Genomic DNA, 144,179 nt, shown 5'->3' with positions numbered 1-144,179 from the left:
ACCCTTCAAGCTTTCCACCCTCTCATGAGTATCTTCAACCTCTTTGCCCTTCTGTCCAACTATCTTATTCAACTCCCAATTCTCCAGTTCTGAAGGAATCCAATTGTCTTCTGCTCTGTGCCTGCTTCCATGTGGCTGAGACCTGCTGGAGGACATCTCACAACCTCAGAGCATAGACTAAAACATCATAGACTTCAACTCAGCTGGGTCCTCAGTGTCTCCACGAACTCATTCTCTAATGTGCCACAATAGCTCTTTGTAACCTCTTCATTCTCCTCCAGGCTCCAGCCTTGCTCCTTCCCTCAGCGTCTCAGCAGATGACCTTGCCCCTTACTTCTCAGACTGGGCCTCCTTAAGCCTCCTGTTACTGCATCATCAGGTGTCCATGTGATGTGAGACCCAGATTCAGCTTAACCCCCTGATTGGTTTCCTGTTGTTGTTTTAACAAGTTACCACAAAATGGGTGGCTTAAACAACAGAAATTTACTCTCTGATGGCTCTGGAGGTGGTAGGTGTAAAACCAAGGTATCGCAGGGCCAGGCTGTCTTTAAAGGCTCTGGGGAAAACCTGTTCCATGCCTCTCTCTTAGCTTCTGATGGTTGCCAGCAATTCTTGGCATTCCTTAGCTTGTAGACGCATCACTCTAACCTCTGCCCCTGTCATCACATAGCTCTCTCCCTGGGTCTGTGTCTCTTCTCTTTTTATGGGGATACCAGCCATATTGGTTTAACCCCCCACCAAAACCAAACCCACTGTGGTATTATCTTCACTTGATTACATCTGCAAAAACCCTATTTCCAAATAGGGTCACATTCATAGGTACACAGGTTAGGACTTCAACATATCTTTTTGGGGGACACAACTCAATCTGTAACACGTTCTTTCCCACATTCACCCTGAGTCTCTGCCCATTACGGGACTCATATTCTCACGTTTCTTCTGATCCTGAGTTCCTGCCTCCATGGGCCTCTCAGCCTTACTCATATCCCTCCTCGGCTGCCCACCCCCCATATTTCACACCTGCCCAGGCATACGACTGAGCATCTTTTCATTGACGTCCGTATAAACCCACTCACACAAGGTGTTTGTGGGTAGGGCAGGTTTTACACTGATTTTGGAAGATCAATGATGTTTGTGTCACAGAAAGGCAACCAAACTAAGGCTGAACATGAGAATTTCCTATTCTAAAGAAGTCTCTCAGCTACTTTGGTCAAGTAGAGCCCACCTCCCACAGTGTTGCTCTCTCACTCATAGCCCAGCAACCACAATGCCTGCTCTTCTTTCCCAGGGCTCTTTTCCAGCACAGTTTCACCCTCTTCAGTCTCTGCTCCCACTCTGCCCCAGTCCTCCCTTTGCGTTGCCAAAACCCCAATGGATTTGGCTAAGTGAGGGGCCCCTCCCATGGGGTTCCCCTCTTTCTCCCTCCTCTACTAGTCTCTGCTACAAGGAGGAGGAATAGAGAAAATCCTTTCCCTCCTACCCTGTAAAATGGGCGTGTGGAAGTAGGGGAGGAGCCACAGTCAGTTTGGATTTTAAATATATTTTTTTCATGACTCCATGTTTTGCCCCCATCCTCACCCCTCCCTCTCGAAGGAAGAGGTGTCTTCCTCTTGTCTAAATCGCCCTTCCACCTGAGTCTGGGATTCTCACCCCTCCTGCCTTCTCAGAGCCTCACTCTTCTACCTTTCTCCTCTTTCTTTGGGTTTTAAGTTCTTTCTCCATTGGCTTCTTTCCATCTCCGTTCAAATCATCTCAAATCTCTCTCGACCCTTGGAGGACAGAGAAAATAAAGACGTTCTCCTCTTTAAATCCCTTTTTCCATCTCCAGCTACTGCCCTATCTATCTCCTCTCATTCACAGCCAAGACCTGAGAAATTCATCTCTACCCAAGTTTTTCCCAACCTCAGCTCTTCCTCCTGGCTCCCTCTGTCTCCGTTCCACTGAAAACAGCTTCACTCACATCTCAGGTGGCCTCCCTGAGAAGAAACCGAGTAGATACTCTGTAGCCCCTGCTTCCCAACCTCTCTGCTCCCACCACCTCTGTGACCATGCCCTTCTTCTCAGGACCCGGTTCTGTGCCCTCACACTCCCCTGACTTTCCCCTGCTTCTCTGGCTGCTTTTCAGCAGGCTCCTCACCAAGCTCCTCATCCTATCCGTCCCTGAAAATTTCAGGTTCTGCAGGACTCTGTCGTCTGAGCCTTGTGCGCTCTTGCTAAGTAAGATTGGCGTCTATCACCATCTATTTCTCAAGCCAGCCCTCTCCCTAGAGTACACTGGGATGATGATTATAGCAGGGACTGCTGGTTGCGTTCCTGCATCTATCCTCCCCGTTTTGCGTGGTAACAGATCCCCAGTATTTAGCCGGGCACTTAAGTGTCCACAATGAAGATCATATTTCCCAGCCTCCCTTGCAAGTTGTGGCCATGTGACTTCGTTCTGGCCAGTGAGCTGTAGGTGAAAGTATAATGTGGGACTTCTGAGCAGGCTCCTGACAAGAAGTTCACCTAACATGGGGTCACATCCCTTTTCCCTCTCCCTCTTTTTTACTGCCTGGAATAAGATGTAGTGTCTAACTCTAACCGCCATCTTGGACCATGAGGTGACTTTATGGTAGCCACATATGGTGGAGCAAAAAGATGGGAGCAGCCTGGATCCCTGATGACTTAGTAAAGCTTCCATACCTGTCCCCAACTGCCTATCTGGACCTCTTTAATAGGAGGAGAAAAAAAAAAAAACCAGAATACCGCTGTGTGCTTAAGTCACTGTCGACTCTGTTACTGGAAGCTGAAACTAATTCTCACACATCTCTTCTCTCTTGCCCACTAATAAATTGATGATCTTCCCCCACCCCAACCTGTTCCTCCTCCCGAGTGTCCTCCCACAGTAAAAGAAATCACTCCCCTCCTCAGTCTCCCTGGCTCCCCCTCGCTGAGACCAGAAACCTGGGAAGCACCTTTGACTCTCTCATAACTCCTTACACCCACCAATGACCAAATTCTGTTATTCTTACCTCCTAGCTCCATCATCTCAAGACCCACCCTCTGTCTCTAGAATCCTGGTTCAGGCCACCATGAATTGTCACCCCACAACCACTAGAGATCCCACGGTCCTGGAAGCTTGGAGGCCTCTGTATGCTGACAGTTCTCTTGGATGAGGCCTGGCTTGCCTGAGACAAAAAGAGAGGGGACATGAGGGTGCCTGGGGACTGGATGGAGGTAGGAAGAGGGCCAAAGGGACTCGAAGCCCCAGGGACTAAGCCCTGTCCATCCCACTATTTCTTCCAAGGCCAGCCAGCTGGGATGGTGCCATGGGTAAGGGAAGATCCAGGCCAAATCTCAACAGTTGTTATGTGAACCTGTTTCTTCCCTCCCCAACTCTTTCTCCAAAGTCACTTCCAGCCACTTCTTCCTGGGAAGACTTACCTGGTAGCTCACAAGCTCTGTGTGTGTGTGTGTGTGTGTGTGTGTGTGTGTGTGTGTGTAGCACACGTAAGGGCAGTGGGGCCTCAGGAATTCCTGGTTTCACCTCCCACTTGTTAAGCACCTACTACAGGCCCAGCACCATCCCGGGAGCCTCTCAACTGCCCTTTGGGGAGGATTGTTCAAGCCTACTTTATAGCTGGGGAACACTGGGACTCAGAGAGGTGAAGTGACTTGTCCAGGGCAGCACAGCTGAAAAGGAACAGGTCTGGGATGGACCCCTGAGTCTACCTGATTCCAAATCCCTGCTCTTTCCCACCTCACCAATTAACTTAAGCCTGGATAAGCATCTCCATCACCTGAGAAGCTGTTAAAAATGCTGTTTCCAGGGCTAAACCCCAGAGATTCTGCTTCAGTTGTTTGTCTTTCACAAGGGCCCCAGGTGTCCCAGGCAATGTTGATGCTCAGTGGGTCTAGGATTGGCCCTGTATCATGTCTTGCTGCCTCCCAGTGAAAGGAGAAGCTGCAGCCTCCCCTGGTCTAGCAGGGAGGAGGAGCCAGCGTGGTTGGCCCTGATGGGGCAGCTGCAGCCCCATCCAGAGGTCGGGGCTGAGTATGAAAGCGTAGTACCCAGCAGTTGGCCCAGCAGAACCTGCTGACAGTGCCGGCGACTGGAGACAGCTGTAGCCCTTTGCCCTATCCACCCAATACCAGTTTCAGGGACTGTTGCCTTAAATTCTTTGTGCATTGGACCAAATGTAGTCAATCCTCTTCCCATCTACCCCGCACAGAGACGCCAGGTTAGCTGCTGTAGACGACATCCGCTCCACGTCAGTCCCTGTTTGTACGTTTTCACGGGCCCTGCCTATATTCATGTCCCAGGGGCTGCCGTAATATATTACTGCAAAGTGGGTGGTTTAAGATGGGAGAAATTTATCGTCTCACAGTTCTGGAGGCGAGAAGGCCGAATTCCGGGTGCTGGCAGGGCCATGCTCTCTCTGAAGGCTCTAGGGAAGGGTCATTTCTTGTCTCTCCCAGCTCTGGCAGCTGCAGCACCGTTCCAGTTCTGCCTCTATTGTCACGGGAACGCCCTCCCTATGTGTCTGTGTCCCTTCTCCTCTTTCATAAGAACAACACTCATTGGATCAGGACCCACCCTAGTCTGGTATGACCTCATGCTAACTAATAAAAACATCTTCAGAGACCCTATTTCCAAGAAAGGTCACATTCACTAGCACAGGGATTAGAACTTCAACATATCTTTTGGGGCGACACAATTCAAACCATAACACCTCCCCACCTAGAGGATTGGGGTGAAGGTCCTGGCCCGGGGGGGGGGTCTGGCCTCATATGCTGTTCCTGCCTTTTCTTTGGCTGATCTCCTCCCACCTCCTTCCTCCCCAATCTGGAACACCCTCCTCACTCTCCGAATCTGACCTTAGCTGGACTATCCCCTCCTCCAGGAAGCCCTCCTTGACTAGCTTAGCCAGCATTCCTTCCCAGTCCTTCTTGAATACTCGCTATTGTTCATGCTTCATGCTCTGCTGTGTCATTTCCATGGCGTGTCCCAACAACATGAGCAGAGATCACCCCTCGAGGTCATGAACCAGGTCTTGAATGTCTTCTGGACTCTTTGCCTGCACTCCCCAGCTGTGCCTCAGCAGGGACACTCATAAAAACCTCCTTTTCCCTACTAGTACCCTTGAAAATGACCTATCCTGGAAGCATTCAATCAAGCCCTTTTATCTTGCTATGAAACCAATAAGCTAGTTGTCATGATTTAATTATGTGCCATGTAATTTTTTTCATTTTATTAGGAAAGGAGAGAAGCTAAATTTTATACAGCATCTACTGTTTATTCGGTGTATTAGCTCAGTTATCTTATTTATCACAAAAGCTCTCTGAGGTGTGTTACCCGCTTTACTGGGATTCAGAGAAGTTAGGCAATAAGCTCAAGTTTACACAGCCAGTAAGTGGTGGCCTAGGAACGCGAGGTCCAGCCATGGTCGTTTTAATCAGTTTCCTTTCCTGTTCTGCAAAGTTTTTAACAACAGGCACTAGATGGCGCATGTGGGACTGGCTCCAGGCCTCTCCCCTAGTGGAACGTTAGTGGGACGCTGAGCCTGCGGTCCCGCTTTCACCGCTAGAGAGCGGATGAGGGAAAGAAATGGCACAATGGGCATAGGAAGGGCAACGTAGCAGCAAGTGACAAGCCAAACCCACTACCAAGAGAACTTCATTATTGGGGGGCTAGGGAAGGCCACAGCAGCTCACTGACTTTTTTAGTTACTCTAAACATTACGGGTTCCCAAAGGTATTATTGAAATTTTCCTAAGTATCATATCCCAAGCAGAACTTCAATCTTTTTTTTATTAATCATCAAAGGGGTCAGCATGGTTGGCAGAAAAAAACAGAATTCCAGATCTGCAACTTCCTGGCTTGGGCAGCAAAGAGACCCACCACTTATTAATCACCTCCTGAGTGCCAAGGACCTTTGCATGCATTATCTCATTTAATCCTTACTTTTTTGAGAGATGAAGTAACTCGACCAAGTTTTAAAAGTACAGCCAGAATCCAACCCCAATCTGTCCAACTTCAAAGTCTCTTAGACTCTCTGAGCCTCAACAGCCTCATCTGTTCAATGGGAATAATCATAATAATACCTGTCCCAGGGCTGAAAAAGATAACGTGCATGAAGTGCCTCAGGGAGGGCACAGAAACAAAAAAAAAAAACCAAACCCGTCGCCGTTGAGTTGATTCCAACTCATAGTGACCCTATAGGGCAGAGTAGAACTGCCCCATAAGGTTTCCAAGGAGCAGCTGGTGGATTTGAACTGCCAATCCTTTAGTTGGCAGCCAAGCTCTTCACAACTGGGCCTAGTTCCCTGACGTTTTCTGTTCCAAGGGGAACATTTTAAATGAGCCTGTCACACAGGAAATTCCAAAGCAGATCCCCAAGCACAGTCCCCCTTTTGTAGCACCAACACCATTATAAATTCAAGTGGCAGGTATTTTCATATCTGATTTATAGAGAGAGAAACTGAGGCCCAGAGAGGGAGAGAGTTGGCTGAACTCTCTGAACTGGCTGGTAGTCATTAATTCTCATACTTGGCAAGCATTCATTGAATGCCTACTGGGGCCAGGCCTGTGCTAGGCACTGGGATACCAGAATGACTCAGATACTGCACCCACCCTTCAGGAACTCACGATCTAGGGAACAGATGACTGCCCTGATCAGGACTGCCTCATTCCCCACTACGTTCTTTGATGTCACCACACCATTATGTGAACCCGTGGGGTGAACAACCATAAAAAACTGCCGGTGCTGGTACTTACCATAAACTTTTTTTGTGACAGGGTTACTCATCTACTTGTTCACTTGAGCCTCCATAAACTCTGAGAAGAATGCAGGGCAAGGGATATTTTATGCCCATTCTACCAATCAGGACACAGAAGCTCTTAGAGACTAAGTGACAAGCCCAAGGCTTCTAGGCCACTTGAAACACCCCTATCTGTAATCACTCCCCAGGAGGTATGAATCCTGGAGCTTTTACACTGAGCAGATCCCAGTCTGTGCCCCATTCCACTTTAACCATTCCCCCTTTATCCCTCACTAACAGAAAGCAGAACTCAAATTTCATTTGGGGTGGAAATGTGCCTAGTGAAAAAGCCAACACTTCCCAGTTTCTGTTGTAGTTCGCAATGGCCATGTGACACAATTCTTGTCATTGTGACATAAACAGAAGTCTGCAATGCTTTCTGGGTAAGTTTTACCTTCCTGATAGATTCATATCCTGTCTCTTTATTGCCTCTCCTATCCTTTTTCTTCCTCTTCTCCTCTTCCATTTTTTCCCTCCTTCTCTGCCTCACCCCCACCCCCACTCCTTATTCTTCTCTTTATCCTTCTACTTCTTCTTCCTCCTCCTTATTCTGCCTGGAACACAGATGGAGACTAACGGTAGAGCAGTCATCTTGCAACCCTGAGGTGACCATGAAGTGACCTGCCATACACTGAGGAAGGGGTGGCAGAAATCTAGAAGGAGACTGATGCACTAATGACATCATGGAACTACTGCACTAGCCCTGGACTCCTTAGCTCCAGGAGAAAAACAAAACCCTATTTATTTAAGTTAGTGTGGTCAAGTTTCTGGTACACTCAGTTTAGTGTACACCCGAGGGAGCCTAGAGGTGTCAGGGAAGGAAAACGGCCTCACAAAGAGTAACAAGAAGTTGGGGGTTCAGTCTGCGCTTTATAAGAAATGTCCAGGAAGTACAGGAGCTATTTTTTCCCTAAATGTGAGAACACATCTATCCAAAGTGAACGAGGTCCCCTTCAAGAAGCCATCCTGGGAGATTAATATTCTACTTAACCACTCATCCATCCACTTACCTACCCATGAAACTATCCAACCACCAATCCATTCTTTGTTACACCTACTCGTTCACCTATCCATCCACTCACCCATCCATCCATCCACTCATTCAGCTACCCACCTACCCACCCACCCAATGATCCATCCTTGTACATACCTACTCAACCATCCATTCACTTACCCATCCATCCATCCTTTGGCTCACCCACAAATAAATCCATCCATCTACCCTCCTACCCACCCACCCATCCTCACACCCATCCACCCACCCACCCACCCGTACACTTATCCACTCATTTACCTGTATATCTACATAAACAGTTGTTAGACATTCCTTTCTCTGGAAAAGTTCTTTTCTTAGTGTTCCCACAGCCATTTGTGTTCCTTGTATCACATCACTGATCACTCTGTGTTGTGATGGTCTGTTCTCGTCTGTATTGCCCTCAAAATACTGAGTTTCCTGAGAAGAGAAAACACTGGTACACAGAAGGTGCCAGAATATAGCAGTGGCTCCCATAGTGGAGCTGGGAACCTCAGAATTTGTGCAAGGTGATCCACTGGGATGCTGTGGCGCAATGGGTCACTTTTGTGTGGACTTTCTTGCCATGGTCTTAAAACTCCACCCAAATGATTGGGTGGGACTGTGCAAATGAGGTAATTTTGGCCCACCAAGGGGATTGGTCAGTTTTGCCATTCTGCTAAGGCTTAAAAGAGAGCCAATTCCAGAGCAGAAGGAGGGTCCCACCATCACCAAGGAAGAACAGCCAGGAGTGGAGCACATCCTTTGGACCCAGGATCCCTGCGCTGAGAAGCTCCTAGAACCAGGAGATTGAGAGAGAGATCTGTAATGCTGAAGACGGTGAGAAACAGTGGCAGAGAAATGGCGGCAGGAGAGACTGGCAGGAATCAGCACAGTGGGCTTCCCAGCTCAGTGCCTTTGGGCTGAGGCTTGCTGGCGGAGTGGGGTGTATCTGAGCACTTACTGGCAAGGGCCAAATGAGTTTTGTAACACTTGGCTGAGCAGGGCAGAGGCCGAGGGCCAGAAAGAGGTGTGCCTTTGAACACAGCTGGGAAGAGGTCGTCCTGATGGAAGAACTGTATCCTGAGCATTCCTCAACCTGAATTGTAACCTGTTTTTGTTGTTGTTGTTAAGTGCCATCGAGTCGGTTACAGCTCATAGTGACCCTATGTACCACAGAACTAGACACTGCCTGGTCCTGTGCCATCCTCGCAATAATTGTTCTGCTTGAGCCCCTTGTTGCAGCCACTGTGTCAGTCTATCTTGTTGAGGGTCTTCCTCTTTTTTGCTGACCCTCTACTTTGCCAAGCCAGATGTCCTCCGGGGACTCATGATCCCTCCTGATAACATGTCCAAAGTATGTAAGACGAAGTCTCGCCATCCTTCTAAGGAGCATTCTGGCTGCACTTTTTCCAAGACAGATTTGTTCATTCTTTTGGCAGTCCATGGTATATTCAATATTCTTCGCCAACACCACAATTCAAAGGCATCAATTCTTCTTCAGTCTTCCTTAGCATCGTCCAGCTTTCGCATGCATATAAGGCGATTGAAAACACTATGGCTTGGGTCTGGCACACCTTAGTCTTCAGGGTGACATCTTTAGTTTTTAACACTTTAAAGCGGTCTTTTGCAGCATATTTGCCCAATGCAATGTGTTTTGATTTCTTGACTGCCTCTTCCATGGGTACTGATTGTGGATCCAAGTAAAATGAAATCCTTTACAACTTCAATCTTTTCTCTGTTTATCATGATTTTCTTACCGGTCCAGTTGTGAGAAATTTTGTTTTCTTTATGTTGAGGCATAATCCACACTGAAAGCTGTGGTCTTTGATCTTCATCAGTAAAGTGCTTCAAGTCTTCTTCACTTTCAGCAAGCAAGGTTGTGTCATCTCGTCTGTATAATGCAGGTTGTTAATAAGTCTTCCTCCAATCCTGATGCCCTGTTCTTCTTCATATAGTCCAACTTCCTGGATTATTTGCTCAGTATACCTATCACTTCCCTAATAAACCCCATAATCATGACTATTGTCTGTGAGTTCTGTGTGGCAACTGCGATGAATTATCAAACTCAGGAAAGAAGTAGAGAGTGCTGTGGGAGGGATGGCTGGTGTCAGAACTGGTAAAGATGGCAGAAAGAGGAAGCATGTCTGACCTCTGCCTCACAGGAATCAGCCTAGGGCTGTTGATCTTGATTCTCCTTCCCCCTCATGAAGTTAGAGGAGCTCGGATGCCCTCCCCATGCAAATTTTACAGATGCAGAAGGACAAATTTAGAACTTTCATTTGCATTTAATGTTATCTACATAACAACATAGTTAATCATCTATTGATTTTTAATACCCAGATTGGCAATGGTACAGCTGGGGTATTAGATGGTCCTGTGTCACCCTGGTACGTGAGGCACTCTCATGAAAGGAAAATGGGAGTTACACACTGTGGAGGGACTGACTATGGTCCCCTCTCATGTTTGCTGGCTTTCAGGTAACTGCAAATGTAGTACTTCCTTAACACAAGATGTCACTGATGTTAACATTATAAAAATGAAATTTTCACATATCAGAATCTTTATATAACTTCATAATGAGATGTTGAGCAACTATAACAATTTTGAATTCATTGGTGATAAAATATGTTTAATACCATCCCCTGAATTGATTATCAAATGGAAAAACATAGCCCTGTATTTAGCCAAACAGGAAAGTACATCAAGAAAGAAGATATCATACCTAAGATATAGGGGATTCCTCACAGCAGAGGAGAGCATGGGGGGTTCAGAAGGGCTTCTGGTCAGCAGGTCCAGTTACTGCTAGATCAGATGGAGCTGGTGCAGAGAGAACTTAGGGAAGAATGACAGTTAGCAGGCCTGATGTTTAGCCAGGATGCACCAGTTGAAGACTTCTGAATTGGTTGGTAAATAGCAGCTAACATAAGCTACCCTCCCTGTACTGTCCAGCCCCTTCCTGGGGCCCTCCGTACTTTTCCATGATCCAGACCCTGAGAAGCTAATACGTCTCAGCATCCTGCCCCAGTGCTTTGGTGACTGGTGGTTTGTCCATTCTTATTGGGCTCTGCCGTAAACCAACCCCATATATTGAATTCAATTGGATTGGTTGGTGACCAAAATTTCTTAATTCCATGTTTGTTAAAATACCAGATATAATGGAGAATTGGGGGGGGGGCGGTGAACATATGATATAGGCAAATAGGACAAGAGAAAAGAAAGGCAAATAGAAACTCCAGGAAAAACGAAAAGGTTTTACAAGAAAGGCAGTGTGATCACAGTACATTACAGCAGCTGGCTGAGCCACCATCAATATTTGCCTAATTTTAATAATGTAAACACTGCTTTCTGAGTTTCAACTTTTAGACTCTGCCTGTAAACAAAGAACAGAAACCTTAATTATAGTTGTGCAACAGAATATCAATCTTGAAAATATAAGGTAAAGCTCATCAGGATTGGGAGGAAGGAGTGGGGAAAGGAAAAAAATTAATCTTTCTCTCACCAAGTGGAGAGTCAAGGGGCACTGTGGAAGCATGGTGGGCTAGGAGTGGGAGTATAAAGGTGTTTACCCTTCCACAGCATCCAAGTGAGGAATTTAAAAGAGCGTATGTGATTATCTTAAATCAGGTTAACCAGGAAGCTGATAGATAATACCTAAAGTTGATAAATTCAGAAAGTATGTTAAAATCATATTGTCTTGAGATCTAGAATGAACCACCAGCAGAAGCAGCTAGAAGAATAGAGTGGTCCCTCTGGAGAGCAGGTAGGGAGGGTGGGGGCCAGGTCTTCCCTTACAAGCTCTCCTGTGCTACTTGGCTTTTTAATCAACTATGTGCCTGTGCTAAAAATCTCAAAACAAAACCAGCAAAAGGAGCTTTCCATGTGATTAAAGTGGGTAAAATGGGTACTATTTGCCAACATTCTGTTGATAGGCAGTTTCCCTGACACACAAATATTTTCTCCTTTCCCCACCCCCAGGTTGGGTCGCACAGTTTGTGTGCTGGCTCCTCAGACCTCTGTAGTTCTGCTTCCCAGCTTCCTCTTCAGGTCTGACTTTGATCTTGGGAACACGGCGCCCTCAGGCCTGCAGCTACCCCACACAGGGCTTTGAACCCCTCCCTCTGAGCAGACACAGACTGTCAGCTTTCACAGCTAAGCAGGTGCAGTGCCGACTGGACTTCAGCCCCACTTGCCCTTGCAGTTGGGGGCCTTTGTGCAATGTTCAAACTGTACAACAGCACATGGTGTCCCCAACGCTTAAGACCTTGCCTGCTCACTGCTCAGACAAGAGGATCTTGAGGGTAAAGACACTGTTGTACTCATTTCTGACTTCCCAGTGCCCACAAGTAGGATCTGGCACTCAGTGGGATGGGTGGATGGCCTCAAATACGTGGCCTCCAGCCCAATGCCTCCCTCCCAAGTATGCCAAAGCAAGGGCAAGAGAATTCAGGGGTGCAGTGCACCTCTCCCCCCCCGACCCACCTAGTGGTGCCAGGACTCAACCTATTTCAGTCTCCTGTCTCAAGTTCCCCCCAGCTTGGGTTCTGAGCACCTCAACTACCCCATTCTGCCCTCCCACACAAAAAGTGTCTGCCCTCCAGAGGGACCCAATCCAGGCAAAGTGCCTGAGGCTGGAGGTAGGAATGATGCCTTGCAGGTCTTTCTACCCAAAGGAAGATCCGCTCCCCACAGCACAAGGAGGGTAAGAGGACAGGCCCCCCCATTGGGGAGTTATACTCATGGTGGGAGATATTACATTTATCAAGAGAACAAATAATGAATAATTCAAATGGGCAGATCATTTCAGGGCCAGATCCTGTGGTTTAGGCTGTGGAGTCTAATGTAGGCTTCCCAGACTCTGCCAGTAAGAGTGCCCAACAAACTCCTATTTAACACCCACTGAGAGTCTGGGGGTGCCTGAACCACCTGCTACAAGCTGTGGGGCTCTTTGAAGTTACCTGTTTCATCCAGGGCTTTGAACTAGTTTGAACCAATTCAGTCATGGCCAACGAAGGGAAATCAGAACAGATCCGAATTTTTTGTGTGTATGTGTGTGTGTGTGTGTGTTAAGTGAAAGTCTACAGCTCAAGTTAATTTCTCATACAAAAATATATATATACATTATGTGACATTACTTGCAATCCCTATAACTTGACAACACACCCCCCTTTCCACCCCAGGTTTCTTGTGTCCATTCACCCAGTTCCTGTCCCTTCCTGCCTTCTCATCCTGCCTCCGAACACGAGCCACCCATTTGGTCTCGTATATTTGATTGAACTAAGAAGCACACTCTTCACAAGTGTTATTTTATGTTTTATAGTCTAGTCTAATCTGTCTGAAGAGCAGACTTTGGGAATGGTTTCACTTCTGGGTTAACAGAGTGTCCGGCCATGGCTTCGAGAGTTTCTCCAGCCTCAGTCAGACCATTAAGTCTGGCCTTTTTACGTGAATTTGAGTTCTGCTCTGTACTTTTCTCCCACTCTGTCCAGAGCTCTCTACTGTGCTCCCTGTCAGGGTGGTCACTGATGGTAGCTCAGCACCATCTAGTTCTTCTGTAGACACACATTTTAAAAATTTGGGTGAAGCAGAATGATGACCAGAACAGGAAAAATTATGAGTCGAAGCTCTGGAATGGGAGACTCAGAAGAGGCGTAGTGAGCCCTTTCAGGAGCCTGGTATGGGAGACTGGATTATTGCCAGGACTGTGGAGAGAGACACACACTGAAAGCAGTGAGGTCTACCGTCATCTTTGAATGGGGCAGTCAAGCAACAGATTTGGTTGCTAAGCAATGGGCACGCTGCCCTTGTTTTCTAAGAGGGAGGTTAAGTTTCTAGCAGGGCTTTGACCCGTTATTTTTTCCCATTCCATTTATCATTCCCACATTTTAAAAATCCAGGTCTGTTTGGGTTTCGGCTATGACTGAATTGGGCAAAATAAGTTTGAAGCCCTGGTTTCATCTTAAAAATTCATGAAAATTTTGCACTGTACTTCTGGGCTTATTTTAATGTAACATTGATGTGTTAGATTACTTTCCGAGAGTAAAATGGAAGTTGCAGAAAGATGCCTGAGTTTACCTGTACAATCATCTGTTGACTGACGTACTATTAGTAAGGAAGGCAGCTGTTGTTTTTCCTCTCCTGCCTCCAGTTCCTTTCTGGCACCAGTGGCTGGATCTAGTTATACCTGAAGCCAAACAACTTATTTATTTATTTAAGCTGATTTGCACTACGCTTCTTTCACTTGTAATGAAAAGAGTCTTGACTGATATAATTCTGTATCCTTAGCGGGTACTGCCTCAATTTGCAGACACAGGTTTAGCGGAAATAATTTTGGAGCTTTGGCTTGAGAGTCAGAAGACTGAATTTGAGTCCTAACTTTTCCATAAACTATGTGGTTTTAGGTTGGACTAGGTAATCTCAAAGGTATCTTTAAGCTTTAAGATCCTCTGCTTAAAGATCTTACAGATATGTAAGGAAAGGCAAATTTGCCATAGACTGGGTGTGAGACTCCTGGGCTGTGGGATCCCTGGGCTGTGGGATCCCTGGGCTGTGGGATCCCTGGGCTGTGGGATCCCTGGGCTGTGGGATCCCTGGGCTGTGGGATCCCTGGGCTGTGGGATCCCTGGGCTGTGGGATCCCTGGGCTGTGGGGTCCCTGGGCTGTGGGGTCCCTGGGCTGTGGGATCCCTGGGCTGTGGGATCCCTGGGCTGTGGGATCCCTGGGCTGTGGGATCCCTGGGCTGTGGGATCCCTGGGCTGTGGGATCCCTGGGCTGTGGGATCCCTGGGCTGTGAGATCCCTGGGCTGTGAGATCCCTGGGCTGTGAGATCCCTGGGCTGTGGGATCCCTGGGTTGTAAGATTCCTGGGCTGTGAGATCCCTATGCTGTGAGGTCCCTGGGCTGTGGGATCCCTGCGCTGTGGGATCCCTGGGCTGTGGGATCCCTGGCCTGTGAGATCCCTATGCTGTGAGATCCCTGGGCTGTGGGATCCCTGGGCTGTGGGATCCCTGGGCTGTGGGATCCCTGGGCTGTGAGATCCCTGGGATGTATCTCTGGAGATTTTGATTCTGCATCTGGATGGGGCTTGGAAATCTGTATTTTAAACACAATGTTCAGATGATTCTAATATACATACAGGTTTAAGAACCACTCAAATTCTTCTTCCTAAGGCAGCCATTTAAAGAGTCACCTGACGAGAATTTCTTGAGTGCCTACTACATGTCAGTGGTGCCTTCCTCTGACAATGGCGTCCTTGTTGGGTGGGAAGGGCGGCCCCCGTCCTCACCCTGGACTTTCTGTAAAATCCCAAAGCCGCTCTGAGAAGGAACATACATTAATGGCAACACACTGCCTCCAGTCATTCAATTGCTTCATAAATGGGATTTTAAACTTTTATTGATGAATAAGCGATTCACTGTCCAGCTGGTTCATTTGTAAACAGCAAGTAGATGACCGTGTGCATTTATGTCACCGTTGCTGTTGACATCTCATTTAAAACCTTAACAAGACCATGCCGTGGCGACCATAGCTCACACATTACTGGAATTCAAATGGCTTATTATCAAGACAAACATTTATTATATTAAGGTATGTGATATTAGTGTCATAGTTTACACATAGTTACTTGTAACATAGTTCATTTCGGGGCCAACATTATTAAATTATTTAAAGCCATTTCTCCCTGGGTTATTAAAAAATTCAGTAAAATATATATTAGTGTGTAAAATTTTAATGCATAGTTCACATTGCAGTGGTTGCAAACTCTTGGCCTTTAGAAGAGGAAAGCCCTGGAAACAAGGCTCCTAACAGGCTGTGTCTTCGAGAAGGTGCTCACAGTGCAAACAAACACAGCCTTTGCTTTATCTTGGCAATGACTTCAAACCCTGCAAAGCTCTCTTTACACAAGTTACAGTGAAGGAGGCCAGCACAAGGTGAAAGCTGCCACTTGTGGTGCTGGGAGACCTTTGGGTCTCCGATCTCAATAACTTTGACTCCCGCTGACTTGAATACAAGGAGAGAAGAGTCCCTGGATGGCACAAACACACTCAACTGCTAGCTGAAAGGTTGAGGTTTAAGCCCACCCAAAGCCGCTTCAAAAGAAAGGCCTGGCCATGTACTTCTGAAAAATTAGCCATCGAAAACCGTGTGGGGCACAGTTCTACCCTGACATTGCCATGAGTCAGAGTTCATTCGATGGCAACTGGTAATCTCTTGGATCTCTGTATGGACTGGGTTACTCAGGTGGACAATTAACCAGGTGTTTCCCCAGACTTTGATTTACCCATTTCATGTGTATTCATCTTATCTTCCCCAAACCGCACCTTTTCTAGAAGGGTGAGGTGGGGAAGGGGCACATGGTTTTAAAAGCTCAGCCAAGGTGGAGAAGCCCCAATTTGGTCCTGTCACATGTGGGAGCTGGTACCACAAGGTCCCCTTCTAGCTGCCCAGAGCCCACGTATCAGGAAGATAGACTCAGCCGGCCAGTGTTTGACTACACCAAGGCTAGGCTGGGTGACACTGAGTTTGAGCAAGTTACCCAATTCCTCTGAGCCTCATTTACCCTCAATAAATACAGGAGGCTGTGAATGTATGACAAGCGACATAGACACTGTTCATCCTCACTTGGCGAATGTTGATTTTCTTCCCCAGAGACCCGGGTCATCATTTCCTTCACATTTTTCTTCCATATCCCCCAGGCAGCCGTGGATTAGGTGGGACACGCGGTAGGTATTCCAGTAAGTAAGTGTTCTCTGTCAGGAAAATGCATTGCACTGTTCATTTTTCTTATTCTCTTTGCAGTAGGAGATTCTCAGAATGAGGAAAAGGTAATTTTCTCTCTCTTCTTTAGCCTCTTTTAACGAAGTAGGACAGACAGGGCCTGGACTCCTTTGCCTCTGCGGTATTGGAGTGTTTGGGTTTCAGAGCCCAGAAGAGAAGCTACCAGGAGTCTTAGGTTCGGGTTCCCGGAAGCAGGCCTGAGACAACGATTTGGGTGCAACCTGGGCGGTGATCCGGAAGGGGCGGGTAGGGGAGTGGAGAAGTGAGATCAGGAGGGAAAGAAACCTAGCACAGAGTGTGTTATCTATGGGCAAATGGGCTCCAACATGGTCACACCCAAGGGGCCAGCAGCTATTTATCACCCAACTGCTAAGCGTCATTGGTTGAAGTTGCTCTCTGGGCTAACTTGCCCGCACCTCCGGCCTGCACAGTGGGCGGAACTCAGTCCTGCAGCTGGAGGGGCCTTCAGGCAGAGGGTCACCGGCACTTGCAGGCTTCCCCAAAGAGATGAGTTCCTGCGACAGGGGCAGAGCACCTACAGTGACTGTTACATGCACTCACTAGGTATTCAGAAGACAGCTCCCTCCCCACGGATGAGGTTTAAGCTCCGTTCTTCCTGACAGGGAAGAGTAGAGGCTGGTGCTTGGTGCTGTGGGTAACTTCTGGGGGTGGAAGATGGAAGGAGAAGAAGGTGGTGGTGAGGCCCCTGAGAGGTGAGGCCAGCAGCTCACCTTCATGTCTGGACCTTTGAGGGATGGTACACAGATGGGGGCTGGGGGGTGGGGTGGGGGACTGGGCCCTAAGGCATGTGGCCTTTGAGAACAGCACCAAGAGAAAACACTGTGCCCACCTTAAATGGTAGGAGGTGATGTCACCTAGGATGACATGGACAATGAGCATCTCAGTGGTAGGCGTGATGGACTGAAGAGCAGAGATGCTTCTCCCAAGTTTTCAGGACTGTGTAAGTCCCACTGGCTTCTTGGGTGACCCTGGGGAAGGGAGGGTGTTCCCAACGGTGTGGTATGTTGGGCACCTCACTGCTGGTGTAAGTGGAAGCTGAGAGCCAGATTGAGCTTGCATTATGAAAAAGAGTGATGAAACGTTTTTTGCTCTTGAATGTTGTGGAGGACATGCAACCTATTTCAGTGGCAGAATTGAATAAAGTTTTAAAATTGAAAGTGAGGGAAGGCTGAAATGTGAGGCCACAAGCTGAGGGGTGACTAGTTGTATTTAAATCTTGAGTACCCAGTCACAGAAAAGAAGGTCCTCCTCTTCTATAAAAAAAGAAAAAAAAAAAAAAAAAGAAAGTGAAGATACCGTAAAGAAACCAGAACACACAATAGAGAGTGATTCAAGTAACAGAGCCCCACCCGACCCCCGAAAATGTGCCCCTTCCAGCCTTAAAGACTCACCAAATCTGTGAAACCAGGAGAAGCTGAAGAATAGGACTTGGATCTTATGACAAAAGTCTAGACACTTAAGGGAACTTTAAAACACAGAGCAGGAAATCCTATTTTCCCAAGGGCAGCCTGTTACTTAGAAAGATAGCACAGGCTGGAAATGGAGACAGGTTCAGAAAGGCTAGGAGTATTTCACAATTGACAAAGCCTTGTGTGTTACTTGGGGAATTAAGACTTTGGGGCACCTCTGCCTGATTGAAGGATGCTGCTGACCTTTGCATGACCACCTCCCACCTCCACCAGTGGAGCCACATGGAAGGGCAGGCCAGTAGGCAGATGTCTGGGTGCTAGTCTCTAAAGGCCACTAAGGTATCCGTGGAATAAATTGGAAACATGGTATACGTTAACTCAGATGTCCACACTTGACTCCTCACAGACTTGCCAAAATGTACCGTGGTCCTGGTTCTACTGAGTACACCATGCACTGGGCGGGGGCCGGGGGGGACTAAAAATGCTTATCAAGGGCACCCACCTACTAAATATGCAACAAATATTAAAATGGCGAAGGGACCCCACATGATTAGCCTGTCTGAGACAGGCCATGTCTCAGGCCAGCCCTGAGATAATAATTCTGACCCTTGGATGAGGAAGGTGGCCAGGCCTGTCTATGAAGGTAGGGACTTCATGGGAACAGGATCTGAAAGGCACCTGGGCTTCCACTAGAGACAGAGTCCTATGGGAGGGCCCATCAGCCTAGCATGTCTGTGCATTCTCATGTCGCATCCACTCCCCTCAAGCATTTATGAGGCACCTAATATTCCCTGGAGGTGTACTGGTTAAGAGCTTGGCTGGTAACCACAAGGTCAGCAGTTTGAAGCCACCAGCCTCTCCTTGGAAACTCTATGGGGCAGCTCTACTCCGTCCTATAGGGTTGCTATGAGTTGGAATCGACTAGATGGCAACAGGTTTTTTGGTTTAATATTCACTAAGGGGGCAGAGTGGTTCAGTGACATAATTCTCATCTTCCACAGAGAGACCTGGGTTTGATTCCCAACCCATGAACCTCACGTGCAGACATCACTCATCTGTCAGCGGAGGCTCCTGTGTTGCTGTGACGCTGAACAGGTTTCAGTGGAGCTTCTAGGCTAAGATGGACTAGGAAGAAAAGCCTGGTGATCCACTTCTGAAAATCATCCAGTGAAAAGCCAATGGAGCACGATGGTCTGATCTGCGAACGGTCATGGGGATGGTGCAGGACTGGGCAGCATATGGTTCCGTTGTGCCTCGGGCTGCCATGAGTCGGGGTGTGGGAATGACGCCACAGCTGCTAACACCAACAATGTTCACCAGCCTGGGCCTTCCCAAGGTGGAGCCTTTAGCCGTCCCACTGGGCAGAGGGCACTCTTCACTCTGCTTACACCATTTCTTTTAGAGAGATACTGAATGCAAAAGGCTTAACATAGTGCCCGGCACACAGTAAGCCCTGGATTAATGCCAGATATTATGTTTTATTATCATTATTATTGAAAATTTATTTTTACTGTTTGTCTGCTCTCCTCTTCCCCACTCCCATTGCCACTTTGTCTTCCCACTCTCTCTCCATCGCTGTCGACACTGCTTGCTGGTGGAGGTGAACATGAGTGGTCTTGAATGTCACAAAGCTGGGAGCCATATGCCTTCCTGGGAGGCAAGGTGCAGACAGAGAAAACGTATGCACTTTCCAGCATAGAGACCTGACCTAGGAGCTCAGATGCACCACTTGCTAAGCCTGAACCTTGGCCAAATTCCTAAACCTCCATTTTGCTACTGGGAACATGGAGAAATGAAAAGCCTCCACGAGAGAATATTGTGAAGAAGAAATGAGGTGGCTGTATATAAAGTGCTTAGTCCCCAGCAGGTACTCAACAAAGAGAAGCCTCTATCCCTGGAACTACTGAGGAGCATTGACGCAATGAGCCAGGTGAGTTGCTTTCCTGCCCTGAACACCTGCAGAGAAGAGCAGCAGAGAAACCGTGCATGGGAAGAAGGCCCTGGAGCCCAAAATCCTCCTTGCCTGGGGTGTTTACACTGGCCGAGCTTTGGGTGCAATGTCTGTTTACATGGATACCCTACCCTGCCTTCCTTGGGCACACACACTCCCTGTTATAAATTGAATTGTGTTCCACCAAAATATGTGTGGAATTCCTGGCCCTCGTATCTGTGGATATAAACCTGTTTGGATATAAGTTTTTCTTTTGATTTGATCTAGTGAACAACTGGAAGTGATTGCTCTGAGTAGCTCTAAAGAAGATTGAGAATTCACGCATGAACTGGAACACTTGGGGTCTAATGCCATGGACAATGGCCACACGTCCCATGACAAAGGACTGGGACAGAGGGGTTTCTGTCTTTCTTATATACTCCAAGAATCTTCATAAACATCATCCATCTGTATATTTGGCTATATTTGAACTGAAACAGCCCAAGGATGAAATGAAATTTTCAAGGGAGAAGAGAAATTGGAGAAGTTCTGTATTTTTTTCATCATCTTGCAGTTTGAGTTACATATTAGACAGTTGTTATTTCTTGGCCACGCAGCATCGGAAACTTCTTTCCGCCTATAGAGACTTCTCTGTTGGATGATACTTGGTGAGAAACAAGGCTGTGTCTCCAACCTCAGAATGTGAAAGGATTAGATATCTCCCTTCCATCCTCCTGGAAGCTGGGACATGGGCCTGGAATCTAGGCTCAGCCAACTGGATATTCCTGCATGGAGTCTTGAATCTTGAGGAAGGGAAGTCAAGAGGCAGGGAGAGGTTAGGCATTATTTGTGATGGTGGTGGCAGGAGTGTTGAGTCTACTGGTGGCAGCGTTCAGTGGCAGCTTTAGTGGCAATGATACTACTGTGGGTAGTGTTAGTGATGGCAGCATTAACAATGGTAGTATTAGTGATGGCTATCTTGGAGGTGGTAGTATTAGTGTTGATACTAGTGGTCATGTTGGTGGTGGCAGTCTTAGAGGTGGTGGTGGTAGTGGTGCCAGTATTAATGGTAATTGTGTTAGTGGTAACAATGTTGGTGGTGTTAATGATAACGGTGGTAATTAGTGATGGAAGTATTAGTAGTGGTGGTCTTACTGATGGTGATATAATAATGATGGTGTCATCATCTTAGAGACGGTAGTGTAAGTGACAGCCTTGTTAGTGATGGCTATAGTATTGTCGTTGTGTGCTGTCGTATCGATTCCAATGATAGAGACCCTATAGGACAGAGTAGAGTTGCCCCATAGGGTTTCCAAGGCTGTGGTCTTTATGGAAGTAGACTGCCACATGTTTCTCCTGCAGAGTGTCTGGTGGGTTTAAACTGCTGACCTTTTGGTTAGCAGCCAAATGCTTTAACCACTGTGCCACTAAGACTTCTCAAATGTACTTAGGGGCTCCAAAAAATTAGATTTTTTTAAAAAAAGTAGAAGCTTTCAATCTTTTCAAGTAGAAGCATCAATGAAACTTTAGAATTTTGTCGTACTTCCTTATCCTTATTTTACAGTTTAGTATTTTATATTGAGTATTTAGTATTTATATTTTTTAGAGCTGAGACCCTCTAAATCTTAACTGGTGAAGATTCTAAGTCTGAGGTGGGACCTAAGATCCTGCATTTCTAACAAGCTCCAAGGTGATGCCTGGTTCCTCATTCACTATGGAGAGATACTGGCTGTTTTCAGCCCGCTGCAAGGCTCTGTGAAACTGCCCTAGGACTCCCATAGCCTTTGCTCATCCGTCACTCAGAGGAAGGTGGCATGGTTAGAGAGCATACTCCATATGAGTTCTGCATCTATTGAGAAGACCTTATGGCTTTTCAACCTTTATTCTGATAATGTGGTAAACTACATTGATTGCTATTTTCCCCAATAAACTTATGCATTGGCCTATTTCAATACAGATCACGGTCTATTACAATAATGCACTTTAGTCCTCATTCTGACAGTTGAAAATGTTGATTTAAGAAGATAATTATGTTCTCCACTTCATTCATTCATTTATATCACTCACTCTAAGTAGGATACAATTCCACCTTGTTGATCATGGCTGGTAATCACCACTTAGTTTTGTGACTCAAGGTACATTGGGTAAGTTACTCGAAAGGGTCTTGGCTCGGTCATAGGGAACAAGTAACCTTAGAATAAATAGTGTTCTGGTGCCACTTAACAAATCTTAAAAGAAAAACTTGAAATTATCCAACTGTTTCCAATTAACTACATCCATATACAAAACTGAAAATATTTATAGGAATACAAAAACATTCATGAATCAGCAAAGTAAAATTAGTAATTTCTGGTATGCCATCAAAAATTGCTAAGCATGTAATGAAGCAGGAAATACGACCTATAAATGAGGGAAAAAAATCAGTCAATCAAAACTGACCCAAAACTTACCCAGATGTTAGAATTAACAGACAAGAATATAAAAACAGTTTTACTAACTGTTTTTTTATTACATATATTTAAAAAGTGAAGTAGAAAGAATACACACACATTATACACATGCGTGTGATCAGACACACACACCCTCAAATCTAACTTCTTGAGATGAAAATACAATGTCTAAGTTTAAAAATTCACTGGATGGAGTTCATGGCAGATTAGACACTTCGGAAGAAAAGGTTAGTGAATTTGATGGCATAGCAATAAAAACTATCTAAAATGAAAATCAGAGAGAAAAAAGAATTCTAAAAATGAAAAGAGCATCAGTGAACCTAATATGTGTGTAATTAGAGTCTCTGAAGGGGAAGGGGGCAGAAAAATATTTGAAAATAAAATGGCCAAAATTTTCCCAATTTGATGAAAACTATAAACCCACACATCAAAGAATCGCAATAAACTCTAAGCACACAAAACGTGAGAAAAACTACAGAAAGATGCATCTTGATCATATTGCTCAAAACCAATGATAAAGAGAAAATCTTAAAAGCAGCCAGGGGGGAAAAAAGGCATTATGTGCAGAGCCACAAGGGTAAATATAACAGCAGACTTCTTGTTGAAAACAATATAAGCAAAAATACAGTGGAGAAACCTCTTTAACGTACTAGAAGAACAATACCATAAGTCTAGGATTCTTTAACCCATAAAAATATCCTTCAAAAATAGAGGGAAAATTAAAACATTTCAGACATACAGAAGCTGAAAGAATCATTACCAGTAGACTGGCAGTACAAGGAATGTTAAAGGAAGTCCTTCAGGCAGAAGGAAAATGATAACAAACGGAAATATGGAAAGAGATGAAGAGCACTGGAATTGATAACTAAAAAGGTCGTAAATAAGATTTTCTTCCTCTTTAAGTCTCATTTAAAAGATCATTGACTTTCTTTAATTTTTTTATTGTTGTCAAAAAATATATAACATGGTATTTGCTGAAAATGGACTGTTTTAACATAAAAAAGATATTGGTTTGTGGGGTTTATAACATATGCATAAGTAAAATGCATAACAACAAAAGTACAAAGGCTAGGATGGGAATAATGAAAGTATATTATGGTAAGATTCCAAAAGTATATGTGTAATGGTACAATATCACATGAAGGTATATTGTAATAAGTCAAAGATGTACACCGTAAACACTAAAATAACAAAATAAAGAGTATAGCTAATAAGCCAACAAAGGAGATAAAATGAAGCATAAACAGTAGTCAGTTCATACAAAAGAGGAAAGAAAAAAGGGAGCAAAGAAAAGATGGGACAAATAGTAAACAAATATCAAGATAATAGGCCTAAACCTAACCATTTCAGCAATCACGGTAAAAGTTAATAGTATAAAAACCCCAGTTAAAAGACAGAGATTGTCAGAGTGGGTAAAAAAAGAAGACCCAACCATATGCTGTCTACATAAATTTACTTTAAATATCAGGACATATATAGAATATTTTTTAAAGGAGAGGAAAAAATAAGTGATGCTAACCCTAATAACACTAATTAATACAAAGAAAGATAGAGCATCTATCACACAACGCTGATTCAAGAACAAGGACTATTACCAGGGATAAAGAAGGTCATTTCATAACGAGACATAACTATCCTAAACGTTTATACACTTAATAACAGACCTTCAAAATATATGAAGGAAAAACTGATAGAACTTCAAGATACATAGAAAAATTCATAGTAATTGATAGAACAAGTAGACAGAAGATCAGTAATGTTATAGAAGACATGAACAACACTATTAACCAACTTGACCTAATTGACATTTGTAGCACATGCCACCTTAGAACAGCAGAGTAAACATTCCTCTCAAATGTACCTAGGAACATTCACCAATATAGATCTGACTTTGGATCACAGAACAAGCCTCAATCTGAAAAGATTTAAGTTGTACAGTGTGTATTCTCTGGCCAAGTGGAATTAAATTAGGAATAAATACACAGAAGGATTTCTGGAAAATCCCCAAATTTGTGGAAAGTAACACACTTCTTAATAACCCAAGAATCAAAGAAGAAATCAAAAGGGAAATCAGGAAGTATTTTGAATTGAATACAAATAAAAACAACATATCAAATTTGTGGATACTACAAAAGCAATACTTAGTGGGAAATTTTTAGCGTTAAATGCCTGTATTAGAAAGGAAGAAAGGTCTCAAACCAATGACTAAAGTTTTCACAGTAAAATAGAAGAAGAAAAGCAAATGAAATACAGCAGAGGCAGGACAAAGTAAATAATGAAGGTTGAGCACAAATCAATGCAAGAAAAAACAATAGAGAAACTCAATTAATCCAAAACTTGGCCTTTGAGTGAATCAATAATATTGATAAATATCCAACCAGACTGATCAAAATAAAAAGGGAGAAAACACAAATTGACAACATCAGGAATTAGAGAAATGGCATCACTATGGAGTGTACACATATTAAAAGGATAACAAGAGAATATTAATAACTCAATGCCAATATATTTCACAGTTAGATGACATGGACAAATTCCTTGGAAGATTCAAACTACCAAAGTTCACTCAAGAAGAAATAGATAACCTGACTAGCCTTATGTCTATTAAAAACAATCAATTTGCCATTAAGAAGTCTGACAATATATAAAATCCAGGCATAGATGGCTTCCCTGGTGAATTATACAAAACATTTAAAGAAGAAATAATACCAATGCTATTCAAACTCTTCTAGAAAATTGAAAAGGAAAGAATTCTTCCCAATATATTCTATGAGGCCAGCATTACCCAGATGCCAAAACCGGACAAAAGACGCTACAGAATAATATCCCCCATGAGCATAGACACAAAAATTCAAAACAAAATGTTAGTAAATCCGATCCAAAAATGTATAAAAATGGATGAAACATTATGGCTTAGTAAGATTTATTCTAGAAATGCAAGATTGGTTTAACATATGACAGTTGATCAATGCAATTCATATTAATAAGCTAAAAAAAAAAAGAAAAAACATGTAATTATCTCAATACACACAGAAAACTATTTGACAAAACCAACACTCACTCCAGATAAAAGCTTTCAGAGAACTTCCTCAACTTGAAAAGGGGCATCTATGAAAAACCTACAGCTAACGTGATAGTTAACAGTAAAAGACTGAACACTCTCCCACTAACATGAGGAACAAAACAAGAATGTCTGCTCTCACTACTTCTCTTCAACATTGCACTGGAGGGTCCTGCCAGTACAATAAGGCAAGGAAAAGAAATAAATGGCATCCAGACTGGAGAAGCAGAGGTAAAAGTGTTCTTATTTAAAAAAAGACTTACTATAAAACCACAAGAGTTAAGACAGTGTGGTTCTGGCATCAAGATAGACAAATAGATCAGTGTAACAGAATGAAGGATACAGAAGACCACACACGTATAGGCAACTTATCTTTTAAGAGGCGCAAGGGCAGTTTGGTGGAGAAAGGGTAGTCTTTTCAGCAAATGGTGCCGAGACATTTAGATATGCAGTAAAATGACTTTGATTAATACCTTACACAATGCATAAAAATTAAAGTGGACTAAAGATCTAAATGTAAAACCCCAAACTATCAAACTTCTAGAAGAAAACATGGAAGAAAATCTTTGAGGCCTTGGGTGAAGCAAAGATTTTTTAAATAAGAAACCAAAAGCACAGTTTACAAAAGAACAAATGAAAGAATTGAAGGTCATCAACATTAACAACTTTTGCTCTTGAAAGACTCTGTTAAGAGAATGAAAAGGCAGGCTGCAAAATGGGAGAAGATATTTGCAAAGCATAGATGTGATAAAGAATGTGCTTCAAAAGATGTAAGAACTCTGAAACTTAGTAATAAAAAGCAAACAATTCAATTAAAAAGTAGGTAAAAATTTGAACAATATTGCACCAAAGAAGATATATGGATGGTGAATAAGTATACGAAAAGATCTTCAGCACGCGAAGATTCTTTAATGCAAATTAAAAGCCCAATGAGATACCACTTTACTCCTAAAATTATAAAGACTAATCAGATCAAAGTGTTAGCAAGGATGTGAAGGAACTGGGACTCTCAGACACTTCTGGTAGGACGGTAAAACGATGTAACAACTTTGGAAAACAGTTTATCGGTTTCTTTAAAATTTTAACGGATGCCTGCCATGTGATCCACCCATCCCACTCCTAGGTATTTACTCAAGAAAACAAAGCGTATGTCTGTACACAACTGTTCATAGCAGCTTTATTTGTAATACCTCCAAACCAGAAGCAAATCATTATGCCCCGTCAACAGTCAGTGGATAAACAAACTGTGTCCATTCATCCAATGGACTGCTACTCAACAAGAATAAGGAATGAACTACTGCTACACATAAAAACATAGATGAATTTTAAAATAATTATGCTGAGTGAAAGAAGCCAAATGAAAAGGAGTACATAAAACCCAAATATATTCATCAGCAATAAAAAATGAAAATAACAAGCCAGTAAACTTAAAACTTGAATTCCAGTCAATGAAGAACACTTCGATAGTAGAATATAATTAGTGATATGGATATCAAATCAGGGAATTTGATTTTTGTTTTCAAAACTTGATGAAAAATAGTAAGTGGATGTCAACAGTCAGAATCTCCCTATTAACTCATGTGATCCGATATAAACTTTCACCCTGCCAAATCAATTTGCCTAGTCCGTTTCGTTTGCTTTTCTTTTTTTTTTTTTTTAATTAGGGAATATATCAAATAATTACAAAAATAGAACAAACAGTATAATAAACTTTCATGTACCCATCACCCATCTTCAACTATTTTCAAGTCATTGCCAGTCTTGTTTTAGCTATACCCCTCCACGCTCTGTGCCACACCCTGCCCCTCATCATGTCATTTCATCTACAAACATTTCAGTTTGTATCTCTACAAGAGAAAGATTCTTCTTAGTCCCTATTTTACATTTCTAATAATGGACAATGAATAAAGAAGGCCGAAGAAGAGTTGACACCTTTGAATTGTGGTGTTGGTGAAGAATATTGAATATACCATGGACTGCCAAAAGAACGAACAAATCTGTCTTAGAAGAAATACAACCAGAATGCTCCTTAGAGGCAAGGATGGTGAGACTGCGTCTTACATACTTTGGACATGTTGTCAGGAGGGATCAGTCCCTGGAGAAGGACATCATGCTTGGCAGAGTACAGGGTCAGCGGAAAAGGGGAAGACCCTCGATGAGGTGGATTGACACAGTGGCTGCAACAATGAGCTCAAGCATAACGACGATTGTAAGGATGGCTCAGGACCAGGCAGTATTTCGTTCTGTTGTGCATAGGGTCGCTATGAGTCGGAACCGACTCGACGGCACCTAACAAGAACAATAATGGACAGCCAGTCCTGGCAACGTCATCTGAAAATCTCAGAAGAACTTCGATAAGAATGTGGGATTGCCCATTTATTGACAAAGAAGCAATTCATCTGCCCTGAGTTGTTTTTTTTTTTTTTTTTTAATTAAGAAAAGGAAAAAGAAAAATCTCACCTTTCCTCTTTAGAAAATAAAACAAAAACTGGGTTGATTTTTCTGTAGTTAGTGGGCAGTGATAGCCTGTTGGGCTCTATGTAAAAATCCCAGCGGCTGCTGTGTAACGTGATATTATCTAGGAAAGGAATGTGCTTTTTTAGGTGGAAACTTGAAATTCTAGAACCTATCCCCTGTGAGCACTGGGGCTCATGAGGGCACCCACACTTACTTTATAGGAGGCCACTTGATACGGGAAACCACTGGGCAGATGTTCCGCTCCTGTGAGGACTTTTACTACTGAGCTCTCTGGAGAGGTTTTCAGTAGACAATGGAAACCTTTGTTCTTCAAAACCGTCAAAATCTCAGCCTACTCTCTCTCCCCTCCTCCCCAGTGGAACCCTCTCCCTTCTCAGATGCGGTAACTGTGCACGTTAAGGCCCAGGGAAATACCGCTTGGAATCCAAAGCATTTCTGGTAAGAAGGAAGCAAATTTAGAAACAGAAATTTGGGCATCCTGCTCCCTCCCTCCCTCCTTCCTCTCCTCCTCCTCCTCCTTCTTTTATTTAGGTACACTACACATACAATAAAGTGCACCAAATAGACAGTCATCCATTGTACGGATATGCCACACTTTATTTTCATCTCCTTCTATTGATGGACGTTTGGATTGTTTCCAACTCGGGGCTCTTAGTGATGCTATCCTTGGTCAGTTATGTGTATTACCAATATCTTCTTTCAGACTGTGTCTTGCCTTTTCACTCTCTTAATGTGTTCTTTGATGAACAGAAGTTATTAATTTTAATGAAGTTTCATATATTTATATTTTCCTTTACGGTTACTTCATTTTGTCTTCTGTTTAAGAAATCCTGACTTATCCAAGGACATGAAGATTTTCTCCTGTGTTTTCTTCAAAAAGCTTTTGTTGCTGTTTTACCTTTCTCGTTTAAGTCTCTAATCCCTTTAAAATTAATTTTTGCTTGGGATGCAAGGTAGGAGTGAAGATTCCAATCAATCCAGCACCATTTATTGAAAAGACCATCTTTCCCTCACTGAATTGCAGTAACATAATCAGATATATGTAGGTCTATTTCTGGACTCCATTCTTCACTGGTCTATTTATCTTTGCACCAGTATCAAACTGTCTTAATTACTATAGCTTTAGAATAAGTCTTAGTATCTGATGGTGTAAGTCCTCCTACTTAGTTTTTCTTTTTCAAGATTGCTCCAGGTATTTTAGGTCCTTTGCACGGCCAGATCAATTTAGAATCAATTTTTCGTCTGTCAATTTCCACAACAAAACTCAGAAAATTTTTGTTGTTATTGCATTGGCTCTGTAGATCATTTGGAGTAGAATTGACATTGTAACAATATTAGATCTTCAAATCAACATGGAGTATCTCTCCAGTTATTTAGGTCTTCAACATCTCTTGGCAATGTTCTGGACTTTTCAGTGTAGGGTGCTTGCACGTTTTGCATTAGATTTTTCTGTTTTGTTCTTATAAATGGTATTGTTTTTAATTTTGTTTTCTAACTAATTTAAGTTTTATTTGCTGCTAATACGTGGAAATATAATTTTTATATTAACTCTGCAGTCAATGACCTTTCTAAATTGCCTTATTAATTCTCAAGAGTTTGCCATAATTTTTTTTCTATGTATACAAAGATGTCATCTGTAAATAAGGATGGTTTTATTTATTCTCTTCCAATTTTGATACCTTTTAATTTCTTTTCCTTGTCTTATTGAACTGCCTGTGACTTTTAATACAATGTTTCATAGAAGTGGTGATGTGGACAACCTTTCATCTCAAGAGGAAATATTGAATTATTTATCATTGTTATATCAGCTGAAGGTGCTTTGTTGATACGCTTTATTGGATTAAGTGAATTTCCCTCTTCCTATTTTCTGAAAGTTTTCTGTTTAAAATCATAAACAGGTATTGAATTTTATCAAATGTTTTTTCTACATCTATTGAAATAATCGTGTGTTTTTCCTCCTTTATTTGGTCAATATGGTGAATTGCATCACTTTTTGTTTGTTAATCTTGTACTCATGAAATAAACCCCTTTTGGTCATGATGAGCCTTTTTATATATTGCAAACTTGATTTGCTAACATTTTGTTGAAGATTTTTGCATCTATTTTTGAGCCATCTTGGTCTATAATCCCCCTTTCTTGTGATATCCTTGTTAGGTTTTGATATTTTCAGATGTATAGAGAATTGTTCTCTCTTTTTCTATTTTCTAAAACATTTGATTTTATTTCTTACTTACAAATTTGGAAGATTCTGCTAGTGGAGACAAATTGGATAGAAATTGTCATTGTAGAAAGTTTTGTTTTGTTTCTTTAACTACTCATTCATTTCTTTAAAAGAATTAGGAATATTTAGATTTCACACATCTTCTTGGTCTATTTTGATGAGTTGGTTTTGCCCAGAATTTTCCCAGTTCATTTCAGTTTTCAAATTCATTAGCATAAAGTTGGTCATAATAACCTTTTGTCTTTTTAGTGTCTGTAAGATCTACACTGATGTCCCATTTTTTATTTATGATATCAGTAATTTGTGTTTTCTTAGTCAATCTTCCTAGGAGTTTATTATTTTTAATTTTTTTTGCATGTATCAACATTTGGCTTTGTTGATTTTCTCTACTGTGTATATTTTTTGTTCTAGTTTCTTGAGACAGAAGCTTGTATTATGGATTGATTTTCAAGCTATCTTCTTTTCTAATATGTGTATGTTAAACTGTAAGTTTCCCTCTAAGCACTGCTTTATATCTGTCTGACATATTTTGGGGTTTTTTTTTTTTTTTTTCCATTCAGTTTAAACTATCTTTAAATTTTTATTTGATTTGCTCTTTGACCCATGGGATATTTAGAAATATATTTTATTTAGAAGAGTTCGTCTTAATTTCCAAACATTTGCAGATCTTCTACCAGTTTTTGAGAGAAGTATTAAAAATCTCTACATGGAGGAACCTGGAAGGCATTATGCTGAGTGAAATTAGTCAGTTGCAAAAGGACAAATATTGTATAAGACCACTATTATAAGACCTTGAGAAATAGTTTAAACTGAGAAGAAAATATTCTTTTGTGCTTACGAGAGTGGGGAGGGAGGGAGAGTGGGAGAGGGGTACTCACTAATTAGATAGTAGAAAAGAACTACTTTAGGTGAAGGGAAAGACAACACACAATATAGGGCAGGTCAGCACAACTGGACTAAACCAAAAGCAAAGAAGTTTCCTGAATAAACTGTATGCTTCAAAGGCCAGCGTAGCAGGGGCAGGGGTTTGGGGACCATGGTTTCAGGGGACATCTAAGTCTATTGGCATAAGAAGATCTATTAAGAAAACATTCTGCATCCCACTTTGGAGAGTGGCATCTGGGGTCTTAAACGCTAGCAAGTGGCCATCTAAGATGCATCAATGAGCCTCAACCCACCTGGATCAAAGGAGAATGAAGAACACCAAGGACACAAGGTAATTATGAGCCCAAGAGACAGAAAGAGTCACATGAACCAGAGACTACATCATCCTGAGACCAGAAGGACTAGATAGTGCCTGGCTACAACTGATGACTGCCCTGACAGGGAACGCAACAGAGAACCCCTGAGGGAGCAGGAGAGCAGTGGGATGCAGACCCCAGATTCTCATAAAAAGAGCAGATTTAATGGTCTGACTGAGACTAGAAGGACCCCGGTGGTCATGTCCCCCAGACCGTCTGTTGGCCCAGGACAGGAACCATTCCCGAAGCCAACTAACTCTTCAGACATGGATTGGACAGGACAATGGGTTGGAGAGGGATGCTGGTGAGGAGTGAGCTTCTTGGATCAGGTGGACACTTGAGACTATGTTGGCATCTCTTCACTGGAGGGGAGATGAAAGGGTAGAGGGGGTTAGAAGTTGGCGAAATGGACAGGAAAAGAGAGAGTGGAGCAAGGGAGCAGGCTGTTTCATTAGGGGGAGAGTAATTGGGAGTATGTAGCAAGGTATATATGAGTTTTTGTGTGAGAGATTGACTTGATTTGTAAACTTTCACTTAAAGCACAATAAGAATTATTAAAAAAATTTTTTTTCACATTGTGGATTTGTCTATTTCTGCCTTTATTTATGTAAACTTTTGCTTCATATATTTTTCAAGTTATGTTACTTGGTGCATACAAGTTTAGGATTGCTATATTTTCCTGTTGATCTGATCCTTTAATTATTATGAAATATACCTTTTATCTCTAGCAATATTTCTTGCCCTTATGTCTACTTTCTTTTGGTTAGTCATTGCATTTTATAATATTTCTATTCTTTTACTTCAGATCTATCTATTCCTATTATTTTAATGTGACTCTTATAAACATCATATAGTTGTCTTTTTAAAAAATCCAGACTTATAACTTTGTCTTGTATTTTGAATTTAAGTGTAGAGGAAACCCTGGTGGCGTAGTGGTTAAGTGCTATGGCTGCTAACCAAAGGGTCGGCAGTTCGAGTCCACGAGGCGCTCCTTGGAAACTCTATGGGGCAGTTCTACTCTGTCCTATAGGGTCACTATGAGTCCGAATCGACTCAATGGCACTGGGTTTTTTTCCTTCTATTTGTTTTATATTTGTCTCACCTGTTTTGTACTTTATTTCTCATTTCTTGCCTTCAGGTAATTTTTATTATTCATTCCTTTCCTATTCATTAGCTTAAAAAAAAAATTTGTTTTATTATTTTGTTGTTGATAATACGCACAGTAAAAGCACACACCAATTCAGGTTTCTACACATACATTTCAGCGACAGTGGTTACATTTTTCTAGTTGTGCGACCATTCTCACCCCCTTTTCTGAGTTCTTCCTCCCCTATTAAAGAGCTCAGCTTCCAACCAAAAGGTCGACAGTTCAAATTCACCAGCTGCTTCTTGGCAACCCCGTGGGGCAGTCCTACTCTAACCTATAGGGTCACTATGTGTCAGAATCAATTCGACGGCAACAGGTAGAGGTAAGGTCCCTATTTAATCTTTTGAGTTGCCGTTGTCAATTTGATCCCATGTAGACAGATCTTAAAAGTGTATAATGGTCAAGGCAGACATTCTTTACTTGTTAAGCTAAACTATTGCTTGCTTTTAAGAAGACCTCAGGTGATATTTTTGTTTTAAGGTTTAATGATTATCTTAGGGCAATTGTTTTGGGGGTTTATCCATGAGAATTTAACCCATTAACTTTTAAACTTTACATTCTTTTTTATTCTTAGTGATTATCCTAAAGATTGAAATATGCATTGTTGAGTTACGAGATCTACTTCATAAATACTTTTGCCATGACCCAACCATGCTAGAAACTTACAACAGTTGGACTTCATTTTTGTGCTATTTTTGTCATATGTTGTACTTCTACAAGCTTTGGGAATACTAGGAGCTAAGCTTATTCTTATAGTCAGGTCTCACTATCCCTAATTTTTCTATTCAAAATAGTACATTCCAGACCAAACCATTTCATTCTGTTCTTTATTTCTTCTTCCATGGTTATTCTGATCAATTGGGACAATGGCCTCTGGGAAATTCTCCACACACCATAGGCCCCACAGAATCAGGGAGTGGGTGGGCTAGAATCAATTTACCAGGAAAAAGTGTAGCATCAGGGCAGACTGGCTGGTCCTTCTTTCCCGGTTCTGGAGAGTGGACCAGCCCAGCATCACTGGAAGGAAGGAAGTAGGGATGGGACAGACACCCTGACTTTGGACTTGATGACACTGGTGACACCTATCACTCACCATCCTCCCTTCTCTGGGACTGCTGGGTGGACAGGGGTGGGCCTCCGTGACTTACAAGTGCCTTGTCACTAACATCAACCACATCTCCATTGAGATGACTTAATTATTTCACCCAGTGGTTCTCAACCGTGGCTGTACACTGGAATTATCTGGGGAGCTTTAAAACTAGACCAAAACCCAGGCCCTTCTCTCAGAGGTCCTGCTGGAGGTGGTCTCAGTAAGGGCCTGGGGTCTAGGACTGTTTTATAAGTTCCTCAAGGGATTCCAATGTGCAGCCAAGGCTGGGAACTCCTGGCCTAATCATATCATCCAGCTCATTAAAAAGAGGACCTTAGAATTCTTATCCTGGTCATCTGGTTCACAATTTAATCAGGAACACACATGTTATTTCTGGTGTCTGAGTGAAGATCCTGGGTATGTGTAAGCTCCTTGAACACCAGTGACTGACACTATGAGATGCTTTGAAATCAAGTCCAGAACTAGCAGACTGTCCTCTCTCGAACCCTCCCTTGGGCCATGTGTGTATTTATTACCACTGATGTTATATTAATGGTCCAGACAGGCAAACTCAAAAGCCTTGACCCAAGGCCAGCCAGTAACGCCCTCAAGGGAAGTACTCTATGAGAGGTGGTGATGACATGCTGTGGGAGGGGTGGGCGTAGCGAGAGCGACGGAGCCAAGGCCCCTGCCCATGGGGGCCAGAATCGTCTTGAGGGAATGTGGGCCTGATCTTACCACATTTTCCAATTCTTCAAGAGAAGCCAGAAATCTTGATTTTTGTGTAAATTACTTGATTTTGCCTAGTTGGGCTCACTTTTATTACTTTTTAAAAATAATGTTTTACTCAGTTTTTGGTGAAAGTTTACACAGCAACTTAGGTTCTCATTTGACAATTTCTACACAAATTGTTCAGTGACCTTAGTTACATTTATCACAATGTGTCATGTGTCAACATTCTCTTTGTGTTCTGTTTGTTCCCTTTCCAGTACTCTAGTTTTCCTGGCCCCTTACCTTTGCTTTTGAGTAATTGTTGACCTTTTGGTCTCATACAGATGGTTTTTAAGTCGGGTGCTGATCTTAAGGGTAACAGCCTTTATTTTGTGGGCTACTCTATTTTGCTAAAAGGTGATCTCCGGGTATAAGCACAATTCTAGGTTTATAAAGTGTCTCAGGGTGATAGTCTCAGGGAGTCATCTGTTCTCTACTGTTCCAGTTTGTTTGGCTTTTTTTTTTTTTAAATAAGAATTTGATAGAGGAATCCCGGCGGCAATGCTCCCCAGACCTTCTGTTGGCACAGGACAGGAACCATCCCCGAAGACAACTCATCAGACATGAAAGGGACTGGTCAGCGGGGGGGGGGGGATGCTAATGAAGAGTGAGCTAATTAAATCAGGTGGACACTTGAGAGTGTGTTGGCAACTCTTGTCTGGAGGGGGGATGGGAAGATAGAGAGAGAGGGAAGCTGGCAAAATTGTCACGAAACGAGAGACTGAAAGGGCTGACTCAATAGGGGGAGAGCAAGTGGGAGTACGGAGTAAGATGTATGTAAACTTACATGTGACAGACTGATTGGATTTGTAAATGTTCACTTGAAGCTTAATAAAAGTTAATTAAAAAAAAATAAGAATTTGAGTTTTTCTCCACATTTTTCTCCATATTTCTCCCATTGTGACTTTGGGGGGGCGGGGTTCACTTCTGTTTTTAAACACACACGTTAAAGTGGGATATCAAAATATGTCTGGAATGGGACCCAAGCCCCCAGGGATAGAACTAGTGGGAACAGTGGAACAACCCCTATGTTCTCAGACCAGTGTTGGAGGTTTCCAGTCATTGTCAGGGGCCTGAAGAGTAATGCCACATGGTCCCCTATCCATTTGCCAAGTCACAGATGTGCCCCCTGCTTAGCGGCTGCAGCCTGGCAACTGGGGACAGATGTCCTAGTCAAGTTCAATCACCATGCCAGTGTGTCACTGGCTACCTGCTGCCATTTCAGCTGTAACATTATAAGGTGATGAAATAGTTGTTTCTTAGTGAAAGATGGCTCAAAAAGAAGCCAGCTGGGGTAGCAGGTGATGGAGAGGAAAAGCAAGGGAAAGAAAGATGGCTTTTACCCAGAAACTGGAAATGTCAGATGGGTTAAAAAGTGAACTGGGGAACTCAGCAGGGGCTCAGACCTATGGCGGCCCATGCCCACCATATGCTGTATTCGCAGACAATTAAAAAGCAATTAGTGGGACGGTTTCACCAAGTGCCCCCTGCCAGAAATGGGTCATGGAGACAGAGGCCAAACCTCAGAATATGCCAAGGATGGATGGGGGCTGGGGGCTGGGGGCTGGGGGCTGGGGGCTGGGGGCTGGGTTATGGTGGGGCCTGGCATTGGGGAGTGGTCATGAGGCTCCCAGGATGTCTGCCTGGGAAAGGCAGTATGTGGGGGGGCTGGGGTGTGGGTGCCGATACACGAGGAACAAGAGGTACGTATCATATACACAGGCACGGTGAACCGGAGCTTGGGCCAAGGTGACTGCAGATTGTAAATCACCCCCCACCCCCAGCCCTCAGCTCGCGGGAGTGCCAAAACTTCTGCTTTGAGAACGCTGGATGTTCCCCCAACCTGGCAAACCCCAACTCCATTTTAAATAGCTGGCTCCCTCTCATTTCTTAGGACTCAGCCTCTCTCTGAGAGGTCTTCTGATCATTCTAAATAATAGGTTTTCTTCTTCCCCCACTCCCTTATGACATTCCTTGCAGTTTCCTGTAGGCATCCCAGCTACACAGGGGCCCTTCTGCCGGCACCTTTACTCATGCAGGCCTTTGCTGAGCCCACATGTCAGGTCCAGGCTGTGTGGAAGGAGCAGACACAGGCCCTGGCCTCCTGAGACTCACAGCTGCTGGGGAGATGAGAACCCAGGGCAGTGAGGGACTCCAGCCCAGGACTTGGGTGAGGGTCCAGGGCTCCAGGAGAGGCATCCTCAGGCCAGGGGCAGAAGAGCTGGCTGCTCAGAACAGGCAGAGGTTAGTGGGGTTGTTAGGGAGGGCTTCCTGGAGGAGGGTCCATCTAAGCCATGTACTGGAGAGGGTGAAATAAGGAGGAGAGGGCATTCTTGGAATGAGGGGAACAGCATGAGAGAGGTGTGGAAACTGAAACAAGAAGGATGAAACCAAGCTGGAGAACTGGTGCTGAGCTGGGACACCATGAGTTAGGAGAGGAAGGGTCCTCAGCCAGTGGCTCCCGGGTCCAGCCCCTCTAGTGTGCAGAGGAGGAAATGACTTACCCAAGGTCACACAGCAGGTAAGTGATGAAGCTGGGACTCACATCCAGGCCTCTTGACCCCACAGTGTGAGGCCATGCCTTTGCATAAAGCTGCCTCCTGCAACCAAAGTGACTGAAATCTGCCAAGCTGAGCCCAGCTTCCAGCCCCAAAGGCAGAGCATTTGAACAGCACTGCCCCTGGGGGTGGGGGAGGTGGGGTGTGCCCTTTTGGCCTGTCCTCACTCGGACTGCCCTTCCATGAAATAGCAGATCCGGAGCTCTTCTTCCGGGACGCCTGCCCTTCATGCCCCGTCTCCCCTCCCCGGTTCATGTGCTCCTTTTCACTTTATTATGCTTCACTGTAAATGTCTCCCCTGGGATGGGATACAATTGCCTGAGTGCTGGGTCCCCGGAGATCAGCACAGTGCATGTGGGTGGTCGGTATTCTGATGTCTGTCAGTCCTGGCCCAGACCCCAGCCTGAGCTCTGATATCCGCTCTGCTTCCACTCCCAAGCCTCACCTTTCAGTGTTCTGCGCGGCTCCTTGGTGACAACATACACTTGCCAAAGCTGCGTCCAGTGCCACCACTGGATCTACTTCGAAACTGATGTCCCATGGGTTTGGCCCCAGGACCCCGTCCCCTCCAGCCCCTGCCAGGCCCCCATTGCGGTATCAAGGCCCTGGCAGCAGGAATTGGACCCATTTTTCTATCATCACAGCCAGCTTGGCATGGACCCAGGCACGTCCTCTCTCCCAGGGCAAACAAACAAACAAAAAACCCAAACTTGTTGCCGTTGAGTCAATTCCGATTCACAGTGACCCTACAGCACAGAGTAGAACTGCCCCATAGGATTTCCAAGGAGTGCCTGGTGGATTTGAACTGCCAGCCTTTTGGTTAGCAGCCGTAGCTCTTAACCACGACATCACCAGGGCAGGCCTTTGCAAAATGCCTGGGGTTTGGGTTTGGGGACCAGAAGACAGAAAGGCTGAGAAGTGGCTTGAGCCAGATGCACGTTGGCGCCTTCCTGTGAGTCCTGGGACGGACCAGACAGGAGATCTCACCGCCCTTCCCCAGAGAGCATCTGATAAACAGCTGAAGGATCCAACAACAAACTTTATTAGAAACGCTCCTCATTCATCAAATTCACATTGAAGTGGGGGGCGGCAGTACCGTCTGGGGCTCTGGGATCCCACCCACGCGACTATTTCCAGTTAAAAAGGAGTCTGGGCAGAGAGTGCTCCAAACCCACGAGAGATGCCCCATAGCACGCATCTCCCACATCCCCCCTTCCAGTTCCCAGGCTGCCCCCATGGGCCCCAAGCTGATAAATAAACATCACACCACACACACATTTGAAATGGGAACAAAATCTGTAGAAGTCTCCCCAAGTGAAAAAATAATTCGCTCAAATAAAGCTGTGACAGCCAGGCTGTACCCTGAATGGACGGTTGCCTAGAGACCCTCGGCTCCCCACCCCAAAGGCTTTCCAGCCCAAGGACGTCACCCAACTTGGGTGAGACAATGCCCCACATTCCCCCATTAGCACCTTTGGAGGAAGTACCACCCTCACCGCGCTCCTCTTCTAAAATGAAAACTCTGCTTAAAATCATAATAAAGGATGCCTTCTGTCCCTGGGGTGAATAAGTCAGGCTTCTCTTCCCTGAATAGAGGGGCCTGGGGCATCCAGAGAACTCTGGGTGGCGGGGGGGAGGGGGGCCAGTGGCCAGGGAAGGTGGCATGTGGAGAGAGAGGGATAAGTAAACAGCATTCAAAGAGGTAAGCTGGAAGGGGTCTAAAAACAGCCATGCCCACTTGCCAATTTCGCTGCTGAGCTTCCCTGGATAAGTCTTTCAAAGGGGCACAAAGTCCTAAAATGTCACGGTGACCCTGATGCCCTGCCAAGGGGTGGGGCAGGAGGGGCGCTGGCATCAGGCTGCTTCCATCATTCATTATTCAGAGGCAATTTTCTCCTGCTCTGGCCAATTTTCCCCTCACCCTGTCTGCTACCGGGCACACAATAAAAGTCTGCCGCCCAATGTTTTATTCATTCTCTTGAATTAAGGAAGCAGGCTCTTTGATCAATACGGGGTGGCTGCCTCGTCCGGGTGGCCAGCAGGATCTCCGGGGGCCGGCGCAGGCTGCTGGCTCCAGGCTCTTCGTGGCTTCCAAGGAGGCATCTTGGGAGCGCGGCTCTGAAGGCAGCAAATAACTGTTGGCAACAGACATTTCGTTTTCAAAGTCGGTAACACATCCTCTCAGGGAATGGAACTGGGGTGAGGGGGAAGGCCCCCTCCTGAATGTACTGCGTGAACGGGAGGTGACAGGCCAGGAGGCCAAGGACGCCCACCGCTGCTCTGCAGCCCCCGGCTCACTGGTACTGCAGGTAGTTTTTGAGAGACTGAGGCAGGGGCAGGGAGCCGATGTCCCGCAGGTGCTGCCGGCCCAGGGCGGAACGGATGGTTCTTCGGCACAGGTCCATCAGCGGCAGGGGCTCCGCTGCAATGAGGAGGAAGCCGTTAGTGTCTTGCCCATGCCTTCCTGGCACCTTCTCACCCCCCCCAACCCCCCACCCACTACACACCACACACCCACCTGGTCCGCTGAGCCTCAGCTTCAGAGCCCGGGGTTTCTCCCCTGGAAGCCTTCCCTCGTTACATTAACTGAAGGCCTTGCTGTCAGCTGCTGTCAAGTCGCCCCAATTCATGGGACTCCGAGGACAACAGAAAGAAATGCTGCCCTTGTGCCATCCCCATGATAGGTTCCCATCAGACTGTTGTGATCTATGGGGTTTTCACTGGCTGATTTTTGGAAGCAGATCGCCAGGCCTTTCTTCCTAGACCATCTCGGTATGGAAGCTCTGCTGAAACCTGTTCAGTATCATAGCAACATGCTAGCCACCAGTGACAGACAGGTGGTGGCCGCACGTGAGGTGTACTGGCTGGGAATCCAACCCAAGTTTTCTGCAATGAAGGCGAGAATCCTACCGCTCAACTACCAATGTCCCAGCTAAAGGCCTAGAGCACTGTTTTTCAAACTGAAACCCATTAGACCAGCGAGTCATGATATCAGTTCAGTGGTGGATGACCAGCAATGAAAAACAGAAAATGGAGTGCAGTGCCTATTAAAAAATAAAAATAAAAAACCAAGCCTATTGCTGTAGAGTTGATTTGGACTCATGCCAGCCCTATAGGACAGAGTGGAACTGCCCCATAGGGTTTCCAAGGAGTAGCTGGTAGATTTAACTGCCAACTTTTTGGTTAGCAGCCGAGCTCTTAACCACTGCACCACCAGGACCCCTAGGAGGAGTAAATGTTGTTTCAGGAAATATTACGTGGGTGTTTACTGTGTCACAATGTGAAAAGTACTCATGATCACAAATGTTTGAAAGCCACTGGCCTAGGGCAGTTCTGCAGAGTTAGGTTAGGCTCTGAGAGGCTGCCTGAAATGCCTTTGAGTCCTCAGACTTTCCCCAGAGTGTCCTTTGGGGGTCAGCAGAAGGGATGCGATTTTTCCCTCTAGCATCTAGCTCTGGAAAAATTTATAAATTAAAATCCATAAGCAATAGTTTAACTGGGTTTATTGCAGACACAATTACTCAGCTCTTATTCTCTTCCAGGCCCTGTGACTGACCCTGGGGATACAGAGTTAACCAGGCCAGGGCCAGAGGCAGCCCCGGAAGAAGGGGAGAGCTTATGGTCTGGGAGTTTAAACAGGTGAGCTGTGGAGGAGGACATGGTGTTTGGTGAGGCAGAAAGCCAGTGAGGGCAAGGAGGACCCTTGGTGAGATGGATGGGTACAGTGGCTGCAGTGAGGGACTCGAACATGCCAGCAATCTTGAGGATGATGCAGAGCCGGACAACATTTTGTTCTGTGGGCATAGGTCGCCATGAGTCGGAGTTGACTCGACAGCAACTAACAATGATAGCAAAGTGGAGCCACAAGACCCAGGGTTGTTGACAGGATTAGAGGAGACGACACACGCCAAGAGCCTCGCCCGGTGCACTGGATGTAGTGAGGGCTCAGTGCCGGCTCCCTTCTCATGGTGCATCTGCACTAAGCACCTCCTAGAGGTCGGTCTAACCTGGTGGGAAGTGCCCTCTCCCTCCACTCAAGTGTGGCAAGGATTTTCTGTTTGATTCTTGTGACAATGAATCAGTTACAAGGAGACTGTGAACTTCCTAAAGGACAGCAAACTGGCACAACCACTTTGGAAAACCGGGAGTATCTACTAAAGCTGAACACTATGGCCTTCAATTTTATTCTAGGGCATATACAAAGGTGTATGTATGTTCACTAAAATGCATGCATATGAATGTTCCCAGAAGTACTACTTGTGACAGCCCCCAATTGGAAACAATCAAAAGTAGAGCGTATAAATGAACTGTGTATCTACACACAGCAAAATACTAATCGGGCACGAGAATGAAAAACCCAAACCTGTTACTGTGGAATCAATTCCAACTCCAAGCAACCCTATAGGACAGAGTAGAACTGCCCCATAAGGTTTCCAAGGAGCACCTGGTGGATTTGAACTGCCAACCTTTTGGTTAGCAGCTGAGCTCTTAACCACTGCACCACCACAGCTCCATCCCAAGAGGTACCTTTAAAAACAACAATAATTTACTTATTGTGGTTCTAAAAATGCCTCAGAACGTCATCCTAATTGACGACAATGTTCTGGTCTTGATGAAGATTTATTGGGAGCCAGGGCTGGATGTCTGGTTCTATGCTAAAAAAAAAAAAAAAAAAAAAGGCGATAATTTCAAAGGCTCTCCAGTGACCTGGATTTTCCATAACTCTCCACCACTAACCCCTGTATGAATCTATGTGAGCCACTGAACTTCCCTGGGACTCTGTTTTCCCATCTATTAAATGGGGGCATTAGCTCAACTGGTTTTGACAGTCTGTGTCTGCGATGGAAATGGGTGGAGATCTCGGCACAAGATTGGTGGGCTAAGCTGCTTCCCTGGGACCCTTGACATTTCCTCTGCCTGCAGATGCCAAGACACGATTCTCCACCCCACTCCCATCCATGCATTTATTTACAGTTTGAAAAAAGATCAACGTCTTAAGGGCAAGAGGTGAAATTCTATTGTGGTAACTTCAGATAGCAGTCAGCAGATGGAAGAGGGTTTGGGAGACAGCCCCGAAATCTGAATTTGAGTGATACCTAGGCACTGCTTGTTTGTTTTCAGGAAAAGAAACGAGAAGAAGGCACACATCTGTGTGAGTGCACATACTCCATGTGCCAAACCCTGTGCTAAGCACTTATCCACAGCGGGGACAGATTATCCAATAAGCAAGGTAAGCATGGGCTTACTTTTTCTTACTTACTAATTTATAGTAGACAATTTCACATTTTTCCACTCATCAAAGATTCTGGTTCTAGGTATGGCTGGCCTCTGTCTCTCTCCCAACCCCACAGCAGCTTCCTACAGATTAGTGAGTAAGCACAAGTAAACTCAAGTAAGCCTGTGCTTACTTTGCTTATTGGATAATCCACCCTGATCCACAGACTGTGGCCTTAGTGTCCAAAGGCTTACAGAGTTGGTTGCATGCCTCTGGGCCTCCCCTCATGCTGCTCCTTTGGCCTAGAACACCCTTCCCTGTACTGCCTGCCAGGAGCAAGCCTCCTATTTCAGGACTCCTCCCCATGACTTGGCTCCTCCATCCTCTGGGTCACTTAGAGCACCTGCCAGCTGTCAATCCACCTAGTTAATTGCACACACGGGCAAATGCATCATTACCTGTTCACTTCTAAAACATGTTGTCCCTATACCAACTGATACTGTCATGGCTGACAGAGACCACAGTTCACACCTAGAAAGCACTTGGAATCTGGAGAGTTTTCTCTTGAAAAGCTTCACTGTTTTCCCAGCAAAAATAGGTTGTGACTACAGCTAGGACATGAGCAATATCTGCTGATGAACTCTGCAAATAAGCCTCATCAGCACAGATGGTCCCTGGGCCCCAAGGTGGGGCCCCTACTTTTCCCTGGGATAGAGAGCTATCTGTGTGCAGGAGAACAGTCTTAAATAATGCATGGCCTTCCCTAGCAACGCTGCAGAGCAAGGACTGGGAAACCTCCGAAGGGGGAGGGCCCAGAACAGGAAGTGCTTGAAAAATTCCATCTGAATCGTGGTGGCCTGTTGGAAAGACTGAGGCAGGTGTTCAGGAGGCAGCCTGGACCCACACACTTGTACTCCTCCCATTCAAGATCCCCCCGAAAGGACAGAGAAGATGTGCATGTGTGCGTATGTGTAAAATGAATGACATAACAGTGCTGGAAAATAAGAACGACAGTCAGCAGACTAGAAATTAGGGTAAATTCCAAGAAGACAGAAAACAGGGGGGATAGGATGGGTGGGGAAATCAAGCAGAGAACCCAGTAGCCCTACACACCCGGGGCGAACATGGTTCTCACCAAAGAAGCCCAAGCTCCAGCAACAAAGGGTAGACTGGTTATGGATCAAGCATTGGGGCAATTCCTTAAAGAACTATAATCCCAACACCTAGAGCAGTTGTGGGAGGCTCTGCCCCACTTTTCACCCCTGGGCTGCTCTCTCAATGAGGGGGGCAGTCTTTGGAGGAGGCTCCTAGTCAGTGTTGAAATCCCATAGAGAAGCTGAATAGAGTAGGGAGAATACTTCTATACAACAGAGGTCGTAGTGGGATGGTGGAAAAGGGAAGTGTGAAAGAAGTATGTCCTGTCTGCTGGCTTTGCAAACCAGTACCCAAGAGGGAAATGTGTCCAGCAAAATACTCCCACACAAAGACTCCACAGCCCCCCAGCTGAGGAGGATCTGTCCCACTGCAGAACAAACACCAGCTACATTCTCAGATGTGTTTAGTGCCTCCAAAAGAAGAACCTCTACCCATCCAATCTGAAAGTTACTCAAGCATGTACTCCAGCAAAATGAAAAAGGAATCCAAGAAACAAGATGGCATGAGCTTCCAGAAAAAAAGGAGGGTAAATGGGACACAAAAGTGAAGAAAGGTAGACTAGAATGAAACTAAGATCCAGTAGATCTTGATGCTTGAAGAACCTCTTTCCAGCAGCTGTCATTTCTCTAAAGTACCACCTTCCCACAATGCTTTGTGCCTCCTTACCCCTGATCCCAGCTCTCAGTTTCTCCACCCCTCAAATCTTCCACTGTGTCCTCAGGAACTACTGTTCTACACAGAAGAAAATATATCCAACTTTTCTGAAAGCCTCTTACACTTACTGTCTCCATTGAACCAAGGATTCTCTCCTAGGACATAACTTCCCTTCAGGATTCTCTGGGAGGCTGTTTGTTCTCTTAGGGTGAGGAGGTGGGGCAGGACCCTGCCTTGCTCCCCCTTGAAACATAGGAAGCTCTGCACCCTCTATCTGCTTGTGGGAAATCACAGCCTCTCTGTGGCTCAAACCACTTTGCTCTGCCTTCTCCCCTTTTATTTGCTGACATCACCTACTGACCTCCGGCCTCTCATTTGTCAGGGCTCTGGCCCGGCCTCACAGCCTCCCTCTCCGCCTACCTCAGCCATCCTCCAGATGACACATTCTCTACAGGGATAACTCTCGTCACTCAGGCCCTGGTTCTTGACTGCTTCATCCTCAGGGACCTTCTCCACCCAGCCACCCACTCCCTGGGCCACACCCGTAAAAGCTCATTCTTGCACTCCAGTCTCTGACCACTGTCTCCTCTCTTCCCAGACCACTGGATCAGCCACCCCCACTGTGACTGTAATTCCTCCTGTAGGCCACCAAACCAAAAATCAAACCAGTTGCCGTCACATTGACTCTGACTCATGGTGACCCCATGTGTCCAGAGCAGCACCGCACCATAGGGTTTTCATGGCTGTGACTTTTCGGAAGTAGATCTCCAGGCCTTTCTTTCAAGGTGGCTTTTGGATGGGTTTGAACCACCAACCTTTTGGTTAGCGGCTTAGCGTTTAACTGGCCACCCAAGGACTCCTCCTGTTGGCCACAAGGCTCTCTTTTTGCTCAATCCGACAGCCCTCCTTTCTTTACCTCCTCCTCACCCAGTTTAGCAATGTGATATTCCCAAGGTCACGGGAGCAGGCGGGTGTGATAGGGTGGTCAGTGAGAGGCTGGGGAGGGGGTGGTGGGTGGATATAGGGAAAGAGACTAGGAAGTGACTTGGGGACAAAAAGCAACTTCAGGTCAATTTCAGGATCTGGAGTGAGTTCAGCCCCCTCTCCCCTCCCCTGCCATGCAGTCCATTGGAAAGTGGCTGAGCCTTTGGAAGCCCTGGGCTCCGAGCCTGGCCGGGCCACCATCGGCACAGCGACCTGGCCTTCCTTCTTGGGGCAGCTTGTGTCCATAAGTGTGGCAAATGGCTTGGCAGGATGGCCTAGGCTCCTGTCCACTCACTGATGTTGGGCGGAACAGAAATCACGTTTCATCCTGGCAGTAGAAGGACTTAGGCTGTCCTCAATCAAATTAGGGTTCGTTGAAAAAAATCCGCATGAAAAAGTGAACGGGAAGGCTACCAACGCGAAACATTAGATGAGCCTTGGAGGCTCAGTGAGAAGGGGCTTCCTTAGGGTGAGTGGTGCTGGGGGTGGGGGCGCTGTAACTTCCTGTTATTATCAAAGCAGGGCTGGCTGCTCAAGGCCTCACCCTCAAGGCCTCACCGTTAGCATTAGCATTGTCAAAGGATCTGGCAACTTGACTCATTCATCCTGGCAGCCTCTGTCTCCAGGCCCTCGCTGCTGCCCTCCAGGCTAAGATCCAGCTATTGACTCTCTCTCAGGTGTGAGCAGGAATGAATGGCTCCAAGTAGGCCTTGACAACTTAGGTCACCGGCGGGGCGGGGGGCGGGGGGGGGGGCGGTGCGGGAAGCTTGCCCATTGGGGCTTCTCAGCTCCTAAGTAGATGCAGCCTGGAGAAACCTCCGTGTGTTTGTGCTGGGGGAGGGGTGGGGATATGAAAGAAGGTCTATCACCTGGCCAACCTCTGAGAGCCTTGGCTGGGAGTGGGAGGGGGGCTGGAGGCAAATCTTAGCTCAGCCTCCACCAGAGTACAAGGCCAAAGCCAGTCTCTTGCAGCAGTGAACTTGACATTTCTATAAAAAAGGTAAGATGTCTCCAGTGGCCCATTATGCAGATAGAGAAATCAAGATAGGAAAAACATCATTGTTTTAATGAATGACTTCTCAAGGAGGGCTATAGGGATAGCAGAGTTCTAACGCCACTTTGGGGGCTTTCAGGCTAAAGTCTTGTCTAACTGGTGCTCACCACACATGCCTTTCTCCATCAAACCTGTACTTACAAACACGGTTTGCAGGACTTGATGGGGATCTGGGTATGTAAAGCTGAATTAGACACGCTTCCTCCCTCAAGGGGCTACAGGCAGGGGACAGCCCAAGGAGTCTGCACTTAAGGAAAGGAATTACAGGAGGCTGTTTTTTTGTGACAGCTGGGAAGAGGGGCACCTAACCCAGCCTGGGGGGATCCAAGATGGCTTCATGGAAGAGGCTACAGCCAAGAGAAAGTTTAGGGGCTGAGTTGTACTGACAGTTCAGTGACCCCTTGCAGGGGTCAGCCCCCAGACCCCAAAACCTGTCTGCAGAGCCGGGAGGGCATGTGGATGGGGCCATTGGGTTGAGGAAGCCTTCCTGGACCCTCCAGTTCACTTATCCCTGCCCCGTCCCTGTGTCCCCCACAGCCCCCCAAGCCTGGGCTGTTGGGGGCCCTCAGTACTTCTGACTCCTCCACCTGACTGTTAGTTCCTGGGGATGCGGTACATTGTTTGGGGAAATAAAGAGACTAAGATCTGTGTGAGGGATAGAGGGGGCTAGGGGTGACACATGGGTGGGGTAGGCAGCCCAGCAGGAGCGACGCCCAGAGTTTAAAGTCTCCTGGAGAATATGGGCTCTGGGAGAGCCATCGGAAACCTCAGGGAGGGCACTGACTTCCTCAGATGTGGGAGTGGAGTACGGTCCAACTACACTTCACCCTGACCGGACATGTGCATCCAGGCAAGACACATAAGGTCCTTTTTCACACAGTGTCTGGGTGGGTAATCTTCACTCATTTCACTGATGTGGGAAAAGGCTCAAACAGGCCAAGTCACCGCTGGTGGTGACAGAGCTGGGTTTGGGGTTAGGGCTGTCTGGCGCTGGGACCCGGCACTTTCCACTCGCTCAGAGAGGACGATTCACGATGGAGAACCGGCCCTGAGGGACACCACTGTACCTGTATCCAGAGCACAGTTTTCATGACCTTCATTTTCTCCTCAGGATGTACCTTGTGATTTCTGTCCAACAGGATCTTCCTCCCTGGCAGTATTCCTTTACTCTGAAAAACCTGCCCTCCTGGAACCAACCGTTGGCCCCTCACACACTGGAAGCCACCACATTCCCTCAGGAAGGGGGTAGGGCTGTGGTGGGGGCAAGAGGTCTGTTCAGAGCATTCTGGTTCCTCTCTCCTCACCTTCCCTCACCTCTAACCTCCTGACAACACCCAGTGCCTGGGGCCAGGGACCTGGGGGGCTAGAAGGAAGACATCTCACCACCTAAACCAGAAGCATTACTGTAACTCATTTATACTGTGGAAGAGGAGTGGGTAGGCTCCATTTTCATAGAGAGACTTGGGTCCTGCGCCAGCCAAGATCAGGGCAAGCTCAGCTCTCTGACCTACCTCAGATGGTTGCTGCGTGAATTAAAGGAGTTGGTATATGTAAAGGAGTGTACAGCACTGCCTACATACACCAAGTGCCGAATACGTACGTTTAGCTAATATTTGTCTCCCTGGGTCTGTGAAGGAAGATCCCCTTAGGCTGGTAAAATGGGAGGACGGTGTCCTGCTACCCTTAACAAGCCTGAAATCCAGGTTAGAAGTTGAAAGAAAAGCATGAGAAGACTGGAGGACTGGACTGGGGTATTTGGGGTTCAGAAATCTCAGTCTCTGTGGACTTGGCCTTGGACTTGAAGCTTCCAGTCCAACAGGTTGCTCTGTCTTCTCTCCTTGGGATTTGGTCTGGGGGAACCAAGAGTCCTGGGTGTCCAGAGTCCTGGGGTCTCCAGAGCCTGGGGCCTCGGGTCTGAAAGACTGGCTGGATCTGAGCCACTAATTTTAAGTACCACCCCTCAGCCTACAACAGGCAAAGGTAGGCAGAAAGGAAGAACAAGTATGCCCTGGGGTTCAGGAGACAGGAATTCTAGCTCAGCTTCATGATTTACTCCTCAAGACCCTGCAAAATTCCTTTGGTCTCTGGGCCTTTCTTTCCCATCTGAGGCCACTGAACAGGATTTTCTCCAAGAATCCGGCCAGTTCTGAAATGCTGAGGCTCATTCTCTCACAGGCAAACTGCAGAGCCCCGCAGTCCAGGGAGGATCTTCGAGGGTGGCAGGAAAGGGACCAGAACTCGCCTTCTCTGGCTCGTCTTTCAAACCACTCCACATGCGTGTGCGCCTGCTTTACTGACCTCATGCCACACCCCCATGACCACATGGATGGGGCTGGAATCCAAATCTGATCGCCCCTCTTCCTTCATACCTCTTAGAACAGAAGCCTGGGATGAGGAGAAGGGAATTTCCATGATCATATTTATTTAAAGCTCCCAGAGAAAACCACCAAGTCACAAAATCAATTGTTCTTTTTTTGGTGCCCCCGAAGTTCAAAAATGAGCCCTGTACATGAGATAGGCCCAGAATTGCAACTTTTCCTTGTGTGTTATCTGAGAGATGAAGAGTCTTCGGAGAGAGCCCTGGGCAGGACCAATCCTCGTTCTTTCTTCTCAGTGGCACCTCATACTCCCCTGCCCTGGCCCCAGGCCTGAAATCTCTTTACCCCTTGTTTCTGCAAGCAGGTTGAACCCTTGCAAGAAGGCACCTGTTGACTTAAATTCATACTAAGGTGTAATTGTCTTAGTAGACCTGAGCACAAGTGTTATGAGGAAGAGGGAGGGGCGAGAGTCCTGGTTTCTGGGCTTGGGAACCTTCCGTTCCTTCATCTGGTGTGATTTAACGAAGGCACAGGTACCTGAGGCACCTTCAACTGTAATATGACCACAGTGGCGGCTGGCCCAGTTCTGGTGTGATTGCAGAACCTACCATATGGCCCTGGTTCGTGCACGAGTGAAAAGCAGACCTGGAGCTAGTCTCGTCAGAAAATTCTCTTCAGAAGAGGAGGAAAGAAAACTAGGGTTCTATTCAATCGCGTACAACCAAAGTTGTATGACCAAAGTCATACCTGTGAAAGTTCGAGCGATCAGCTCTAAACAAAATCATTTCTAAAAAGGCACACTTCCCTTTCTATATTTATTCATTTCTGTTGTGCTTTAGACGAAGGTTTACAGAGCAAATCAGCTTCTCATTAAATAATTAGTATACGCACTGTTCTGCGACACTGGCACCAACCCTGCAACATGTTGGCACTCCCCCTTCTCAGCCCTGGGTTCCCCATTTCCATTCGTCCAGCTTTCTTGTCCCCTCCAGCTTCCTTTCTATTTTTGTCCATAAATTCTGACCAGGATAATCAATACTGGTATTCCTGGAGCTTGAGACATTTTTAGTTTGGGGGAAAACTGGAATGACTACATACCTCAATTCAGTATGTACTTAGCTCCTGTTAGGCTAACAACAGATGTCCAGTTGGTTCGGACTCACAGCGCCCCACGTACAACAGAATGAAACACTGCCCGGTGCTGCATCATCTTTGCAATCTTTGCTATGTTTGAGCCCATTGTTGCAACCACTGTGTTAATCCATCTCGTTGAAGGTTTCCTTCTTTTTCAAGGACCTTCTACTTTACCAAGCACAATGTCCTTCTCCAGGGACTGGTCCCTCCTGATAACATGTCCAAAGTACTTAAGACAAAGTCTCGCCATGCTCTCTTCTAAGGAGCATTCTAGCTGTACCTCTTCTAAGACAGAATTGTTCATTCTTCTAGCAGGGTTGGATGGGTATTGTCATTGTTCTAGTCCTTGGGTTGGGTGGTCAATTCGTGGGTGTGCATTAAATTATAAAGAAGTAAATATATAAATAAACCAATTAGAATGAAAGAGAGCTCTGCACGAGACCAATGATGACAGCGTATTACAAACAAAGGGTTATGCTTAATCCAATTCTATGCATCGGAGGTTCAGTTGAAAATATGAAGGCAGAGAAAGACAAAAGTTATGAGTTGGCCCCAAACTGGCCCAAACAAGAGCTTGCCCTGAAGATGAATTACAGTCAACTACCTAATGAGCAAGGAGCCCTGGTGGCACAGTGGTTAAAGCGATCAACTGCTAACTGAAAGGTTGGTGGTTCGAAACCACCAGCAGCTCTGAGGGAGAAAGATGTGGCAGTTTGCGTCTATAGAGATTTACAGCCTTGGAAACCCTATGGGGTTGCTATGAGTTGGAATCAGTTCGACGGCAGTGGGCTTGGTTTTTGATTAGTTAATGAGCAATCATGGAGTCACTCTGGTCTGCTTAGTACTTATCGCTGCTTGGGAGAAGGCAGTGCTGGAAGGACAAACAGCACAGGGCCTAGAGTTAGAAGACCTAGAGGCAAGTTCAGGCTTTGCAGGGCCAGTTGCTTCATGTGTAAAATGGGGACAACACTGCCTCAAGTGAGTGTTGGAAGGACTGAGCGAGGGGCAGAGATCAGCTAAGATCAGTACTCAGCATAGGCCCTGGCATAGTGGATGATCAGTGAATGACAGCTATGACAAATGTTTCAGAGCTGTTAGTGTCCTCTGAGACAAAGCAAAAACAGAGGGAGCTGGTACAGTGAGCTGAGGAGCAGACACCCCAGGTAAGACACCTCTATGTCGACCACCACAGATAATTCCAACCAGAGGTCTGAGGAGGCCAGAGCCGCTAGGACGACTAGGGGAGCCGGGGCTCGAATCTGGCTGTGTGATCCCAGCGTCCAGCATTACCCACCATCCTGCTCGAATTTTCAGGCTACTCCTCCCAGTCTTCTCACCAGAATCACGGGCATGGGGACAGACACCCAGAGTGTTGACAGGGTTTTCAAAGTCCATCGTGGTGTTCTTATTGGGCTCTTTGGCTGAGTTTTTGGCAATAAAATAGTAACAATATTAATCATCATAGCAAGGGCTAACACAGCGCTTCCAATGTGTCAGGAAACATTCTAAGCACTTTGTAAGACTTACTGTATTTAATCCTCACAACAACCCAGTGGGGTAACTACTGATATGTTGTTGTTGGTAATGCCATGGAGTTGGTTCCAACTCATAGTGACCCCACGTACAAAAGAACGAAACACTGTCCTGATGCTGCAGGACCAGACCGGGCAGCTACTAATAAAAACATCCATTTACAGACTAAGGAAATGGAGGCATGGAAGGGTTAAGTAACTTGCTTAAGGTCACAGAGCTAGTAAGTGGTGAAAACGGAGTTGGAACACAGGCAGCCTGGTTGGGACGCATTCTTTGCTACACTCTCCTGGGGAGGTGGGATGACCAAAACCAGCTGCTGCTGAGTCAGTTCTGACTCATGGAGAACCCCTGTGTGTCAGAGTAGAACTGTGGTCCATAGCGTTTTCAATGGCTGAATTTTTTGAATTAGATAGCCAGGCCTTTCTTCTGAGGCACCTCTGTTGTTGTTGTGGTTAGGCATTGTCGAGTCAACTCTGACTCATAGCAACCCGATGTACAACAAAAACACTGTCTGGTCTTGCACCATCCTCACAATTATTGCTATGTTTGAGCTCACTGTTGCAGCCACTGTGTCAATCCATCTCACTGAGGGTTTTCCTCTTTTTCGCTGACACTTTACCAAGCATGATGTCCTTCTCCAGGGACTAGTCGCTCCTGACAACGTGTGCAAAGTATATAGACCAAGTCTCACCATCCTCTCCTCTAAGGAGCATTCTGGCTGTACTTCTCCCATGACAGATTTGTTTTTTCTGGCTGTCCATGGTATATTTAATATTCTTCCCAACACCATAATTCAAATGCATCAGCTCATCTTTGGTCTTCCTCATTCACTGTCCAGCTTTTGCATGCATATGAGACAACTGAAAACACCATGACTTGGGTCAGGCATACCTTAGTCCTTAAAGTGACATCTTTGCTTTTTAACAGTTTAAAGAAGTCTTTTGCAGCAGATTTGCCCAATGCAATAAGTCATTTGGCTTCCTGACTGCCGCTCCCATGGGTGTTGATTATGAATCCGAGTAAAATGAAATCCTTGATAACTTCAATACTTTCTCTATTTATCATGATGTGGCTTATTGCTCCAGTTGTGAGGGTTTTTGCTTTCTTTACGTTAAGGTGTAATCCATACTGGAGGATGTAGTCTTTGATCTTCATCAGTGAGTGCTTCAAGTCCTCTTCACTTACAGCAGGCAAGGTTGTGTCACCTGCATACCACAGGATGTTAATGAGTCTTTCTCCAATCCTGATGCCGTATTCTTCTTCAGATAGTCCAGCTACTTGGATTATCTGCTCAGCATACAGATTGAATAAGTATGGTGAAAGGATAGAGCCCTGACACACACCTTTCCTGACTTTAAACCACTCAGGATCCCCTTGTTCTGCCCGAACTGCCTCTTAATCTATGTAAAGGTTCCACAGGAGCACGATGAAGTGTTCCGGAATTCCCATTCTTCATAATGTTACCCGTAATGTGTTATGATCCACACAGTCAAGTGCCTTTGTGTCGTCAGTAAAACACAGGTAAACATCCTTCTGGTCTTCTCTGCTTTCAGCTAAGATCCACCCGACATCAGCAATGATATCCCTGGTTCCACATCCTCTTCTGAATCCGGCTTGAATTTCTGGAAGTTCCCTGTTGATATGCTGCTGCAACCATTTCTGAATGATCTTCAGCAAAATTTTACTGATATTGTTCGAAAATTTCTACATTCTGTTGGATCGTCTTTCTTTGGAATAGGCACATATATGGATCTCTTCCAGCCAGTTGGCCAGGTAGCTATCTTCCAAATTTCTTGGCATAGACGAGTGAGTGCTTCCAGTGTTACATCTGTTTGTTAAAACATCTTAATTGGTATTCTGTCAATTCCTGGAGCCTTGTTTCTGGCCATTCCCTTAAATGCAGCTTGGACCTCTTCCTTCAGTACCATCGGTTCTTGATCATATGCTACCTCTTCAAACGGCTGAAGATCGACCCATTCTTTCTGGCACAGTGACTCTGTGTATTCTTTCCATCTTCTTTTGATGCTTCCCGTGTCCTTCGATTTTTTTGCTCATAGTAACTTTCAATATTGCAATTCAAGGCTTGAATTTTTTCTTCAGTTTTTTCAGCTTGAGAAATGCTGAGCATGTTCTTCCCTTTTGGTTTTCTAACTCCAGGTCTTTGCACATTTCATTATTATACTTTACTGTGTCTTCTCAAACAGCCCTTTGAAATATTCTGTTCAGCTCTTTTACTTCATCATTTCTTCCATTCACTTTAGCTTTTTCTATGCTCAGGAGCTAGTCTGAGTCTCTTCTGCCATCCATTTTGGTCTTTTTTTTTTTTCTGACTTTTTAATGACTTTTTGCTTCTGGGTGGACTCAAACCACCAACCATTTGGTTAGCAGCTGAGCGTGTTAACTGTTTGTACCACCCTGGGACTTTGGGGAATGACAGTCACTAAAACAGGGAAACTTCTCCCCAGCTCTATCGATCCTGTCCCTCCGTCTCAGTGCCCCATGCCCTGACCCTCAGTCCTGCCCCATGTGGTGGTGCTAGACTGGCTTTCCGCCCACTGGGGATCTCTGATTGGACTGGAGGTGGGCCCTGGTCCCAGTGAAGTCCAGCCAGAGGCTGGTACATGAGCTCAGAGGTGGCCCAAAGTGAAGACCCTGCCCATTGACTGGTCCAATCACCCTGGTCTGTCTGGATTTGGCCTGAAGAATTTGGAAAAGAGAAGGGAGCCCATCTGATTCCATGAAGTAGGGAGACCTCTGCCCTTCAGAGCCAGCCACCCATCCCAGTGAAGCCCCCTTCCTGAAGCAACCTGGGGGCTCTGCTCCCAAAAGTCAGGTTAACTGGCACAGTTGGCTCCTGCCTTTCAATGAATAGTCAAGGTCAGGCGAACTTCCTTTCACTCGGGAAACGTCATCGCTTCAGCCTCTTACTGAACAGCATAAGCCCCCGGGGTTTAACATGAAGGCCCTGTAATAGATTTATTGTGTTTATTTGACCTTTCCAAGTGTGAGCTCAGAAACAGGCCCAGAGGAGGATGGTGGAAGCTTGTTTTTTCTTAAGTTAAGCAAAATTGATGAGCAAACCGAATTCTTTCTTGGATGGAGTCCTCCTAATTTTCTCAGCCGAGCTCCTTCCCTCTTGTAGTCAAAGGACCCAGTAGGCCCAAGAGGAGCCCAGTATTTATGGGATAGCTCTGGAAGAGGAAAACTGTGTCTCCTAAGGAGTAATAAGTAAGTAGGTCTGCAAATACACATTTTCAGTGGGCAAACAGTCATGACCCGGAATAACAACAAATTTGGAAACTACTGCTCTATTTCTACTTCCAGTTTCAAGGCAAATTATTTCTTATTTTAAGTAACTTTTAAAAAAATAAATGGTCAATGCATGACTGAAAATCATCTTAAGTATTACAAATATGTCTGAATTTTTAGACCAGAGCCTGCAAACCCCCATGCCTATGGGGCCAGGCAGGTAACCTAATAATGAGGAGCAGGAGTAAGCAACAGGTAATTCGGCAGAAGGAGGGAGTGGTGAGGCCCTCAGTGACCCGAGAGCACACATACAAGGGAACTCAGCTCCAGCCCTGTTTCCAAGCAGAGATGTGGGCCTGGTGTCACCAGATTTCCTGCTCTTCCAAGGAAAAGCTAGAAATTCAGATTTCTATGTGCTATTTCTGTGTTATTTACTTTAGCATGGGCAAACAAAACATTTCTAGACCCAGGCACAGCCCCAAGCTGCCAGTGTCACTTCTATTACAGAGTGAAACTCACCCACCATCTTTATGTGAAGTGGATACCTGCCACCCACCCGGTGGAGGGAGGTAGGCGGGCAGTCCTCATAAACTGACAAAAAGTCTACTCTGACCACAGAACCACAAACGATCTGATCCAGGAATTTGCTCACGGTGCTTCCATGCCACAGATGACTCTAGCTATACTATCTGTAAGTTTGTGTGAAAAACCAGAACTTCATTAAAAATCTGTTGCTGTCAAGCTGATTCAGACTCACAGCAGCCCTACAGGACAGAGTAGAACTGCCCCACAGGGTTTCAAAGGAGCGGCTGGTGGATTCGAACCGCTGACCTTTTGGTTAGCTGCCCCATTTTCTCTCGGAGTGTTCTGAGCACCAGAACTGGGAATCTCCCACTGGGCCAGTGGTCAAGCACACTCACTCCTTCTTCACTACCAGTTCTCCTTGTGTGGGCACTGCAGCAGGTGAAACGTATACTCAGTTGTGTGGGAGTCAGAGGTGCTGTAGGGATCACCATAGAGTAACCGTAATGGTGGCATCACCACTGCCACTGCCACCACCAAGCCTACGAAACCAGGTGCCATCGAGTTGAGTCCAACTCGTGTACAGAGTAGAACTGTGGTCCGTAGGGTTTTCAGGGCTGTGACCTCTCGGAGGGAGATCACCAGGCCTTTCCTCCAAGGCATCTCTGGGTGGGTTTGAACTGCCAACTTACTGGTTAGTAGTCATGCATTTAACCGTGTGCACCACCCATGGACTCCTACCAACACGACTGACAGTGGCTAATACAAACACTTGACCTACGTTAATTCATTCAGTCCTCCCAGTATCCTACGAGTTAGGTACCGCTTTTACCTCCATTTTAGAGCTGAGGAAACTCAGGCAGAGGGGTCACAGAACTTTCCAAGGTCACACAGACAGTAAGTGGCAGAGTCGCTGGGCTCTAGAATCTGTATTCTTCACAAGACAAACTTACCCTTCACAACACGGATATATTTGATGTAAAATGCCAACAATATCTATTTTTCCATAAAATCAGACACTTACTTCTTATTTTACCCCAGGAGAGGGGTAGATAGATCGATAGCTGCTGTCGAGTAAACTTCAACTCATGGTGACATCATGAACGATAGAACAAAATGTTGCCTTATCCCGTGTCATCCTTACAATTGCTGGCATGTTTGAGGCCATCGTTGAGACTACTGTGCCAACCCATCTCCCCAAGGGTTTCCCTCGCCCTTGATGGTCCTCTATTTTACCAAACATGATGTCTTCCTCTAACGATCTCTCCCGGTGATGCGTCCAAACCAATCAAGTTGCACAATGTTCAGTCGTGATCCACAGAGTTTTCACTGGCTAATTTTTGGAAGTAGGTCATCAGATCTTCCTTCCTAGTCTTAGTCTGGAAGCTCTGCTGACATCTGTCCATCATGGGTGACCCTGCTGATATTTGAAATACCAGTGGCATGGCTTCCAGCCCAGCTTCAAAGCAACACACAAGCCACCACAGTATGACAAACTGACAGATGAGTGGTGGAGATGGGGGGTGGGGGCTGGGCAGACATTAAAGCTCATGGACAAAAATAAAAAAATTTGGTAGCAAAAACTGGAAAATTCTACCCATTAACTTTCTGTGTGTGAGAATTGGGAAAATACAGAAAAATATCTCAGTTACAGTGGTAGTGAGCCAGTTTCCTCAAGGCATAAAGACTGAGCCTCATCTTGACCTTGGACAGCAATAATACTAACCCTAGCATCACTAGCAGTTGTCCTCTGAGCGTTCCTTTGTGACTGGCCCTGCCACCTGTGGTTTGGATCCATCATCTCACTAGGCTGGCAAAGTCCACAGACAGGCACCATCGTCCCATGTGATTTCCAGCAGTGAGGAGAATGAAGCTCAGAGGTTAAGCTCCTTGCACAACACTGCACAGCTGGTGAGTAGAGGGCAGATAACTACGCTGTCGTGAATTACTCCCAAGAGGCACCACGTTTCTTGGCACTTACTGTGTGCCAGGCCAGGTGCTGCGGAGCTGGAAATGAGTCAGATGCCCTCAATTTGAGGAGCTCATGGTTTCCTGGGGGCTCACAGGGAAGGAAGGCTGCTCTCCTAGTGCCATGCTCAGGGTGACTGAGTTTACCTCTGTCGTGAACTGAACCGTGTCCCCCAAAAATATGTGTCGACTTTGTTAGGCCATAATCCCCAGCATTGTGTGGTTGTCCTCCATTTTGTGATTTTCCTATCATAATCTCTGCCTGTGGTTAAAGGGCATTAGGGTGGGATATAACACCCCTGCTCAGGTCACATCCCTGATTCAATATAAAGGGAGTTTCCCTGGGGTGTGGCCTGCACCACCTTTTATCTTACAAGAGATAAATGGTAAGGGAAGAAAGCAGAGAGTGGGGACCTTATACCACCAAGAAAGAAGCACCAGGAACAGAACTTGTCCTTTGGACCCGGGGTTCCTGCGTGGAGAAGCTCCTAGTCCTGGGGAAGATTGACAAGAAAGACCTTCCTCTAGAGCCGACAGAGACAGAAAGCCTTCCCCCCTGGAGATGATGCCCTGAATTTGGACTTGTAGCCTACTAGGCCATGAGAAAATAAATTTCTCTTTGTTAAAGCCATCCACTTGTGGCATTTCTGTTACAGCAGCACTAGATGACTAAGACAACCCTGCAGATCTTTTCTGCATGAATACAATTGCCCTGTAGACTGAAGGTCAGCAACAACTTCCTTCTACTAAATTTATTAATTCTGTTTTAACTGAGATGAGATTCATGTAACATAAAATCCACCATTTTAAAGTGTACAGTTCAGTGGCACTTGGGACACTCACAATGTATTGCAACCACCACCCCTATGAAGTTCCTAAACATTTTCCTCACTCCCAAAGGAGGCTCTGTACACATTAAGCAGTCACACCCCATTTGTCCCTGCCCCCAACCCCTGGCAACCACTAACCTACTTTCTGTCTCTCTGAATTTACCTATTTTGGACATTTCATATAAATGGAATCATACAATATGTGACCTTTTGTGTCTGGCTTCTTTCACTTAGCATAATGTTTTCGACGTTCATCCACATAGTAGCATGTATGAGTACTTCATTCCTTTTTATGGCTGAATAATATTCCATTGAATGGATAGACCACATTTTGCTCATCCATTCATCCAATGGTGGACATTTAGGTTGCTTTCACCTTATGGCTAAGGTGAATAATGTTGCTATGAACATTTGTGTACAAGAGTCTGTTTGACTCCTTGCTTTCAGTTCTTTTGGCTATCTACCTGGCAGTGGAACTGCTGGGTCAAAAATAATTCTATGTTTAACTGTCTTCCATCAAACTGTCTTCCACAGCAGCTGCACCATTTTACAACCCCACCAGCAATGGATAAGAGTTCAAATTTCTGATTTCTTCACATCTTTGCCAACATTTGTTATTTTCCTTTTTTCAATAGCCATCCTGGTGGGTATGAAGTGAGATCTCATGGGGCCTAAGGGCTCACTTTAAAGTACTGTTTCCTGACCTTTTGTTCATCATGAGATGCACAGACAATTATATTTGGATGGCAACTGGGTAACCTGTAGGGACTTTGGAGGCATCCATATAGGGCCTGGTGAAAAATGTCTTTAGAACTGTGTACTAGCTACCTAAGGAGACCTTGGGGCCCCATAAGGCCACCTGCAGAGAAGCCCCTGGAAAAGGCTCCCTGAGACCAGAAGCGGTCTGCCCATGGCTCTGCGGCCCCAAGCTTTGCCTAGCTGCCCCGAGGCTGGGAAGAGCAGGGTCTCAGCACTACTGTAGGCCATCAGAGGTCACTGATGGGATGACCCACTGAGCTGGCAGAAGGCAAATACATGGATTTAGTTGGGCAAGATTCCTGGAGTGAGAGACGGAAGATCCAGGCCCCAGCTCTGCCACACACTCACTATGAGATAATATTAATAACAGCCAGTGTCTCTAGCGAGTTTACTGCACCAACTACTGTGTTAAGAACTTTCCGTAAATTAACTCATTTAATTCTCACAAGAGCCCTGGTGGTACAGCAGTTAAGTGCCATGGGAGACAGACGTGGCAGTCTGTTTCTGTAAAGATTTATAGCCTTGGAAAGCCTATGGGCAGTTCTAGTCTGTCCTGTAGGGTTTGCTGAGTAGGAATTGACTCAGCGGCAGTGGGTTTGGGTAGGGTTGTTGTGAGGGTTAACCTGTCGCCCTTGAGTCGACCCCATCATCTTTACGGAAGCAGGCAGCTACATCTTTCTCTCGCAGGAGATTGAGTCACAGGCAGCTCATAACCTGCCCAAGGTCACACGGCTAGTGAGTGGTGGAGTCGGGATTCCAACCAGGTTCTTAAGGCCACACGCCGTGCCTCTGTGGTCGGCAGCTCTCAACCTGTGGAACGAGACGGCGGGTCTCTCCTCTAGAACAGTGGAACCCCTTTTCCAAACGAAATTTCATACAGAAACCCCATTTATTCAGCAGACAAAAGGGAAGCTCCTTGGAGTGGAGAGTGGGGTCTCGGTTTCCAACCTTCCGGGGAGCCTTCTGAGGAACAAGGTTTCGGAACCTCCTCACAATTCCATGACTCAGAGAAGTGAGTGATGGTCTGACAAAACCTCAGACTCTTCGCCTGATGGGAAGGACGCACTCTTTTGCTTTTGAATTTAATAAGGGTGAGAACACCACCTTCTATTTATAAATCACTTGGTCTTTTCAGAGGACCTTCACAAACACCTCATTTGCTGTCACAGTGAATCATTCCATAAACACATTCAAGGATTAAGGAGGCCCCGAAGAACCTCTATTTACTAAGATAGAAAACTCAGGGAACAGCGAGATCGGCTGATTTCAATCATGTGCAAAGTGGGGCGTCCCCCCATTTTTCCCTTACTTTGGTTTCCGCTCTATCACAATCTCTCACACGCTTATGCCACTTTCCTGCCTGTCAGGCCAATCTAGTGGCCAAGACTAACCATCATTTTCTGAGCACTTGGAGTCCTTGGGTGGGGCAAATGGTTAACGTGCTCAGCCGCTAACCAAAAGTTTGGAGGTTCGAGTCTACCCACAGGTGCTTTGGAAGAAAGGCCTGGCAATCTATTTTTTAAAAAAATCAGCCACTGAAAGCCCTATGGAGCCTCTGACATGCATGGGGTTGCCACATGTCAGAGTCAACTTGACAGCTACTGGTTTACTTTGGTTTATTGAGCACCTACTATATGCTAGGCCCTGTGCTTAGAACCTGGGACATTTTATCTCCCTCCTCCTCACAACCACTCCATGAGCTGAGTGCTTCAGGCCCATGGCCTCTTGTCCAAAACTACAGGGCCAGAGTGTTTCAGAATTCAGAAAGTTCCAGAGTTGAGTGATTAGGTTGCATATATCATGTATTATATAATACCCCCCAGTGGTCTGGGGTAGTGCCCATAATCAAACACATTAATATTTTTATGGTGAAACCTATGAATATTCACCTTGAGCAAGATAAGGAACAACTAGAAAGAACCTCATGCCAGGTCAAGTCGAGTCTAGGTGTCAAATGAGCTTGCCTTGAACTTAAGAATAAAATTTTTGTTTTCAGAAACGTAGTCCTGCACTAGTATCTTCATTTTACACATCAGTGAGGCTCTGAGGCTCAGAGAGGTTAAGCGACTTGCCTAACTAGGTAGGGTGATATAGCTGGTTAATACCGGAGCAGGCCAGGAAGACTGACTGCAGAACCCATGCCTGAAACTGTTTGTTACTTGGAGGAAGAGCATATGTTTCTGCGGGAAACAGCTGTGGGATTGAACCCTACTCTGCCACTTAGGAGCTATGGGATCTGGGCAAGTTGCTTCACCTCTGGGACTATCAGCTTCTGTGGAGGTCATTACAGCTGTTCTCAAGTATCCTAGCTCTTGCCTTCCAGGCATATGATCAGCTTGCCCTTTCTCACTCACCTGAAGTTAGGTATGGCCATGAGACATGCTTTGGCCAGTGGAATGTCAGTGAAAGTGATGGGTGTCACTTCCAGCCGGAAGCTTTAGGAACAGTATATGCATTGCTACCTTCTCTTTCCCATTGGTGACCATTAACGTTTCAGAAGAGTTTCATGGCTGCTCCATCTGCCTTAGTCAGACCTGAAGTGACAACACAAACTTTGTGGAGCAGAACCTCTAGCTGACCAGTGATGGGCAGGCAATGTGGGTAAAACCAAACTCAAACCTTTGTTGCTTTAAGTCAGTGAGGTTTGGGAGTTGCCTGTTACTGCAGCGACAACTGGTCTATCCTAACTGATGCGGGCTCCTTCTCTATAAAGTGAGTCTTGTGAAGATTGAATGAGATGGCACGTGTAAAGCTCCAAGACAGTGTCCGACTACGAGTGTTAATTAGGTCATTCCCTCTCCCAGTCTCAGCTTCAATTTCTTCAATTGTGAGAAATGACGGAAATAGTTAACGTGCTCTGTTCCAATGTGAAAAACTGCTTGGTAACCCATGTGGTATTCGTAGAAAAGATTTTCCAAGTTTCACAAAAATGTTTACTTACTGTATCAATTTCCTAGCACTACCAAAACCAACTTCCACAAAGTGGGCGGCTTTAGATGAATAGAAACTTTATGTCATAGCTCTGGAGGCTGACAGTTCAAAATTAGGGCATCGGCTGTGTTGATTCCTTGCGAGGGTTCTGTGGGAGAATCTTCCATGCCTCTCTGTTCTGGTTTCCAGTGATGGCCAGCAATCGTTGGCATGTCTTGGCTTGAAGATGGATCATGCCAATCTCTGCCTCCATCGTTGCATGGCTGTCTTCCCTCTGCGTGTCTCTGTGTCTCTTCTCCTCTTTTATAAGGACACCACTCACATTGGGTCAGGACCCCCCCCCCCCCCACTCCAGTATGACCTCCGCAAGCTTAACTAATCACATCTTCAAAGACCCTATTTCCAGACAAGGGCATGTTCATAGGTACCAGGGATTAGGACCTCAACATATCTTTTCGGGGACCTGATTCAATCCATAACACTTATGTGTTCAGTCGTACTGTTCCTCACCCCATTCTGGCTTTGGTAGAGAAATTGGTGAGCACTGGTGGGGCACTGGGACAGACAGCCTCCTGACGACACCAGGTTCCTGATGGAAGCGACAGCTGTACACCAAATATCCTCAAGGGCGGGACTGCAAAGGGCCTGCTTGTGTCAGGAGGAGGTCAGAGGGCCAGGCAGTTCGGCTGACAGGTGGCGAGCCCAGGGCAGGCACCAATCCCCCTGGGAGAGGCCGCCACCACGCACAGCTCTGGTCAGGCCAACAGATGGAGGGAATGAGGCTGCTGGGAGATTCTCCACAATGAAAACGTGCAGTTGCCACGGGACTTGCATTTAGATCCCATTTAGCAACACCGATTAAGGAGCTATTAATAGCACCTGGGCTCTCTCACAGGCCATAAAACACACTTCCCTGCACGGTGCCCAGTCTACAGACTGCTCTGCTTAATTGGGACTCAAAATAAAATACCTGGAAGGCTACTTTTTTGATGGAAGGCCCCTGTTGCCATAGTGACCAGTTGCTGGGCCTGGGATGGGGCCGAGGTTTGACACAGGGCTGCTAAGGCAAAGGTGGGGAGGCGAAACAGGAGAAAAAGGAGGAGAGGGAAAGGGGGAGGGGAGAACATTGATGAAGATCACTATGGAAGTCTGAAATCACACATCCAGAGGCTGGTGAATACCTCAACCTACCGCCTGTAAGGGCTACAAAAAATGGCAGCCTTGCCCATCACCTTTTCCAACTGATGGTCTGACAAATGAGGGCCATGGAGGCAAGGAAGTGGACCTGGCTGGTCTTGAGTAGATATGAGGGAAGGAAAACTGAAGTTTGAGCCCTGCCTTAGCCACTAAACAGACCCCAGGTGTACTCCCCACCTTCCCTGGGCCTTTGGTCTTTTTACTGTCAAACAGGGGTGGAACAAGAAGGTCTCCAAGCTCTTGTTGCACAGCTGGCCTCTACAACCCAACTCCCACCATGGTCAAGAAGGAGAAAGCTCTCCATGTGCTGAGTCACCACCAAGATACATGGAGTGAAGACAGCAAGGTGCACATCAGGGCATGAGGGGATGCTGCCGTTTGTATATTTGCTGACAACGTCTCTAGAAGAATCCACAAGAATCTGGCAGCATTGGCTGCCTCTGGGGCAGGGGGTGGCAGGGAACAGGGGTGGGCAGGAAACTTATCACTATCATGTCATGTATTTAAAATAGATAAAATCTAAATTGAAAAAAAAAAAAAAAAAAAGCCCAGGCTTTAATGAATGAATAAACGATCAATTAGACCAGCAGAGGAGTCCCTAGGTGGTTCAATTAACACACTCAGCTGTTAGCTGAAAGGTTGGTGGTGCGAGACCATCCTGAGGTACTTTGCAAGAAAGGCCCGGTAATCTACTTCCAAAATATTAGCCACTGAAAACCCCAGTTCTACTCTGACACACATGGGGTGGCCATGAGTTGGAATGGACTCGACGGAAACTGGTTCGCTTTTCTGACTGGTGTCTTCTCTGACAGCTGTCTCCCTCAGGTGCGTCTTGAACTTCTTGAGGTTTCCTGAGCTCTGCTCTGCTTTTCAAAGCCCTGCCCTTCCCCAGAAGGCCTTTCTCGGACTTTTCCACCTAGTAACGTCTTTAAACCTCAACTTCAATATGGCTCCTCTAGGTGCGCTTCCTCCATGCCGGAGCTGCCCCCTCCCTGTTATTCTCTCTCTCTACTCTGTCCTACCACACCTCCTAGAGCCCTTTATCACTGAAATGTCATTATTTGTGGGGCTAGACCCCCAAAACTAGGAGCTTCTTGAGCCAGGGTCTGGGTCTGACTCTGGGGTACACCCAGAGCACTGCTTGGTATAACATTCTGAATCTCCGAGGGATCAAATGCACATGGAGCATCTATTCCAGAAGATTCCCCTGTGGTTTCTCCCCCCAAATCAAGTCTCTACCCTCACACCAATGCCTCCTCCCTCTGCCTCATTTGAATGTGCTGGAAAAGTTAATTTTTAACATCAGCCTGGGCAAAACACCACGAGGAAGGACTGGCCCACACCAAGAAGTAACCACAGTAGATGCAGCCAGCTTTACTCCCGAGTGGCCTGCCCCCCAGCTCTCCCAGACTGTGGAGAGTTGATTTTATGGATTATTCATGCAAAGGTGTCACCTGAGTCTTCACCTGGGCTGCCTCCTCGCTTGCCTGCCTGGGCATCCCTTGATGATGAGGCACCCACAGAAGGGGCTGCCAGGCAGAGGGTCCTGGCTCTGCGATTTAACTGGCCGTGTGATCTCAGCAAGACCCTGACCCTCGCTGTCCCCTCTCCATCTACAACACGAGTGGCTTGGACCAAGAGTCCCCACAGTCCTGCCCACTTGAACACCCTATCTTGAATTTTAAACCTTAGCCCACGCAGGGCAGAACAGTAAGAGAATCCAGCTGCAGCTAAACAAATAAAAATCACTCAGTGAATGTCAGAGGCCAGAGGAGGGGGTGTAAGGACAACATTCACAGGCAAGACACATCCCCTTGGGCAAAGCGCACACTGAGCTAATACCCTCTTCTTCCAGATCTGCGGAAGTAAGCACTCTGAAATGTGCCTTTGCCCAGGCTGCCCCCTGTGGGTGGAAGAGTGGGGAGGACAAGACACAAGATTAAACCCAACCCCACCGCTCTCTTTGCTACTCAAGAAACCTGTCCAAAGTGAAGGAAGTGACCCTATCTTAAAGACAGCTTTGACTACCCCTCTGATTTCTCCAAAAAAGAAGTACTTTATAAACATTCATTCTACCCACCCTTATTACTAATGGATTCCTGCTGGGTTTGCCTCTAGCATTCTTTGCCTCCTCCTTTTGCAAAACACCTTTAGATTCTCTTCTGGGAGTGTGTTTCAGAGACCTTGTCCCACTGCAGCTCCAGGGATGGAGCCTCGACCCAAGCTGAGCCAATCAGCACATTCCAATCCTGTGGCCACAGCGGTTGGCTCAGGGGTGGGCATGTGACCCAAGCAGGGCCAATTGGAATGCATTCCCGGGGAATGCTGGTATAAACACGCTTGCTCCTGCTGGGCAAGAATGAGGGCGCAGGTGGCCCCAGGTGGTCCTCTCTGTCATTTTGGGACCTGAAAAAGAAGATGATGACTCCAACTGTGGGGCCTCCAGAATGTAAGTGTAGGAACGGTTTAGGGGCAGCACTCTGTGGGGCTGGGAGATCTAGGGACCAGTGTGAAAATACACAGCTTTACTTAGATTGTAGTTATTTCATATGGGTTGAGAGTATGGGGGCCTGAAGCCCATAAGACATCTCTAGGGAACCTCTGGTGGTATTTCTAGTATACAACCAGAATACTCCCTATAAGCGAGGATGCTCAGAAATTAGCTCGCTTACTTTGGACACATCATCAGGAGGGACCAGTTGCTAGAAAAGGCCATCATGTTTGGTAGAAGGTCAGTGAAAACAAGGAATAACCTCAATGAGATGTATTGACACAATAGGTACGCTACAACAATGGACTCAGACATACCAACGATCATGGAGATGGTGCAGGACCAGGCAGTGTTCGTTCTGTTATACACGGGGTAGCCATGAGGCAGAGCTGACCCAATGGCAACAACAACAACAGAAAACCTCTGGACACCAAGGAAGAAGACCTGAGAAAAGGGGAGAGAGAAACCAGATCTTGGTGATGGTGTCTGAGCCCTGGATACAAGTGAGGCCGAACCAAAAATTTCCTCAGGTCTGTTCAGCGGTATGAGCACAAAAATTCTCTTTTTTTATCTTATGGCAGTTTAGGCCAGGTTTTCTGTTCCTGACAAGAGAATACAACTAATAAACCATCCCTGCTGTGTTAGGCTTGCTCTAGACACTGAACTTGAGTTCCTGAACTGTGGTCAGAGGTAATTCCGGATGGAGACACCCTAGTATGTGGTAGAGGGTCTCTGGCACTGGGAAGAGTAGTATGGGGTGAGAACTGACTTTAAAAGGACTGTAGTCAGAGAGGATCCCAGAGACGGCGACAATCCATGGTGGACCAAACTGGACCTTCTGAGGCCAGGGCGGGCCACAGACTTGGTGGAAGAGATGCTGCCCTCATTAAGTGGCCTGAGGGCTCCGGAAAGCCCTCCTTGCCCAACACCGCTTCCCCCACTGGTGCCTCAAAACCCACCTGAGCATCTTTCCTTGAGTTCAATGCAACATAGGAGGGACAACAAAGGGTCAGAGGTTATCTGAGTTAGGAGGGACTCTCCAGAGATACCAGCCTCTTCAGGCACTGCATAATCAACCTGCAGCCTGAGCACTGAAGTGGCTGACTCAGTGGCATGCGGCCAGCCAAAGGCAGAGCCCAGACTAGAGCCCCTGGATCTCACTTCCAAGTAGGAGGCCTTTTCCAGGGATCCGTTCCTGAGGTCTAGTCTTTGCTCCTCTTTACATCTCTCTCCTGTGCCATGCAAAAGCTCTGCCACCAGGTGGCGATGTGGAGTTACCTCATGCAGCATGGAATGGAGGTTTAAGTCGCCATCCTGGCTTCACTTTTAAGAAAATGAATCTTTATTCATCTCAAAAGGTAGTTAGCATATAAAACTATGATCAATTTGAATATTACTTCCAAGACAAACCAAAGAATTACAATCGCGGTTACATATATCGTCTCTTCTTTACTAATTTCTTGCCTCTTTGTAATCCTGCCACTGAAGCTGAGCTGAGAGAAGACAGGCTTTGAAGTCAGACCGGCCTGGGTTTAAAGCTCAACTCTGCAACGAATTTATTAGCTGTATGTGTTTGGCAAGTTGCTTCCCCTCTTTAGCTCAATTTATCCATCTAAAGAAATAGGTTCCCTAGTACTCCATGCAGGGCTGTTATGAAGGAGAATTTCACCGTTGCATCCCAGAGGCTAGCATATAGTTGTTATTGGGTGCCAAGGTGATTCGGACCATGGCAGCCCCATGTGACAGAGGAGAACTGCCCCACAGGGATTTCTAAGCTGGAGCTCTTGTGGCGCAGTGGTTAAGAGATTGTCTGCTAAACAAAAGGTCATGGTTCGAATCCACCAGCCGCTCCTTGGAAACCCTATGGGGCAGTTCTACTCTGTCTTAAAGGGTTGCTATGAGTCAGAATCAACCTGACGGCAGTGGGTTTGGTTTTTTTGTTTGGTTTTTAATCTTTACGGAAGCAGACTACCAGGCCTTTCTCCCACAAAGCTGCTAGGTGGGTTCGAGCCACCAACCTTTTGGTTAGCAGCCAAGTGCTTAACTATTGTGCACATGTAGTAGGTGTTCCATGAATCTCAGCTGAATGAATGAATGAGGTTCCAAGTGCCCAATAAGTGACACTGACTACTAAAGGCAAAGGGAAGCAGATCAATGAAATCATAGGCCATGGGAAAGAAGAAAGGAGGCTTTGTAGGGGAACTTGCTGGGCGGCCAGAAATCACAGTGGGTTGGTGGCCGCCCACATGCTCCCTGCAGAAGACTAATGGTTTCCAACCTCAACGTATAACACCGCCCCTCAGCTCTGAAACCCTTGGAGAACCTCTCTGCCCTGTGGGAAGTTTTGTAGGACTCTCCCTTCTCTCCTTGTTCTCTCCATCCGTAAAGCTTGCAGCTGACTTGGATGGTGCCACAAAGGTGGCACTGGGGTTCTGCGCCCCACCCCCTCGGGCTGACATGCCTTCCCCAGGCACAGATTTCTCTTAAAAGAAGTGTTGGTTCACTTCAAACCTCCTCAAGACTAATGGAGCAAATGATGTGACGCTTTATTTTTCCCAGCTTGAATGGGCAGAGCTAGCACCTCATAAAGTGACAGGGAAAATATTTGGCTGGTTTCGTAAACCGGGGCCACAAAGGCTCACTTGTGACGGGCCAGCTGAGCAGCCTGCACTAGCTCCCAGGACGCCCTGGCACGCCCTGCCCAGGTCTGGGCAATGAGGGCCACAGGCACACTGCCCACTGACACTGGTCGCCTGTGTGCAGGGACCACCAGGCCATCTCCTCTGCAGACTTACAGAACCTGAGCTGCCAGAACAACCCCCAGCCATTGGTGGTGCAGAAGGGGGTCCTCAGGGGCGGGCCTGGTAGCCCTCAAGGAAGTTTCTGTGGGCTGGTCAGCAACAGCCACCTGGGAGATTGTCTGCGGCATGTCTGGGTCATCTGACCTCAGCAGATTCCCCTTAAGGAATCCACCCAAGAACTGCCCTCCTGCCAGACTCAGTACTTTCTTCCCCTTCCCAGGAAAAGGAGTGCTGTCCAGCCTCCACACCTTTGTTCCTGCCATTCCCCCTGTCCAGCAGCCCAGCCCCGCCCAAGGTTCCCTTGGCTAATCCTCCCTCATTCTGCACCCACAGGGACCGCCAAGGGCTGGCAGCCCTCATTGCCTGTGTCCTTCGTTAGATAACTAATCACACCCTTCTTGGGGGTGCCTTTATTACTGTGCAATTCCGGGATTATTTATTTCACTGACACCTCGTTGATTTGAAACTGAGCTTTTTTAACCTCAGTGAAGTTTTCTTATAAATCATCCTTTAAAGCACCAACCTACTTTGAGCTTGATCTCTTGGGGTGGGACTTTTCCTAAAATGCACTACACCCTTATCTTAAGCCAATCACACTAAGTAGGATCTCATCCATTTTTGAGTACTCAGAATTAGCATGAAGCACACTTTGTATGCTGTGACCTTGGGGCTCCTGAGATGCATGTCCCTTTGCCAAATGGCCCCAGGCTTCCGTACTCTGAGAGTTCTTGCTATCTGTTATGGTTTGGCTTGTGGCCCCCACCCTACCCTCCACACACAAAAAAACAACAGATATTATTCAAGTCCTAACCCGGTACCTGTGAATAAGACTTGATTTGAAATAGCATCTTTGCAGATGTGCTTAGTAAACCAGACGTCATACTGGAGTAGAGTGGGCCTGATTCCAATATGACTAACCCACTGCCCTCGAGTCGGTTCTGACTTATAGTGGCCCTAGAGTACAGAGTAGAACTGCCCCATAGGGTTTCCACGGAGCGGCTGGTGGATTTGAACTGCCGACCTCTTGGTTAGCAGTTGAGCTCTTAACCACTACGCCACTAGGGTAAGAAGCGGAGAAGAGACACAGAAACAGAGAGACACACAGGGAGAATGCCATGTGAAGGCACAGACAGACATGGAGGGAAGACATGTGAAGACACAGACAGACACACAGGAAATTGTGAAGACACAGAGATTGGAGTGATGCTGTCACAAGCCAAGGAATGCCTGGGGCTGTCAGGAGCTGGAAGAGGCAAGGAGGCATCCTCCACTAGAAGCTTTGCGGGGGATGGCCCTGCCCATAACTTGATTTTAGACTTCTGGCCTTCAGAACTGTGAGAGAATGAATTCCAGTTGTTTTAAGCCACCCAGTTTATGGTTGTAAACATGGCGCAGCGCCGTCAGACCTCACCTAACTTCACAAAGGGGAGGAGAAGAGAATCAAGATCTACAACCCAAGGCTGATCCCTGTATGAGGCCAGCTAGTATATCTCTCCAACTTTTTCCCAATTCTGACACCAGCCATCCCTCCTATGGCACTCTGCTACTCTGCTGGGTTTGAGAATTTGTTGCAGTGGCCACACAACTCACAGACCATTCTCACAGTTTTGGGGTTTATTTGGGAAGTAACAGGTTACAATTCAGGACCAGGAACCACTCGGAGTACAGTTCTTCAATCAGGACAGCCTCTTCTCAGCTATGCCTGCAGGCAGCCTCTCAGCTCTCAGCCTGGCCTCTGCCCTGCTCAGGCAAGTGTTACAAAGCTCTTTAGCTCTACCAGTAAGTGCCCAGAAGCACCCCACTCAGCCAGGGAGCCTCCTGCCTGAAGGTGCTCGATTCTCTTGCTCCGTGGGTTGGCACGCCCACTGTAGCCACCTCACTCCATGAGCCAGGAAGCCCACTGTGCCATCTCATGCTGGTCTCCTAGTTCTGCTGCTGCCCTTTCTCTGTCGCCACTTCTTGCTGTCTCTGGTATCACAGCTATCTCTCTCTCCTGGGTATAGGAGGTTCTCAGCACAAGAACCCTGGGTCCAAAAGACGTGCTCTGCTCTTGGCTGTTCTTCTTGATGATAGTGAGGTCCCCCTCTCCACTTCTGGGGTTGGCTCCCTTTGAGCCTAGGGAAAAGTGGCAAACTGACCAATCCCCTCATTGGGGTTCCATATACCTTATTTGCATGGTTTTACCCCCACAAGGTTCCATGCACCTTATCTGCATTATTACCAGGCTGTCTAATGCCCTTGATGGGCCACAGCACCTTATTTGCATAGTCCCATCCAATCATTTTGTGGGAGTCACAAAGACCAGGACTACAAGAGCCATATTAAAGTAATTCACTGCACTGCAGTGGTACTTAGTTACGGCAGCACTAAGAAACTGATACGCTGTTATGGGTAGGTAGGCAGGCAGCTGCTCAGGGCCGCATTTGGTGTGCTGTCTCTGGGGTCACCTACCTCCCCATTCTCATTTGCTGTCTCTGTTTTGTGACTGGGGTATGACCAAGCTGGGGTAAACGCAAGCTGAGTATAAATTAACAGCTAGTAGTATCTGAGAAAGAAGTCCATGGGTGGCTACTAACTGACAGGTTGGTACTTCAAACCCACCCAGAGGTGCCTCAGAAGAAAGGCCTGGCAATCTGCTTCTGAGAGGCCACAGCCATGAAGACCCTATGGAGCGCTGTTCCACTCCGTAACTCATGGGGTCGTCGTGAGTTGGAATTGACACCACAGCAACTGGTCGTTATCTGAGAAGGACTTTCATAAACTTCAAAACAGAAACCGGGTTCCTTCCAAGGCCTTTTGAGTCTTTCCCACTCATTTTCAGGGTTGGGGCTGTGCAGAGGCGAGAGTGCTAACTAAGTGAGCTGCTCCTATGTTGGCTTTTCCTTGGGGTGCTGAGTGAGCCGGCTAGGAAGCTCCATGCCCGGGGGGTGGGGTGGGGTGGGGTGGGGGGTGGGTGAGTGGTAGGGGGGAGGACTGTGCCTCGCCCAGAGTGGCTTAGTAACACGTCTCATCAGACTTGCTTGGGGCAATGTGTGTAGCCAGGATCTGGCTCACCCCAGAGAGCACCATTATCAGCTCTTGTTCTGGAATTAGCTGGTCTTGAAAGCATGCTGGGCCTGCACCTGGAGCTGACTCAGCCCCATGCTGGCTCAGAGGGGCTGTGGCTTCTGGTCTGTGGAGGCTTCTGTCTTCAGAAGATGAGCCTCTGGGACTGGTGAGAATTTCTAAAGCCTCGTTGTAAAAGCCATCACATCTGATCTCTGGTTCTCAGGAAAACAGAGATGGGAAACAACTTCATGCAACATCCAGCCTACAGGCACAGCCGCTTGAAACCAAAACCAAACCAGCTGCCGTAGACTCATGGCGACCCCTGGTGTGTCAAAGTAAACTGTGCTCCATAGGGTTTCCAGTGGCTGATTTTCGAGGAGATCGCCAGGCCTTTATTTCGAGGTACCTCTGGGTGGACTCGAACCTCCAGCCTTTCAGTTAGCAGCCGAATGCATTAACCGTTTGCCACCCAGGGACTCCGAACTGTTTAGAGTGCCCCCCAACCCCCAAGCCCTCTCATAACTCTGATTTCTTGCTTTTTCTGCCTGGGTACAACCTTCTTGCCTGAGTAATTCTTGCCCTTTGATGAATGAATGAACTACTAGAATTTCAGGTCACTTACGTAAGACTGTGAGGCCCTCCCCTGTGCAATGGAAAATGCTCTGAATGAGTGGCTGGAGACACATCTGCAGAGTTACAGGCCCTTGAGTAGGAGCACTGCCTGCAACGAAGCAAAATGAATTTACAAGCATCCCTCTAAAATGCTTTCGGGAAATCCTAAAATGTCTCTAGTGAGCAAGGGCTGGTGAGTGGAAATGAATAGTGCAGAACCTATTATGACTAATTTAAGATGGGTGCTGTATCACTGACGCAGCTTATATTTACTGTGCAGTCTGTTGTACAGCTTAAGAAGGTAAACATATTCATCAGGTGGAAAGAACTTAGCAGTCTGTCATTTGGGGATTATTAATAAGGTCCCTGGGTGGCACAGATGGTTTGCACTCAACTTCTAACCTAAAGGTTGGCAGTTCAAACCCACCCAGTGGTGCTGAGGAAGAAAAGTCCTGGCGATCTGCTTCCATAAAGACTACAGCCAAGGAAACCCTATGGATCAATTCTACTTTGTAACACATGGGGTTGTCATGAGTCAGAATCGACAGCGACTAACAAGAACATGCAGGTAATAATAACAGCCACCTAGTGGTGATCACTTCTATGTGCCAGCATCGGGTAGGGCAGTTTACATCCAATTATATTGTTTAATCCTCAGGAGAACTTTGACAGGTGGAAACTTTGGACAGAGGCTTGGGGAGGCTGCGTAACTTAGTCAAGGCCACACAGCTAGCATGTGGCAGAGCTGGGCTTAACCCTGGCAGCTGGGCCGCAGCTGCAGAGTAAGGTGCTGGGCAGGGTGCCTCTAGGCAGGTGTCGCCAAGCTGAAGGTGGAAAGAACTGCCATGGAAGCCAGGTTCCAGACCTCTTGTGCTTCCAGGCTGCTTCTCAGCACCTTTAGTCAGGTCTTCTCTGACCTCCCAGCCTGGGGGTCTGCAATGCTGATGAGAGGAGAGGAAGGGTGGGCCAGGACACAACAATATGGCAAGGCTGGCCTGGCTGGGGCTCCAGCAACCTCCAGGGGTCAAGAGTTGGGCCCTGAGGTTTGCCCACCCTTCTCTGCAGGCACGCACTCCTCCACTGCCAGCCTTGAAAGGTCTAGGTAGAATTTTGTAGGGCTGGTGCCAGTCACCTGTGACATCTCACGCTATCCTGCACTGGCAGAGGTGCAGGTTTCTGGGGAAACCAGTCCCCTGCCTCCCTGAAGCTGACATTCCCTGCTCAGTCATCATGCATCTCCAACCACCAGAGGAGCCGCTACCTGGCTTTGCCCTGGAAAGGGGGCCACTGACAACTTCACATGGAGTCCTTCTTATGCAACACGTGTGCACCAAGGAGCTACTATGTGCTTATGGGCACCCTCCTCCTCGCTCTCCAGGCCCTAGGCCCACACTCAGGGTTACCAAGTCCCCAGGGACCCAGGGTGCCCACCTTACAGGCTCTTGCACTCTCCTCTCCTACCCCTCCCCACCCTTGGCGTCGTGTGTTCAAGTCAACTCGACATGTCATTCCTGAGCCCATGGAGAGCCCCTGCTTGAGCACACTGATTAAGCAGATGAGCCCTTTCCCTGTCTACCTTGTGCAGGGAGAGGCAAGGGCTGTCAGGGAACGACAGAGTGCAGCCCAGCAGCTGACTGCACTGCAGTTTGGTTGACAAGACACCCAAAGACACCATTGGGGAGCAGTGAAAGAAAGAGTGGGGCATCTGCTTAAAAGGCAGTGCAGATGGGCAGGGCCATGGGGAGCCAGAAAAGGGAGGCTGGACACTGCCGTGTGTGGTTGACAATAGCCACTGCCAGGGACTCCTGGCTACTTAGGCCAGGCAAGACCAGTCGAGACAATACTGCAGATGCTATCTGATGGCTGTGTAGGTTACAACAGTGCCTAACAGAAGGGAGTTCTCAGAAGGAGGTAAACAGAGGCTATGACCTCAGCTCAGGAGGCCCCAAGAGGCCAGACCGGGCATCGGCACCAGCCTGTCTGATACCACAATTTCTTGTCCCGACTAAATCTACGTTCACAACAAAATACCTTCCCAACAGGACTAACAATCAAGTTCACTTAATATAAATTCCCTCTAAGAAAATGGTCCCCCAACCCCGAGATTCTGTATGGTACCAGCCAACATTTGAACCTTTTCTAATTAGTTTGATTAACACAGAAACCTTTTTTGGAAAATCATTTGGCATTAAGTATTAGGAATCTCAAAACAGTTCCTATTTCTTGAACCATTCTTGTTACTTCTAACAATCTATCATGATGATATAAATAAAAAGGATAGCAGAGGTGTAAGGCAAAGCATCCACTGTGGTGATATTTATAAACGGGAAAAATTGGGAACAACATAAATGTGCAAAAGAGAAGACTGGTTAATTAGATTATGGTATAACCAAATGGACCTGAAGCACCTACGGATTAAGGTCAAAGACTACAGCCTTCAGTATGGATTACACCTCAACATAAAGAAAAAAGAAATCTTCACAACTGGACCAAAAAGCAACATAATGATAAAAGGAGAAAATACTGAAGTTGTCAATGATTTCATTTTACTTGGATTCAAAATCAATGCCCATGGAAGTGGCAGTCAAGAAATCAAATGACATATTGCATTGGGTGAATCTGCTGAAAAGACCTCTTTAAGTGTTCAAAAGCAAAGAAGTCACTTTGACGACTAAGGTGCGCCTGAACCAAGCCATGGTATTTTCAATTGCCTCATATGCATGTGACAGCAGGACAATGAATAAGGAAGACTGAAGAAGAATTGATGCCTTTGAATTGTGGTGTTGGCAAAGAATCTTAAATATACCATGAACTGCCAGAAGAACAAACAAATCTGTCTTGGAAGAAGGACAGCCTGAACGCTCCTTTGAAGCGATGATGGCAAGACTTTGTCTCGTGTACTTTAGGTGTGTTACCAGGAGGGACAAGTCCCTGAAGAAGGTCAGTGAAAAAGATAAGACTTTCAACAAGATGGACTGACACAGTGGCTGCAATTATGGGCTCAAGCCTGTCAACAGTTGAGAGAATGGCACAGGACCAGGCAGTGTTTTGTACTGCTGTACATAAGGTCGCCATGAGTTGGAACTGACCCAACAGCACCTAACAACAATAACAAAATGGTGACATATTATTTAGTCATTAAAATTTATATTATGCCACAAACACTATCATTACTTACCACTCTTCTGGAAGTATAGGCCAAATAATTAGATAAGAAAAAGGAGGCAAAAATGTTATCTGCAGATGGTATGACTGTATGCCTAGAACACCCAAGAGAATCAACAGAGAGCCTACTGGAGAAATAAGAATTCAGTGACGCAGATCATTGCAAAATGGGTAATCAAAAATCAACTGCTTCCCTCTAGACAAATAATGAGTTAGGAAATATAATGGATGACAGGATTGTTTGCATAATAGCAACAAAAAAGATGAAATACCTAGGAATAAGCCATAGCAAGAAATTTGTAAGAATTATGAGTAAAACTTTAAATCCTACTAAATGACATGGTAGAAAACATGAATAAATGGGAAGACATATTTTGTGCTTGGACTAGAATACTCAATGTCTCAAAAAGGTCATGTATCCTCTAAAATAATCTATAAATGCAGTACCATATCAATTAAAATACCACCAGAATTTTTTTTTATTGTGCTTTAGGTGAAAATTTACAGAGCAAATTAGTTTCTCATTAAATAATTAATATACAAATTGTTTTGTGACATTAGTTGCCAACCCATGATGTGTCAAAACTCCCCGCTTCTCCACCCTGGTTTCCCTGTTTCCATTTGTCCAGTTTTCCTATCCCTTCCTGCCTTCTTGTCTTTGCTTTTGCGCTAGTGTGCCATTTAGTCTCATATACATGGTTGAACAATGTGTGTTATTCTTTGTTCTATAGACCTGTCTAATCTTTGGCTGAAGGGTGAACCTCGGGAGTGACTTCAATACTGAGTTAAAAGGGTGTCTGGGGGCCATACTCTCAGGGTTTCTCCAGTCTCTGTCAGACCAGCAAGTCTGGTCTTTTTGTGTGTGTGTGTGTGAGTATGAATTTTGTTCTATATTATCCTCCCACTCTGTCTGGGACCCTCTATTGTGATCCCTGTCTGAGCAGTCGGTGGTGGTAGCAGGTACCATCAAGTTGTTCTGAGTTCAGTCTACCACCAGGATTTTTGAAGAACTTACCAAAATGATACTAAAATTTATCTGGAAAAGTAAACATGAAAGAAGAAACAGGATAATACTAAAAATAAATGGTAGTGAGGTGGGACTAGCCCTGTTATGTGCCACCAAGACAATTCTGACCATAGCGACCCTATACAGTAGAGTAGAACTGACCCATAGCACTTCCTAGGCTATAATCTTTACAAAATTCATGTCAGAAGATACTCTAAAGCTCGCTCTTGAATGTTGAGTAGCTAAAGCAAATGGAAGAAATGATGAAGTAAAAGAGCTGAACAGAAGATTTCAAAGGGCGGCTCGAGAAGACAAAGTAATGTATTATAATGACATAGGCAAAGAACCAGAGTTTGAAAACCAAAAGGGAAGAACACGTTTGGCACTACTCAAGCTGAAAGAGCTGAAGAAAAAATTCAAGCCTCGAGTTGCAATACTGAAGGATTCTAAGGGAAAAATATTAAACGACGCAGGAAACATCAATAGAAGATGGAAGGAATACAGAGTCACTATACTGAATTGGTTGATGTTCAGCCATTTCAGGAGGCAGCATATAATCAGGAACCGATGGTACTGAAGGAAGAAGTCCAAGATGCACTGAAGGCACTGGTGACAAACAAGTCTCCAGGAATTTGACGGAATACCAATTGAGATGTTTCAACAAACTGATGCAGTGCTGGAAGTGCTCACTCATCTATGCCAAGATATTTGGAAGACAGCTACCTGGCCAAATGATTGGAAGAAGAGATCCATATTTATGCCTATTTCAAAGAAAGGTGATCTAACCAGATATGGAAATTATTGAACAATATCATTAATATCACACACAGGTAAAATTTTGCTGAAGATCATTCAAAAGCAGTTGCAGGAGTACATTAACAGGGAACTGATGATGGATCCTGGCTGAAAGCAAAGAATACCACAAAGATGTTTACCTGTGTTTTATTGACTATGCAAAGGCATCTGACTGTGTGGATCATGACAAATTATGGATAGCATTGTGAAGAAGGGGAATTCCAGGACACTTAATTGTGCTCATGAGGAACCCGTACATAGATCAAGAGACAGTCATCCCAACAGAACATTAGAGAAATTAAAACCATTTGGTGCTGGTGGAAGACTAGGAGATGGATCAATTATTATACTGCATTTCTCCAGGAATCAGCAAATACCCTCTAGTTTTTAAAAAATTGTCTGGTGGACAAGATAGAGCATGGATTTGAGAACAAGTCAGATCTGGGCTGTCCTCCCAGACTCTGTGACCTTGGACATCTTCATATCTGCTCTGAGCCTGTTTTTGTCTCATGTGACTATTGTGAGAGTTAAACAAGGTTGTTTTTGTTAGGTGCCATCGAGTTGATTCCAACTCATAGCAACCCTATGTACAGCAGATTGAAATGCTGCCTGGTCCTGCGCCATCCTCATAATCATTGCTATGCCTGAGCCCATTGTTGCAGCCACTGTGTCAATCCATCTTGTTGAAGGTTTTCTTTTTTGCTGACCCTCTACTTTACCAAGCATGATGTTCTCCAGGGACTGGTCCCTCCTGATAACATTTCCAAAGTACATGAGACAAAGTCTTGCCATCCTTGCTCCCGAGGAGCCTTCTGGCCGTACTCCTTCCAAGACAGATGTGTTCGTTCTTCTGGCAGTATGTGGTAATATTTGTAGTTTTCAGTATAGGGTCTCCAATGTATTGGATACTCGTTGAAAGCTGTTATTATCAATAATTTTTTATTATGAGGATGGTTTTCTAATTATTATTATCACCCTGCCACCCACCCTTAAAATCACTGGCCTCTGTTCTGTGGTGCCAACCACCTCCTGCTCCCCACCTGCTCCTCCCTCCCAAATACCACAACCTGCAGACCCCTGAGCCCACCCCTCCTCTTTAATGGGATGGGAGGCCAGCCTCTCTCCTCCATGGGTGAGGCCTTAGGAGATAATCCTAAGGATCAAGAACACCGGAAATGTGGGTTTTTGCAGAGAAATGTCTTTGGAGAGAAATGTGGGCGGCCTCATAAACATAGTCTCTGTTGTTTGAAAGTCTCTATCATGGGTCCAGGACAGTATTATTGAAGCTTTTCCAGTCTTAGGCTGGGTTAGAGCAGGAACAGTGATGGAGATGGAGGACTCAGCATGGTGGGTCCAAGGGACAACGAAGGCTCTAGCCTGGTGCAGGGATGGCCTATGTTAGGGCACAGTGGACATGGGATCACTCAGGGCCTAGAAGCTGGTGATGCAGAGTGGCCTGGCCTTGCTCAGCCACCGTCACAGACTGTCAGGCAAGGATGAGACAAAGAGAAAGAGAGGTTATTTCCAGACGATGAAACTGGAAGCCAGGTACAAAAGACACCAGATTGAGAACGAGGTGGTGGGGGGTGAGAGACAGAAAGTTTGGTCAGGGTGCTGGTACCGATGACTCAGAGGGTGGGGAGAAAGTAGTGGGGCTGTGCAGTGTAATGAATTACTTAATATGGCCCTTCTAGCCATGGTCTTTGTGATTCATACACAATGATTGAGTGGGACTATGCAAATAAGGTATATGGAACCTGTGATAACCTGTGATGGTTGGGGTTATGTGTCAACTTGGCTAGGTCATGATTCCTAGTGTTGTGCAGTTGTCCTTCATTTTATGTGTTCCAGATCCTGACCTCTACATGTTGATGAGGCAGGGTTGGTATAGGGTGTGTCTTGGGTCTCAGTCTTGCAGGAGGGTGTGACTCAAGTCCCACCCTTACTAAAGTTTCCCCTTTCTTGGGTTGTGCCTGCATCTAAGATATATGTGTGGACGATGTGGTGGGGCTCTCTCTCTCTGCATCTGGATCCCCCATCTAGCTCGTGATCAACTGAGCTCAGGTTCTTGGGACCTGAGCCAGAGGCCTGCTGTCTGACGTGCTGAATCTGGGATTCGCCAGCCTCCACAGCCCCATGGGCCAGCAGCCTATCGTCTGACCTGATATACCAGCTTCCACAGCCTTGTGAGCCAGCAGCCTGTGGTCTGAACTGCCAGTTTGGGTTTGTCAGCCCCTGTATGCAACGTGGGTCAGGAGAAGCCTACACCTGACCCATGGATTTGGGACTTGGGAGCCTTCACAACTTCGTGAGCCATTTCCCTTATACAGTTCATGAGTTCTGTGAGATGTTCCAGTGAATTAGAGAACCCAAATATGGGAGGGAGAGTACTGAGGGGAGAGGGAGTACTTGATGTTAGAGATGATGGAGTGGGACAGTAGTTTGGAAAAGCTGCACATTTGGGACATCTCGGCCTCATAGGAACCAGCTTTCTGCTGATCCTTATAAAAGAAATTATTCGTTTAGGCTGTTTCAGCCATGGGCACTCCGGGCACGGGGCTCTGGCCTACAAGTTTTTCAATGGCCTGAAAAAATGTTTGAGACCTGGGATGAATTTATTGGTCCAAAACCTACAGTAAAAAAATTTCAAAATTAAAGTTAATACATGTTTAATTAAATATCTACCAGAAAGAGGGAAAATTATGACAAGAAGTAAGAGCAACTCAACCCAACTCAGCTCACAGTTACACATCAGTTACATTTAATGTCCCATGGTGTGTATTTTAATATGTTGCTACAATGCTACCTAGCATGTGAACAGACAAGCTGGGAAGGATAGATAATACACAAAGTATGGAATTAGAAACCCAAATGGTCTCCATAATTGAGGACATTTCACAGTGTGCAGTAAGATGGAGCCCATCAGGGGTTTCTGTAAAGTCCTGGTTTGAGGCCTTGGGAATCAATCCAGCTTGCGGCACAGGGCAAGCTGACCCTGGTGTATTCCCTGAAAGAGAATCACAAGCTCCCTGAGACCAGGCAATGTGACCTGGCTGCTCATTTAACCAAGACGTATAGAGGCAGTATCAAAAGAAGTATGAGGTCCAAATGAAGGGAGGTAGGTGAAGGTCCTTCCTTATCCTATGTTGAGGAAGCCCTGGCTGTCCACCACACCACCTACCTCCTTTGGTCACTAAACACACTTGCCGTCTTATTAACCTACTTAGTTGCTCACACCTGTGGCCCTGGGTGGTTATCACATGTAGGTTTGGGTCTTCTTCCAGTGGGAAGCATCTAAGAGGCTTCCGATTGAAGAAGGTGCCTCTAGTTCTTCCGTCTCGGGTATGACTCCCCCATCCTGCCCTTCTTGTGGCTTTCCAAATCCAAGACCTGACTCCCAGCCCAGACATGTTCACAGGGTCCCCAGTAATGCCACATGTACTCCCCCCTCCTCCCTCATCTCGGGGGACTTCCTCTGCCCACAGTGCCAGCCCCTGATCCTGGTTAGTCCTGGGCCCAGCCTCCAAGGCAGAAAGCAATGAGGTAGAGTACCCAGAAGGTTGTAGGGGCAGGGCCCAAGAGGTCCCCAGCCATCCCCTGCATCGCAGGTCCCATCTGTTTCTCCAGGAAGTTGAGGCGGGGGCGGGGGGGACCAAGGCACTTCCCATCCACTCCCCTTATGGAGAAAAGTGAAAATTCCTGCCTTCTACTTGTTATCTGGGGCCTTGCAGACAACAGAGCCAGATGACAAAGAGATTTATATGAGTTTTGACAACATCAAGTCCCAGTAAAGTCTCAGGGGAGCCGGGAAGGGAGCAGGTGGGTGAGTGAGGAATGAATGAGTCTGTTCTGAGCTCTGGGACAGCCTCTTCCATTATTCATTTGTATTCATTCCGTAGCCATGGTGCTCCAGGCAGCGGCCCAAACAATACAGAGGACACAGCTGTTGAGGAGCTTATAGTCTCGAATTTTCCGCCTCAGAGTAGCCCGGAAATCCCTTCCTGAACAAGCCCCCCGAAGTCTAGGCCGCAGAGCAGTTCTTCCCTGGGAATCTGCAGGAGGCTTGGCATCACCCTTGCACCTAGCACCAGGTACCTTCTGTGGTGGCGGAGCGTCTTCACTCCATTCCCACACCTGCCTCGGCTCCTCTTCCCACTTAAGAAACAACCACGCGCATTCTTCAGATAGGGACAGTGCCCTGTTTGGAAACCCTGGGTAGTACCAACGATTCGGGTCCACCCAGAGGCACCTCAGAAGAAACGCCTGGTGATCTACTTCTGAAAAAAATCACCCATTGAAAACGCTGTGGAGCTCAGTTCCGCTCTAACACACACAGTGTCGCACGAGTCAACAACGACTGGTGTGGTAGCGATGCCCTGTGTAGGGGCAGAATATGCCATTAGATGGTCAAGACTTTATTCAACACTTTTTCTCCCAAACTGCTGTAAGTCATATTATAAAATGCCTCCTGGTAGCCCGGGAGGTACTTCTAAACCCCCAGGTTCTCTGAGAAGAAAAGTGCAGCCACAGAGAAAATATAAAATGTCTCAGAGACCAGAGGAATACTGGGGGGCGAACAGGGTCAGGAGCTGGGGGGCGAACAGGATCAGGAGCTGGGGGGCGAACAGGGTCAGGAGCTGGGGGGCGAACAGGGTCAGGAGCTGGGGGCGAACAGGGTCAGGAGCTGGGGGGCGAACAGGGTCAGGAGCTGGGGGGCGAACAGGGTCAGGAGCTGGGGGGCGAACAGGGTCAGGAGCTGGGGGCGAACAGGGTCAGGAGCTGGGGGGCGAACAGGGTCAGGAGCTGGGGGGCGAACAGGGTCAGGAGCTGGGGGGCGAACAGGGTCAGGAGCTGGGGGGCGAACAGGGTCAGGAGCTGGGGGGCGAACAGGGTCAGGAGCTGGGGGGGCGAACAGGGTCAGGAGCTGGGGGGGCGAGCAGGGTCAGGAGCTGGGGGGCGAACAGGGTCAGGAGCTGGGGGGTGACACTAGGAAAGGTATGTTCCTAAGCTGGTTACACAGTGAGCAGCCAGAGCTCAATCTGACCGGGGAGGCAGTGACCCCACCTGAGGGATGAGGAGGCCTGGGTGTTTGTACACCAACCTGCCAGACGTTGATTTCAGTCAAAGTACAGGTCCATGGCAAGAGAAAATCTTCGGGGCAAGAAACACCAGTGTGGGCAGCTGAAGTCTGGCTGGTGGGTACTGAGGGGCCCCATTAGTTCGTCTCAGGCACCCCGAGAGCAACAGAGCCTCAAATAGAATCAGTCCTAGCAGACAAACAGGCCTTGATTCAAAGGTCGCCTCCTCTGAGAGGCCCTCCCTGCTCCACTTGCCATCCTCTGAGCTCAGGGCACAGAAGTGTGTGGAAGAAATGGCTGCACAACTCAGCATCCTTCCTCCCAGGCAAGTGCTAGGGACGAGAGGCCATCCCATGTCCCGCGTTCATCTGGTAAGGACGGGGGCAGAGCCACTCTTGGGATACCACACTGTAGTCAGGAAGGATCTGGATACAGGTGGGGCATGCATTCCATGATTCATTCATTCACCAAGTTCCCAAGCACCTACTCTGTGCCAGCCCAGTGCTAGAGACTAGAGGTGCAAGACCAACAAGGCTCATGGTAGTGGGGGAGGGGGGACTGCAGGGTCAGCATGGGGAGGGAGCTGCCTGTGGGAGCCAGAGGAGGAAGAGCAACTCAGGCAGCCTCAGAGGTGACCACCCTGCCTCAACGGGGCTGGTCTTTGGGCTGCAGCAAATACTGACCTAGAAATAGAGTGAGCATGCCCGACTACCAAAATCTAAAGGCAACCAGGCCAGGCTAGGGTGTTATTGTTGTTAGGTGGCACAGAGTTGATTACGACTCACAGTGACCCTAGGTACAACAGAAGGAAACACTGCCTAGTCCTGTGCCATCCTCACAATCATTATGCTTGAGCCCATTGTTGCAGCCACTGTGTCAATCCACCTCGTTGAGGGTCTTCCTCTTTTTCAGTGACCCTCTACTTTACCAAGCATGATGTCCTTCTCCAGGGACTGATCCCTCCTGATAACATGTCCAAAGTATGTGAGACGTGGTCTTACCATCCCTGCTTCTAAGGAGCATTGTGGCTGTACTTCTTCCAAGACAGATTTGTTTGTTCTTTTGGCAGTCCATGGTATATTCAATATTCTTCACCAACACCATAATTCACAGTTGTCAATTCTTCAATCTACCTTATTCATAATTCAGCTTTCACATGCATATGAAGTGATGGAAAACACCATGGCTTGGGTCAGGCACACCTTCGTCTTCAAGGTGACATCTTTGCCTTTCAACACTTTAAAGAGGTCTTTTGTAGCAGATTTTCCCAATGCAATGAGTCTTTTGATTTCTTGACTGCTGCTTCCATGGGTGTTGATTGTGGATCCAAGTAAAATGAAATCCTTGACAACTTCAATCTAGGGCAGCAATTGTTAAATGTCATCTGTGTGCCAGGTACCTGGCTGACTTTTTACAGACACCGCCACACTGTCGCATCCCAGACATCCCAGGCGGGAGGTGCTGCTAGTCCTCACATTCTAGAAAAGAAAACTGAGGCCCATAACATGGCAGTAGCTGGCCTAAGGTTACACAGGAGGTCTGAGTGGTAGTAGGTGAAGGGGCCACTGGCCCAAGTTAAGCAAGGTGTGACTCAGGCTCTCGATGGCTGGAGGAGGGGACACATGGCTGCTTCCTACCTAGCTGGTAAGGGGGATTCTCAACTTTTGGTTTTAGCCTATTGCAGAGGTTGAACTGGTCATAAAAATACATGAGTACAATAAATCTGTATGTGTATGTGGGGGGCTACTAGGGGGCACAGCCAGGCCTGACTCTGGCACACGGCTCCTCTCCAGCACTACAGGCAGTAAGTAAGGTGCCTGGAGATCCAGAAGCTTCCCCAGCTGAGACTAATTCACTGTGGGTCTCAGGCCCAGTTCAACCTCTCTGGGCCTTCTCTTTGTCACTGGAGATCAAGTGTTTACATCTCAGTATAGCAGAATAAGCATGTTTTTGGAATGAGAGACTCAGGCTTGGATCCTGGCTTTGCCACTTATTAGCTGAGTGACCTTGGGCAAGTTAAGTAACCTCTCTGAGCCCTCAATACCTTACCTATAAAGTGAAGACGATAGTAATGCCTGTGCAGCAGATTGCTGGGAAGGTTTACAATACATAAAGTGCCTACCACAATATATGGTATTACTATATATTTCATTATTGTTGTTAGTGTCATCAAGTTCAGCTGACATTTTAGGTTTAAGATTCAGGAAGCCTTGATTTCTCTCTAAAGACTCTGTTATGAAAGGGAGTGGCTGCATCTCCCTGTGTGACCTCTGACAGTGTTCCCGCATCACCGCTACTACTGGACCTTCTGGCTCCTCTTTGCCCCGAGTGAGGCTCCTGGCATGTTTCATCTCCAGGCAGCCTAGGCCCAGCCCAGCCACCACACTCCAGCCCAGACTCCATGGCAGGAACCTGCACTGCAGCTCTGCAGCCACAGAACAGGACCACAGCCTCCTCTGAGCAGGGCCTGGGGAGGAGGGAGACAGGCAGAGGGGAAAGAGGACAATCTGAGGCCCTAGCGTCAGACGGGAAATGCTGTGTGACCTTGGGAAGTCACTTCACCTCTCTGAGCTCCATAAAACAGTGAAAGCAGACTCTTCCTGCAGTGGCACAGCAGTGAGGGAATCGACAAGATAGTGAGTGTACATTGCCTAGCATGAGATTGTCACACTGGAGGGCTTCCTTCCCCTGGAGGGAGGCATTGCTTCCTCTCTCTCCCTGCCCTGGGACAGTCCCCATGCCACTCACCTAACCTCAGTTTCCCTCCCTGCCCAACCTGCTTCAGTGTCCTGAGGGCTGGAAGCCCACTCTGATGCAGTCGGTAAGCTCAGAAGGCCCTTGGAGACCCTGCAAATCCCAAAAAGGAGTGTGAGCCCCCAGCCCAGGCATTCAGAGGGCCAGCATGTGGGGCAGTGCAGGGAAAGGGGCCTGGGCAAAGCCCGCACTGTCTGAATGAGGTCTGGCAGCCCTGAGAGGCACTGGCAGAGGTTGGTGCGTCTCAGCACCAAGCTGTACTCCTGATGCACAGGGGTACACGGAGACGCTGGGCGTATCAATGAATAAAGGCCTTGAGTGTAGTAGGTTCTAATCAATACTTCTAGATTGATGGTTGAGAAAGGTAGATGTGGTTAGTGGAGAAGGAGGGCTTCAGTTGAACCTAAGTGGATTTCCTAATCCACTCTGCAAGTTTTCCTTTCGTTTGCTAGCAGTGCTAATGCTGATAACATCTACCATTGATCATTCAGTGGGGTTTCCACTGGGGAAGGTGTAGGAGTAGGTTGCCAGGTCTTTCTTCCAAGTCTCTCTTCATCCGGAAGCTCTGCTGAAACCTGTGCACCATGGGTGACCTTGCTGGTATGTGAAACACCGGTGGCATGGCTTCATAGCAACATGTAGCCACCACAGGACCAATAAACCGACATCATCAGGAAAGACCAGTCACTAGAAAAGGACATCATGTTTGGTAAAGCAGAGGGTCAGCAAAAATGAGGGAAACCTCGATGAGATGGATTGTCACAACAGCTACAATACTGGGCTCAAACACAGCAATGATTGTTAGCGTGGTGCAAGACTGGGCAACGTTTTTTTCTGTTTTAGGTAGGGTCGCCGTGAGCCAGAGCCAACTAACACCACCGCCATTGAGCAAGTCCTATTATGTGCCACTCAGTCTACGTATATAATTTCTAGTCCTTAATGCTGAGGACAAGGGTTACCCTCCCATTTTGCAGAAGAGAAAGCGCTGAAGCTCAGAGAAGTGAAATAACTTTTACCAGGTCTCCCAGCTGGTGATGAGGGAAGCTGACTCAAGGCCAGTGTTCTGCTCTGCACAAGCCCAGACCTTCCCATGCTGGTCTCATGCTGCTAACTCTGGGTTCACAGCTTCTTTCAGAGTCAACTTCCTCACCCGACAACACACTGGCTGCAAGGGAAGGCAGGGTGTGGGGCCGAGCAGGCTCCACTTCATGGAGGTTTTGCTGAATTTAGCTGGCGCGTGGAAAAGCTCCACCTACTGCTATAAAACAGGAAGGTGTCAGGCAAAAGGAAGTTGCCCTCCCGTCACCATTTCTGCAGGCTTCAGCCTGTGTCCCCTGTCCATTTAGCATGAATGTAGGCCCCTGGTATGACCTGCAGGGGGTTGTACCACTGGGCTTGCCCCAAACAATGCTGGCATCCAAATTCTTGCTGGCAAGCAGCACCTGCTCTTATTAATTAGGGCATTTGTCAGCGTTGACGGCCTACAGCAGAAAGATCCCAGGAGCAGGAGTCTGGGGTCTTCACGTGAGCCCTGGCTGTGTCACTAGCAGGCAGCGGAGACCCAGGCACCTTCCTTAACCTCTCTGAACTCCACATTTCTCACTTGTCAGGTGGGGATAATAATTTTATTCTGTTTTATTGCTCAGGATAGTTTTAATGATTAAAAATAACAGAATATGCATTTAAAGGTTGAAAAGCATTTCTGAGTAGGAGGCATTACTCTTGTTGAGATGGTAATTTTGATTTTTAATAATAACTTGGATTTACAGTATTCTTACACTCTGCCCTTTGTTATTAAATGCTTTACACATACTCAGATAATCTTCATAACAAACCTCAGGAGGTAGTTACATCACCATTTTACAGAAGGAAAAACTGAGGCTTGGTTCTCTTCAGTAGCTATGCTCATTCCCCCAGTGATTTCACACCATGTCATGGTTATAAAAACCATCTGTGTGCCTAGACCTCTCCCCTGCGCTCTGTACCCAACCGCTTACACCACACCTTCTCTTGGATGCCTGATGTGCATCTCAGACCTCCTATGACCAAAGTCAAGCTCCCAATGTTTGCCCCCAATGTGCCCCTCCCACCAGGGGCAGATTAACCAGTAAGCAAGGTATGCACAGGCTTATTTGTGTTTACTTACTCATCTGTAAAACACGATTTCACATGGGTTTTACCACGTGCACTATAGATTAGTAAGTAAGCCCGTGTGTACCTTGTTTATTGGGTAATTTGTCCCCGCCTCCCACAATTCGTCCTATCCCCATTAGTGGCAGTTCCGTCCTTACAGTTAGTTGCTTGGGCCCAAACCCTTGGAATCACCTCTGACTCTTCTCTTTCTCTTATCCCCAACAGCAAGTCCTGTTGGCCCTGCTTTCAAAATATATCTACCATCTGACCATTTTTTCCATGTCCACTGCTGCCACCCTGATCTAAGCCCCCGGCAACTCTCAACCCTCTCACATTAGCTGGCCCCTACAGTCTCTTCTCAAGGCCAGAGTCAAGGTGATTCTGCTAAAGCCTAAGGCAAATCATGTCACCCCTCTTTCCAAAAGCCTGCAGTGACTCCCCATCCCACTCGGAAAGAAAGCCAAAGTCCTTTCCACACTCTGCAATGTCCTTTTGATCCGCCCACGCTGAAGCCCAGTTCTTCTCTGGCCTCATCCCCTGCTTCCGCTTCTAGCACGTGTGCCTCAGGACCTTTGTACCTGCTGTTCCTTCTGCCTGGAGAGCCCTTCCCAGAGATATCCTGATGGCTCACTCCCTCACCTTCTTCAAGTTCTTCGCTCAAAGGTCACTTTCTCAGTGAGTCCCTCTTCGACCACCTTATTTAAAACCACAAAATCCAGCCTCCATCACACACTCAAGCCCTTTCCTGCTTTATTCTTCTCCATAGCACTTGTCACTATCTGACATTTTACTATTCGTTTACTCACTAATTGTCTACCTCTACCTACTAAAGTATAAGCTTCATGAGAGCAGAGCCTTTGTCTGTTTTCTCCCTGATGTTTTGTATCCTTAAAGAAACAAACAAACCTGTTGCCCATGAGTCCATTCCATCTCATAGCGACGCTATAGGACAGAGGAGAACCGCCCCATAGGGTTTCCAAGGATTCTAACTGCCAACCTTTTGGTTGGCAGCCGTACCTCTTAACCACTGCGCCGCCAGGGCTCCCTAGTGCCTGAAATAGTGTTTGGCACATAGTAGGTAGTTACCTAATACTTGTAGAAAGAATTAATAAAAAGAAGTGGCTTTCCCAGGGTCACATGATGATAGAATTGGGGTTTGAATTCTGGGCTGACCCCAGCGTATATTCCCAACATAGGAGGCAGGAAGGGGGAAAGGGGGAGGGAGGACTGTTCTGCTTAGCATTTCCCTAAGTTTAGAAGGAGCCTGGAAGGTGGGTGGGAGCAGAAAAAAGAGGTGAGTGATCAGTGCTCCCCACGCCAAGTCTTCATGGATGCCTCCCACTCCACCCCTGCAAGCCGACAGACCCAGGTTTGACTAGCTGCTTTCAAAAACACCAAGAAGAGCAACTGCAAAGCAGGCTCTCAAGTGACTTTCCCAAGGTCACATAGCTGATTAGTGGCTGAGCTGTCAACACCCACAAACTCTGAAGTGATTTCTATGTAATCCCTGAAAATTGGTTTTTGCAAAGACAGCTGGCTTTTGACAAGTTCCCCAAAGAGGGCTTCTGTCCAAATGCACCCATCACCTCATCTGGTTCCTGACCCTGAGGCTGTTCGCGGACACAGGACAGCTTGGAGATGGTACAGGGTTGTCCTGCGAAAGTCTATGATAAAAGAATTCATTGCAACCCAGGAAGATAATGAACTAAAATCCTCAGAAACGGCACATCTGCTCATCGTCTTACCAAACGCTCTCTCACACTTCCTCACCTTTGCTCCAGCTGACCCCTTGGCCTACCGCACCCTCCCGGCCAGGCCCTCCCTCTCCTCTGGGCTCCAGCTCATGTGGCAAAGAGCCAGATGTCAGCACTCAGAGTGTCACTCCTCCAAAGACAAAAAAAAAAAAACCAAACCCACTGCCAGATTTCGACTCATAGTGGCCCTATAGAGCCCTCCTTTGTCCGCTCCTTCCCATCTCTGTGCCCCTGTGTCCTGCTGGGGGGAGGGGACTTGGCCCGTGTTTGGGCAATGAATACTGACCTGCCGGAGTGGCCCATCCTTGGGGAAGGTGGGGGCAGAATTGGGGTCCCCAGGAAGGGTTCCTCAGCCACCAACCAGTAACTGAAATCCGTCCTACAGTGTTTCATTCAGCCATGAAGAAAGCAAGTTGCAGAATAGTAAGTACAGCGTGGTTCCATTTGTGCTTCGTTAAAAAACAAGGCATATATATATATACACACACACACACACACACACATACATATACACCAGTGTTTACATACAGCCTCAGGTGTGTTTGTATATGCCTGCATCATCTCTGAGGAGCTCGGTGAGAAATGGGTCAGAGACAGTCTGTCTTAGTTTGGGTTGTCCTGAGACCAGGGCTTGGGTGCAGGTGAGGGGAAGTGACCTTCGGAAATAAAAGTGAGGGGGAGGGGAAAGGGAGAATGACAATAAAGGGAGCATTAAGGAGTCCCTGGGTGGTGCAAATGGCTAAGGTTTGCACCTTAGCTGAAAAGTTGGCGGCTCAAACCCACCCAGAGGCACCTCGGAAGACAGGCCTAGCGATCTGCTTCCAAAAGGTCAGAGCCTTGAAAACCCTATACAGCAGTTCTACTCTGCAGTCAAAGGGTTGCCAGGAGTTGGAATCGACTGACAATAATGAATCGTATACTGATGTGGGCAACTGGAGCTATTAGATAGGGCCCCTCTGAGGAACCCTGCAGGCCCCAAATGGTTGGAGTGCCCCAGGGTGTTATCTGCCCTGCAAGTCCAGGGTGTGCTGCTCCCAGCAGAGTGGCCTTCTGCAGCTCAGGAGAAAGCAGAGTGGATTCACGCCCCAGCAGTTCTGCAACAATGGTGCCAGGACTGCCCACCATGGTGGCTCTGAAACTAGGTGGGTGAGGGGGTGTGGTGTGGATGGGTCACTGTGTAGTAGGGATGAATGGTGGCCCCCCAAAATGTATACCTATGTGCTAACCCCTGAAGCTTGTGAATGTAACCTTATTTGGAAATAGGATCTTTGCAGATGTAATTTGGTTAAGGATCTCAAGATGAGATTATCCTGGACTATCCTAAACCAAAAAACCCCAAGCCCATTGCTCTCGAGTCAGTTCCAACACAGAGCAAGCGACCCTACAGGACAGAGTAGAACTGCCCCATATGGTTTCCAAGGAGCAGCTGGTGTATTCGAACTGCCGACCTTTTAGTTAGCAGCCAAGCTCTTAGCCAATGCGCCTCAAGGCTGCGTTATCCTAGTGGGCCCTAAATTCAATGGCACGTGATGCACAGAGGAGAAACACATGGAGAAGAGAAGAAGGCTATGTGAAGACAGAGGCAGAGACTGGAGCGATGCGGTCACAAGCCAAGAAATGCCTGGAGCTACCAGAAGCTGGAAGCATCAAGGAAGGATTTTTTGCTAGAGCCCTTGGAGGGAGCATCGCCCAGCAGACACCTTGATTTTGAACATCCAGCCTCCAGAACTGTGAACGAATACATTTCTATTGTTTCAAGCCACCAAGTTTGCGGTACTCTGTTATGGCAACCATAGGCAACTAATAAACACCCCAAGAACATGCTAGGAGGTGGGGCTGGAGGCAGATGTTGGACTTTTTACATTATCCTTCTGTATGTATTAATTTGGAGAGTACATAAAAGCACAGATAAGCAGAAAAATCCACCTCTTCTGCTACCTAGAAGTAACCTCTGATAACCTTCTGTTTGTAAGATAGCCTACTGACATTGTTTTCTACAATGTGAGTTCATGCCGTACATACAATTTTGTACCCTTTTGTGTCCCCAGAAGCAATGTCCCCTCAAAGCTGTCACCAACAGCCCCTGTAGACCAGGGAAGAGGGTAGGCAGCACTGAGTTTCTGGCCCAGAAGGAACTGGGAAGCAGGGAGGCCCCATTTGGGGCCCATCCTTCACCCCACGGGGCAGCTGCAGATTTCTCTCCCTGAGGCTGCCCTGACCCCATAGTCTCAGCCATTAAACACGGTGCTGCCCAAGCGGCCAGCAGGGCTTTAAATCAGGGCTTGAATTTAGGGTTAGAATTTGCAATTCTAACAGGGTCCCAGGCAGTTATTTACATAAGAATCCCCTGAGGATCTTGTGAAAATGTAGATTCTGATCCAGTATTTGGGGTTTTTGGGGGGATCCAGTATATCCCGGGTGGAAATGTATGTTCTCAGCAGGGGTCTGAACAGGAATGAACTGGTTTGACGCCCTGCTTTAAATCTCTGCGGGAAGGTCACTTCCATTTTCCTGCTCACTGGGCACAGCCAAACTTCAGCGTCCTAAAGAAAAGTCTGTCATTTATGTTGTAACCACGCAAGCGTCCTATCCACCACCTGGCTGCAGACAACACCAAAATGCAACAGGCAGCAACTTCTCCAGCAGGGGTTGCCCCTCCCACTCCACCTCTGGCCTCAGCCACATCAGCCTTGGTGAGGAGGTGGGGGGCGGGACTCTGCGGCGCTCAGCCAGCGACCCACGCCCTGGCTGTGCAGCCTCAGACAAGCCACCGCGCCACTTGAGCCTCTTAACTTCCTCATCTGGAAAACAGGTATATCACACCCACTGCCCCGAACTATCTGAGGATCAGATGACATCATGAAAGTAATAAAGCAGCTGCCATTGTGCCTGATATCGTCGGGGCTCAAAAAATGGGGGCTCCTCCAGCACACCCCGGACTTTTTGTCTCCTGCTGGGTCCCTCTTCCTGGGCCCTCCTGCACTCCTCCTAGCCCTCCCCACGTGGCCTGCCTCCTTCCACTCTCCAGCCTTCTCTGCACCTGGCCCACAATGCCACCCGCCCCCCATAAAAGGGGGATTTTCCTGGAGCTGGTTTTCATCACCCTCCTCTAACCCCTCCTACTGCCACCGCCTACAGTCTAAACTCCGCAGCCTCGCACTCCAGGCTGGGGTGCTGCTTGGCCCCGAGGAGCTCTGCACCCGGTGGTGCTGCCATAGACTGCTCTCCAAGTTGCCTGCCACGCGAACCCGCGAGGACAGTGCCGCCCTCCTTCCAGACGCGCCCAGAGCACAGCCTACAGCTCCGACTGGGTATCTGGGATACACGGGGTCGGCAGCCCTAGACCTCTGTGCTGTACATTGCCTCTGGGGAAGCTGGGCCTGAAACTCTGGGCCACCCGGGCCCCATCCCTTCCCCTTTTAAAAAAAAAAAAATTTTTTTCTCTCTTTTTTTTGAGTTTTTGGTGAAAGTTTACACAGCAAGTTAGGTTTCCCTTTAAAAATTCCCACACATATTGTTCAGTGACATTAGTTACATTTATCACAATCTGTCAACGTTCTTTTTTTTTTTCCTTGAACAGTTTCTACATGTACAATTTTGTGACATTAATTACATTCTTCCAGTTGTGCAACCATCCTCACCCTCCTTTTCTGAGTTGTTCCTCCCTCATTAACATACACTCACTGCCCCCTAAGGTTTCTAGCTAATCTTTTGAGTTACCATTGTCAGTGACCCGGCAGAGATGGTTCTTAAAAGAGCGTGATGCTCAAGGCAGAACTTTTTTACTAGTTGGAAACCCTGGTTGCGTAGTGGTTAAGTGCTACGTGGGCAGTTCGAATCCGCCAGGTGCTCCTGGAAACTCCATAGGGCAGTTCTACTCTGTCCTATAGGGTTGCTATGAGTCGGAATTGACTCCACGGCACTGGGTTTGGGGTGTTTTTTTGGTTTTAAGCTAAACTGCTGGCTAGTTTTAAGATGACTTCATGTTTAAAGGTTTAAGGTTTAAAGATTATATCAGGGCAATAGTTTCAGGGGTTCATCTACCCTTCATGGTTCATGAAATCTGAAATTTTGATCTGCATTTTCCCCCTTTTGATCAGGATTCTTCTATGGAATCTTTGATCAAAACGTTCAGTAATGGTAGCCAAGCGCCATCCAGTTCTTCTGGCCTCATGGCAAAGGAGGCAGTTGTTTGTGCAGACAACTATTCATGTCCTCCTCCTATTCCTGACTGCCCTTCTTCCTCCGTTGCCCTAGGTGAGTAGAGACCAATTGTTGTGACTTGAATGGCTGCTTGCAAACTTTTAAGACCCCAGGCACTACGCTACAAACCAGGCGGTAGAACAGAGGCACTAAACACGTTATCAGGCCAATTAACTAGGATGTCCCATGGAATTATCCCCCTGCGGTGTTTGGTTGTACACAATAAGCAGCCTCAGCACCTACTCTTTTTTTTCTCGGTAACTTTTTATGTCTATCCTGGAGCCCTGGTAGTGCAGCGGTTAAGTGATACAGCTGTTAACCAAAAGGTCAGCAGTTTAAGTCCACCAGCCACTTCTTGGAAACCCATGGGGCAATTCTACTCTGTCCTCTAAGGTCGCTATGGGTCAGAATTGACTTGATGGCGACGGGTTTGTTTTTGGGTTGTCTGTCACACAGCTTTTGCCAATTCAACCTTTCACAGATGTATGACTCATTGACAGCAATTACAATAACTGGCTGTGCAGCCCTATCCTTAATCAATGCAATTTCTCCATCACAGTTACCCCTTCCCCTCTTAAACACCAGGCCCACTCCTCTTCAGAATCAACATTCCTGAGCAGGACAATGCAGGCTGTGGATCAGGTGACCCGAGGTCAAATACCAGCTTCATTCAGCACCAGCTGTGTGAATGTGGGCAAAGCCAAAGGTTACTTAACCTCTCTGTGCCTCGGTTTCCCCAAGAGGAGTGTTAATCGAAATTTATCTTGCAGGTAAAAGACAATACCTCTAAAGCCCTGATAACAGAGCCTGGGATGCAGTATAGCTATTATAATCTCCACCATAGATCCCATCTGGGCATGTCCTGGGTGTCAGGGACTTTACAGCTACTCTATCACTCTGCAAGGCAGATCATATTACCCTTATTTTACAGATAATGAAGCTAGTGCTCAGACAGAAACCCTAGTGGTGTAGTGGTTAAGAGCTACAGCTGCTAACCAAAAGGTCGGCAGTTTGAATCCACCAGGCATTCCTTGGAAACTGTATGGGCAGCTCTACTCTGTCTTATAGGGTCACTATGAGTTGGAATCAACTCGATGGCAAGGGGTTTGGTTTTTTTTTTTTTTTCAGTGTTCAGAGGAATAACTTGCCCTTGAGCGTAGTCAGACCTGCCTGAATCCCAAGACTTAAGAGCTGTTACCACTCCCGTGGCACCTATCATGTGCTAGGTCAGTTCTAAGCCCTTCTGTATAAAACGTTACGTGTATGAGCTCACAACAGTCCCATTTCACAGATAAGGAAACTGAGGCACATAAGAGTTAAGTAACTTACTCAAGGTCACACAGCCAGCAAGCAGCAGAGTCAAGGCTGGAAGCCAGGCAGTTTGAGGCCAGAGCCTGTGCCCTTAATTGCTACACCCTGTGTCTCTCAGCTGCTTTGCCATCTTTTATTTCACTAACCCCTCAAGATAGGTAGTGTTAGCCCCATTTCACAGCTAAGGAAACTGAGGCTCTAACACAACAGGGGTGGAATTCTACCAGAAGACAATGAATTTTCACGTGTGAAAATAAAATAGCTCAGAACTTTCCTCAAATTCTTTCTGTATTATTACATTTTGAAAAACCTCCCACCCCAGGGATAAGGCTGCAGCTACCTGAGGTACACTGCATTTCTTTCTCGTACTCCTAGCCCACGCCCTAACCACACAGAGCATTCATCAGACTCCAGCCTTGCTGAAGGGTGACTGATGTCTTAAGGTGGTAAATCAGAACTGCATAGCACCAAGAAACCCTTCACCAGGGGATCTGAAATTCTGCCCAGCCTTGGGGCTTCAGAGAGCGGCTGGCCATAGGTTTATCTCTGGTTGCAGGAACTGCACCAACTGCCTTGAGAATTCCCGGGAGAGAGGGCCTTACGGCTGCAACCCAGCAAGGCAAACACTGGGATGCATCTGTGGCTCCATGCCCACCCCTCAGGTAGGCATTGAGTGATCACAGTACACTTTCCCACAGAGTCAAGGTGGAGTCATTTGTAGCTACTGGACAGAACTACATTTCCCAGCTTCCTTGCAGCTAACAGTGGTCATGTAATAATGTTTTGGCCATTGAGTTGAGCAGAAGCGTAGTATGGTATTTTTGAGTCATCTTTTTAAAGGGAGGAAGTATGCCCTCCTCCAGCACTTCTGCCATCCCACTGCTTAGAATGCAGATGCAATGGCTGGAGCTTCGAAAGCCATTCTGGACCATGAGGTGCCTTTGGGCATGGGAACCACAGCTAAGAAGGTGGGGCAGCAAGCAGAAAGAACTTGGGGCTCTGGCAACCTCATGAAGCCCCAGAGCATCCCTGGACTGCCTGCTTCCAGACTCTTTTTTTTTTTTACACTAATTTCTATAGGGTATTGACTCGATAGCAACTGGTGTGGTTTTTTCGGTTTAACTTCTATTCTTATTTAGGCCTATATTATCACAGTTTTTGGTCGCATGCAGCCAAACCTACTTCTCACTGATACACTTCCAATCCCCATTCACCCCTCCAGGTGTGCTTCCTGTATTGACTCCAACTTGCAGGTGTTCCTGAATCCTTCAAGCTGCTTCACACTCCATGCCTGCACCAGTCACCTGCTATTCCTTCAGTCTGAAACCCTTCCCCTACACTGTCTACTTGGCAAACACCTACTCATTTTAAAGGCTCAGTTCAAACACCTACTCATGCTTAAAGGCTCAGCCCCTCCCTGGGAAACTGTCATGAATTTGGAGGTCATAGTGCATCCATTTTCTTAGTTCGCTGGTACCCAGGGCTTCTGCTCAACCGTAGCCCGCATTACCCTGTCCTGTAATTCTAAAGCTCTTGGTAACAAGGAAAGTTTCTGAGCTTCCCCATGGGCACAGACAGTGGCAGCGCAGTGAATGTCTGCCAGCAGAATAAACAATGTGTGAATGAACAACATGTCTGCAGAGGTGAGCCATGCTGAGCTACGGAAGCTCCAGCATCTACCGTAGCCAGGGAGGGCTTCCTGGAAGAGGAGTGGCAGTGGCACAGGGCTTACTAGCTTGGGCTACTGAGCCAGGCTACTGCTTGAGGCAAAGAAAGGAGACACTGCATACCCTCAGGAGATATTTACATGGCTTAATGGAATGTCTCCAAGATCATCCCTGAGCGTCCTGGAGAGGTCACGCTGCCAGCGCCTGGATCACCAAGTGGTGGTGATTGACAGGGCAGCTACCTTAAGGAGCTCACAGCCCCCAGGGGTGGGCGGGAGATGGGGCACAAGCCATTGTTGGAAGCTGAGCTTGCTCTGTGCTGGCATTGTACAGCCATCTGGTTTAGGTCAAAGGTCTCCAGGGATGGGTTGATTTATAGGCCAGTACTGCCACCCAGGCGGTATGAGGGCGCGAGCATGGGGAGGCCAGGGCAGGGGTGGGGAGAAGGGAGGGAAAAGACAGGCAGGGCTCCCTCAGAGGCTGAGCTAGCACCCTGCTTCACTCCTAACCGAGGAGGGCCTCAGGTTGCTTCCAATAGAAAAAAACACTGCAAAAGAAAGTGATGAAAAAGTCAAGAAGTATTTATTCTGCGCCCACTGTCTACCTGGGTCTGTGTCAGATGCTGCTACTACCTGCCTGTTGACCAGCTCAGTGGCCTCTCTCTGGAGCCCTCCAGCACAGCCAATATTAGTCACATTTACAGATGATGAAACTGATGTTTGGAGTCCCACGGCCTGTAAAAGCAGAGGTAGAACTCACCCGGGGCTCTCTACCCGACTTCAGAGCCCTTCCCCTCTACTCGGCAGGGCCTCTAGGGGGTTCTGGAGTTCACAGGAGAGAGAGGTAGGCAGGGGCCAGAGTCAGGCAAGCAGTCCAAGTATTGGTCACTAAGAAGGCAACTGGGCTTTATAACTGTGAGATTACAGAGACCCCACAGACCCCTTTCATCCATCCCAATGTACTCCAGCAGCACATAAAAGAGTGGTCAGTATGGACTGAGGTCACTAAAGAAAACCCTAAAAATGAAATTGGCCTGCACCTGGAAAGCAGTCAGCTTCTGGCAGATGGAGAAGTGGGGTTGGCACCCTGGCAGGGGCACAGCAAACACAAACGAGTAGAGGCAGAGATGTGCCCAGTGGGACGCGGTTCCTGCCTGAGGGGTGAGCTGTTGTATCGAAGGTGCTAGCAACATCGGCTCTGGTGAAGAAGGTCACACATGGGGCATGTCTCCCCTGGGTCTGCCCAGAGCAAGGGGCACCGCTAAGGCCCCCCAGGGCAGAGCCAGCGATGGTCTCCCTCCTGGCAGGAGCTGACAGCATGGGGCACAAGAGGGGCTGACGCTTTCCCCAAGGCCTCTGGAGTTCCTGTCTCGGAACCTTCAGGTACCATCCAGGCCTCTACTGGGGATGGGCACTGTGGAGACAACAAGGACTGTCCCCTCCAAGGAACCACAGTGCACGGTCCTCATAGGCCCTGAGACCAGCCTGGCACACCACTGCTCAGTCTCCTTGGAGATGAAAACCAGTAGCCAGGTGCCTCCTCTGTCCATTGAGGGCACCCGAGGCTCACAGGGGTCCCGTGGCAAGGTCACCAAGGTTGGCTAAACCTGGCCTTAAACTCCAGCATAGAAAAGTCCAAATCACCATGCTGAGGCTAGGCACAGGAAGCAGGGAGGCCAAGGAGCATTTCAGGGGCTCAGAAACCCTGCTTCAGCTCATTGGGAATCGGATGGAAGGTACGGGGCGGGGGGAGGGGGGGCTGTGGGGGGCAGGAAAGGAGACCTTTGGGACATCCGGAAATGGATACTTTTAAATTTTGAAATCAGACCAGAGTCCAAATTCCAGTTCTGGCCCAGTGACTTTTTGGCCTCTCACGGCCTCAGTTTCCTCATCTGTGAAACGGGAATATTAACACAGCCTGCACAGGTTATAAGGATTTCATACCTATAAAGCCTTCGTTTGGGGTACTGGAGACATTTGTCCAATGATTACTTTAACTTTTTATTTTTACCGTCAGTTTGTCTGGAAGCACACCAGTTTTGTGACAGGCGGGATTCACACTCAAACTCCCTGTGTTCAACAAGTCTGTGGTGGGGACTTCATCAAAAACCAGAGCCAGACCTGAGCACTGACCCCATCCAGTCAATCCATCATCAACAAGTCTGCCAGAAATGTCACCTCCCAGCTAGGAGTGCGGATGAAAACGCCAATTTCAGAGCTGGGGGGTGGGGGAGGAGGAGGAGGTCTAATGAAAGTTGACACCAGGAGGCTTCCTCCCAAGCTGCCCCCTCTGGGAGACACTGGCAAAGCCCTGCTCTGACCTTTGCCCTCTGCCCTTGATTTGTTTACAGACAACGGGGCAGGGGTCAGAGCCTGAGATGGGCCAAGGGTTCAGAAAATGACAACCAGACTCAGCCAGATGTCCACATGTGTCAGGGAGAAGCGTGTTAAACAACTCTTGGAGCATAAATACGTGCTGGGGAAAGGCTACCAGGTCAGGAAGGGCGAGAAATAGCCAACTTGCGTGGCCAGAGCGGCCACCAGAGCTGTTCTGTTTAACCGCAGTTTGCCAAGGAGGAGTGGAAGCTGCCTGGGGGTTCAGTGTCGCGGGGTACCTGAGGAGGACATGGCCGGCCCTTTTCTCCAAGGAGTCCACAGTCCAGCTGGAAAGATAGGACGGGTACTCCAGAACATTAAAATCACAGTTTAGGAGAGTATATGATTACAAGTCAAAATGAATAATAACCAGTCTAGTTGTGGGTCGGCTCCGACTCATGGTGACCCCACATACAGAACGAAATGTTGCCTAGTCCTCCCCAGATACCCTTCTAACTTAGAACTTAAGTCACCCCCGACGTTCAGCTTTCAGCCAAAGATTAAAAAACAAAACTCATTGCCATTAAGTTGATTCCAACTCATAGTAACCCTATGGGACAAAACAGAACTGCCCCATTGGGCTTCCAAGGAGTGGCTGGTGGATTCATTCAAACTGCCAGCCCTTTGGTTAGCAGCCGAGCTCTCAACCACTGTGTCACCAGGGCTCCAGCCAAAGATTAGACAGGCCTGTAAAACAAACAATAACACCCGTGAGGAATGTGCTCCTTAGATCAATCAAGTATATGAGACCAAATGGGCAACATCTGTCCAAAAGCAGCGATGAGAGGACAGGAAAACTAGATGAATGGAAACAGGGAATCCAGGGTGGAAAGGGGGAGAGTGCAGACACACTGCAGGGATTGCATCCAATGTCACGAAGCAATTTGTATATAAATTTTTGAATGAGAAACTAATTTGTTCTGTAAATTTGCACATAAAATACAATAATAAAAAAAAGCGTTGCCCAGTTCCACGCCATCTTCATGATCACTCACATGTACAAGATGAGCCCATTGTTGTTGCCACTGTGTATTTTGCTTTTGTTTTTTGTTGTGTTGTTGGCTTGTGACTTTGGAGAGACTCCATCTGTTACAGAGTGGAACCACTCCATAGGATTTTCTTGGCTGTAATCTGTACGGAAGCAAATCTCCAGGCCTGTTCCACAGTGCCGCTGAGTAGATCGAAAAACAGCCAACCTTTTGGCTATCAGCCAAGTGCAAACTGTTTTTGCCACCCAGAGACCTTGCCACTGTGTACTTCGAGTGCCTTCCAACTTAGTTGGTTCATCTTCCTGCACTACATTTGGCAATATTCTGTTGTGACGCATAAGGTTTTCATTGGCTATCGGAAATAGATCACCAGACCCTTCTTCCTAGTCTATCTTAGTCTGGAAGCGCCACTGAAACCCGACCAGCATGGGTTATCTTGCTGGTATCTGAAATACTGGTGGCACAGCTTCTAGCATTGAGGCAACACGCAAGCCACTACAGTATGACAAACTGACATACCAAAACCAAAAACCAAACCCAGTGCCATCAAGTTGATTCCAACTCATAGCGATCCTATATGACAGAGTAGAACTGCCCTACAGAATTTCCAAGGAGCGCCTGGTGGATTCGAACTGCCGACCCTTTGGTTAGCAGCTGTAGCACTTAACCACTATGCCACCAGGGTTTCCAACTGACATACGGGTGGTGGAAAACGAATAATGTTATTGTTAGGTGCCGTCGAGTCAGCTCCAACTCATATCGACGCTTTGCACAACAGAACAAAACACTGCCTGGTCCTGCGCCATCCTCAAGCAATTGTTGTAATGCTTGAGTCCATTGTTGCTGTCACTGTGTCAATCCATCTCTTTGAAGGTCCTCCTCTTTTTCGCTGACCCTCTACAGTGCTCTATAAAATAGTGTCCAAATTACCTGGGGCCTTACCATTTACAAAGGGCTTCCACAGTTATTTAATTTCATCCCTGTAACAACCATCTTTCCCATTTCGCCCACAAGGAAATGGAGGCTCAGCAGGTTCGGGGACTTGCCCCAGCTCACAGAACCGGCAAGGAGCCCCATCGCTCCTCAATCCTGGCTGTCCTGAGCTGGCATGCCACCTCCATGCCTTGCCCCTCCTCCCAGGGCTCCCGGCCCCTGAGCTCCCCAGGCCCACTACTCCTCCACATTCCTGGCATACCTCCACGTGGGACTCCAACATTCTCCAAAGTTTCCTGGTTGTGCGGCTCCACTCCCTTTGGACCAGAACCTGGGCTGAATCTCCTTTCTATAACCACCTGCCTCGAGTTAGGTCCGGCAGTAACTCAGGTGAGAGCTGACCCTCCTCAGGGTGCTGGCCTCAGGAATAGTCCCATGATGGAATCAGTGACCTGAGACCTCTGTGTTAGGTTTCCCAGTCCTCCCCAGCATCGTTCAAGCAGCACTGCCCACTAGAGCTTTCTGTGACGGTGGAAATGTCCTATATCTGCACTGTCTAATAGGGATCCCTAGTGGTGCAGTGGTTAAGAGTTAAGAGCTACGGCTGCTAACCAAAACATCAGGAGTTTGAATCTACCAGCTGCTCCTTGGAAACCCTATGGGGTAGTTCTATTCTGTCCTATAGGGTCGCTATGAGTTGGAATAGAGTCCACAGCAATGAGTTTTATATATAAGCAAAATTAGATAAATTAAAAAAAATAACTTTCTCTTAACAGTGTAACAACTAGAGTCTGAAGGATGGGAAGAAGTTTCAACAACCCTGAGCCTCCAGGGTCTCACTTGCTCCTTCGCCATACCCAGCCCTACTGGCCTGCTGGCCACAGACTTGGCCTGCTCACCCTCACTGACTCCCTCTTCCCCAGGTCTTCACAAAGCTGCCTCTGCCGCCTCCTTTAGGTCCCACTCAAATGCTCCCTCCCCAGAAAAGGGGTCAGTAGCTGACGCCTCCCCAGCATATTCTCCTATTTTGTTCTTTTAATCACATTTATCTACACCTGGATTTATCACAGGTATTTATTTAGATTTTTTTTCCCCTTCTTTCTGTTTCTGTCTTTGTCAGGGTTCTCTAGAGAAACAAACAAACAAAAAAAAAACCAACCTCTAAACCAAACTCACTCTCGTCGAGCCGATTCTGGCTTATAGCGACCCTATAGGACAGAGTAGAACTGCTCCAAGGGTGGGTTTCCAAGGAGTGGCTGGTAGGTTCAAACTGCTGACCTTTTGGTTAGCAGCCAAGCTCTTACCACTGAGCCACCAGGGTGATATGTATCTATAGACAGATAGACAGACAGACAGACAGATAGATTATATATACTGTTAGTTGCTGTCAAGTTGATTCCTACGGAGAGTATAACTGCTCCACAGAGTTTTCAAGGCTGTGACTTTTCAGAAGCAGATTGCCAGGCCTATCTTCCGAGGCACCTGTAGGTGGGTTCAAATTACCAACCTTTCAGGTGGTAATTAAGCGCTTAACCATTTGTACCACCCAGGCCATGTATATGTTGTGGCTGTCGTGTGCCCCATATGGCTCCCTAAGCTGTAATCTTTACGGGAGCAGATCGCCAGGTATGTTCTCCAGCAGAGTCACTGACGGGTTTGAACCACAGACCTTTCAGTTAGCAGCCATTGCCCCACCAGGGCCCCCCTGACTACATATGCGTGTGCATATAAATAAAGACAGAGACTTACTTCAAGGAATTGGCTCACGAGATTGCGGAGAGCTGGCAAGTCCGAAATCTATAGGTGAGGTGACGGGCTGGAGACTTCTGCAGACTTGCATCCCCCAATCCAGAGTTCAGGCAGCAAGAGTGAAGAGTGTTCTGGCAAAATGTCTAGTTATAGTATGCAGGCAGAGCACAGCCTAGAGGAAACTCCTTTTTGCTCTTAAGGTCTTCAACTAACTGAGGGATGCCCACATCATAGAAGGTAAACTGCTTTACTGGAGGGCAACTGATTTACTCACACGCGATTACTTTATGAAACAGAAACTTGATTAGTGTTTGACCAAATAACAGGGCACCATAGCCTAGCCAAGAGGACACATAAAATTAACCATCGCACTGTCTCTCTTCCTAAATTGTCATCACGGTATCCTCAGGGCCTGGCACATAGTAGAGGCTCAAAAGCCATGTTGAGTGACTGGCTGACTGATAAAAACAAAAAGCCTCTTTTAGCAGCCTGTGAACTCAGAGGACCTGCCTACTCACCACTGCAGCCGGCTCCCAGCTCAGGGTCAGCATGCTGCAGGCCCTTCACAAACACCAAGCAAAAGGATGAATGACGGGTGTTATTGTCTGTCCCCACACCAGTGGGCACAATGACCTATGCACGGGGTGAGACGCAGCAGGATTGTGTGTGGGTGAGCAAACAGTATCGGCTTCTTTACGCCCACATCAAATTAGTAGCTGTGGCAGGGTGTGACTAATTTCAACTTACTATTCCTAGCCAATTGGAAGTTTCTAGGATTCCCTTCCCTGAAGTTTCAGTGAGAAGCTGGAACATTCTTTTAGCCTTGTGCAGATGCTATGGGAAGTGGGCGCTCTTTCCCTAGCCCTCGTCCTCCACCCAACTGCTCAGTGTATTTTCATCTCGTGGTGGACTCTGAGTTATCCAGCCATTCATCCAACAAACGCTTAGTGCCAGGTGGTGAGGACACAAGGGCAAACAGGACTGCCCACCCCTGCCCGTGGGGAAGGAGGCAGCCACCCAGGAGGACTTGTGACTGTACCATGTGACCTCGAGGGTGTAGAAGTGTCACGCAGAACCGAAGCAAAAAGACTGAGGGTAGGCAGTGCTCCTGTACAATGCCCCAGTCCCCCCTCCCCGGAGGACCTCTTCAGGATGCCCCAGGAAGAAAAAAGTGGTGTAAGGCCACCTTTCCAAACTGGGGCACGAAACAAAGACACTTAGGCTGCACTGATGCATTTTCCCATTGGAAAAGGGAGATGGCTGTTGTACCCTGCTGCACTCCTGTTTCCTTGGTGGTGGAGCTGATGAAAGTGACCTTCAGGTCCCCCAGGCCTGTTCCAGCTAAGACTGGGAGGCCAATGCCTGCTTCTGCACTGGACTGGATTCCTGACTAGTTCCTGCAAATCTGAGCCTCCCCTGCAGGAACCTGCACCCCCACCCACCCCAGCAGCCTCCTTCCAGCCAGGTATCCCCAGCAGCTGACTTCTGGCCAGTGCTGGGATGGTGACACGAATCAACAGGGAAGCTTGTAAAGCCCACACACATCCCAGCGTCCACTGCAAGAGTTTCTGACTCAATAGGTAGAAATGTATGTTTTTGCCAAGCTCCCTGAGGGATGCTGATGTCCAGGCAAGTGCTAAGTGGCCAATCCCATGAGTCCTACAGCCCTTCTCTTGCAAATTGAACCAATAGGCAGACCCAACCCAAAAGTAGCCAATCAGAGGGCAGGGACGGGCCGGACCCCCCTGACCTGGCCTAAGGAAATGAGCTGGGCCAACCAAAGACTCTCAGGACTTGGAACCAAGAACTGAGAAAATACCACGCCAGCTAACAGGGAGGTCGAAGCTGTAGGAGTGCAAGGCATACAGTCAGGGCCATGGTGAGCCAAAGCCAAGGGCTGCCCCAAATCATGCTGGAGCAGAAAAGAGAGAAGAGGTAGTGGATGAGTGGGAAGGGGGCCTGGAGCAGACAGGCAGTTGAGGCAGCAATGGGATGCCTGAGTGCTTTCCTGTTCCTGACCCGCCCAGTCCTCATACAGCCTTACACTCACCCCCTTTCCTGAGGTACCTTGGGTCTTCTGGGTTCCGGACTTCCGAAGAAGCCTGGCTAAACATCCCACTCCACCTCTCAGCTCCCGGCCCCTGACCTGGCCTCTGTGAGCCCTATGACCAGCCGTCAGTGTGACTCTGGCGACCGACTCCAGCTGCAGCCACTCAGGGAGTTGAACAGGCTTCCTCAGAGCCCTCCTGGAGAGGCTGGCTGCCCAGATATTGAGCGGAGAGCTGTTGTCCACCGCAGGAAACACCAGAAGCAAACCTGCTTTCACCCCGGGACATCCTGGCAGAATGCATTTTGAGGGAGAAACATCAACAAATAGGGCAAGATCTGGACCGCAGGTCAAAGTCTATCAAACATTAACTTGGAGGCATCTAGCTAAATGACTCGAGAGTCAGGACAATGGCATCTTTGCTGGCACCTCAGGCCTCCGGCTGTTCCCCAGTTGGGTCACAGTCCTGGGAGGCTGCAGGATGGAGAGACACCAGGTGCCTGTCAAGTGTGGTCCCAGGGGCGGGTGACGGGGCAGCCTGTGCTCCCAGGGCTCTCAGCAGGCGGTTCTCGATGCTCCGGCTGGAAGCTCTAGCTGGAAGCTCTATTTATAGAAAGCGGCCGCCCTGTAGGATGAAGAGCCGGGGTGAGAAGCAGCAGCAGTATTTTCCAAGCTCATGCTGGCTCGGCTTAATTTCACCCTGAGCAAATAAATCATTAAGGAGGCACTGAGTCCTGGAGGGTCTGATGAAGAAGTGCTATTAAACGGCACAGCCTTCGCTTGAATTATGGAAGGCCTCCGAAACGCAGCCTTATTAGTGTCTGGGCTAGGTCGTAACTCCTGCTAACCGTCTCCTTGCCTTAACCAAAAGGCAAGACTGGGGGCAGGGCGGGGAGGACCAGCCGGCTCCCTGGCCACAGGCAAATAAATGCTGTGTTCAGCCTCGACAGCTGTTTGCTCTCCCAGGTCCTTTAAAGGCACCCCACTTCCCTGCAATTTGCTTCCTCTATTCATTGCTTTCCCAGCACAACCCACTTAGGATCATCACCAATTTCAAATGGATGGACTGAGAACGAATGCAGTTTGGCCATACTGTATTTACGTGCTTTTAAGTGCTGTGGCACTGAAAGCAGTCCGTGCCAGCTTTGGTAAATCCCTTTGTTAAGGGACAACCTGTTTGACCATGGGGCAGTCCACATAACCACGGGAGACTCTCCTCTGCAGCTGAAGGTCTGGATTCCAGCACCAGGATGGCCACCTTCCACTCGTGTGCCTTGAGCTGACTCTTAATTTCCCCCAGCCTCTACCTCTCTGTCTTAGTTATCTAGCGCTGCTGTAACAGAAATACCACAGTAGATGGCTTCAACCATCAGAAGTTTACTCTCTTAGAGTCTAGGAGGCCAGAAGTCCAAGTTCAGGGTGCCAGATCCAGGGGGATGGCTTTTTCTCTCTCTGTCAGCTCTGGAGGAAGGTCCTTGTCATCAATCTTCCCTTGGTCTAGAAGCTTCTCAGTGCTGGGACCCTTGGTCCAAAGGACGCACTAACCTCCTGGCTCTGCATTCTTGGTGGCATGAGGTCCCCCATTTCTCTGCTTGCTTCTCTCTTTTATATCCCAAAAGTGATTGACTCAGGATACAACCAAATCTTGTAGATTGAGTCCTGCCTCATTAATGTAACTACCTCTAATCCCACCTCATTAACATCATAGAGGCAGGATTTACAACACATAGGAAAATCACATCAGATGACAAAATGGTGGACAATCACATAATACTGGGAATCATGGCCTAGCCAAGTTGACACACGTTTTGGGGGGACACAATCCAATCCATAACAGTCTTCATGTGTGAAATGGGCTAATGGTGCCTTATCCTCATCTGTGAGGACTAAATGAGTTGGTACACAAGAAGCGCTCACTAGCGTTGGCAGGGGGCTGTGGAGGTTTAACCAGGTGATGGATTTGCAATGCTTAGCAGTGTTTGGCCTTTTCTAAGTGCTCAATCAGGGACTGTCTAACAAAGAGCTGTTTCTGTTGGCAGTAATCCCTTCCTAAACACAAGTCGTCCCCATGAGAAAACTCATGGATAATAATGTGGATTACTTGTGTACACCTCGTTGACAACTGTGGGAATTTTGGTTCCCGAGCATACAGAAGCTGAACCACTCAGAGGCTGGAGAGGATGAGAACAAGAGGGAGGTAGAGGGACTGCAGAGAGCATGGCCAGACGGTCAGGAGAGGGTAACACAAGGCCCGTGAACGGCCCCCAGGGTCAGTGAGGGAGGGGTGCGGCCGGCAGAGTCAGGCTGGTCAAGCTTTGCTGGGTGGGGTGGGGCGTGAGGGGACTGGGGTAAAACACACATCGGCACATTCCAAAATACAAATCAAACGATGCATTGCATTGGGCAAATCTGCCACAAAAGACCTTTTTAAAGTGTTAAAAAGCAAAGATGTCATTTTAAGGACTCAGGTGCCCCTGACACGGCCATGGTGTTTTCAATTGCCCACATGCATGCAAAATCTGGACAATGAATAAGGAAGACCGAAGACACCTTTGAATTCTGGTGTTGCTGAAGAATACTGAACATATCATGGACTGCTGGAAGAACGAACAAATCTGTCCTAGAAGAAGGACAACCAGAACAAACGAGGGTGGCGAGTCTTTGTTCCACGTACTTTGGACATGTTAATGAGGAGGGACCAGTCCCTGGAGAAGGACATCATGCTTGGTAAAGGAGAGGATTAGTGAAAAAGAGGAAGATCCTCAGTGAGATGGACTGACACAGTGGCTGCAACAATGGGCTCAAGCATAACAACAATTATGAGGATGGTGTAGGACCAGGCAGTGTTTTGTTCTATTGTACGTGGGGTCGCTATGAATCGGAACTTACTCGACCTAACAACAAAACAACAACACATCCCAAGGCACAGGGGAATAAGCAGATTAGCTTGGCTGCAGGATCAAAGGGGGGTTGGAGGGGTAGACAGTGGAGGCAGGGCAAGTGGCTGGGGCAGGTCCTGACTCTGGTAAGGAGAGCTGGGGCTTGGAGTGTGTTCTGTGCCAGGCCTCCAACACTGGGAACTCACTGAATCCTCACAGCCCTTAGACCCCCTGCATCAGCAGCACCAGGAACATGTGAGAATTGCAGAATCTTGGGCCCCACCCAGACCTCCTGCACCAGAATCTGCATTTTAATAAGACGTGACTGCACATTCATGTTTGAAAAGCCCTGTTGACAACAACCCTATGTGGTAAGTACCAGCACTATACCCACTTTACAGGTGAGAAGACTGAGGAACTGAGAAATTAAAATATTTATGCCCAGGGCACCCAGGTAATAAGTGGACAGAACCAGCTCTTACCTCAGGCCTCTGTGACTGTGTGAATCCCCTTGTTCTGCAGCCTGAGTGTGGTGGGGGCAGGGTCTCAGACACGTAGCAGGCCCTGGGAAACCACGAGGGGGTCTTCATGAATGTGTGTGGGGGCACATGTCTAAGCTCTGCCCAGGCTTCAAAGGCCTCCCCTCAGGAGGCCCTTCCGGCCTCTCCAACCCTCATCCATCACTCTCCTCCTGAACTACCCCTTCAAACATCTGTGTCGCTTACTGACTCCTAAACTGCTTTGAGTGCTCAGGCTCTTGTTTCTGCTGAAGTACATTTGTAAGGAAGAATGGAGGCCTGTACTTTATTTCTGGTTCTGTTGCTAGTTGGCAGGTGCCCTTGGGCAAGTCCTTCCAGCTCCTGGTCCATTAGGCTCCCCGCTGTAAAACCCGGGTCTCGCAGCAGCTGCCTGACAGCCCCAATACCTAGGGCCCTGACTGCCCTCCTGGCAGCTCCTGAAGAGTGGAGACTGTCTGCCTCTTTCCTCCACGGGTCCAGTGCCGGCCAGCCCACTGCAAGCCTAGTAACTACCTGTTCAGAGGCAGATGCTGCCCCTCAGGACCACCACCAAACCAGTGCTCATTCCTGATGAATAGATATACCATGGGCCCAGCCAGGGAGGGTACTGCTTGGCTGGGTATCCTTGCTGAATACATGCCCGCCTGGCACAGAAAAAGGCCTGAACCAGGTATTTAGCTAAAAACCTTTGACACTGCTCACAGGGAAGGCTGAATGCCCCCAAATCATTTTCAACAAACTCACAGTGGCCTTTGAACCTCAGGGGGCATTTCCATGCTGTATCTTAAAGACAAGAGTAAAAAACCTCCCCTAGCCAGCACAGTCTCATGTGAAATCCCTCAGATTTCACCACGTGGACCAAGGTTTAATAATAACAGTTACTTCCACATTTAATAACACGAACAGTAATTGTACCAATCCGTGGGAGCAGTACGAGGCGTTGGTGATTCAATGGTTGAATTCTCTCCTCCCGTGCCGGTGACCCGGGCTTGATTCCTGGCCAAAGCTCTCCATGCGCAGCCACCACCCGTCTGTTGATGGAGGCCTGTGTGTTGCCATGATGCGGAGCAGGTTTCAGCAGGGCTTTCAGACTAAGATGGGCTGGGAAGGAAGGCCTAATGAACTACTTTCAAAAATTAGCCAGTGAAAACCCTGCGAATCACAGTAGTCTGATCATGGGGATGACACAGGACCAGGCAGCATTTTGTTCCGTTGTGCATAATGTCGCCAGGAGCCAGGGTCGGTTCAGTGCAGCTGAACACCACGGGAGCAGTAATAGTTATAATGGCCAAGTTTTAAACCTACCATTTTTTTCAGTTACGTACAACGTGACCAGTCACTTTATATATATTGTCCATGATCCTGACCCCTCCTATTTTACAGATGAGGAAACTGAGGCTCAGTGGTTAAATGACTTGCTTAGGGTCATAGCTAATGAGAAGCCAAGCCCAGTGCTGGAGGACCCCTGAGCCCAGGCTCTTCCCATGAGACCAGGCTGCCGCCCCTCAGAGAGAAAAATGGCAGCAGCTTGAGGCTCCCAGTGTCTGCCACGTAAAAGTCCACTTTGGTCCACGTGACGTCCTGCTGGAGAAGCCTGGTTCCAAACGCCGCGCTCGCATTGCCAAGCCCCCTTACTGCAGGCAGGACTCCCTGGATTCAACTGTTCAAAGCTGGGCCATAGTACCTGAGTGTAGAAACTTTTTCCAGCTCCAAGTGTCTTCCTTTTGTGGCTGATGAAGGGTAGGTAGGGGTCAGTTTCTGAATATCGGGATCCTGAGTTGAAATACTCAGCCCATCACGCTGCCTTCACTTGGCCTGTGTATCGGGACAGATGGGCTGCATACACCCCACAATGAGAGGGGGAATGGGGTGTGCAGGGGTCAGTTTCCAAGGTGCAACTCACAGCCAGCCCCCTGCTGTTCCCACCAACTGTGACTCAGGTCTTGCCGTGGCAGCAGAGAAAAGAAAATCTATTAAGAGGATGGGAGCCCAGTACATTAGAGTGCATTTATTGAGCACCTACTACATACTCTGTTCCAATGGGTGTTATGAGGGTGGCTGAGAAGGCTAAGATGCAGCCCCCACCTCAAAGAGCCACTACCTTCGGCATTAGCAGTGGCAACAGCAGTAACAACACAGCAAAGGACACCCATAACGGGCCTATTCTGTGTAGATACGGGTGCCAGGCCAGGTGTCGTATTGTACGGATACACCCTAAGTAAGGATTGAACAGATGATACAATTCAAATGATCTTAGTCCAACAGTGTGTCTGAAGATCCCTTAAGATTAAATTCATGTGACTCTACTGTAGTTAAAACTACAAACGGAATAATTCAGAAGTCTGCACTGAGTACCCAGATGAGCTCGGGGCTGGGCACGGTGCTATCAGCAATGCAGGATAAGCCTAGTCATATGACAGCTCCCCTCCACCGCCCACCTACTATTTTCTCTGATAGTCACAGCACCTCTGCAAGGTGTGTATAATTATGTCCATTGAACAGAGAGGAACACTGAGGCTGGGGGATGTCAATGAGCCAGAAGAGGGTAGAGACGGAATTCAAATCAGAAGTCCTGATACATGCTACAACATGCATGAACACTGAAAACATCATGCTGAGTGAAAAAAGCCAGTCACAAAAGAGCAAATATTATAAGGTCTAATTTATATGAAATATCTAGAATAGGCCAATGTATAGAGACCAAAGATTATTGGTGGTTACCAGGCGTGGACGGGAGGGGGGGAAAGGAGGAGTCCTTGCTCAGGGGACACTGAGCTTCTGGTAAAGGTGATGGTGTGACTCGGGCATGGATGAGGGTGGTGGTTAAGCGACAGCACAAACACAATGTCACTGAACTGTACACGCGAAGATGGTTGAAATGTCAAATGTTTTGTTACGTATATATTTACTGCAATTCAAAAAGAAAGAAAAGGTTTATTCTCAAAGACTGGCAACTGCTGAAATGTCAAAAAATAGAGGCGTCTGAACAATTAAATTATGATACAACCACACCATGGAAAACTATGGAGCTGTTAAAAAAGAACAAGGCAACGCTATTCCGACACTGAACACTTGCTGCAACTTGCTCAGAGGGAAATGAGATGCACAGCAGTGTTTACAGTATGATCACACTTGTGTCCAAAAATCCATCATGAATATCTCTGCAAGGACACCCAAGACCCTGCTGGTGGTAGTTTCTGGACAGGGGAATTGGGGTCCGAGGGTTGGGGTAGGAGTAGGTATACCCTTCTGTGGTATTTAAACCTACCACATGCACAGCTTACATTTTAAAAATACACGCCTATTTTTAAGTTCCTTACTCTTCCTGCTTCCCATCAAGCTCCTCCTGGGCCCCACTTCGGGAGAGAAAAAGCACATATGTGGAAAAAGGAGTGAACAGGGAGGACTCAGCACTGAGCTGATGGTGTGCCCTGAGCTGAGGGATGGGGGTGAGCGTGGGTCAGGGTGGAGTGACAGACAAGGGGTGGAGGGACCACAAGGCTGGTGGGGTATCTTCCTAGACCTGGGTCAGAGGGAAGAGGAGCCTGTCCAGCTGTCGGGGAGGCTGGGAGGATCATGCTGCCCCGGAGATGCATGCAGGTCAGGGCAGGCAGGAAGGGCACGTGCTTAGCACAGGCCTGGGGGACGGCGCTGGCAAGGGGGTGGTGTCCTTGCAGTCCTCCTGGTTGAAAACTCTCTCTGGCCTCCATCAATACCAGAAGCCTTGGCTGGCCACCAGCCTCCTCTGCTGAGCATTGCTCCAATAAATACTTGTTGGCAGATCGATTAAACCATCTAGGAATGACATCTGGAAATACAGCGTACCAGGCTCGATGCAGGTGGACAACCCTCTCTGCAACTTAGGCCTGGTATTTGTCTATGGGATCTTTCCCCCCTGGTAGCTCCAGGGGTACAAGAGAAGCTTGGCCCCGCTGAACGGCATGGCTGGAGGGTAGCCTGCGCTGGAGAGTAATCTTCCCCAAGACTGGGCATTGCTGACTCAGTGCCAGCCCTGACAGAAAGACCTGAGGCAGGACGAGGGCTCTGCCCTGTCTCAAACCTTCATGCTTCTTACCACAGGCTCCATGGATGGAAGTAGAGGCAGTAGAGTCAGATGAAAACAAGGTGACCTGGGTCGGTATCCTAGCTATGGACATGTTACACAAACTTCTGGAACCTTGGCTTCCCCATCTGTGAGTTGGAGATAGAAATATTTACCTTGCAGGAAGGAGTCCCTGGGTGGCACAAACGGTTAAACACTGGACCACTAACTGAAGGTTGGAGGTTCAAACTCACCTGGAGATGCCTCGGAACACAGGCCTGATGATCTGCTTCTGAAAGGTCACAGGCGCATGAGGTCGCCATGAATCGGAATTGACTTGACGGTAACTAACAATAGCGACAATCTCATAGGGCTGTTGGGAGGTTGAATGAACATATGCATTCAACACAGAGCCTGGCGCATAGTAGGTACTCAAAAAAATATTAGTGTTACCCTCTAGCCAAAGTGGAAGAAGAGGTACCTGCACTTCTTGTGTGGAGAGGTATTTGGCTCAGTGTCTCCAGCCCCACATTCCCCTGCCCTGTGCCCACTCAATACAACCTTCACAGACTCCACCTGGCCTGCTGGGCCCAGGCCAGATAAAAAAAAAGAAATGGGCAGAGGTGTTAGCCAGCTGGATGGCTGCAAAGGGATGGAAGGCCAGGAAACCTCCTAGACAGTGGCCATGGCATGAGCGGAGACGGCCAGGCCCCAGAGTTCAGTCTCAAGTCATCTATAGAGGCTGGACCTCCCCTTTCGCCAACCCCAGGGCTCCAGGGTGCCAGGCTGCATCCCCAGGGTGAGCAGGCCAGATAAAAGCTTGGAAATGGCCTTTGAGGGATCCATGGAACACAGAATGGTGGGGTGCAGCAAGGAATGGTACCAGAAGTGGCAGCCTTGCAGCTGTCCTCAGACACCCAGGGCCTACATTGTGGAAGAATGCATTCTGTTTCAATCAACTCCATTTGACAGTAGATATCTTATCGAGCCCAGGCCCTGGGGACAGGGGAAGGCTGAGAGGCTATCCCCACTTGTGATGACTTCCCTGGAGTGCAGCGGGAGAAAGGATGTGTGTTCTCTGCTTGGCTCTCGGTCTCAGGCCCCTGGTTCCCCTTCCCAAATGCTAAATGGGTCCCTCGGGAAAGACCACGCCAGTGACCACTGTCACCAGAGTGAAGTCAGCCCTCTGCACATCCTCATCATACAGATGACAGGTGGGCATCCTGCAGCTGGATGTCAATCAGCAGATCTCGAAGAGACAGAGGCCACCACACCAGAAGACCCTTAATGCCGCCTTCCAAGGTCTCTCCGGGCCAGTGCTAACAGGGACATTCAAGGGTCACAACCTCTTCACCTGGGAGGACAAGATGATCAGCCCCATTTCCCAGATTAAGAAATGTAGGACCTGTCTGTGAGGCTTGCCCAGAACCACAAAGCAAGTCCATAACAGGGCTGGGGCTGGAAGTCATGTCCTGAGAATAATAATATAAATGACAGCAATAATACCTAACACTTTCTAAATGCTTGCCCTCTGCCAGGCCCTTTACAAAGCGCTTTACCTACTTGATCCAGCAGAGCTAGAATTCAACAGTCCATGTGCTTCCCTCCCCTCTTCCCCAATTACTGTGACAAAAGCCTAGCCACAAAGGAAAGACCAGGGCTGCTGGGAGTCAAGGCTGCCTTTGTTCACTGTTGGAGCCTCAGGTCTTGGCACAGCCCCTGAGCCCCCAGACTTGGGGAAGGTTCTCATTTTATTTGTTGCATGAATAAATGAGTAAATGACTCCTAGCTAAGGGCTCCATTTCTAGCAATGCATAGCTCTTCTAGAAAAGGGCACCCACCCTTTCCCTGGCATATCCTTTTTAGGATCATCACTGTGGTGGGTGGAATTGTGTCCCCAAAAAGATATGTCCAAGTCCTAGCCCCCAGCTCCTATGACTGTGATCTTATTTGGACAAAGGGTCTTTGCAGATGTAATTCAGGGCCTTAAACTCAAGGACAAGTCCTTATGAGAGAGGAGAAGGGACACAGACAGAGACACAGAGAGAAGGTGATGCGAAGAGGAAGGCAGAGATTGGAGTTACACAGCTACAGAGCCAAGAAATGCCAAGGATTGCCAGCTGCCTCCAGAAGCTAAGAGAGAGGCATGAGATGGACTCTCCCTCCAAGACTCCAGAAGCAACTAACCCAGCTGACACCTTGGTTTCTGTGACGAACTAAATTTCTGGTGTTTTAAGCTACCACGTTGTGGTACTCTGTTATGGCAGCCCTCTTGTTGTTGTTGTTAGGTGCTGTTGAGTCAGTTCTGACTCATAGCGACCCTAGAGTAACACTGCCCTATAGGGTTTCCAAGGAGCAGTTGATGGATTTGAACTGTCGAGCTTTTCGTTAGCAGCCAAGCTCTTAACCATGGCATCACCAGGGCTCCTAGGTAGCCCTAGGAAATGAATACAGTCACGCTGACCACGAGACCTCAGTTCTGTCCTGCACCAGCTCCTGCTCACAGGCTCCACCTCATCATGACTCTCCATGTCCTGGTTTTCTTCCCCCGCAACCCCTCAGTCTCCTCCCACTCTCCGCTCCTCCAGGAGGCCAGTCCTGAGCCTTGACGCCCATTCTGTGGAGCGAGGTCCTGTTCCGAGGGCAGAAAGGAGGCAGAACTGGCCCAGGCAGCAGGAAGCAGGGTAAGGAGTGGTGCTGCCCTAAGTTTGATCCAGCTCCGCCACACTAGCTAGCTGTGTGGCCCTGGGGAAATTCTGCACTTTTCTAAGACTCAGTGTCCTCATCTATAAAATGGGGATAATAACAATAACATCGCCTCAAGTTTCTTGTGTAAGTTTAAAAAAGTAAAGTGAATAAAACACGCAGCTCAGGGCACAGAACATAGGCAGCAGTCAACAAAAAATGCAATTATTATGACCCCAAAACCAAAGCTGCTCGGGACTCCGAGCCTACTTGTCCCTGTCCAGGGCTCCTCTCCACTCCTGTGTCAGTCACATACCACTCACCACCGAAGAACTCCAAGCCACCAGATAAGGCCTCTCGGTCAGCCCACCCTGGCTGCCAGAGAAGCCAAGGAGCAACTCACCAGAAGCCAGCCCAGAGAAGCAGATTCCAAGGGTTAGCTTACTCCAGGAGCTTGGACCTCACAGTAGTGGGATATTTGCAGTGACGTTCTCCTGTTGGCAATCAAGTCATCAAGTGTGTCTGATTCATGGCCACCGCTGAGGCTGTCTTGATGCAACTTAGCTTTTCAGAACACCCTATGGAGCTCTGTGCTGAGCCAAGAGCTGTGAGGAACAATGCAGGAGAAGAGGGGCGGAAGCAGCTCAGGGCCTCACGCAAACTTGCTGCAGAGGCCAGGGACCAGCTGGTTTGCAGCATGGCCGACTGGAGGCAAAGCTTCTCCTTGTGCATTCTCTCCCTGCCTGGTCTCTCACCGCTTCCACAAGGTGCCCACTGCGCCAGCCTTCTCAGTTTGAATCTTGGCTCCACCAGTTACTAGCTGTGTGACCTTGAGCAACTCACTCATGTTCTCTGTGCCTCAATTTCTTCATCATAAAATGAAGATGATGATATGGGTAATTAGCTCAAAGAGCTGTCACAAGAATTCAATGAGTTAACATTTGTAAAGTGCTTAGAACAGAAGCCAGCATAAGTGCTAGTTGTTGTTATTATTATTTGGGCCCCAGACCCAGTCCTCTGGAGACAGTTTGCCCATTTGCCTGGCCTTGGCTCTGTGCTTCTCAGGTTGACTCAGATGGCAGGGCCCCAGACGTACTGCAGCTCTTTGCAGTAAACCTGGAGATGCTGAGCTGTTTCACTCCATGGCAGAGCCTGAGAGCAATTCCACCTGTGCAAGTTTCCACAATGTTACGCATTTGCAATAGGAAATCACGCCCCCAGGAGCTCTTGCCCCAACAAACACATGCTTCAGAGTTAATACATTAAGCACCTTTCTAAGTCTTGCTCTCTCAGTCATAAATATTCAAAAACTGAGAAAATGATATCTACTAACTTGCTTCTCATTAAAGAAAAAATGTCTACTAATGACCCTTTGTTTTATCCACAGGTGAACCCCAGGATTTGTCCCAGCTCACCGAGCTCATCAAAGCAGTGGACAAGCAATTGCTGTGTCTGCTCCATGCTGGCAGGCTTCAGCATCTCCATTCTACAAATGAGAACACTGAGGTTGTCCATGGACTCCTGATGCATGCTGGGGCTGAGAGTCCAACCAGGTAGGTGAGGTACCCCAGGCAGAGTTCTCTCCCTCATGACCTTCTGAGGAAGGGACCCCAGAGCCCTGCCTGGTGGTGCCTGCCCAACTCCCCCAGCGACAGCCCTGCCTTTCTGCTTTCAAGCATGTTTCTGACTCCAGTTCTCCACATCCTAGTCAGGTTTGGGTCTATGGACCTTCCACCACGTCCAATGCTGGCTCAGAATTCTTTTCATCCCAGGACCCACCTTGGGTCATCTTCCCTGCCTAGGGACTCCCTGGGACCAAACCACTCCCCGCCCCAGGGATCCACTAGAGGGTTTCAGCCCAGGCCGCTGGCTGCAGGCTTCACACTATCATGGCCCTTATGCCCCTGTGAGATTCCACTCAGTCTGCCCTATGGCCCATCCTTCAGTTGGGGCTTGCCCCAGGCTGACCATAGGCCTTTCAAAGCCCAGGGAAGCGGAGTTTCCTTCTTTCTGCGATCATGCCCCTGACTAAGACAGAGAACATTACACCTTTTTGGAGAACAGGACAGTGCATATTAGACAAGCCAACCCTGTCACCAATTGGGAGATGCCATAGGCTCACATTCATATGACATCCTAGTCTTCCCTTGTCTCCCAATGGCCATTTCAGTTTCAGCCAACCTGGAAAATTATCACCAATGGGAAAGAGGATAGAACACACCAAGCCTCAGTTTCCCAACAAGCTTCTCCAACCACCTGAAGGACCAGGAGCCCAGAATGCCCATAAACATGACTACCCTTCTCCACACAGCCTCTCTGAGCAGGGGACCAAGAAGGAGACCATGGCTTGAGCAGATCCCTCTCCCATCACATACAGAGGAGGCTCTGGCTGCAGCCTCATTAGCACCTTAGTTTTGTACCTGAAAACCAAGAAACAGGTAATACCCAGGAGCATGAATCAATACCCAAGATGAAGCCTAGCTTAGGGGCCCAACTGTTGGCTCTAGTAACTCCCACTGGGTATCATTGTCAGGCTTCTAATCCCAGCTACCATATTATTACTGTCACCATGCAAGATCTCACAGCAACTATGAAGAGGACCTGACACTGCTCCATTTTAAAGATGAGTAAAGCGAGTCTTAGGGAATTGAAGAGACTCCTCAAAGACATAAAACCAATAAGCACGGGTTATGCAATTGGCTATTAGACACATCAGACCCCAGAGCCTTAATACACAAAGGCTACATCCTTTTAGCCTGATGAACAATTTCAGCAAATAAATTTTCCACTTCCATTAAATAAAAAGTTGTTGGTTTTCTCAGGCCTGGGGTTTGCCTAGTCATCAAGTCTATGAAGGTTTTGGACATCCTTCCCCAAGCGACAGTGATGACTAAACTAGGCCTTCTCAGCATACACTCATTTGTTCCTAAGTTTAACCTGTTAAACAGGTAAACAGAACAACACTTTGCCATTCAACAGCCATCTTGGCCCAACGGCCATGAAAATAAAATATGAGCAAGAAGGCCTCTAATCAGTGGAGTCACCAGGGTTGGTGTCAGCCAGTGAGGTAGCTCATGGTGTCACCCCCACCATGGACCTCCCCCATTCCAGACCATACAGAATCCTTAGTAATGTTTTTTGTACGAATGTTTATGCTTATAAACCATAATTCCCATATATCATGCCTTCTTTTCCTTTAGCTGCTGCTTCATTCTCAAAAAAGTTACTGATACAGGTTCACAAATACTAATTACCATAATATAGTACCTAAAACCAGAAAATCTGACAAAACGAGTGACTATAAAAACACTGGCAGCAAGGAAAACCACAATGCGTAATCGTAACCCGTGCAGACGAAACCACGTGGTTCGAAGCATCATTGTAACTGGGTAATGATGACAGCTAGAGTGCGTTAGAAGGTTTGAAAAGTAAATTGGCGTAGAGTTTTAGCCTCGTGGGTATACCAATACACGTTAGCTGGGCTTATGAGAAATGTTTTTGTGTTATAACTAACAACAAGGATATCTTTATAGACAGTCATTTTGGTGTCACCCTGTACAGTCTGCGCCCCTGCTCCCCCCTAGTGATGCCACTGTCTCCAATTATACCAGTGGGCTGGGCGTACCAGCCACTTTTCTGTTGGCTTTTCATCTTCAAAAACCCTCAATCCACCCTACGCTTGAGCAAATGTAAATTTTACTTGAGTAAAATCTTGTTCTTTGTTTTTTTTTCCTGGAGTATTAGTCTTCTTAGTCCCTCAACTAAGGGGGGAGCATGGGAAAAAGGGCGGCCTCAGAGGCCAGCAGACCTGGGGTGGCCCCAGCTTCCACTTTCTCTAGCTCTGCCCTTCAGTCTCCTTATCTCTGAAATAGGGATCTTGAAGCCATCTTGTTGGCTGACAACTGTATCTCTCATTTAAAATGAATAAATTGTCATCCTGGCTTTAATCAGGGCTTCTGGGAGCTTCATTAGGGGTGTGGCAGGAAGTCTGTTTTGCCTGCTGCTGGTCAGCTGACATGTGAGAGTGTGAGGGCCCAGGAGTGCGGGACTCCAGGCTCTGCTCAGCTGGGATTCCAACCAAGCCAGAGAGCTGTGAGGGCTTCTATCCAGAGGCCACCCTGCCTCCTGAGTGACTCCCTAACACCAACGACCACTACTGTCACTATGAGTTTTAAGCTGCATAGGATGGTCATGCAGACTAAACGGGAGGAGACCTTAGAGTTGTCAGGGGTCAAAACCAGCAGACTGTTGGCTTGTGTGTAGCCTGCATGGGTGTTTTGTTTGACCACACCATGTTTCCAACAGCTGCCAACTTTAAAAATTGTGATAGTTCACACAAAATCTAAATTTCTGGCTCTCTTGAAAAAAATCAGAAGATTCTACAGCCCAGAGCTCTGGTTCTCACGAAGCAATAAGCAGCTGGAGGTGAGAGGCAGCTGTTCCCTTCAACAGACAGTGTAGCCCTTGTAGTCAGCTCACCAGTGCAAGCTGGAATGTGGGTATTCAGCCTCCACATACTGTAGGTGGTCCATAAAGGATAGTTGTTATTACCATTACTTATTACCTATTGGTAACCGAAGGCCGTGGCATTCAAGTCCAGGGACTCTAGCTTCTACTTGTCACTCTCTTCCCTTTGTGACTAGCTTGGGGCTGGGCACCAGCAGACATCATTTTGTACAACCCTAATACAGACTGAAGTATTCGTAATTAGAACCAACACTCAAAGCCCTAATTAGATACCACTGCCTATGCTAAGCATTTTTGCATATATTGTCTTATTTAATCCTGACAACAGCCCTGAGCTAGATTGTGCCACTTTTGCAGATGGGAAAACTGAGGCACAAAGAGATTAAATGATTTGCCTAACAAAGGACTTGAATAGACATTGCAGCAAAAAAGATACATAAACAGCCAACAACATGAAAAGACACTCAGCATCATTAGTCATTGTTGTCGTTAGTTGCTGTCGAGTTGATTCTGACTCATAGCGACCAGGGAGATGGAAACCAAAACCGCAATGAGCTACCACTTTACTCCCACTAGGATGACTAAGATAAAACAAACAAACACACGAAACAGAAAACAACAAATGTCAGTGAAGATGTGGAGAAATTGGAACACTTACCCATTGCTGGTGGGAATACAAAACGGCACAGACGCTGTGGAAAAGTTTGGCAGTTCCTCAAAAAATTAAACATAGAACTGGTGTATGACCTAGTAATTCCACTCGTAGGTATATACTCAAGAGATCTGAGAACAGCTGCACAGACACATAGTCACCAGTGCTCATGGCAGCACTATTCACAATAGTCATAAGGTATAAACAACCCAAGTGTTCATCAGCAGATGAATGGATAAACAAAATGTGGTAGATACACACAATGGAATATTACTTAGCCATGAAGAGAAACGACGTCGTAATACAGCCTACAACATGGATGAACCTTGAAAACATTATGCTGAGTGAAATAAGTCAATTACAAAAGGACAAATACTGTATGGCCTCACTTACATGAAATAACAAGAACAGGCAAATGTAGAGATGAGAATTGACTAGTGGTTACTAAGGATGAGAAAGGGAGGAAAAGGAGGAGTCGTTGTTTAGGAAGCAGCGAGTTTCTGTTTACCGCGATGGGAAATTTGGCAGTGATTATTGGCAAGGGTTGCACACGATTCACGCCATCGGTATCACTCAATTTTACGTGTGGAAAATGTTGACAAATGTTGTGTTATATATATTTTTACAACCATGAAATAAAATAATTTACTTCAGATCACTAAGCCAGGAAAGGAAAATCAGAATTCAAACCCAGGACCCTGGACCCAGAGTCCTACTCTCAGGATCACCCCAAGTGCTGATGGGGGGCGGGGCCTCCCCTGCTTCTCGCCCCGCTCCCCTGACTCCCCAGTGGACCCCCAGCCTCTGCAAGCCCCTGTCCCACCACCAGGCACACTTACGGTCAAGGCCGTTGATGTAGCGCATGGTGACTTCGCAATGGCCCCAAACGGCACTCACCACCGGGTACAGCTTCTTGCCCTTGAGGCCCCGGAAGGCCACGCCCAGGTACTGGCCATCCACGACGAAGCTGAGCGTGCCCTCATCCATGTCCAGCACGACCAGCAGCGAGTCCGGCAGGGCGAAGGCTTCGTCGGGCCCCAGGAAGGCAGGGTAGGCCACACCGGGCCGGTTCTTGCCGTCATGGTAGAGGCGGCTGCGGCCCAGGTCCCAGCCCCACGACTCGGCGTCGCTGCCCACCAGTGCCGTGTAGCCCACAGAGTGCAGGGGTGCGCGAGCCGTGGCCACACCCACGACAGCGTGGGTGCCGCGCTGCCGCGCGGGCCAGTGGATCTGCCAGGCGTGCAGGCCGCGGGCGTGGCCCACCTTGCCGCGGATGCCGTCGGTGCTCTGGGCCACCGGGTGCCGGTGGAAGGTGAGCCGGTCGTCGTCCTTGACGAAGACATTGAGCGAGCGGTCCTCGGGGTTCCACGCGTGCCGCAGCTGCACAGCCAGCCCCGCTGCCGGCATGTCCAAGAGCTGGTCCAGGCGCGCCGGCTGCCCTGGCTCTGCCCCACGCAGCTCGCGCTTGGCCGGCCGCAGCGCTGGCTCGCGCACCTCCACCGACTTGAGGCTCCCCGAGAGCTTCTGGCCCATGGTTCGCTGGGGGAGGGGGCCGCTGCAGGCCACCGCTACCTTGTGGGAGCCTCCACTCCCCGCAGCCAGGGATGGGCCACCGGACTGCGAACCGGGCTTCCGGATTGTGTACCTCCACAGCCTCTACCAGGCTGGGGCAGGGGCGCAAGCTCCTGGAAGGAAGCAGAGGACACAGGTTATAGCAGAAGCAACTGTGGCCAACTACTCATTCATCCCTTTATGCCAATGGCCTCAGCTGAGCCCTTTACATGCATTAATAATAATAATTAATGTAATAATGTCTGGTGCTTGGAGCCCTGGTGGCGCGGTGGTTAAGAGCCTGGCCGCTAACCAAGAGGTTGGCAGTTCAGATCCACCAGCCACTCCTTGGAAACCCTATGGGATAGTCCTACTCTGTCCTATAGGGTCATCATGAGTCCGAATCGACTCTATAGCAACTTTTTTTTTTTTGGTCTGGTGCCTATCTAGCACTTGCCATATGGCCATATGCTAAAAACTGTTCTAAACAATTTACATTTGTGAGCTCATTTAATTCTGAGGACCTCCCTATAAGACATATACATTATCCCCATTTTGCAGATAAAGAAACTAAAAGAGCAGAGAACAGAAGTAATTAGCCAAAGTCCCACAGCTAGTAAGTGGCCAAGCCAAGATTCACACCAAGGCCATCTGATTTCAGAGCCCATGTTCTCCACTGAGTGCAAACATAGATGATCTTATTTAAGAGATAAGGGCTGAGCCCAGAGAAGTTAAGTAACTTGCCCAAGATCACAGAGCCTGGAAGGGAATACTAGTACATTTGACCCCAAGGCTCAAGCAGAGATTACTCATCAGGACCTTACTCCTGGGACAAGCTGCACGCCAAGGCCGGAGGAAAGGGGGGCGACAGAGCTGCTCAAAACTTGGAGAACACAGACATGTAGGGTGTGGCCCATTGGCTCCCAGCCCTGACTGCCCTGGGAAGTTTGAATAGCATCCTAAAGTGCAGCCAGGCTTGAGAACCAAGACATGAGTGAGGCTTCAGCAAGGTCACCCAGGAACATGAATGTAAAGTGGCCCATCTGAGGATGGGGTGGGGGCTCCATGGGAAGCGGGGGTATGGATGGAATAATGAAACCAGTATTCAGCCAGACAGAGCTGCATCCAAATCCCACTCTCCACCTCTTAGCTGTGTGTCCATAGGAAGGCTCTTGACCCCTCTCAGATGCCAATTGCTCCTCTGTAAAATGAGAATGAAACACCTCCCTCATGGTGGTGTTTCATAATATGGAAAGGCAATAATATAAAGGGCCAGGCCTGGGCTTAGCCCCCTGGCTCGGGACTCAGCAGGCAGGTTTTCCTCTCTGGCTCTGTTCTCTGAGCATCCCCACTGACCCCAACCCTTTGGATGGTGGGTTCTTTCTTTGTGCTTATAAACAGCATAATGGTTGTGTACTCAACTGCTAGCCGAACAGTTCAAACCCACCCAGTGGTGCATCAGAAGACAAGCTTGGAGATCTGCCTCCAGAAGGTCAGCAAACCTGTTGCTGTCAAGTTGATTCCAATTCATAGCAACCCTATAGGGCAAAGCAGAACTGCCCCCATAGTGTTTCCAAGGCTGTGATCTTTATGGAAGCAGACTGCCACATCTTCCTCCCACAGAGTGGCTGTTGGGTTTGAAGCACCAACCTCTTGATTAGCTGCTGAGTGCTTAACCACTGCACCACCAAGGTTCCCAAAAGGCCACAGTCATTGAAAATCCTATGGAGCAGTTCTACTGTCAACACATGGGAGCATTTACCCACTTAGAGTCTACCCTGAGATGGGGTCGTGGTTTTCAGAGATGAGGAATTTGGTCACCATCACTGGGAAATCATCCAGAACCCAGGGGGTTTGGACTGTTTGGTAGGTCCTGCATGTGCAGGTAGATGGGGAGGTGGGTCCTGCAGCCCATCCAGAGCAGAGGCATATGCCCTTCCCTCCCCTCCCTGGCCTGACAGCTGCTGGGCTCAGGACAACTACCACTGGCCACGATCTGCCACCCAAACAGTGGCACACCTCAGCTGAAGTTCAAGGTGGGAGGGAAAGGACCCTGCTGGCACACAGCACAGATTGTTCACAGCAGATTAATTTTTTCAACCCTCCAGTTTTATTTTCAACTCCTATTTTCTTTCCTTTTTCTACTGTCAGACCCCAGCTTCAATTCATGCCAACCCTATCTGGAGGACTCTGGCTAATATTTAAAGTGGAGGAATACCAGAACACATAGAAATTTTCAACAATAGACAGTTTTAAGATGGTAAAATAAAGCAACTCCTTTTTATATCTGAGAGCACCCAAAAAAGAGAAAGAGAAACAGAAATGCCAACTCCATCTTCAGCAAAACTAGAAGACATTTGTAACCTGAACCACAACTTCTAAGGAAAGGCTGCCAAAAACAAAAAAGGGCTGCCAAAAGCAGTGAAGATCAAATGAGGAGTGAGAAACACCAACAGAAGACAGGTGGCTATAGATCTTAGAGAAACCTGACAGAGGAGCCAGTAGCTGGATTTCCCTGAAGGAAAAATCAATGATTTCTTCTCAGGAACAATGGGAACAAGGTATGAAGTCTGGCAGTGGGAGCTGCCTTTGGCACTTTTTCTTGGGGGAAGGGGAGAGCAAGACTAACAGAGGAAACCACAGACCTGCCATCTTTAGAGGAAGCAGTGTGTTCATGAGGCGGAGTGGGAGAAGGGCTCTGAAACGAATAAGCCTCCTGCTACAGATCTCTGCTGACTGAGTAGGAGCAAAAGCTAAAAGACATTACTGCTGCCATCCCATGAACAAAGTTTACTGTGAACCAGAGAGCAACCCTGCTCTTCTAAAATACTTCCCTGGCACTTCCCCTACATGCATCTCGCCTGCAAAATGCTAATCCAAGAAGTTTCGCCTCTTTCACAAAGGAACCAGCACAGAACTTATACAAAGATGACATAGGAGGAATAAAGAAGGAAAAGAATAGGGAAAAATGTGACAAATTAACAAAACTAACCAGAAAAAAAAGCTGTCACAAAGCAAATAAAAAGTATGACCAAATTTTCCATTGTAAATTTTTTTTAAAAAAGAAATATAATAAAACACATACCACTTTAAGCAAGAGATGCGAGTCTCAGGAGAATTAGCTGAAGAAGATAAAATATGAACTAGTAGAGGAGACAAGTGAAGGGGAAAAAAAGATCATTCAGAAATAAAGGCTTTATTGGAAGCAGCACAAAGAACAGATTCAGCTGAAAAGACATGGAGGACAGGACTAAGAAAAGCCAGCAAACTGAAAAATAAGTTAGAGAAAAAGTGATGAATACAGATGACAAAGGAGAGTTAATCTGCTTGTGATCATATCCCTGAAGAAAAGAGGCAAAAAGTGGAACAGTGAAAAATAAAAATAAAAAAAAGATGTTTTAATATAATTCAAGAAAACTGTATTGAGATAAAAGAAGGCTTGGATTTGCAGAATGAGAGGTCAGACGCTGTCTCAGGAAAAGGATGCAGGGCGAAAATGTAGACATACGTCTCAGTAAATTTCGCAGATTTCTAGACACCAAAGCAAAAAGATCAAGCCCCCTATAATGAGAAAGGACAACAGATTGGCCTCAAACTTTTTCAGGACAGCATTTGATGGTGGCAGGCAGTAGATCAGTGCCTACACAGTCCTCAGGGAAGGCAAGGATGCCTGGAGAGTTTTATGTCCAGCTAAACTGTCATGTATGGATAAAGGCAACAAAGGAATATTTCTGAAGATGAAAGAACCTGGGGCCCACAGTTATAACAGTTCTTGAGGAAACCGCTAGAGAACATGCTGTAGCCAACTAGGAGATGACGGGGAAAACCACAGCAGAAGGACTGGCAGTGAGAAGTTAATCCATCTAACTATAGGCTAAAGACTAACATTAGTGTTACAAGAGAATGTAAACATTATAATTGTTAACAAGGTGGAAATGATAAAACAACCTGGGTAGTGATGGAGACAGAAAACCCAGGAGGTACTGTAAGCATGTGGATTTCCTCCTCTTTTACAGCCATAAATTGGAGGATATCATTTAAAGTTGATTTTAAAAAATGTGTTGTAGGTATAAACATTTCCAAAGGTATAATGATAAATGCTAGAACTAAGAAAAAAGGTGAGGAGGAGGAGGGGAGAAGGTGGAAAGAGAGGAAGCAGTAGAAGGTATTTAATCCAAAAGGTCTCCATGGGACTGAGGACCAGTTGTATATGTAAGAAAAACGGACACTCTAGTAGTTTTAAAAAAAGCAACTTGCTTTATCTACTTGCCATAGAGCATTCCCAACCTTCACCCAGCCCTTGAACTTCAACCAGATTATAAAAATAAGCAAGAGAGCACACCTATATTCATTGCAGCATTATTCACAATAGTAAAAAGAAGGAAACAACCTAACTGCTCAACAATGGATGAATGGATAAATGAACAGAGATACATACATACAATGGAATACTGTGCAGCCATGAAGAATAATGGTGAATTCTCAAAGTACTTTATAACATGGATGAATCTGGAGGACATTATGGTGAGTGAAATAAGTCAAGCACAAAGGACAAATACTGTATGACCTCACTATTATAAAAAGACAAGAATAAGTATACATACAGAAAGCTACATTCTTTGGTGGCTACCAGTGATAGGAGGGAGAGGGAGGGCAAATCGCTTTCTAGATAGTAGACACTTGTTATTTTTGGTGATGGGAAAAGCAATAGTGAAGAAGGGTGAAGCCAGCAAAATCTCACCAAGGTAAAAGATGAAACTAAGAAGTACACAAGAATAAGGGACGATTTTGGTAAAAGCCACAAGAGATACAATTTTGCAACAATAGTAATAACAACCAAAAAATGGGTGTGTGGTTACATAGGTAGATATGTATGCTTATACATGTAGAGGTAAGCACATATGAATATAAGGGTGTGCATGTGTAGGTGTTTCTTAGGCAAATGTATATACACGCTTGTGTGTGCTGCATATATTCATATATAAAATAAAACACATGGAGGCACAATTACAGATACTTCCTAGGCATAACCAAACACCTGGCAGGATTGGTTTACTTGGTTTGAGGACTTAGGACCATAGTTCCAGGGGGCAACTCAGTCAATTGGCATAACATAACTCCTAAAGAGAATGTTTTACATTGTAGTTTGGTGAAAAGCGTCTGTGGTCTTAAAAGCTTGGGAGCGACCGTCTAAGATACAATAATTGGTCTCTACACGTCTGGACCAAAACAGAAAGAAGGAAGCCAAAGACTCAAAGAAGAAACTGGTTTATAGGATTAATAGTCTACATGAACCACGGCCTCACCTACCTTAAGACCAGAAGAACTAGACAGTGCCTGACTACCACTACCAACTGTTCTGTCCAGGGACAGGATAGCTGGTCCCAGACAGAGTGGGAGAAAAATGTAGAAAATTAAAACTCCTACAAAAGGCCAGACTTACTGGACTTGTAGAGACGAGAGAACTCCCAAGACTATTGTCCTGGGATACCCTTTAAACTTGGAACTCAAACCACTTCGAATGGTCACCTACCAGCCAAAAGTCAGAGAGGCTCGTAAAATAAATAACATTACCCGTCAGTACTGTGCTCCTCTAAATAATCATCCAAATGAGACCTAATGGCCAACATTTACCCTAGACCAAAAATCAGAAGGCAAGGAGGGACAAGGAAACTAGATTAATGGAAACAGAACAACCAGAATGGAAAAAATCAGAATGCTGGCACATTGTGAAACATGTAATCAATGTCACTGAATAATATGTATAGAAATTGTTAAATGAGTGCCTAATTTGCTGTGTAAACTTTCACCAAAATCACAATAAAATTTTAAAAAAGAAAGAAGCAAGATAATATGTGAGAGGTGTAAGTTCTGTAATAAGATTCAATAAATAGAACCAACACTTATCCAGGGCCACCTCCATAAGTCTGTGTGATTGTCCAGGGAGGCTTTGGAAACTGTCCCTTTTGTAATTCACAAAAAGGCACTTATGCTCCCATTCTAACAGATCAGAAAACTGAGGCTCAGTTTGGTCAGCGGGATCAGCATGACCAAAGTCAACAGGGCTAAAAGATGGCAGAGCTGGGTCCCATCCTGGGTAGCCTGAACCCAAAGACCCGCTGCTTCCATTCCCCTTTACTTTCTCCATAACTAACCTCAAATAGTTGTGCCAGATGACATGCCAACTGCTTTACATACACTCTGAGGTAGACATCATGTGCCCGTTTATACGGAAGAGGAAACCACCTCAGAGAAGTTCCATAACGTGCCTGGGGTCATAATCAGGGCTGAGGTGGACCCCAGGGCACAACGCCTCCCACGCTTACATCTTCCCCCACTGCATAAACAGTGTCTTCCCCACTGCGCCAACTGCAACCAGCTCTGCATGACCCACAGAGGAAATTCCTAAGGGAAATGGCTTTATCCTTGTACACACCATGCCAACTCTGGAGTTGAAGTGACACCTTTAATGTGTTTGAAAGCCAAGCAGCGGCCCCTTTGGGAGACTCTTAACCAGTACTTGGCTGCAGCCCACGTGGGTCACCGAGAGCTGTAGTCTCGGGGCCCTGAGGCCTCTGCCTCCATTAGTGGCAGGCAGGGATCCTGAAGGCTGCTCTTACCAGGGGGTGGGACAAGGTGGTCATATAACAGATGGCCCTTTCCTGTTCCTTCTATACAGGGCCCAGAGCGGAGTGCTCACGTGCAGTAATGATGAACCATGGCAGCACAATAGGAGAAGGGCAGGAAGACCTGGGTTTGAATCCCTGCCTATGTATTTGGCACCAGGCAAAGACTTATCCGAAAAGCGCTGTTAATCATGTGTTAACCTTTCCAGTCTCTCCAAGGATCAGGGTAAATGTCTGTAAAGTGCCCGGCACAGCACAGGGTACCCAGGAGGTACCCAGTAAATGGTGAGTGTCCCTTTAAATCGAGCATGGCCTCAGACACTGCACCTTCACCCCCAGGAATACGTCCTATGAAACCACCACAGCCATGCACTAGGATTCAGCCACAGAAGCCAAGAGCACAGTGGTTTACAGTCTTGAAGAATCAGGATCAATGGAAATGCCCAACACAAAAGGACTATGCCTTATTCACCTAGGTCCCCAACTTCTGGACCAGATCCTGGCCTAGAATAAGGGCTTTACTCAGTTCTTACCTCCCCTGCTCCCACTCAGACTCATTGCCTCCCCAGTCCCAGAGCTGTTCCGGTGCCTACAATTCTAGAACGTAACCGAATAAGTGTATGAATGAATGAGTGGTTAAGTGACTTGTTAGTCCCATGGAGCCTGTTAGGGGTGATGGTCAAGATCAGAAACAACAGACAGAATTACCAACAGAAGACAAGGCTAAAGCCAGGGCTGGGAGACAGAGAGTTAATAAATCCAGAGAGGTAGTGCCTAAAGTGGGGTCATAGGTCGGCCTTCACGACTTTGTGGAGAGGATGCACTGGGCCTCAGGGAGATCTCACTTTCTGCTCCTTTTAGAGGATTTGAGTGACAAGACTGGACTCAGGAGATGAGGACAAAGAGGATAGCTCTCTCAATAGCATGGTCACTGCCTCGGAGCAGCTGACATTTGCCTGTATCCAATTTGTCCCTTTGCTAGATACTGCCTTGCACTCTTCCCAGTTTCCTGTCCTCATTTATTCATTCAACAAACACTTCATGTGCCAGGCACTATGCTGCTGAGAGCTAGGACCCAGCAGTGGCCAAGTTACACTCAGCTCCTGGCTCTCTCTCCATTCAGGGGGAGTGGACCCTTGTCACATCTCTTCTCTTCTGGTCTCCACCACTGCACATGGCACTGGACCAGGCACACAAGAGAGACAACAAAATCTAACTTCCCAGTAGGAATGACATTATCTTTCAACCCAGTGAGCAGCAGGCATACTGAATAATGCTGAAGGGGGCCACCATCGCATTCCCCCCAAACCAAACTTAATTTCTTAGGCCATGCTTGGATGGCGATGCTTAATTACATTATCCGGAAGGATATGTGCCAGGGCTTTAATCATGGCTGAGCAAGAAAACAAAAACACAAATTGCAGATTGCCCTTCCCAGGACCCTGCAGGGTGTTGCTAACCGATGAGGAAATGAGGGACCCTGAAGTGTTGTGCCACACTGCCTCAGGAGTGAAATACGGTCTTCGGGAGCCCAGGGCCTGGGATCACAGCCTCAGGGGCTGGGCTGCTTGGGCTCTCCCATGGAAGCACAGGGTCTACAAGGGGACCTGACGCTGTAGAAACTGATAAGATGCCTTCCCTTCAGTGTGGCCTCTGGCTTGGACTTGCTGAGGCAGAGATTAAACTCTGTTTAACCAGCAGTAAAGGTGTCCCCCTGAGGGCCTGGGGCTGCAGGAAAAGTATAAGACTTGGTCAGATCACCTCGCTCTGAGGAGAGCCAGCACCAAAGGGGTCAGACCCCGTGACAAGTCTGAAAAATGACAAAGACTGTAAAAGGAAATGTCATTTGATACCCCTAGGATTCCTTTAATAGAATGGATTTTACTTTCAACTATATACTACCAAAAAACCAAACCCGTTGCTGTCGAGTCAATTCCAACTCATAGCGACCCTACAGTACAGAGTAGAACTGCCCCATAGAGTTTCCGAGGAGCGCCCGGTGGATCCGGACCGCCAAACCTTTGGTTAGCAGCTGTAGCTCTTAACCACTGTGCTACCAGGGTTTCCATATATATAATACTACAGGCCTTGTAAAAATGCGAAACTGATCTAATCATGCCCTCTGCTTACATCCTCCATGGGTTCCCCCGGCTCTCAGGATACAGCTCAGACTCTTAAGCTTTAGCTCCCAGGATGTCTCGCGATGCCTCCCTGGCCCCATCTTCTTCCGCAAACCCCTTCGCTCCATCCCCACCTGTTCGCAGGTCCCTGTGGGCCCATGTAGGCTCACACACCCATGTCCTGACAGGCACCCTCTACCCTCCCACAGGTATGTAATTCCACTCAGCTGTGTGTCGCCCCTGGAGCTCCCACCCTGCCCTGTGCTCTGTACTTGTCCACCCCACAGCACTTTTCACAAGAGCCAGGTTTCCTTAGCTGCTGCCCTCTCGCAATACTGGGGGACAACTTGAGAGCAGGGGCTGAGCCAGAGAAGGTGATGGGCGAACATTTACCAAATACAGAAGCATGAACAAATGAATGAGAGCAGCATGCTGCCTTGAAGAGAACCTTCACCTCGGAATGGCCTGAGAATGCAGAGCTCAGCGAGCCCAGGCAAGTCATTTAACATCTTCGTTCCTCAGTTTTCATCTCTGTACAGTGGAGCAAACAACAGCTGCCTTTACTTAAGGGACAGTGAGCATACGTTAATGGCGGAGGAATGACTCCGAAAAGGAGGGTGAGAATGGTTGCATAACCCGAAGAATGTAATCAATGTCACTGAAATGTACGCGTAGAAACTGTTGACTTGATATATGTTCTGCTGTGTGTATTCTCAATGACAACAAAAATAAATATATAAAATAAATTGTATATAAAACTAAACCAAACCCCTTGCTATCGAGTGGATTCCGACTCATAGTGACCCTATAGGACAGAGCAGAACTGCCCCAGAGAGTTTCCAAGGAGTGCCTGGTGGATTTGAACTGCCAACCTTTTGCTTAGCAACCGTAGCACTTAACCACTAGGCCACCAAGGTTTCCATATATATATAATATATATATAATATATATATAATATATAACAGCTGTCTTTCCCTGATTTGACCCGGGTGTTTATAAGATTTCTTTGGTACAAATGTTAAGTACAGAGGCTGTTTTATTAAAAGATGCTTGTTCGGAATGGACATGGCAACAGCAAATGTACTTAAAAACGCCCAAGATTTTCTTCACAGAAGTCTGTTAGCTTTCCCCTCCTCCACACATGCATATGTAGCTTACAACTGGCTGGGCAAGCCCTTTCTTCTGGTAGAGCTCACAGAGAGCCATCTGTCCAGACCCAGGAGGAACGGTCTCGCCTGTCTTCCCGAAGTGGGAATCCCCGAGCCTCTCCTAGTGGAGTTTCCATGGGAATCCTCCCACGCGTGACTGAGCCAGGGGCCTCCAAGGCTGCCAGCCAGCAAGGAGAGCAGGGAACGGGATAACGGATGAAGGAGGTTCGCCTGGGTGGTGACCAGGCCAGCATACTCCGCAAGGTCATTTGAAAGAGACACACCTCTGAGCCAAAGAGGCCAGAGGCCCTGAACCCACATGCAGCCCTGGCAGGCCCCGTCACAGCTGCAGCTGCCCCTGTGAACAGATGGCTCTCGAGGGCGGCCCCAGGCACATGGGACTTGTTCTGCTGGGCAGCTGGCTTCTGTGGGGCCCAGCATGGTCCAGGGTGGCGCAGAGCATGAGGCGAGAGGGTGGCGGAAGGAGCCATATAATGAAACCCTTTGGGGAAAATTTCTATAAAGAAAATAATAATCTTTGTTTCTAGTTCCTCATTGATCTCTCAAGCTGAACTTTGCCCACTTGGCATTACTGGCTGAAAATGTAGGATGCCTGAAAGAAAAGCAAAACTATCGATGCCTCAGACTCAATCTAGGAGATCATAATAGGAACCTGCTTAGGTCTCTAAGAGCCCCTGTGTTAAGCCTGAGATGTCTCTGGGAGGGTTTTAGAGATACCAGGGGGAGATGAGAGAGGAGGAGAGGAAGAGGGGTGTTGAAGAAGACAGGAGAAAGGAAGACCCAAAGAGAGGAGAAGGGGGGACCAGGTGGGAGGGAACGGCTCAGGCCTCTTGCGTATCTCACGGAATGTGGCTAACAGGTGGGCTGTTTCAGCCCCCTCATTTTCAAAGAAGCAGTGCTCTGGGCTCACCCTAATGGCATTTCACATGACTGAAAGCCAGGTGGGGGTCTTGGAAGCTACCGATGCTGCCCTGGGCCTCTTACTCTGACAACACCAGCACATGGAGGTGCAGAGCGCACCCTGCCAGCTCCCTGCCACCTCTGGGTACAGGGCCCACGGTCCCTGGCCCATGAACAGGCATCCCCAAGGTCACGTCTTCAGTTTCTGCTCCTTCCTCTCCATGCGTCTTTTCTTATGACTTGCATTTCCAGCCCTCTGCAGACACCTCCCAGGCTGGTCTCCAGCCCTGCCCTCTCTGCTCAGCACCAGACCCTTCCACCCAGGAGCCTCTGACCACCCCAGACAGGATGCTCCTTCAAAACGACCTTGTAAAGCCAGCTGGCCTCTCTCCACCATAAGCAAAAGCTTTCCAGGATGCTCTTGGGCCCCCAACCATGGACATGCCACCCTCTCTGCCCTGCTGAACACCTGGGGGCCCCCTGGCACCTCAGAATCCACATGTATAGGGTGAACTCAGCCTCTCCTCTCTCCCACATACCAGATTGCTCTCTTCACGTTCCCGCTTCTACCTTGGATCCTCCTGTTTCTTGTCTCCCTCACTCAACGCCTTCAGTATTCCCTTAGTTCAGGCCTTGCCTGAATCACTACAGCGGTCTCCTAACAGGTTCCCAGCCTCCAGTTTTAGCCTTCCAACCCACCCTCCACACTGCCCAGGGGTAACGGGACCAAGTTGTCCAACTACCTACTCATTTAAACCCTCTGGGGGGACCCCATTAACTTCCAGAGAAAGGTTTTATGCCCCTTAGCTTCGCATACAAGGGCTTCTACACCTGGGCTTGCTTATTTCTCCCACCCAGGCAACCTAGTAAACTCCGTCCCTTCAGGCTCCAGCAAGGCCCACCTTGGACCAGTTATACCAAACTCTCCTGTTCACACCTCGGTGTTCTGGGAGCCTTCCCATCTCCCCTTGCCTGGCTGACACTCCCTCGCTGTCCCCCAGCAGAGCCGGGAACTGCTCTGTGGCAGCTATGTGAATGTGCGATGGTGATGGTTCACTGGTAGAAAGCGCACCTTCCATGAGGGTGACCCAGATCCCATTCCCAGCCAACGCACCTCCTGTGTAGACACGACCCACCTATCTTTCAGTGGAGGCTTGTGTGTTGCTCGGATGCTGAACGGGCTTTAGCAGAGCTTCCAGACTAAGACAGACTAGGAAGAAAGGCCTGGCGATTTACTTCCAAAAATTAGCCTTTGAAAGCCCTATGGATCACAACTGTCCAAACTCAAACTAATAACAGGGTTGCACGGACAGGCAGTGTTTTGATCCGTTGTGTGTGGAGCTGCCATGAATTGGGGTCAACTCCGTGCAGCTAACAACGGTGGGTTAAAATAGGTCTTAGATGAGAATTAAATTCTAAAGCCAATGTGTAAAACAAAAATCACCTGTAATCAATACTGTCCTGGCAAGTCCTTTCGATGGTCCGTGAAGTTCCTAATACCTCATTTTTTTCCTGTAGCCTCAGAACAGATCCTTAGTTCTTGAGATGAGCAGCTGCAGATAAACTACTTGGCTTATTTAGGGACTATGTTTTGTTTTTTAATATGTTGCTGGTTTATTTTTTTTTTTTACTTGTTGATCTTTCTGCCAAACATGAAAAAGGTCACATAAGTTCACATAAGACCAGTGTACACTTTTTTTTTTTTTTTAATGACTGTAAGGCAGAGACTTCTGGCAACCTCTTTCCAGGTCCCACTGCTCCCGATTTCCCAAGTCAAGTGGCCTGTTCTAGCTGGGGGGCTGCCTGAGGAAGGGGAGTTCTTAGAACCCCTTTGTCCCTGTACCAACAAAGAAGGGACCTTTCGAGGTCCTGGCTATGTGACAAGAGGCCAGGCTGCTCATGGAACCTTAAATAACTCGGGTAAACTACGCTGCATGGAGTCTTCTCCAAGCGGGCAGGAACTCTGCACTGGCTACAGACTTGGCCACTCCCCTGCCCCAAACAAACAAACAAATCCATCCGTTAAGTTGATTCCAACTCATAGCAATCCTGTAGGACAATGTAGAGCCGGCCCATATCGTTTCCAAGGAACTGCTGGTGGATTCTAACTGCTGACCTTTTGGTTGGCAGCTGAGCTCTTAACCACTCTGGCCACTTCCCCAGAGGGGAAAAAAAAGGCCCCTAAAGGCAGGACTGTCTGAAGGATATGAATAAGACAGTCAGAAGAAAAGCCAGAGGGAAAGTGCTCCATTCAGGGGAAGCAGCAAGTGAAATAGCACTTGAAGTATTGGGACAAAAGCAAGAAGGCCAGAGGCAGGAGCGTGATGAGAGAGAATGGTGAGAAACAGGGTGAAGGGTAGAGTAGCCAGATTTGGGGGGCTTTGGAGAGGGTGGAATGTTTATATTTTATCCCATGTCAGCCATAAGAGGGTTCTGAGCTAGGGAGAGACTGATCTGTTTATATTAAAAAACAAACAAACAAACAAAAAAACACTGTGATGGAGTAGTTTCCAACTCATAGCAACCCTGTAGGACAGAGTAGAACTGCCGAAAGGGTTTCCAAGGTTGTAAATATTTACGGAAGCAGATTGCCACATCTTTCTCCCCCGGAACAGCTGGTGGGTTCAAACCCCTGACCTTTTGGTTAGCATATTTTTAAAAGATGCCTTTGATTACTATTTAATCTCATAGATGAAAAATTTTATCTTATTGTAGTTTGAACTTGCATTTTCTTATTAAGTGAGACATGTCATGTATTTAAATGTCATTTCTATTTCCTTTTCTGGTGTGTGAACTATTTAGTCTTCATCCACTTTTGGTCTTTTGCTTGTTGACTTGAGGAAACTTTTACATGTGAAGGAGATGAGCCCTTTGTGGTATGAATAGCAGTTCTTTCCCCTGCTTCTCATATGTCTTTTGACTGTTTATGGTGATTTCTTTTCCCTGCAGATTGTATTTTTATATAGTTGAATCAGGCTTTAAAATTAAATAAAAATACAAACTGGAGAAACGTAAATAGAGAGGAATGACCAGGAAGTTAGATTTTGTCTGTTTGCCAAATGTGGCTTAAATTTTTATTACCATTCTTAAGGAAATTAAAAAAAAAATAAAATCGACCTGAGGGTATGTGTCTCAGAGGAATATGGCCTGTGTAGGCATGTTTATATTATGCTTCTGACATTTTGTCTTCCTGAAATCTACATTGATTAGCAATGCTTAGAAAATGATGGTTTTCTTTGGGAAAGGGTGATGGGGGAGCCCCATAGGCCTGAGTGACAGAAGCTGCAGGATTTGGTTGGAGGACAGAGGTGCCAAGGTGGGGAAGCAGAGACAGAGAGGTGGTGCGAGGAAGAGAGAGACCAAGAGCGATCTAGTGCTCGGACCCGCTCCTACAGCGCCGTAGCCGGGAAGAGGCTCGGTAAATCCTGGATTCTCTTTTTAATAGCGTTTCCCCTGAGATTTAGGCTTAACGTTTCAAGTCTTCCAGATTTAGGCTCATCAAACTGGGCGGGGGGAGGGGCGGGGAGGGATAAGGAACAGGGGATAGAAGCGCGAAGGGGACAGAATTCCTGAGAAGAGAGAACTCCTATCTACATCTGCCCCCCAACCCTGCGCGGAACGGGTGGGGTGCAGATTAGGAAACTGAGCTTGAAGAGGTTAGACAATTTGCCCAAGGTCACACTGCGTGCTGGTGGTGGAGGTGGAATTCGAATGCAAGCCTGACTCCAGAGCTTAGAGATCTCCACGTCCTGAAAACAGCGGTACATAAGTGTCCTCTCTTTCCTGTGCGCAACAGCCGACGCTCAGCTGTCCAGGCGGCAGGAGCAGCCACTCCCCCAGCTTCTCCCGCCAGTGGGAGGTCCCCGGCTTGGCGTCCCCTCCTGGCTTGGAGCCCGAGGCGCGTCCTGCGCGCTCCGGGCGGACACATTTGCCCCGCTCCAGGCTCTGGCCTCCTTCCTACCTCCCTGCTCGCCTGTCTCGGTCTCCCGTAGCCCCGACCCTCCCCTTTCCTGAGCATCACCAAGTTTGTCTGCAAGCAAGGCCAGTAACTGGCCCCAGGCAGTCCTCGGGCCGGGCAACCAGTCTCACTTCCCCGGTATCAAGAATAAACTGTAAAATCAGCCACCGCTTAACCAACGCCTACTGCGTGCCAGGCGCTTTACTTCCGCCTCTCCAAATTTCGTCAACGAACAGACCCTCAGGAATTACTGTTTTTTTTTTATTACATAGACGAAGGAGCTGCTGCAGCTCTAGGGAGTTGGATACAAGCTTGGGCTCACTCATCTAATGATACTACTAGCTAACATTTGATGGAGAGCTTCCGAAGTGCTAGTCTACGCACGTTACAAGCACCATCTCATAGACCCTCCCACCACCATTATAAAACCAGTACCACTATCATCCCCTTCCTAAGGATAGGGAAACCGAGGTTTGGCGCCTTGCCCAAGGTCACCTAGCCAGTGAATGACTGATCTTGGACCCAAACCCAAGCTAGGGGACACAGGCGGCAGCTTTCTGTGCTGCCTCCACTACGCAGAGGAGCAGCGGGCTTCGAACCCAACGCATCAAGAGCCTGCCTCAAGGCTGCGCGCGGAACAGCCAGCTCCGACTGCCACAACCCCTGCCACAACCCGCAGCGAGGAATTCCCGGGAACTGGGACAGGACCGATGCCAGGAGCGCCGGATGTAGCGAGTGTTGGCCGGCAAGAGGTCTGCGCGGCTAGATCTCAGCTCCCACCCCCCTCCCGCCTCGGGACGCCCCTCAGTAGGAGCTGGAGAGTACTCACCATAAAAGAGAGAGCGAGCTCCTGCCCGGGAGGAATCCCCAGCCCAGGCGGATCGCGGACTCGCGGTAGAGGCGTCTGCAGCCGTTGCCCGCTCAGGGGCGCCCGAGCGACCCCGCAGATGCCGGCTCCCTCCCCAGGGCCAGGGGCGAGTCCTCACCGTAGGCGCCCGACAGCAGCGGCAGCTCTGCCCAGCAGGGTGGCCTGGAGTTGTTGCGCTCTTGGCGAAGTTGGGGCTCGCGCGCGGCGTGAGGGCACAGGGGATCGAGCCAGGAGTGGAGAAGTGCCTTCCAGCGCCGATTCTGAGGACGCGCGGAGGCCCGCGCGCGCTCTGCCGCTGGGGAGCTCCGCGCCCCGCCGGGAGGGCGGCGAGTCCCGTGGTCAGAGCGCACGGGCCGCACCTCTGCCTTGGGGCCCCGGCGAGCTCAGTGTCTTCCCCAGCGCCCTGGGCGCTTGCAGCGGTGACTGGAGCTGGAGCCCAGGCCGGGACTGCGGCGCGCTCATCGCCCTCCCCAGGGACTGGGAGCCTTTGTGCGCGGGGCGCGCCGGCCGCCGCGGCCAGCCCTGGATGCTGCAGCCGCCGCCGACGCCTCCCCCTCCTCCTCCGCCACCGCCCGCTCCCCGCCTTCCCGGCCGGCCGGGAGGCTGCAGCTGAAAGCCGATCCGGCTGAGCTCATCCCTGAAGGCCACTAATCCAATAGCCGCGGAAGGCGCGGCCGCCGGGAACGCCCCTTCCCCCACCATCCCGCGCCCCGGCCCGTCCCAGCTCGGGCCGCTGCCGGCGCCGCCACCTTCCCGAGGCCACCAGCCGGCGGGAGAAGGAAGTGGAGCCCCCTCCCGCGACCCTCTGCCGAGGCGGCGGCGCAGTCGCCATTCGCCCGCCGGCTCCCTGGCGCACTCCTTCACTCGCGCACTCATTCATGCGCGCGGGTCCTCCCCCATTCATTCAAGTGCGCCTGGAGAGCTAGGGTGGGTGGCCTTGAGGGGGAGGAGACACCCACAGCCACTCGGCAGCTTTGGTGCTTTTACCCAATACGTGTAGGAAATAGCAACTGGGGAAAGAGGATGGTTTGATATCCCCTTCCTCGGACACACACTTCCACCGTTTATTTTTAAAATGAGGCTCCAACTAATCTTTTAAAGTTTAATTTCATACTGCACCTGCTTCACCGGGCCTTGCCAGTCCACCCGAGGCGCCCCGAGGTCTGTCTGTCTGTGCGGCTGGCTATCAGCGCTGGTGGTGGGGCGCTTCATTGCCTGTCCCAGCTGAGAGATGAGGCAGAGGGCGTGGCCAGAGCGGAGGCAGTGAGGGTGCTCCTGACAGCTGTCCTTCCTTGTGAAAATTCAAAGTTCCTGATCTGAGTGCTCTTCAGCTGTGCTTTAGTTCCTTTCCAGAGTCGCCTACTGAACCATGTAGTCCCTGGGTGGCGCGAATGGCTCAGTACTGGACTAACTGAAAGGTTGGCAGTTTGAAGCCACCCCAAGACACCTTGGAAGAAAGACCTGGCAATATACTTCTGAAAGATCAGCCACTGAAAAACCTATGAGGCACAATTCTACTCTGACACACACGGGGTCGCCACCAGTTGGAAGCAACTCAGTTTTTTGTTTTCTGTTTTTTGGTATAATAGTTCATTGGGTGCAATTTAGGAGCCCTGGTGGCACAGTAGTTAACCGCTTCGCTGCTAATCAAAAGGTCTTGGTTTGAACCCATCAGCCACTCCTTGGGAGAAAGATGTGGCAGTCTGCTTCTGTAAAGATTACAGCCTTGGAAACCCTAGGGGTCAGTTCCACTCTGTCCCTTAGGGTCACTATGAGTCAGAAGCCACTCGATGGCAATGAGTTTGGTTTGGTTTTTATACACGATTTAGGTCCCTGGGTGCCTGCAGAAGGCTTGCAATCATCTACCAAGCTAAGGTTAGTGGTTGGGACCCTCCCAGTGGTGCTAAAGAAGAAAGGCCTGGCAGCCTGCTTCCATGTGGATTACAGACAAGAAAATCCTGCGGAGCAGTTCTACTCTGCAACGCATGAGGTTGCCATGAATTGGAAGCCACTCAACGGTAGCACATTTTTTGTTTTTCATATGTACGATTTATTTTTCCACGCTCCTTTCAAAGGGCATCGTATTGATTTCAGTCTGGGGCTATTATGAACAGTGCTGCTATGAGCATACTTGAACAGGTTGCCTGGTGCATCTGTGCTAATGCTTTCTTCGGACTACTCTTAGGATGGGAATTGCTGGGTCTTGGTGTGCATTGTCTAGCATGGGTCAGTCCATCGAAATGAAGCTAAAGGCGATTTCAATCCAGGCACAAAACAGGAGTGATCAATCATATGCATCCAAAGTGATTTGCCTCTGACAGGGATCACAATAGAGGGTCCCGGAATGTAGAACAAAATTCTAAGTCACACAAAAAAAGAACCAGACTTACTGGCATGATCAAGACTGCAGAAACCCCGAGAATATGGCCCCTGGACACCCTTTTAGCTCAGTAACAAAGTCACTCCTGAGCTTCACCCTTCAGCCAGAGATTAAACAGGCCCATAAAACAAAATGAGACTAAAGGGGCACACCAGCCCAGGGGCAAGGACTATAAGGCAGGTGAGGACACGAAGCTGGTAACAGGGAACCCAAGGCTGAGAAGGGAGAGTGTTGACACGCGGTGGAGTTGGTCACCAGTGTCATAAAACACTATGTGTACTAACTGTTTAATGAGAAGCTAGTTTGTTCTGTAAACCTTCATCTAAAGTACAATAATTTAAAAAATTGGTTTTTTTAAGTAGGCAAAAAAAAAAAAATAAGGTAATTTGCATCATTCACCAGAGGCAAACATGATTGACCCAGGGAGCCCCAATTCCATCTCCTTGGAATGATTTGCATACGGATAAATGATTTGTATACTGACAGGGCTGGAGATCCTGGGCCATTCCATTCCCCAATCCATCACCCTTTCCTTCTTGGAGAACTAGTACTGGTAAGACCCAGAAGTCTCAACACCTCAGAAAGTCTCCCATATATACCTGAGTTAGTCTCTAGTTAGAAAGAAGACAGGTTTAGGCTTACTGACAGAGACTCTCAAATCCATCCAGTGAACATTGAAATTGGTGCGGGATACGTTAGTGGTAGAGACTATTAAGAGCGCTCATATACATACATATACACTGACACCTGGAAAGTTCTGTATTATAAAAAAATCTTGATACACTGGAATCAGGTGGGGAAGGTGTGGTAAATCACAGCAGATCCACACATGCCCCAGGATTTTTAACTTTTTAATTGGTTTCTACAATCCTCAGTTTTTTCTTAACATAAAATGGTGTGTCTCCCACATAAAGTCGTGAGGATTAAAGAAGGTGCCGTATGTAAGGGCTTGGCAAATGTTCATTCTTCAAGCTGTGTCTTTGTACAAGTTACACAACGCAGGATCTGTAAAGCTCAGTTTCCAATCTGTAGCATGGAGCTAATAACACTATCTTCCTCTAGAGGCCATTTGTCACTTTTGGATGTCAAGTTGCTGAACTACCTGCCTAAATTTGGGGTATTCCCCACCCCGTGAATCTGAGTAGGAAGTAGAGTCACTCTTCACTAATGGGCCAAAAGCCCAGCGTTCATTTGTGACTCCCAAAATCTTTTGAGAACTCTTTACACATTTGTTTTCGGTAAAATCAAACAGACAAAATCCCTATGTTCCCCAGCCTCCCTTGGCAGCGGATGCAGACATAATCTGGATTCTGCCAGACACTCCAGTCTGATTCAGAAGTGAGCTGCTTGAGGAAGCTCTCTAGGCCTACAGCATCCATCCTGGCTGGGGTGCAGGAAGTAGGGGCAGCTTGTTTCTGGGCTCAGTGGCCACAGAGGTTATATTAATATCAAACGGAGTATATTTTTAGATCCAGTGAATACGAAGAGACACAAAGAGGGTTATTTCATAATGGGACGTAACAACCTGTCATGGATTGAATTATGTTCCCCCAAAAATGTGTGTTATCAATTTGGCTAGGCCATGATTCCCTATATTGTGTGATTGTCTTCCATTATGTGATCGTAATTTTATGTTAAAGAGGATTAGGGTGGAATTGTAACACCCTTACTAAGGTCACATCCCTGATTCAATGTAAAGGGAGTTTCCCTGGGGTGTGGCCTCCACTACCTTTCATCTTACAAGAGATAAAAGGAAAGGGAAGCAAGCAGAGAGTTGGGGACCTCCTACCACCAAGAAAGCAGTGCTGGGAGCAGGGCACATCCTTTGGATCCGAGGTTCCTGTGCAGAGAAGCTCCTAGTTCGGGAGAAGATTATTGAGAATGCTGACAGAGAGAGAAAGCCTTCCCCTGGAGCCTACACCCTCAATTTTTTAGCCTATCTTACTGTAAGGAAATAAATTTCTCTTTGTTGAAGCCACCCGCTTGTGGTATTTCTGTTGTTGCAGCACTAGTTAACTAAGACAACCTGCAAAATCCAATAGAGACTGAGCAGTGGACAGGTACTTAAAAACAATTATTAATTTTTCTTCGTAAAGAAAGAATCAGGTAGCTTAGTGCTCCTTGATTCCTGAAAGAAATACCGGATGCAAGGGTTGGAAAACATATTGATCCTCTTGACTCTCTTTTCTCTAGTGGTCTAATTCTCATAGTTGCTGATGGTGTATTAGGCTGAGGCAGCTGAAGGGCTAGGAAGACACGTAGATAAATAGGGTTTTGTCAAGGCACAGAAGTAAATCCATAGAAGTCACAGGAGAAAGGAAATCACCACTTCCGGTGTCCCCATGTGCTTGGCTCTCGTCATTCATTATCTCACCAAATGTACATCCAATAGGGACAGGTATTCTTACCCCATTTAACAGCCCAGCATTATACAGCGATACGTAACAGAGCTGGAATTTGAATAGGGGGCTGGCTGACTGCAAAGCCTGGATTGCTGCCCCTGCACCCCACTACTAACATGGATAGCACATAGCCTCCCCCCCCTCCCCACCGTCGAGAGGAAGCCAGGGCAAGTCATCAGTGGGACGGCTGGCTTTATGCATGTGGGAAATCAATAACTGGGAACATATTCCACCCTCACTACTGAAAGCTACCCACTGCACACTACCTGATCTATTACCACTTGAGACTTTTTTTGTCAGTTATTACCTGTGTGGTAGTCAAGCATTTTATCATTTTCATTCAATTATCTCATTATGTCCTTGACATAGTTTCTCATTCTTTCAGAAAATAAAGTGGTTTAAGATGAAAACTGCCATTACAATGCCATCTATTAAAAGGATCTGGGATTCCTGTAGTGTTAAAAGGAATATGTAATCGCCAGTTAAAGAAAAGCATGCCATTGGTCAAAGCCATTGATCAGAAGTCTAATTTGGAAAAGTTCTCTGTGCAACATAATGGACAGCCTCGCATTCTTTCTCCTAGAGCCTGAAGAGACCTGTGTGAGGCTCAGAGAGGTTAATAACTTGTCCAAGGTTACACAGCTAGTATTCCCCTGACATTGGAGAATGCTCATTTGAAATGAATTATCCAGGGAACTGGTACTGACTAGAGATTCCAGAACGGCTTAGCTGATGTCATGGGCAACATGCTCCTAGTAGGCTTCCCAGGTTCACTCCTGCTTCTGGCAGTAGCCTCCTAACTTACTTCCCCTACCCCGTCCCCTGCAGTGTTCTCCAAGTAACATCCAGAGTGATTGTGGCCATCACTATAGATCCTCACTCAAAAGCCTCTCCCTGTCCCTCTACATTAACAGAACAATGGTTTTTGCCTGATGGCGGCAAACCTAACCAGATTAGTCTCATCCATTCCTGGGAACTTTATTTCCCCTCACTATTGATAGATCCAGCAGTAGGTATGTGAACCAATTCTGGCCAATGAAACTTAAGGGAAAGTCTACTGGGGCCTCCTGGGAAAGATTTTCTCTCTTGAAAGAAGGCTATCATAGAGAAAGAAACAAACAACAGTCATTTATGCTTATCCCTTTCCTTCCAGCTTCAGACATTGCCATGTAAGAATATGATGTTTGAAGCTGCAGGCTTTGTTCAACCATGAAGGGAAGGCCAAGGGAATCATAGCAGATGCCAGCTCAGTGCCCTAATGTTGAGCCACTAAATGAACTGTAGAACCATCTACCCCATGACTATATTCATGCAGTTAACAAACATTCATTAGCACTGATTTAGGGGATAATATTGGAGCCATGCAAACCCCGGTGGCGCAGTGGTTAAGAGCTATGCCTGCTAACCCAAAGGCTGGCAGCTCGAATCCACCAGGAGCTCCTTGGAAACCCTATGGGGCAGTTCTATTCTGTCCTATAGGGTCGCTATGAGTCAGAATCGACTCGACAGCAGTGGTTATTTATTTTTTTAATTGGAGCCATTATACCCTGTCCTTGAGTATAATGAATGTGACCCACCTGGAGCTGGACTCACATGGACACATCAACTGGGCCCTGAGGTAGAAAGACAGTAACAAGGACAATCTTGGAAAACATCTTTTAGGCAAACTTTCACACAAACAAATCATAAACAGCACAGAAGACCCGCATACTTTCCACTTTTAGCTCTTTCTTTTAGCGTTTAGTGAATAGTAAGATTTATTGGACCAATGAAGACCCTCCTGACTGTCGTTACTGAAACCTCTACCAATGATTATAAAGAAAGACAATTCAAAACATAGAATCGTGGTGATTTGGCAGTTTTTAGCCAGCCTGTGAAAGGGTGAAGCTTTCAGTGATTTTATCCATTTGTAATGTTAATATATGCCGATGATTCTGGGACATTCCTCAGACTTGGACAGCCGTGGCTCTGGCAGCATGCTTGTCCGTTTTCTGACTTTTGCCTATTCTGTAATATTCCTTGGACTTGGACAGCCATGCTTTTCCATTTTCCCACTTTTGCTTATTTTGTAACATTCTTTGACTCGGATAGACATGACTCTGGCAATGAGCTTGTCTGTTTATTACCTTTGCCTCTTGGAACATACTCTGAATAAAATCTTACTTTTTGCTTCACTAAAACTTTGTGGTGATTTTACCCTAGGACAGCACTACCATGTGCCAAGTGATATTGTTGACATTAAAGACACATCAAGGAACATCAATGACCTCTAACCTTGTGGAGCTTAGATTGTAATGGCGGGGGGCGGGTGGGAGGAAGCGGAGATATAATAAACATAGCACAAATGGAAAATACATAATATGTTAGAGGGTGATAAGTGTTTTAGAAAATAAAAAAGCAGAGAAGAATGAGGGAGGTTGCAAGTTCTGGGGTCTTTACGGAGAAGGTGAGAAAGCATCAAAAGAAGATGGAAGGAATACACAAAGTCATTATACCAAAAAAGAATTGGTTGATGTTCAACTATTTCAAGAGGTGTCAAATGATCAGGAACCAATGGTACTGAAGGAAGAAGTCCAAGCTGCACTGAAGGGAATGATGGAAAACAAGGCTCCAGGAATTGACAGAATACCAATTGAGATGTTTTAACAAACGGAGGCAGTGCTGGAAGTGCTCATTCATCTATGCCAAGAAGTTTGGAAAAGAGCTACCTGACCAACTGACTATAAAAAAAAAAAAAAAAAATTTTTTTTTTTTTTTTTATAAGAGATCTATATTTATGCCTATTCCCAAGAAAGATGATCCAACTGAATGCGGAGATTATCCAACAATTTCATTAATATTACCAGCAAGTAAAATTTTGCTGAAGATCATTCAAAAGCGGCTACAGCAGTACATCGACAGGGAACTGCCAGAAATTCAAGCCAGATTTAGAAGAGGACGTGGAACCAGGGATATCATTGCTGATGTCAGATGGATCCTGGCTGAAAGCAGAGAATACCAGAATGAGGTTTACCTGTGTTTTATTGACTGTGTGGATCATAACAAATTATGGATAATATTGCAAAGAATGGGATTTCCAGAACACTTAATTGTGCTCCTGGGGAACCTGTACACAGATTAAGAGACAGTCGTTCAAACAGAACAAGGGGATACCGTGTGGTTTAAAGTTAGGAAAGATATGCATCAGCATTGTATCCTTTCACTATACCTATTCAATCTGTATGCTGAGCAAATAAGCCAAGAAGCTGGACTCTATGAAGCAGAACATAGGCTATTTAATTTACGATGGTACAATAGCGAAGCACTTGGCTGCTAACTGAAAGTTTGGTGGTTCGAACCCATTCAGGGGCTTCACAGGACAAAGATCTGACAATCTGCTCCCATAAAGATTAAAAAAAAAAAAAAACCCATTACCGTCAAGTCAATTTTGACTCATAGTGGCCCATAGGACAGAGTAGAATTGCCCCATAGGGTTTCCAAGGAGCAGCTGGTGGATTCGAACTGCTGACCTTTTGGTTAGCAGCTGTAGCTCTTTACCACTGCACCACCAGGGCTCCCCCTTACCCCATAAAGATTACAGCC

General features: G+C 47.4%; 1 protein-coding gene across 1 annotated transcript; it reads right to left on the bottom strand.

Moving 5' to 3' along the window:
- Window positions 1-37,870: 37,870 nt before the first annotated feature.
- SPSB4 (splA/ryanodine receptor domain and SOCS box containing 4) lies at window positions 37,871-120,260 on the bottom strand. Its single transcript, XM_003416178.4, has 2 exons — window positions 119,463-120,260; window positions 37,871-39,388 (listed from the first exon to the last, which is right to left on the bottom strand). The coding sequence occupies exons 1-2, from the start codon at window positions 120,154-120,156 to the stop codon at window positions 39,261-39,263; spliced, it is 822 nt and encodes a 273-aa protein (XP_003416226.2). The 5' UTR covers window positions 120,157-120,260; the 3' UTR covers window positions 37,871-39,260.
- Between the last annotated feature and the right edge of the window lie 23,919 nt (window positions 120,261-144,179).

Source organism: Loxodonta africana, chromosome 23, assembly GCF_030014295.1.
Source record: "Loxodonta africana isolate mLoxAfr1 chromosome 23, mLoxAfr1.hap2, whole genome shotgun sequence".
NCBI lineage: Eukaryota > Metazoa > Chordata > Mammalia > Proboscidea > Elephantidae > Loxodonta > Loxodonta africana.
Note: the sequence above shows the minus strand (reverse complement) of the source record. Positions and strands in the feature narration are given on the sequence as shown.

What these genes read in the sequence shown, in the direction of transcription:
- SPSB4 (XM_003416178.4), bottom strand. Translation starts at nt 120,156, where the DNA reads ATGGGCCAGAAGCTCTCGGGGAGCCTCAAGTCGGTGGAGGTGCGCGAG. An exon ending in CTACATCAACGGCCTTGACC is followed by an intron (nt 39,389 to 119,462) that starts GTAAGTGTGCCT and finishes TCCTCATTGCAG; the next exon opens with CGGAGCCCCTGCCGCTGATG.